Raw genomic sequence first — 121,896 nt, forward strand, 5'->3', positions numbered from 1 at the left:
GCAGCAATATTGCTCGCTGTGGCAATTAAGCGTAAAAAAAGAGAGAAGATTCAATAAGTTCACTCAGAAATTTTTTATTGTCCATTTTACTTTTCCGCGCACGTCTGTTCCGTTCAGAAATTACTAAGATTATGAGCTATTTCGCCATACACGCACGAACAGTTCGCGCAAATGTTCGCCAAAAATTAAAATATTTTGATTTTTGGCGAACAATTGCGCGAACTGGCAAACACCACCATACACGACAGAAAAGGTCGCAGAAACATGACATAACGGGAATGTTCGCGGAAATGTTCGTGTCGTGTATTTGGCGCTTTATCTGAACTCACTTTATCTTGGTGTAAAAAATGGGTGAAATACGACTATGACCACGACCAATTTTTCGATATCGAAAATTTCGAAAAATGCCATAATTCTATACCAAATAAAACGAATTGATAGCTGAAGAAAGATAGCAAAGGCATGTTACTCCAATTTTTATACTCAGCGTATATTAACTTTGATTGGATAACGGTTGGTTGTAGAGGTATAAAGGAATCGAGATAGATATAGACTTCCATATATCAATATCATCAGTGTGGAAAAAAAAATTTGATTGAGTCATGTCCGTCCGTCCGTCCGTCTGTCCGTTAACACGATAACTTGAGTAACTATTGAGATATCTTTTGGTACACGAGCTTATCTGGACCCAGAATAGATTGGTATTGAAAATTAGCGAAATCGGATGATAACCACGCCCACTTTATATATATATAAAATTTTGGAAAACACAAAAAACCTGATTATTTAGTAAATAATACACCTAGAACGTTGAAATTTGACGTGTGTACTGATATTGAGACTCTTGACAACAATTTGAAAAAAATGTTTAAAAATATTATTTATCATAAGTCAAAAATCATTAAACCTATCTTAAAAAAATTTGGAGAGAGGTTGTCCTTACTATAAGGAATGATTTGAAGAAGAATTAACGAAATCGGTTAAAGACCACGCCAACTTTTATATAAAAGATTTTTAAAAGGGTCGTGGACAAATAAAACAAGCCATATCTTTGCAAAAACGAGCTTTATATCAATGGTATTTCATTTCCCAAGTGGATTTATAACAATAAACAGGGAAAAATTCAAATTTACAAAAATGGGCGGGGCACCGCCCCTCTTATGACTAAGTAATTTTCTATGTTTCGGGAGCCATAACTCGAAAAAAATTAACGGATCGTAATAAAATTCGGTACACAAATTTTCCCTATAGTAGAAAATATTTCTAGTAAAAATGGACGAGATCGGTTAGAGACCACGGCAACTTAGATTTAAAACAAGTTTAAAAGGGTCGTAGAGTAGAATAATAAGCTTTAACTTAGCAAAAAATAGTTTTGAATCAATGATATTTCACTTATCAAGTTTTATTGTAAGAGGGGAGACATTTTTTTTTAAACGGGCGGTGCCACGTGTTATATATAAAATTAATTTATCTGAAATGAAATGTACAATTGAAGCTCACGCTGAGTATATAATGTTCGGTTACACCCGAACTTAGACACCTTTACTTGCTAGTATTCCCTTCAAAAAACCGCGAGTACTCTATAAATAATGTAAGGAATACTCCTTTGGGAGTGTAGGACTGCTCCAAATCTAATCTGTATTCATACAAAAAATGTGCTCCAATTAACATTGTGATGTCCTACGAGAGGAGTAGGTGATCCCACTCTCGCTTTGTTTGTGAGTATTCCATAGAGTACATACGTGAGAGTACTTTCCAAAGTACTTTCACTGTAGTACTCCATGGAGCACCCACAGAGGATCATATGCCAAAGTACTAAAGAGGAATTGTGTAGGAAAGAATTATCGAAGTGAATTTAATTTAAAATGAAAGTAAAGGAGGAGGGGCAATACAACTTTTATATGTTATACCAAAGAGGATAAATACAATAAGAGCCGTCACTCGTTATTTTTTTGGCATTTACTCGATGTATACTGAGAGGTAGTCGCTACTTTTTTTTTGGGCGAGATGTTTATAAATGTCTTCTATACATTTTTCGTGGGGTATTTGTGTTTATTTTTCGACTGTATTTATTTATTTTATTTAATTCTCTTTCCAAAAATCACAGTTGCAGAAGGGGCCTACACGGCATGGATAAATGCGAGACAAATAAAAATATTCCTCTCAGAAAACATTCGGCATAAATTTTTTCAATTTCCAGCGAGATACCCGCCACAAAATAACGAGTGACGGCTCTTATTGTATTTATCCTCTTTGCTATAACACAAGCCCTTCAAAAAACGCAAGTACTCTATAAATAAAGTAAGGAATACTCCTTTGGGAGTATAGGACTGCACCAAATCTAATCTGTATTCATACAAAAAATGTGCTCCAATTAACATTGCGATGTCCTAGGAGAGGAGTAGGTGAGGATCCTCTCGCTTAGTTTGTGAGTATTCCATTGAGTACATACGTGAGAGTACTTTCCAAAGTACTTTCACTGTAGTACTCCATGGGGCACCCACAGAGGATCATATGCCAAAGTACTAAAGAGGAATTGTGTCGGAAAGAATTATCGAAGTGAATTTAATTTAAAATGAAAGTAAATGAAGAGGGGCAATACAACTTTTATATTTTATACTACGAATATTTTTATGTTATTTAGCATTTGCGTGAATAAAGAAACTAATATTTCTCTATACATACTATAGTCAAAGAGGATAAATACAATAAGAGCCGTTACTCGTTATTTTGTGGCGAGTATCTCGCTGGAAATTGAAAAACTGTATGCCGAATGTTTTCTGAGAGGGACATTTTTATTTGTCTCGCATTTATCCATGCCGTGTAGGCCCCTTGTGCAACTGTGATTTTTGGAAAGAGAATTAAATAAAATAAATAAATACAGTCGAAAAATAAACACAAATACCCCACGAAAATGTATAGAAGACATTTATAAACATCTCGCCCAAAAAAAAAAGTAGCGACTACCTCTGAGTATACATCGAGTAAATGCCAAAAAAATAACGAGTGACGGCTCTTATTGTATTTATCCTCTTTGGTTATACTACGAAATTCTTATGTTATTTAGCATTTGCGTGAATAAAGAAACTAATATAATATAATATGTAAGGCTCTCAGATGAGTACGTAATGTTCGGTTACACCCGGACTTAGCCTTCCTTACTTGTTTTATTTTATATTTATCCTAAAAATCGCTTAGGTATGTACATCTGTTCGCTATATATTTCTTATCTTAACAGCTGATTATTTGGATATTACGAATGGGATAAGGCTATTGTTCAGCCCCTTTCATGAAAGGTATGAAGTCTTCGGCACAGCCGAAGACAGTCCCATCCTTACTTGTTTTGAATTAACAAACTCCCTGCCACTGTACTATAACCAAAGAGGATAAATACAATAAGAGCCGCCACTCGTTATTTTTTTGGCATTTACTCGATGTATACTGAGAGGTAGTCGCTACTTTTTTTTTTTGGGCGAGATGTTTATAAATGTCTTCTATACATTTTCGAGGGGCAATACAACTTTTATATTTTATACTACGAATATTTTTATGTTATTTAGCATTTGCGTGAATAAAGAAACTAATATTTCTCTATACATACTATAGTCAAAGAGGATAAATACAATAAGAGCCGTTACTCGTTATTTTGTGGCGAGTATCTCGCTGGAAATTGAAAAACTGTATGCCGAATGTTTTCTGAGAGGGACATTTTAATTTGTCTCGCATTTATCCGTGCCGTGTAGGCCCCTTGTGCAACTGTGATTTTTGGAAAGAGAATTAAATAAATTAAATAAATACAGTCGAAAAATAAACACAAAACCCCACGAAAATGTATAGAAGACATTTATAAACATCTCGCCCAAAAAAAAAGTAGCGACTACCTCTCAGTATACATCGAGTAAATGCCAAAAAAATAACTAGTGATGGCTCTTATTGTATTTATCCTCTTTGCTATAGTATGTATACATAAAACCAGTGCGCTGTTGCATTTTATCAGAGTTTCCAAAGTAAAATTTTATTATTAGTTATTTGCATGCAATATTTTACTTTTGGCAACTCTGTTTGATCGTCATCGTGTCGTGATCATTGATCGGCTGATGGTGGTCCGCAAACGCATTGCAAAGGAGTATTGTTAGAGTACTCCAACATGAAGAAAATGGAACACGTAATCCAACAATTTTTGCAGGGAGTATGTAACTACATACATACATACATACATCATTTTCGGTTCCAGTTTTAGCAAAGAGGATAAATACAATAAGAGCCGTTACTCGTTATTTTGTGGCGAGTATCTCGCTGGAAATTGAAAAAATTTATGCCGAATGTTTTCTGAGAGGGACACTTTTATTTGTCTCGCATTTATCCATGCCGTGTAGGCCCCTTGTGCAACTGTGATTTTTGGAAAGAGAATTAAATAAAATAAATAAATACAGTCGAAAAATAAACACAAATACCCCACGAAAATGTATAGAAGACATTTATAAACATCTCGCCCAAAAAAAAAGTTGCGACTACCTCTCAGTATACATCGAGTAAATGCCAAAAAAATAACGAGTTATCCTCTTTGGTTTTAGCTTCATATTTTTGATAGCTTCGTTCGAGATGCTGACATTTTTTAAAAATTAGTGTAAATGATCAGATAAAAGTGTTTGTGCGTTCGAAAAATGTAGCTAAGTGTTATTGCGAACACTGCTGATATTTTTTAAAACTTTTTTCTAAGTTTTTTTGAAGAATTTTTAATTTTGATTTTATTGATTTCGGTTGGCCCACGTTCCATTTTTAACTTTACTGATATATGTACTTATGCAGTATCAGTTTCGGTTTTATTTTCATTGTAGTTTCAGGCATTTTTGGCCCTACAGTCGGAAAGTTCAGCCTATACAATGAAACTTCTCCTAATGGACTGAGGCTGATTGACTTTGCCGGTGCTCTAAACATGGTCATATCCAGCACGAGGTTCATGCATGAAAAGATACATCAAGCTGCATGGCTGTCCCCCGATCGAAATACTCGCAATCAGATCGATCACGCTGTGATAGAAGGACGGCATGCCTCCAGTGTTTTAGATGTGCGCACGATTCGAGGACCTAACATCGACTCGGACCATTATCTCGTCGCAGCCAAAATACGCACCCGCCTCTGCAAGGCTAAAACCAAGGAACGAAAAACACCAAGAAGCTAGACGTCGAAAGGCTGCAATCGCAACAGACTGCCAATGATTTCGCAACTCGACTCTCACACCTGATCTCTGAGAGCACAACTCAGCCTGAAGGAATGCAGGAGCAGTAGAAGCATATCTCCAAAGCACTTCATACTGCCGCCGAGAAAAAATTGGTTACCGACGGTCACAGGAAAACCACTGGTACCATGAAGAATGCCGCGTTGCAACCGAAAGGAAAGACGCTGCCTACAGGGCTATGTTAAAAGCGAGCGCATCAAGAGGAGTGTGTGAACGGTATCGTGAGTTGAAAAGGGAAGCGAGACGCCTTTTCAAGAAGAAAAAAGCAGAAGCAGAAAGGCGTGAGGAGCTTGAGCTGCTAGCCACCAGGAATAACGCCCGAAATTTTACCGAAACGACAGACGGAAGGTTTTAAGACCGGAGCAAACTCCTGTAAGAACCAAAACGGCGAACTTGTAACTGATGCCGAGAATGTACTTAGATTATGGAGGGAACACTTCTCTGCTCTCCTTAATGGTGACAGCGATTTACTGCACAGGTATGACGAAACCGATCCCGCAATCGATGATGATGGAATAAATGTTCCTTCACCCGATTATGACGACGTCAGAATAGCAATAACCAGACTGAAAAACAACTAGGTCGCGCGCGTTGATGGATTTCCTTCGGAGCTATTCAAGTACGGCGGCGAAAAGTTGGTAAGGCGCATGTAGCAGCTTCTTCGCATAATATGGGCGGACGAGTGCATGCCCGACGATTTGAATCTATGTGTTCTTTGCCCAGTTCACAAGAAGGGGGATACTGCAAACTACACCAACTATCGCGGAATCAGTCTTCTTAATATCGCATATAAGGTCCTGTGAAGTGTATTGTTCGAAAGATTGAAGCCCACCGTGAATCGGCTGATTAGATCTTATCAGTGCGGCTTCAAACCTGGCAAATCTACTATCGACCAGATTTTCAGAATGCGCCAAATCTTGCGAAAAAAGAATCGACACATACCACCTCTTCAACGATTTTAAAGCCGCCTTCGACAGCACGAAAAGGAGCTGCCTTTATGCTTTACGCTATGTCTGAATTTGGTTTCCCCGCAAAACTTATACGGCTGTGCAAAATTACGTTGAGCAACACCATCAGCTCAGTCAGAATTGGGAAGGACCTCTCCGAGCCGTTCGAAACCAAACGAGGTTTCAGACAGGGTGACCTCCTATCGTGCGATTTCTTTAATTTGATGTTAGAGAAAATTATACTGGCTGCAGAACTTAACCGCTCTGGAAAAATATTTTAAAAAAGCGTGCAATTACTGGCATATGCTGATGACATTGATAACAATGGTCTAAACACCCGCGCAGTAAGTTCTGGTCACTCCAAACTGGAAAAAGAAGCGGTGAAAATGGGTTTGATGGTGAACGAATGCTGTCATCAAGCAAAGAGTCAGCGAATATGCGCCTTGGAAACCACGCTACTGTTGGCAGCCATAATTTCGAAATAGTAAAAGACTTCATTTATTTGGGAACCAGCATCAGCACTTGCAACAACATAACTCTGAAATCCAGCGAAGAATCACTCTTGCCAATAAATGCTACTTTGGACTAGGTAGGCAATGGAAAAGTAAAGTCCTCTCTCGGCAAAAGAAAATCATACTCTACAAGTCACTTATCGTTCCCGTCCTGCTATATGGTGCAGAAGTATGGACCATGACAACATCAGATGAAACGGCTCTGGGAGTGTTCGAGAGAAAAGTTCTTCGAAAGATTTATGGACCTCTACGCGTTGGCGATGGCGAGTACCGAAGAAGATTTAACGATGAGCTGTACGAGCTATACGCAGACATCAGCATAGCTCAGCGAATTAAAAGGCCAATTGGCGCCGGTTGGCAGAGAGGAGCGACTGGCGCACCTTGTTGGACGGCCATAACCGTTTAAACGGTTAAGCGCCAATTAAGTAAGTTTCAGGTGTGACTAGGAGTTCGGTTGCCGTTTTGGGTTTGCTTATGGGCTCATTTCCGGTTTAGATTATGTTTTATTTTTTCCCTTCCATTTTGGTTTCGGGTCTTATTTTGTGCCGGCTCTGTTAGGATTTTGGTTTCGGTTTCATTTCGATTCTGGGTTTGATCAGTTTCAGTCCAAGATTCGATTCCAGTTTCGGTTTTTTTCGTTTCAAGATTTGGATCTGTATTCGGGTCCGAATCTCGTTCTGGTTTCAGTCCGTGATTTGGTTTCGTTTAATGCTCGAGATCGGCTTTCGGTTCCGGTTTGAATCTAGTTTTTTTTCCTGTAGCGATAGACACTCCCCTATGGTTTAAGGGTGTATCTATTATCGATGATGAGTACAGGAGAGTTAAATTTAGTCTGGTTTCGGTCCGTTCTCTTCTTAGGTCTGGTTTCGGGTTCAGTCCGTCGCCGTACAGCACTCGGCTGGGTAGCAAAAAAGCAAACAAATAATTTCCCCATTTTTGAAAACTAGCATCCAAAACATAGATACATATTTACTTTCGAAATTCGATATTAGACTCAGCTTTATATTTTTTGTTTATTTATTGTGCCTACTTTCATAATCTTCGTGCCGTACCAGAGGTACATGGGGGGTTAAGATACTTCGATTGGATATCATACGTGATTCCAGGCTCTGGATCAGGGACTGATATCAGTCGTACACCGGCCATGGTGACGAATTGTCACACGTGATTAGTTATCACGTCCTGCACGAGATGCCCCTGCTTCTACTGATAATGGCGGATCTAGAGAGGACAACTCGATAAAACCCGCACCCCTGAGTCATTCTGGCGAGCTCAGGGGAGGGAAGACCCTGTTAAGGGTCAAGATCGGTACACAACGTTGACCAACTAGATTGGAAGGGATTTTGATTTTGACTCTGTTTTGGACCTGATGACTTTGGGCTGGTAGGAGCGGTATTCTGCCACCTTAGTAGGTCGGGTGAAACCTTACCCAAATGGGTGGTAAGCTAATGCTGCACCTGCCCACGTCCCGTTAAAACCGTGGCGGGCCTCAAGGTACGTTCCGGCTCCGTCGCCGTTAAGTTGGTGGTGTAGGTGCCGTTGAAAATGTTCCGGCTTTGCGTCCGGTCTGGCTCTGAACGCATTACCCATAAGGTAATGCGTCAACCCTCGCGTGGCATCCCTGCGTAGCATAGATAACCACGAAACCTTTGAAGGGCGACTACACAATCGGTTCCGGATAGCGGCCTTGAGGGAGACTTTTTAGAATGGACAAGACTAACACGAATCCGCCAAGTGTGGGGTGCGGAAGAAGAGCAGTTTTGGTGAAAATCCTTCAAATCAATCTTCAGCACACTAAGGCAGCTTCCGTAAATTTGTTGCTCTGCCTTGAAAAAGGCGGAGTGGATATAGTCCTTGTCCAGGAGCCGTGGCTGAGTAGTAACGGCAGAAAGATTTCTGGATTATGGACTGGAAAATTCACCACCTTGGTGCGTGGGGAGGCATGTAGGCCTAGATGCTGTGTGCTTGTTAAAAAAGGGATTAAATCTGTTATTCTCTCTAATTTCAGCAAAGGTGACGTAACCACGGTCTGCTTCGAGCGAGGCAGTAATGAAATGTTGGTGGTCTCAGTGTATATGCCCCATGGGGATGTGGCGGGACCACCAACTGCGATACTGGGCGAAATCACCGCTGAAGCAAGGCGGAGAGGTGTTGGCGTGATCATCGGTGCCGATGCTAATGCCCATCATAGCATCTGGGGAAGCTCGGATACCAACACTAGAGGTGAGTCTTTATTTACTTTTATTGTAGATGAGGGGCTTTGTATATGTAATAGGGGGAATGACCCAGGAGGAGGTCCTGGACCTCACCTTGGTTAGTAGAGAACTGGAAGGTCGGATATCTGGCTGGAGGGTTCTCAACGAGCACTCCTTTGATCACCGATATATTCAGTTCTCGGCGAACGAAGAACGTCCCGGTAAAATATCTTTTAGGAACCCTAAAAGTACTAACTGGGACTTGTATTGTAGGAAGCTGGGAGTGCTGTTGCCTGCGGCGCCTGGTGGAAAACTTCAACTCGGCAAGCAATAGCGCCTTTCAACTGTCCTGTCCATTGACAATTTACAGGGGAAGGGCATGCCGCCCTGGTGGTCGGATTCTCTTGACGACCTAAGAGCGTCCAGTCGGCGGGTCTTCAACAGAGCCAGGAGGAGTAAATTACCCTCGGACTGGGAGCTCTATAAGGTGAGTTTGGGGATTTATAAATATGAATTATAGCAATGAATCCGCGAGGCTTAGACAAATACTCTCTAGGAATTCCGCTCCTCTGGGGTATCTGAGAGATAATGGTGGGGACTGGTCGATGAGTAGCGAGGAGTCCCTGAAGCTTTTACTGGACAATCATTTTCCCGTTGTCCCAATTGCGCAGGAATCTTCGCCTGCATGTTCGGCGGTCGTTGGCCATGCAGAAGTGCCTGCCATTCCAATACAGGGAAGTCAAATAACCTGGGCTATAGGTCTCCGGGCCCGGATGGAATCATTCCTGCGCAGTTTCAAAAGTCTTTGGGGATCTCCTGCCGCGGGTTGGCCATCATCTACACTAACTGCCTCAGGCTTAACTATATCCCAAAGTCTTGGCACACGGTTAGGGTTATTTTCATTCAGAAGGCCGGCAGAAACTCTCATATATCACCTAAGGATTTCAGGCCAATCAGTCTCTCGTCGTTTCTTCTTAAGACGTTTGAGCGGTTGATTGACCTGTACCTACGGGAAAGGATACCTCGGGGGTTACTGTCAGCTTCACAGCATGCGTACTGCAAGGGCAGATCAACGGAAACGGATCTCCATTCGATTGTAAAGCAAATAGAGGGGTCCCTAGAACGCAAAGAGTATGCTCAGGGTGCCTTTCTAGACATCGAAGGGGCTTTTAACAATGTCTTACCGGGAGCAATCGAAAGAGCTCTGGTGGATTTAGGAGTCGAGGCGGCTCTGGTTGAATTTATTGGCAAACTTCTATGCAGCAGAATTGTCGCAGCGGAGTGGGGAGGAGCCCTAATTAAGAGGAAGGTGTGCAGGGACACGCCAAAAGGGGTGTCTTATCTCCTCTGCTCTGGGTTGTGGTAGTCAACGAGCTTCTTGTGGAGCTGGAAGCCAATGGTTGTCGGGTGGTTGCCTATGCAGATGACCTCGCTATCCTAGTCAGAGGCAAATTTCTGGGTACCCTGCTGGATGTTCTGCAGGGCTACCTGGATACTGTGACTAGGTGGGCTGAATCATGTGGATTGGCGGTCAATCCGGGAAAAACGGAATTGGCTCTTTTTACAAGGAGATATAAGATGACCTATTTCAGCACTCCCTCGATTGGAAGGGTACCGTTGGGACTTTCTGATAGGGTTAAATATTTGGGGATTGTTTTGGACAAGAAACTGTCCTGGATACCCTACGTGGAAAGTCGGGCCAGGAAGGCCGCCGTTGCCTTGTACTGGGAAAGGCGGCCGCGGCAAGGTCGTTGGTCAGACTTCGTGATATGGGCTATGGGCTGAGTTCGGAAACTCTAGCCTTCTTCCCAGTTTCGGCTTTATCCCGGATAGAACGTACTATTGTATGCCGATAACTGTTCCCTATACAACCTTCACCCCAGAAATTCCACGGAGAGAGGAGTGGGGAAGAGGAATTATCTGGGGCGTGGGACCGGTTAACTTGTTCACGGATGGGTCAAAGCTGGACGGAAAGGTTGGTGGGGGTCTTTTGTCAAGAGCTAAATGTAAGCCGCATGTTTAAGTTGGCTGATCACTGCAGTGTATTCCCAGCGGAAGTTGCTGCGATTAAGGATGCGGTGGATGAAATTCTATCCAGTGCTTCTACGGTTAGGGAATTTAACATCTACTCTGATAGCCAAGCGGCTATCAAGGCCTTGAGCTCAACTACAGTGCGATCGAGGGTGGTCTGGGAGTGCCTGACCTCGCTTGCGATTGCATCGAATTATTTTACAATTAAGATTATCTGGGTCCCGGACCATAGTGATATCCCGGGTAACTGTCAAGCGGATCTCTTAGCCCGCATCGGTACAACTGAACCGGATGAAGATGGCTGTAGGGATTTCGCGGAATGGCCACCTGTGGATTGCTCCTCCATAGCTGGGCCTCGAGTCAGCTCAGCAAACGTTGGGCGGACACCACGTCTTGCAGGGTAGCAAGATCTTTCTGGCCGAAAGTGGATGACAGGACGTCTGCTGAAATTACTCACCTTTCAATGTCATTAGGGTTTTGACAGGGCACTGACCCATCGGTATCCATGCGGTACGTCTCAATATACTGGAAACTCCATCCTGCTGCAGCTGTATGGAGGATGATGAGGTGGAATCACTTTATGCTTGATTGCCCAGCTTTTGCCAGAACTAGGCGAAAATACTTCGGTCGCGACTCACTTGGATCTCCCGAGGATTTATCCAAAGTTGAGATCGGTATCATTCGGAGCTTTATCGTTGCTACCCAACGATTCTCTAAGTATCTAGATCTAAGTCACCGTTATTTTTGGTGTATGTGGTATCACAACGGACCTTCGTGTTGTCCAAGTGAGCTATCCTTATCAGGGCAGCTAACACCTAACCTAACGTAACCAGAGGTACAAATAGCAGTTTCCACTAGTTTCTTTTTAAAGCCAAACTAAAAATTCTACCAGAAACTGCTTTGTATTTTTGATGTTTTATACTTCTTTTTTTATCGCACTATTTAGGCAATTCACAAGGTCTCTCCTGTTATTGTTGTTGTTGTAGCGATAAGGTTACTCCCCGAAGGCTTTGGGGAGCGGTATCGATGTGATGGTCCTTTGCCGGATACAGATCCGGTACGCTCCGGTAACACAGCACCATTAAGGTGCTAGCCCGACCATCTCGGGAACGATTTATATGGCCACATTTAACCTTCAGGCCATCCCTCCCTCCCCACCCCAAGTTCCATGAGGAGCTTGGGGTCGCCAGAGCCTCGTCTCTCCTGTTCGCCGTATGCAGCTATGCTCTTGTGAATTGCAAAATTGTTTAATCAATTGAGACACTGTATTTTCTTGGAATGGTTTAGGGTCCTGACAGTGGAGTCTTTGCCGGTAAGGTTAAGCGAAATGCGAATCAGGCCAATGTTAACGCCACAGTTAACGTTAACGCTTTCAAATTATTCTTAGGAAGGACGCATTTGAGGCCAGTGGAAATTTAATATTGGAAGAGTTCAATTTCAAACTTCGTTGTTTTGAAGTTTAATCTCGAAAAAGAGGAAAATTAGTTTCGTTCTATGATTCATCAATCTCTACAAAAAAACTTGTTTGGTCCAATACACGGAAACAAATGATTATAGTGTAATCGCTTTGAAAATCGTTTTTAGAATAATTCTTTATTTTAGCTTTTTTTGTGCCGTGTTAATCAGTGTTTCATACTTCGTATTTTTATAAAAATTATTGTAAAATAGTACACAAATAAAAAAGCTTATTAAATGGTAAGTAAAGTACAACAATATTCAAGACCAACTTATAACTCGAGCTGGGCTATGGTAAATAAATGTAAATGTATGAGTATAAATTATGTATTTACATATAAAGATTATACATAAATCGCCTTAAGTAATTAGCATTGAATTTAATCGGTTACATACGTTTTATATAACTAAATATTAATATTCATTCATTTAAAGTATGTATGTACGTATGTATGTTTATATAATTACAATTACATCAACTTTAATAATGATTACTACCACGATCCGAATATTTTCCACTAACTTTTCCAACTGAATAATGATCCGAATAAGCGTCGTATTTATTTCCTTTGTATGCAATTTCTTTGGTAGGTACATAACCAATATTATTTTGCCAATGACGCGTCCAATATAAATTTTCATTTCGCACTTGAGAGGGTGTTTTAGCATCCCTACAAACATGCACACAATATATCATGCATCCAATGAGTGTAAGGAATCCAAATATTAAAAATATGATCCCAAGTATCCTTTAAAAATGTAAATTTATATATGTAAATTATCAATATAGAATGCAAAAAAGCAAATTAAATTACCACACATAAAGAGGTTCGAAAAACTGCACAACAATAACAAAACCCAAACTCACAAGAATTAGACCTAAATTTAAAAGCAACATTAGACAGCAAACGCCTTTTATATTGGGACAAAATGGATTTGGTGCTGACATTGCATCAATTTTAACTCCACGTTTTGTTGTTGATCGCGCGCTCTGGCCAGTTTTAGCTGTACTTGCGACCGAGTAGACACTGTGTGAGGCTCCTCGTGATTGTGGCCGATGGCTATAACGACTGTTGAAAACAGAAAAAAACTTAGTAAGAATCATAATTTTTTTTAAAGATATGTTATCTTCGTATAAGAATACCCTTATTTTATTCAAGAAAAGAAATATTAGTTGAAGACATACATCTTTGAATTGCGGGGAATGTTTTTTCCTTACAAAAACAAGTAAGGACGGGACTGTCAGACTGCAAACTTTTCATGAATGGAGCTGAACAAATAGCCTTATCCCATTCGTAATATTCGTATAATTGGCTGTAAAAGATATTTAATATACATATATTGGACAGATGTACATACTAGAGGTTTACGCCGATCACTTTATCGGCGGCGGCGGCGTAGGCTCTATTATATATCGGCGGCGGCGGCGTAGGCGGCGCGCCGGGGTACGCCGGTGTTCTTACTTTAAAAGCTTGATTTTTCTATCTAAAAAAATAATATTTAGGAAAGGGTTTGTTTATATGTATTTAAGGAAACAACGTGTTGGCCATTTCGAAAAGATCCGGGGTTTTTGCATCAAAATCTCGCAGACCGTTCAAAAATTTTCAGGAGTAGCTCCTTGCGAAGTGATTGTCCCTCGTTCGCATGCTCCAGAGAGGCTTCGAACCTAACCCCGGTCTTAGGAATTGGTACTGCTGCGTCTGCTGAAAAGAAATAGAGATACATAAAATAGTCACACTTTTGCCTGTATATCTCGTGCAAAGCGTAGTTTCACCTAGGGTTAACTCCTAATAATCGTCGCGAACACAATTTCTTTAAATCATTTGTCGCTCCCTGGCGGTCACGCATAAAGGCGACTTAGGGTTACTATGAATGGTCTATTAATACTCATGACTATCGTGGCACAGGGCGCCTCCAGTTTTTTCGGCTGTTTTTAAGAGCTACAATTTCCGATGTGCGAACAGTAGGAATCCCTACCACCAATCGCTACCACGCCTCCTGAGCCTCTCACCATATGCCAGTACAGAAGCTATAGGACTGCGACTTCGAACTCATACCTTCGTTGACGTCACTTTCCTAGAAGCTCTAGGTGTAGCTCCGAAGACTTTCCAACGGATGCTTTTGTCGCGCTATGCTGCCGAGCTACACCTTGAAACGCTAGGGAGTGACTATTCGGCCAAAGATGCCGCCCTCGAAATCATAAGCAGTCTAAGTGGATGTCATTGCGTCATGGGTGAAAATCATATAATCCTCGGCACATCTACATAATTAAAATTTTACAAGGACCCTGGATAAAATTTTGTAATGTAGACCAAAGATTGCAGACGTTTGTGTTCACAACATAGATTTCAATAGTCTTCGTTAAATCAAATTTAGAATGAAAGTCGACGGATTTTAAGTTGAAAGTTGTTAACTACTGTTTTCCGGCCTTACGATATAGGAGCTCATTATGTATGACCGCGTAGCTTCAGTTTTCAGACAAGTTCGACTGTCCACTACGTTAGGGTAGTATCACACACGCTCATTAGTTCCACTGTCTTGGGAAAGCTTTTGCTTCACCACTTTGAGTGTTCTTGCGAAGGACAAAGCCTCGCCTGGTAGATATATGTGCCTACGTATTCACAATTGTAAAAGGAGCCGTAACGTGTAGGTGATATTTAAACTTGGTTGATAGGCTATAATCAATGTGATTCACTGCAAGGGACTAGTTTTGGATAGGGCCGCCAACTTTAGGAAATGTCAAACCGGGAGACTTAGCTGTTGAAGGATGAAGTGTGAAAATCAAAATTAACATTTCAGACGCTATTGTATAGTTTCGCAAATAAACAACAGATGTTTGAATGCAAGACTTAGTGATTTTTCAAACCCTTCTCATATGTACATATATCCTCAACTTAAGTATGAGGTAAGAATAATTTCAAAGGAGTGTTTATGCCCCTAGAACCTACTAAAGGATTTTGCATCACTGATTTCGCTTATTCTTGAGGACAATTTAAAAACATGTTCGCCTTGGGTCATTTTATTTGAATTAATTGTTCATTATTAATTTTTTCAAAAATGCAAAGTGAGCATATATATTTATTATATAACTTTTCTTTTAGTATTTTGTTTTAATAACTTGCTGAATTGGGTGATGCAAAATCCGTGTTAAGCTGACATCGAAAGCGCCTGTTATTTTAAATAACTTTTGAATAGTTATAAAGAGTTAAATTTCGCAATTAGTTTCTTATAACTGGCAGTGATGCGCATCCGTTGATACCACTTTCGACCATATCCGACCAATTTTCGACATGAACAATAAATGGCCTAAACAGTCTTAAACGAGTAGAAAATATAGTAATGCGCCGGACGCCGCGCCGCCACGCCGATATTTTTGACATTCGGCGGCGGCGTGCGAAAAACGACCAAAATCGGCGGCGGCGGCGGCGTTTATCGGCGGCGTATATATCTAGTACATACTTAAGCGACATTTTCGATAAATCTATACTAATTATATAAAAATGCTTATATGGGAAATGTTTGGAACTGCTAATCTCAAGAAGTACCAAACCGATTTTTATGAATTTTTTTTAAAGAAAGTATTGGCGCAAATATACACCCTGCGCTTTTTAATTTTTGCATTTTCACAAATTAAAGCCCTTTATTATACTCAGTTGAGCAGACCTCACAGAGTATATTAACTTTGATTGGATAACGGTTGGTTTTACAGGTATAAAGGAATCGAGATAGATATAGACTTCCATATATCAAAATCATCAGTATCGAAAAAAAATGTGTTTGAGCCATGTCCGTCCGTCCGTCCGTTAACACGATAACTTGAGTAAATTTTGAAGTATCTTGATGAAATTTGGTATGTAGGTTCCTGGGCACTCATCTCAGATCGCTATTTAAAATGAACAATATCGGACTATAACCACGCCCACTTTTACGATATCGAAAATTTCGAAAAACTGAAAAAGTGCGATAATGCATTACCAAAAACGAATAAAGCGATGAAACTTGGTAGATGAGTTGAACTTATGATGCAGAATAAATGATATGGTGCAACCAAATACAAAAATAAAAGAAAATTTCAAAATGGGCGTGGCTCCGCCCTTTTTCATTTCATTTGTCTAGGATACTTTTACTTCACATATACAACTATCACCACTCCTTTCTAAAAGCCTTTATTCTTTTAATTTGATACCCATATCGTACAAACACATTCTAGAGTCACCCCTAGTCCACCTATAGAACTAAGGCCTACCCCCTTTTAAAATACTCATTATCACCTTTCTTTTGATACCCATATTGTACAAACACGTTCTAGAGTCAACCCTGGTCCACCTTTATAACGATATCTCAAAAAGGCGTCCACCTATAGAACTAAGGCCCTCCCTTTTAAAATACTCATTAACACCTTTCATTTGACACCCATATCGTACAAACAAATTCTAGATTCACCCTGGTCCACCTTTATGGCGATATCTCGAAAAGGCGTACATCCATAGAACTAAGGCCCACTCCCTTTTAAAATACCCATTAACACCTTTCGTTTGATACCCATATTGTACAAACGCATTCTAGAGTCACCCCTGGTCCACCTTTATGGCGATATCTCGAAAAGGCGTCCACCTATAGAACTAAGGCCCACTCCTTTTTAAAATACTCATTAACACCTTTCATTTGATACCCATATCGTACAAACAATTTCTAGAATCATCCCTGGTCCACCTTTATGGAGATATCTCGAAAAGGCGTCCACCTATAGAACTTAGACCCACGCCCTTTTAAAATACTCATTAACACCTTTCATTTGATACCCATATCGTACAAACAAATTCTAGAGTCACCCCTGGTCCACCTTTATGGCGATATCTTGAAAAGGCGTCCACCCATAGAACTAAGGCCCACGCCCTTTTAAAATACTCATTAACACCTTTCATTTGATACCCATATCGTACAAACAAATTCTAGAGTCACCCCTGGTCCACCTTTATGGCGATATCTCGAAAAGGCGTCCACCCATAGAACTAAGGCCCACTCACTTTTAAAATACTCATTAACACCTTTCATTTGATACTCATATCGTACACAAAAATTCTAGAGTCACCCTGGTCCACCTTTATGGCAATATCTCGAAAAGGCGTCCACCCATAGAACTAAGGCCCACGCCCTTTTAAAATATTCATTAACACCTTTCATTTGATACCCTTATCGTACAAACAACACATTCCAGGGTTACCCTAGGTACATTTTCCTACATGGTGATTTTCCCTTATTTTGTCTCCAAAGCTCTCAAATGAGTATGTAATGTTCGGTTACACCCGAACTTAGTCTTCCTTACTTGTTTTTAGGATAAAGTGGATGAAAACCCCCAAATAATGCAAGCATAACACTTTTCGATGACCAAACCCAAGCTACAGCGGGCCAACAAAAACAACTTTGTGTTTGTGAAGAGATACCCACATATACTCACAGCCAAAGAGAGTGCGTCATTTCGCTCTTGGCAAATGCACGAGCTTTTATACTCAGCTGAGCAGAGCTCACAGAGTATATTAACTTTGTTCGCATAACGGTAATCCGTAACGGCATAAACTAATCGAGATAGATATAGACTTCTATATATCAAAATGATCTGGGCGAAAAAAGAAATTCATTTAGCCATGACCGTCCGTCCGTCCGTAAACACGATAACTTGAGTAAATTTTGAGGTATCTTAATGAAATTTGGTATGTAGGTTTCTGGGCGCTCATCTCAGATCGCTATTTAAAATGAACGAAATCGGACCACAACCACGCCCACTTTTTCGATATCGAAAATTTCGAAAAACCGAAAAAGTGCGATAATTCATTACCAAAGACAAATAAAGCGATGAAACTTGGTAGGTGAGTTGACCTTATGACGCAAAATAGAAAATTAGTAAAATTTTGGACAATGAGTGTGGCATCACCCACTTTTAAAAGAAGGTAATTTAAAAGTTTTGCAAGCTCTAATTTCGCAGTCGTTGAAGATATCATGATGAAATTTGGCAGGCACGTTACTCCTATTACTATATGTGTGCGAAATAAAAACAAGTAAGGAAGGCTAAGTTCGGGTGTAACCGAACATTACATACTCAGTTGAGAGCTATGGAGACAAAGTAAGGGAAAATCACCATGTAGGATAATGAACCTCAGGAAACCCTGGAATGTGTTTGTATAACATGTGAATCAAATGGATGGTATTAAAGAGTATTTTAAGAGGGCCATGGTTCTGTAGGTGGACGCCATTTAAGGATATCGCCATAAAGGTGGACCAGGGCTGACTCTAGAATTTCTTTGTACGATATGGGTATCAAATGAAAGGTGTTAATGGGTATTTTAAAAGGGAGTGGGCCTTAGTTCTATGGGTGGACGCCTTTTCGAGATATCGCCATAGAGGTGGACCAGGGATGAGTCTAGAATGCGTTTGTACAATATGGGTATAAAATGAAAGGTGTAAATAAGTATTTTAAAAGGGAGTGGGCCTTAGTTCTATGGGTGGACCCTTTTCGAGATATCGCCATAAAGGAGGACCAGGGGTGACTCTAGACTTCGTTTGTACAATATGGGTATCAAATGGAAGGTGTAAATGAGTATTTTAAAAGGGAGTGGGCCTTAGTTCTATGGGTGGACGCCTTTTCGAGATATCGCCATAAAGGTGGACCAGGGGTGACTCTAGAATGCGTTTGTACAATATGGGTATCAAATGAAAGCTGTAAATGAGTATTTTAAAAGGGAGTGGGCCTTAGTTCTATGGGTGTACGTCTTTTCGAGATATCTCCATAAAGGTGGACCAGGGGTGACTCTAGAATGAGTTTGTACAATATGGGTATCAAGCGAAAGGTGTTAATGAGTATTTTAAAAGGGAGTGGGTCTTAGTTCTATAGATGGACGCCTTTTCGAGATATCGCGATAAGGGTGGACCAGAGGTGACTTTAAAATTTCTTTGTACGATATGGGTATCAAATGAAAGGTGTTAATGAGTATTTTAAAAGGGCGTGGGCCTTAGTTCTATAGGTGGACGCCTTTTCAAGATATCCCCATAAAGGTGGACCAGGGGTGACTCTAGAATTTGTTTGTACGATATGGGTATCAAATGAAAGGTGTTAATGAGTATTTTAAAAGGGAGTGGGCCTTAGTTCTATAGGTGGATGCCTTTTCGAGATATCGCCATAAAGGAGGGCCAGGGGTGACTCTAGAATATTTTTGTACGATATATAGATATAGATTTGAAAAGTTTTACATCGTCTGCGTACATCAAGATTTTTGAGTATTTAATTGTACCAGATATATCGTTTATGAACAACAAGAACAGAATCGGACCAAGATGGCTGCCCTGAGGAACACCAGAAGAAACATTGATGACCCCAGAAAGTGTATTTTTAAACATTACTTTTTGCGTACGATAACCAAGATACGAAGAAATCCAACATATAAGACGGGGTTGAAAACCGAGTTGACTGAGCTTATGAATAAGTAATGGGTGTGATACTTTGTCGAAAGCTTTACTGAAATCGGTGTAAATTACATCAGTGTGAAGGCCTTTTCTAAATCCATTAGAAACGTGGGTGGTAAATTCTAGTAAATTGGTGATAGGTGATTTGCCCTTACAGAACCCATGCTGTGAGCTTGCAATTATAGGGTAAATAGAGAATGTTAGGTGGTGAGTAACAATAGCCTCAAATAACTTTGGGATAGCGGATAACTTTGCTATGCCCCGGTAGTTTTCTATTGAAGACCTGCTTCCATTTTTATGAAGCGTAATAAGAAAAGATTCCTTCCATATTGTTGGGAAAACGCCATAAATTAAAGATAAATTAAATAAATCTGTTGGCGGCTGATAGATGTTTGCAGCACATTTTTTAAGAAAGTGTGTCGGGATCCTGTCGGGGCCGTATGAATATGATACTTTTAAAGTTTTTAAATAAGATAATACATCTTCTGAAGATATAAATGGAGCTCTGATTGAATAACATGAATCAATATGGTATGGGTATTCATTAGGTGAAACGTTGATCTGAATAGAGTAATTTGATTTGAAAAATTCCGCAAAGAAGTCGGCGATCTCTTGATCATCGCTGGAAATATTATCTTGGAATTTCATGGATGATGGAAACCCTTTCACCCTGCGTTTAGAGTTTACGAATCCGTAAAATGCCTTCGGGTTGCAAGTTATATTTCTTTTCATTTTACAAAGATAAGCTTTGTAACACTTTTTGTTCAATTGAAAATACTTGCAGCGTAGAATCGAGTACTGTAAATAATGGTTATGTAAACCCGTCTTTTTGAACAACTTGAAAGATCGAGACTTTTTATTCTTTAAAATTTTCAGCTCTTTAGTGAACCATACTTGGCTTGTATCGGAATGTACACAAATCCGCTTAGGTACGTATTTTTCAAAAAGACAGTAAATGGTATTGTAAAAGTGAGAAACGCTTTGCTCCACATCAGCATTAAATATTGGCCACACTATTCGAGATAGATCCCGATTTAATTTTTTAAAATTGGCCTTCGCAAAGTCGAAGCGATAACTGGAGTTGTATCGTTTATTTCCGCTGTTACAAGCATAATTTACAACTTCGTAAACTATTTTGAGGGAAGGGTGGTAAGCATCTTCAGGTTCAATAATGGGTTCGCATCGACTAATGGAATATTTAGATTCATCATCCACAAAGGCTAAATCTAACACTCTTCCGAATTTATTCGATTGGATGTTGATTTGTTGAAGGCACAGCTCAGATATTCCGTCTAGAAATTCATTGTTGGAAGACTTTGACGAAACTGGTACGATTTTAAAGTCAGAGATGCACCATGATATGTGTGGCATATCGAAGTCACCCAAGACAATAATGGAATCGGAAGGCTTTAGCATCGAATTAACAGTTCTTAGCAAGGAAATGTGATGCATATAAACGGACAGTTCAGAAGATGTCGGGATATAACAGATGGCCAAATAAATGTGGAAATTTGCTAGTTGTGTGCGTATGCACAAGAACTCAGTTGTATCGGTGGCGGTTACGCAAATCTCTTCAGATGGTATTGAAGAGTGTACAGCAAGCAGAACTCCACCTCCAACCCTGTTCAGGCGGTCATTTCGATATATCTGGTAGTCATTACAGAGGATCTCTGAGTTAAAAACATGAGGTTTCAGCCAGGTTTCGGTTAAAGCAATTATATCGTAGCTTGAGTTAAATGACTTTAAAAACAGTTCCGTTAACTTGGTGTTTAAGCCTCTAACATTTTCGTAAAGTATATCTAAAGCAGATTTTTCGTTCAGTTTTTTGACTCAGTGTTATTAACAGGGATCTTTGCTAAGTTTGGAACACTCTTATTCCGCCTATGTTCAAATTCCCGCACAAGTGCCCCATATGACCAAAAATCGTTACTCAAGATAGTGTCAAAATGGTCAATAGGTACATCTAATCTAAAGGAAGATACGTTTCTTTCATAACTAAAATTAAATTTCCGAATTGTTACGTCATGGGTTTTCCTTTTTGAGAAGATATACGATTTCAGATCCTCCTCAGTAGTATCCCTCTCGAATCTTGACACGAATATCGATTTTTTAGGAGGGACTACAACTTCCTAGTTCCAGGCTCAGTCGCCTGAGAACGGTTTGCAGGTTCAATATTTTTTCTAGCTGCTAGTTTTGTTGGAGGTGCCTTCGATGTTGAAGGCTCTACTGTAAGAGGACTTGGAGATGCTAAGTTTATTAATTCTATCGTGCTGGGTGTAGGAACGATTGGGTTCTGGATGTTTTGAACGGGGTCTAGGGTCAGTACGCCAGCCGAGACATCAGTTCGTTTTCGTTTGCTGTCACGACTGTCGCTGTTAGCATTAGCAGCTGAATCGGTAATACATTTGAAAGTTTTAAACAAGTTTTCATAATACTTGAATTTATCCCCTAATGTAGAAAGTTCCTTACCGATTTCGGAGAATGCGTTTCGGGTATGTTTGAAAAGCTTAAAAAGATCCACTTCCGTGGATCTGCATTTCAGGCACGACCAACGCACACCCTTGTTATCGTTGATCGCATCACACACCCTTGCTGTCAAACTAGCGCACTTCATATGAGCAAGCTCATCACAAAGCCAGCACGACACGAAACGCTCGGTATCACCTTTAAATTGGCAGTTAACAAAATTGCAAGACATTGTAAGTTAAAGTAAAATTGATTAAACAGACGGAGGCAGTGAAAGTAGTTTGGAGATCACAGTAAGAAAATCACTGTTTGAGCAGTTTGAAGATCACTGCATGAGCAGTTTAAGATCGCTATTAACTGACGCTTAACAACACACAATGCAAACAGCTGTTGCAGTGAAAAGAAAATGAAGTAAATGTGCACGAGCAAATAACAATTGAAAACTGAAAATAAATAAATGCCAATCAAATGCAACAACAAATATGCAAAGTGACTCGGCAAATATGTATGTATGTATGGATGTACACACTTTATCAATTATTTTTAAGATACAATTTATTTTAGTAAAGAAAAGCAGAACTTTAAATTGCTGAATGCAGTACACAACGTGTTTACACTTATTTTTAGCACAATAAATATTTAAACAAACAAATTTATTGATTTAAGATAAAATAAGGCACAGTAGAAATCAAAACACAACTTCACAGCTTGACGTTCGCACTTTTGTCGAAATTGTTGTGCTAGGAACAAATTTTCAAATAAATACATACATACATACTTACCGCTATGTAAGCAGAGTGAGCGCTGAGAACCGAGCCAAGATTGTCAGTGCGATAAAACTGATCACAAAAGTTGTTTTTTTCCAAGCTAGCTTGAAAAAAACGCTTCAACTAGCTAAACAGCATGGTTCAATTATACAGGTTGGCTCATCTCATCAGCTGATTTTATTTATGTCATTGCATGGTCGAAGGGATTTTCAAAAGGAGATGGCAAACTCAAAATGAAACCAACACATTGGCAACGTTTTACTTACACATACAAAAACTGCTAAGTTTTATGTTTCCATTCCATACCATACCATTCGCACCAACACCGATACACAGATTTTGACAATTTGAACAGACATTTTTTGTTGCTTTACAGATGAGCCAACCATGTATAGTTGAACCATGCTAAACAGTTACATTATGGCAAAACCATACAGATGGTGGAAGGTTATCAGCTAAATGTTACTTTTTTTAGCTGCTATGACACATCTACTTCTAGCGCAGTCAAAGAGTATATATTTGTTAAGAGGCGTCACTCGATACTTTTGTTGGTGCCAAAGCAAATTACTCGATGTTTTCTCAAGGTAGTCGTTGGTTTTTTTTGTCAGATGTATTTATAAAAACGCCTTCTATACATTTTCGTGCGGTATTTGTGTTTATTTTATTGATTGTATTAAATTAATTAATTAATTCTCTTTCCAAAAATCGTAATTATGCAAAGTCACTTTACCGCATAAATATATAGGATTCAATTAAAAAAAAACTAAACAAAACTTCCTTGAGAATCACATTCGACATGACAGGGTTGCTTTGCCAACAACAAAGTATCGAGTGACGCCTCTTAAGCGCAGTATGTTTTTGACACTCAACCAGCGTATTACAAAAACAAAATACATGAAATGCGTGTGTTTATTTGTATGTATGTCACCCTACCGCCACGCTGTTATTTCGTTATTTTTGTTTATCTGCACATTCGTATGTTCATTTCATTCGCTCGTTCACAATAGTGCGCTGTTTTTGAATATGCATCACTATACAACACCATCAATCAGGTCGACAATTACCTAAGCGGTTTCAACAAAGAGGATAAATATAATAAGAGCCGCCACTCGTTATTTTTTAGGCATTTACTCGATGTAAACTGTGAGGTAGTCGCTACTTTTGTTTTATGAGGGACATTTTTGAAGTGCCTCCCATTTACGCATGCAGTGTTGTCACTTTATACAAACGTGTTTTTTGGAAAAAGAATTAAATAATTAATTAAATACAGTCGGAAAAATAAACACAAATACCAGATGAAAATGTATAGAAGACATTTATAAATATCTCGCCCAAAAAAAAAGTAACGACTACCTCACAGTTTACATCGATTAAATGCCTAAAAATAACGAGTGACGGCTCTTATTATATTTATCCTCTTTGGTTTCAACTGAAACCGCTTAGCCAGCTCCACTTGATAAATTTTTATTGTTGCTTTCCATGCAATTCGGTAAGCTAGATATTGTTTTAAATGTAATAGCTAGCAAAGAAATACAGCTAACAAGTCAATACAAAGAAGCTTGTGTATAACACAGTGAACACCGACAAGAGCAGAGGGCAAAGCCGATGAGCATTGTGAATGATGACTAAGTGTGATATCTTCTGCATAAACGTCAAAATTCCAAAGTGATTGGTTCACCTGATTTGTATTTGACTATCGCTGTCTCTTCTGTCTCTCTTTCTATCACCCGCTGAAGATAGGCGCCGCCATATTGAACAGCCTGTCAAAACGCTGAAAAGTAGCCATATTGAACAGCCTGTCAGGCAGTTGACAGATAAGATAACACACTTAAGGCTCCATTACTGATACTTATGCGGCAGTTACCCACCGACGTGTGCCGTACGTAAGGACGTTTGTCGTACGAAGCACGTTTGACCGAACTCTCAAGCCCGTAGGAATCAATGTGTGCGTCTGTGTACATGTACATAACATATTTGTGTGTGTATTGTTTACAGATAAGCACTGTTGCCATTGACCATTTTGCATGTATGCTTATGGAAACATCAACTTTTTCCAATTTAATTTTTGATATTGTAAAAGGCCGGAATACATATTAAATAAGGATAAATAGATTAAATATTTATAATCAGCACTTTTACATAATTATTTCGAATTATTTCCACAATTTTTCAAATTTTAATTAGGCTTTTTTGCATAAAATTGCAAACGGTCAAAAATTAGCGCACAAAAGTTTACTAGGCAACTCTGTCTAGTGAGAGAGCGATCAGCTGACACGTTCTTACGGAAAAAATCAAAATTGTTTTGATTTCTACGTTCCGGGCTACGTACGTACGGGCGTTGCACGTCGGTGAGTTTTCGTTTACATTGCACACTCATAAGATAGGTCGTGTCAGCTGACACGTTTTTTCTACGTACGTTCGTGGGTAACTGCCGCATTAGCATAGACTTGACTTGGCTTGCGAACTGTCACTTACAGTTCTGTTAAATGAACATTGCATGTTACTGATTACTCAAAACTTAACTTGACTTAGAAGTCTGTTGAATTTTGATTTTCTATGTAAGTTCTAAGTGACGTTTACATTTTGAGATGCCATTTGTTTGTTTCCATTTCATTTTGACATTTTGTCATACAAACTGACATTTATTTAAAAATAAATTTTAACGCTGATTATGATACCAGATTTTATGCGCCAAGTGGAGTATAATCGTGGCTAAGTTGCCAAGTTTACGCCAAGTCAAGTCAAGTCAATGCTAAGTATCAGTAATGGGGGCTTTAAAATGAAAGGTTGCGAGCATTGAACAACAGGCAAAGGGCGATTGGTCTGAAGTCAGCATTTAACTACAGACCACATCTGAATTATATGGAAAATTCTCCACTTTACATTAGCCACATAAGTGAAATTTGGGTTTTTTGTAAGGCTAGGAGGTGGCCAAATGAAACACCAGGTATGTGCTGTAGTAAGACTCATGTCAAATAAAGTGATAGCGGTGAGCCTCCGCCAGCAATCAAAGTGCTGCCTACATGAGAGCATACGTCGTCCAGTAATTTTAAATAAAATATAATAATATTAAAGAAAAAAAACTTTTTTAAAAATAGGCTTTTATTATTGGTTAATAAAATTAACTAACAAGTAAAAAATAAATTGACTGTAAAGAAATATAACACTTTATAAGTTCATTGTAACCTTGAAAGATAATTAGGCTTTTTCGTCTGCGACAAAAAAAATTCCATATTGTGCATAATTATATATTTTTAACATTTAAACTTTACACCTAAATTATTAAATCTTACAATTTATATCACAGTCCTAATTGTTCTAATAAAAAGCATGTTAAATTTTTATGGTATAATAAAGAAACCTAATTATCGCTAAAGGTTACAATGAACTTTTAAAGTATTACATTTCGTTACGGTCAATTTTTTTTTTTACTTTTTAGTTAATTTTATTAACCAATAATAAAAGCTTATTTTTAAAAAGGTTGTTTTTTTCTTTAATTTAATTTTTTATTTTTTAGTTCGTCTTATTAACAAGTAATAGAAGCTTGTTCTTAGAAAAGCTTTTTTCTTAAATTTAATTTAAATATGAGGTTGTTTAATGTTTAGTAGGGTAAAATATTGTTGAAATTAGTTATGTAATCTTTATTTAGTTATTTGTAACGTTTCTCATCCTATCCATTTCTGTTAATGCATCAACATTACAAGGTTTCCTATATAAAATTTTACTGTACATAAATAAATAATAAATACTTTGCTTAAATTCAAGGAACAAACAAAAATAAAATGTAGTTCGTGGTATTATATTTTCACATTTCTAGAATAGGTGTATGTCGTTCACCAAGCTAATGTTGTGAACCTAGATTTGCTCACAAAGCTTTTAGTTCTAGCATTATGTTGTTCGTTGTAATGAAATAATATGTATAGCGCAGTTAAGTTTTAGTTAGGAAGGGTTCAAAAATGCGTTCTAGAATGCGTTTGTACAATATGGGTATAAAATGAAAGGTCTAAATGAGTATTTTAAAAGGGAGTGGGCCTTAGTTCTATGGGTGGACGTCTTTTCGAGATATCTCCATAAAGGTGGACCAGGGGTGACTCTAGAATGAGTTTGTACAATATGGGTATCAAGCGAAAGGTGCTAATGATTATTTTTAAAGGGAGTGGGCCTTAGTTCTATAGGTGGACGCCTTTTCGAGATATCACCATAAAGGTGGACCAGGGGTGACTCTAGAATTTGTTTGTACGATATGAGTATCAAATGAAGGGTATTAATGAGTATTTTAAAAGGGTGTGGGCCTAAGTTCTATAGATGGACGCCTTTTCGAGATATCGCCATAAAGATGGACCAGGAGTGACTCTAGAATTTGTTTGTACGATATGAGTATCAAATGAAAGGTGTTAATGAGTATTTTAAAAGGGAGTGGGCCTTAGTTCTATAGGTGGACGCCTTTTCGGAATATCGTTATAAAAGTGAACCAGGGTTGACTCTAGAATGCGTTTGTACAATATGGGTATCAAACGAAAGGTTTTAATGAGTATTTTAAAAGGGCATGGGCCTTAGTTCTATAGGTGGACGCCTTTTCGAGATATCGCCATAAAAGTGGACCAGGGGTGACTCTAGAATTTGTTTGTACGATATGGGTATCAAATGAAAGGTGTTAATGAGTATTTTAAAAGGGAGTGGGCCTTAGTTGTATGGGTGGACGCCTTTTCGGGATATCGCCATAAACATGGACCAGGGGTGACTCTAGAATGCGTTTGTACAATATGGGTATCAAATGAAAGGTGTTAATGAGTATTTTAAAAGGGCATGGGCCTTAGTTCTATAGGTGGACGCCTTTTCGAGATATCGCCATAAAGGTGGGCCAGGGGTGACTCTAGAATTTGTTTGTACGATATGGGTATCAAATGAAAGGTGTTAATGAGTATTTTAAAAGGGCGTGGGCCTTAGTTCTATAGGTGGACGCCTTTTCAAGATATCCCCATAAAGGTGGACCAGGGGTGACTCTAGAATTTGTTTGTACGATATGGGTATCAAATGAAAGGTGTTAATGAGTATTTTAAAAGGGAGTGGGCCTTAGTTCTATAGGTGGATGCCTTTTCGAGATATCGCCATAAAGGAGGGCCAGGGGTGACTCTAGAATGTTTTTGTACGATATGGGTATCAAATGAAAGGTGTTAATGAGTATTTTAAAAAGGAGTGGGCCTTAGTTCTATATGTGGACGCATTTTCGAGATATCGCCATAAACGTGGACCAGGGGTGACTCTAGAATGTGTTTGTACGATATAGGTATCAAATTAAAGGTATTAATGAGGGTTTTAAAAGGGAGTGGCCCTTAGTTGTATATGTGAAGGCGTTTTCGAGATATCGACCAAAATGTGGACCAGGGTGATCCAGAACATCATCTGTCGGGTACCGCTAGTTTATTTATATATGTAATACCACGAACAGTATTCGTTCCAAGATTCCAAGGGCTTTTGATTTCGCCCTGCAAAACTTTTTCATTTTCTTCTACTTAATATGGTAGGTGTCACACCCATTTTACCAAGTTTTTTTCTAAAGTTATATTTGGCGTCAATAGACCAATACAATTACCATGTTTCATCCCTTTTTTCGTATTTGGTATATAATTATGGCATTTTTTTCATTTTTCGTAATTTTCGATATCGAAAAAGTGGGCGTGTTCATAGTCGGATTTCGGCCATTTTTTACTCCAATACAAAGTGAGTTCAGATAAGTACGTGAACTGAGTTTAGTAAAGATATATCGATTTTTGCTCAAGTTATCGTGTTAACGGCCGAGGGGAAGGACAGACGGTCGACTGTGTATAAAAACTGGGCGTGGCTTCAACCGATTTCGCCCTTTTTCACAGAAAACAGTTATCGTCCTAGAATCTAAGCCTCTATCAAATTTCACAAGGATTGGTAAATTTTTGTTCGAATTATGGCATTAAGTACGTGAACTGAGTTTAGTAAAGATATATCGATTTTTGCTCAAGTTATCGTGTTAACGGCCGAGGGGAAGGACAGACGGTCGACTGTGTATAAAAACTGGGCGTGGCTTCAACCGATTTCGCCCTTTTTCACAGAAAACAGTTATCGTCCTAGAATCTAAGCCTCTACCAAATTTCACAAGGATTGGTAAATTTTTGTTCGAATTATGGCATTAAAATAATTTAATAGACAAATTAAATGAAAAAGGGCGGAGCCACACCCTTTTTGAAATTTTCTTTTATTTTTGTATTTTGTTGCAACATATCATTACTGGAGTTGAATGTTGACATAATTTACTTATATACTGTAAAGATATTAACTTTTCTTTTAAAATTTGGATATAAAATTTTTTTTTCAAAAAGTGGGCGTGGTCGTTCTCCGATTTTGCTAATTTTTATTAAGCAGACATATAGTAATAAGAGTAACGTTCCTGCCAAATTTCATCATGATATCTTCAACGACTGCCAAATTACAGCTTGCAAAACTTCTAAATTACCTTCTTTTAAAAGTGGGCGGTGCCACGCCCATTGTCTAAAATTTTACTAGTTTTCTATTCTGCGTCATAAGTTCAACATACCTACCAAGTTTTATCGCTTAATCCGTATTTGGTAATGAATTATCGCACTTTTTCGATTTTTCGAAATTTTCGATATCGAAAAAGTGGGCGTGGTTATTGTCCGATATCGTTCATTTTAAATAGCGATCTGAGATGAGTTCCCAGGAACCTACATACCAAATTTCATCAAGATACCTCGAAATTTACTCAAGTTATCGTGTTAACGGACAGACGGACGGACGGACGGACATGGCTCACGCGAATTTTTTTTCGATACTGATGATTTTGATATATGGAAGTCTATATCTATCTCGATTCCTTTATACCTGTACAACCAACCGTTATCCAATCAAAGTTAGTATACTCTGTGAGCTCTGCTCAACTGAGTATAAAAAAAAAATACAATGGTTGTTTCGCTATGACTTGGTTTGGCGGTAATGAAATTAGAGAAGGTAATTTCATGCAAACTTTCACAATACATGGACAAGTATACCATATTATTGGAAGTTTATTAACCGCCCAACATGGTTGGGTTGTAATCCATGCCGACAAACGCCCTGTTAATGAACACCGTGGTCGATATGATACCCCGACTACAGGCGAGGTCGCAGTATTTATAGGTGACGAAAATGCTGGTTCCCGCGATATTGTCCTACAGTCCCGCGATAACACTCTCCATCGTGTGTCAGAAATTCATCCTTCATATGACTCCTTGCAATACTCTATCATATTTTCAAATGGTGGACACGGATACAGCATAAATACCCCTCAAACTTCTCCAAACAGTGGGGCACCTAACCCACAAAAAACAGTTTCATGTATGCAATTTTATGCATATAAAATTATGAATTTTATAAGAGCACATCAAAAGACGATGCGTGCAAATAGTTATATACATCTAAGGCATGCTGTTAACGAGGATTGCAATCCTGAAAATATTGGTCAGTTAGTAATTTTGCCGTCTTCATTTACTGGATCGCCTCGATATTTGCATGAACGTATACAAGACGCCCTCTTATATGTCCATCATTATGGAGGGCCTGACTTAGTTATAACATTCACATGCAATCAAGAGTGGAGTGAAATCAAAAACGAATTGTTTCCTAATCAACGATCAAGTGAGCGCCATGACATTGTGTCAAGAGTATTACATATCAAACTACACCACCTCATGAGTTTAATTACAAAACAAGACATTTTTGGAAAGGTTAGATGCCATATGTTTAATGTTGAATGGAATGAATGAAAATGGACAAAGGGTTTATTTCACGCCGAGTAATGTCGAAAACGTACTGCAGGAACCACCACAAACCACTTTGACAGCATTTTTTCCATTTGTTCAGTTAACGATTTTGCAAATACTTTGCTTTACTCCGAAGTACCCGCCTATTACACTTGGACTAATAAAAAATGGCAACGTATAAAGCGTGGACAGAATGTCCCTAAACAGCCCGGAATTAAGCGAGAAACTGCGTTGGGTAGGGTACATACCATACATCCTAATTACTCAGAAGGTTTTTATCTTAGACTACTACTATATCATGCCCGAGGACCGACATCTTTCACTGATTTACGTCGAGTAGATGGTCAACTATACTGCAGGATGATAGTCATTGGAAGAATACATTGTTTGATGCCACCGGCTCTGATAGCGCGCACAAAATGAGAGAGCTCTTTTACATCATGCTTATTTATTGCGAAATTTCGGATCCAATAGATTTATGGAATTTATTCTGCAAAAATTTATGTGAAGATATTTTGCATAATGTGCGCCAGAGTAGTAATGATACTGAAATGGGCTTTACTAAAGACATTTTTAATACAGTCCTTGTTCTTCTTGATAATTTGGTTTTTTCATATGCAGAGAAACGTATAAAGGATTTCGGTTTGCCTGAACCTAACCACACTAGATCAGACTTAGACCCCGTATCTACAATGTGCGAAATAACTCATAATACTCATGAGCTGCACCACTTTTTATTAGAAAATGAGCTAAAGCTAACTAATGAGCAACGAGTAATATACGATAAGGTCTGCTCCAGTGTGGAAGACAATGCGGGAATATATTTACTTTTTGCGGCGTAATGGAGTAAGCCGGGTACTTGCTAGTTTAATATAAAAAATTAGCCGTTACCTTTTGCGAGAATGCAGTTTCACGTTTCTTGTGAAGAAAAATTTTAATCTTCTAGCCGTTAAAATGGGGCAGAAATTACGGTTTACATGGGGTATAAGCTATATATAAAACCGATCTCTATTTGTGTAAGCATTTGGTGAAACTTGAAACCTCTAGCAGTTGAAATGGGGCAGAAATTACGAAAATATGTGCTATATATGAAAGCATATGGTGAAATCTTAAGCTTAAATCTGATAAATTGAGGACAAAAAATTATATGATAAATTGGTTGTATGGGGGATATATGCTATAATGATCCGATCCGACCGGTTCCAAATTTTATCAAGATACCTCAAAAATTCGCGTTCAAACAGACAGACGGACATGGCTAAATCAGCTCAGCTCTTCGTGCTGATACTTTCAGTTTACTTATTGGTGGGTCTAACTCTTCTCCTTTAAGGACTTACAATTTTGAGATTCTTGACAAACTTAATATACTATTTCATTTTCATGAAACGTATACAAATGAGGGAACATCAAATCCTTTTTAAGTTGCAGCGGAGCCCTCCCACGTCCCAAAGGAGTAGTACTTTCTGTTAAGCGGCGTCGTGGCGTGGGTTGTAGTTTTCTCCGCCTACCATACCGAAGATCCTGATTCAAACCTCGGGCAAAGCTACATCAAAAATTTAGAAACAACTTTTTCAATTAGAATCAAGTTTTTCCAATGGGTCGCCCTTTAGCAGTAATTTGGCAAGCACTCCGAGTGTATTTCTGCCATGAAAAGCTTTGCAGTGAAAACACATCTGCCTTGCAGATGCCGTTCGGAGTCGGTTCAAAACATGTACATAAGTCCCATTCCACCAATTTGTAGGAAACTTAATAGGAGCACTACGCAATTTGGAAGAAAAGCTCGGCGTAAAATCTCTTCGTAAGTTATTTCACCTTGCATTTATTTTTATCTATTTACTTTCTGTTCAGATCATATTTATTCAAAACAGCATATCCAGTGGAGTCAATAGACTTAAAAAAAACTGCCTAGAACCCCTTCTTCCGTGAGGAGCTTGGGGTCTCCATCAAATTCTGTATTCCCTATTGAAACGTATTTCCCACACTTCAATCATCACCAAGTTTGGGCTATAGGTTCCTTCGATCAAGACGAATGTTTTTCATATTTCAGAACTAAGAATTTTAAATTTAGTAATTTTTTTTTTCAATTTCACGTGCGTCACTGGGTGGTGCGACAAATTTTGTATGTCAGCAAAAGTTACTCATACGCCATGTACGTACTTAAGTGCAGAACTTTTGTTTGGTCATAGCATTGAATTCACAAAAAGTTAAAGCTGTTGCATTGAGTGATTTAAAAGTTTTTATTAAATTTAAGAATTCCATTGTAAAAATAGTTGTCTATATGAGATGATAGACAAAAATTGTGCAGCTAAAATATTTTGATTAAGTTAATAGATTTGTGACAAAAAAAAACTTGAAAAATAAAGCAAAGAATGATAAACTAGAGGAATGAGGAATCTAAAAAAAAGGAGAGAGCTAGAGGGTGTAAAAAAAGAAGAGGGAGAGATAAGGAAATTATAAAGGGTAAGAATGAGAAAAATTGGGAGATACATTTCGAAGAAGATCAATAAAATCGTATATACTGATTGCTTGACTTTGAGTAACGGGAAGGAATGCGTTAAAATACACCTTTTTATTTAGGTTACCATCTGCCCAACCCGAGCAACGCCGGACACCCTGCTATTAGGCTTATAAACAGGGTTCGCAGGGGTTGACAATTGAGTTGGAGAAGCTATACATTTTGCGCTACACAACTCCTTGAATTCCCTGCTACTCTTCTCTTCCCCACTTCTTTCTTCCACTTTCTCTATTCATTTCCCTAAACTTATCCTTACATCGCCCTACTTTTATCTACCTCTCTTCCTACCTCGGCCCTCTCCCCATCTCTCTCCCCTTTCTCACTCATCCTCTCCCTATAGAACCGTTCATATCGTAGGAGGCGATTAAAATACCATACACGTACGATGGTTTAGGACTCGTCGAGAGAGCTCTACAGGAGCATCGATTCAGTTTGGGCTTACGAGTACTTGATAGGAAGACCGTCGAGTAGTTAAATTTCTCCTCTGAGGCAAAAGACCTAGCGAGATGATCTGAATGCGGAATTAATATACTGTCTGTTTTAATCACTATTAATGGACCAACTGGGAAGAATCCCTATTGACCTTCAATTTCGCTGCTAAGCTCAGTAGTTAAATTCCTGTATAATCCGACGAAATACAACAACGCATTTTCAATTAATTTTGGTGACAACATTGTGCCGCTCCCGAAAAGATGTGCCACAAGACAGTTGAGCAATTGAAAAACCAACGACTGAAGGGGGTTGAGAAAACCACCAGGAAGGGAGAATCCAAGGCACCAGACAGCATCGCCAATGTCGTCGGCTGGTTATATAACACACGGGTCTAAGGTGGGTTCAACAATTATTGACTTTTTAAAGAATTATTTTTTGGTTTGAGTGAGCTCCACTGACTTCCCTGAATAACATAACTTACATAATTATATCAATATATAAAATTGTTTACCTGATCTCAGAAGGTTCCTTGTAAGCAGCACTAGTCACGTAGATTTCACTACTCACATCTCCACCTCGATCATAACTTAGAGTGGATAATCCACGCGTTTGTGGGGATCCATTAGCCCATTTCTGATTATAAATTATACTATTCTCATCTGCCGGTTTTTGATTAGAGTATGAATTAATTTTACGCGCGGAAGTGTATGGGTAGTCAGGTGCCACTGTGTGTGATTCTTCGCCATCTGTGGAGTAAGCTCGATTAGAATGTGAGTATCCAGAATATCCTCCTATAGGTTGGCTGTGCGTCGCTACATAATGACCACCTTTGATTCTAATGGGTGGAAAAATATTAAAAAAAAGATGTTGAATATGGAGACAATTAATTTACTCACTTTTCCACTCGTCTTTCGTGCATTTTTGAAGTATATCCTTTCTTTTGATAGCTTCAGAGCTATTGTTTATTTTCTTTGTTCTTGCCCACAAACGACCTTCCACTCGAAACCTGTGAATGGAATAAAAGAACACACTAAGCATTGTAATATGATAGCTGCATCATCATTAACTGGCATTAAATCGCCTAGGCCCTTGCGTAGCAGATTATGACAGTCACCCCTTCTTCGCTATAACTGACACCAATTTGGAGCATCAAAGGAGGTTGAGCCTTCCTCCCCTTATCTGTCTCAAGTGAGTGAAGGTTTCTTCTTTACTAAATACGAGTGCCGAAAGGAGTTCTTTCTGGGCCACAGCTTATTGATTCATTCGTATAACAAGCTAGCGAAGCCTTTGAGGTTGTATTAATTAAATTGTGTTTATATCTGCGTAAAGCTCTTACAGCCCATCCCTCTCTTCTATATACGCGGTTGGCATCAACGATGTCGTCATGAATCTTCCTGTAAACTTTTCTCTCGAGTATTCGAACAGCCATCTTCTCTCAACAACGTCTCTATTTCGACCCATACACATACAAGACAGATTTTATGAAAAACTTTACACTTCAATTTGCTACTAAGGGCAAAGTAGCACTTGTTAGCGAATCGCACTATCTCATTAGGAGACGGTACGAGTTCTAATTCTGCTGCTTCGCAGTCCTTTTAACTAAGACGACTAACGTTGTGATGCCCTACGAAATGACAATTGCAGACCTTTTTATCGCATTCTTAACTGTTTCAGGCGTAGGTGGTTCTGATATAGTCGCAGCCTTTGGCTAACTAATACAAATATATTCAGCTCAGACATTACCGATTTTGGTACGAGTGCGCAGTAAGCAATAACCAAAGAGAGCCTCTTAAGTTGGTAATTGTCCTTTCGTAGGTCATTACAATTTTAAAAGTGTCATTTAAAAGCATTGCGAGGGGAAATAATTAGAACTGGTACCGACTCTCATTTAGTTCGGAAATAGTGCGATTTGATGCAGGGTAATGGCATACAAATCACAAATTGTTTTAAGTAAACACTGAATAGGGTTTTCTGCATTTCATGCTTTGAAAGGATTTCGTTTTTGCATTCGAACTTGTTGGACACCGCGTAAGCACCCTGTATAGTTCGTGATTTTCGTTCCTACAGGAATTTGTCTCGGTCTTGAAACCTTCCCAAACCAACCTAATAAAAAAAACAAATGTAAGGTGCGATAACCTTCGAAGAGATTATAGGCCGAGCTTCTCTCCCAATTTGCGTCCTGCTCCTTTTTTAATTTCCCCTACAAATTGGCGCAGCTGAGCAGCTTTTCAGGCAGAAATACACTCGGAGTACTTGCCAAACACTGCCGAGGGGCGACCCCGCTTAGAAAAATTGTTTTCTAATTGAAAAAACTTGTTTCTAAAATTGTGATGTTGCTTTGCCCGGAACGTGAACCCAGTATCTTCGGCGAGGTAGGCGGAGCACGCTACCATAACAACACGGCGGCCTAAGGGCCTAGGCAATTTCGGCCGTTTTGTAATAAGTCACGCCAGCCATATCTGGTTTTCGATAGTCAAATCAGTATTTGAATAAACGTGGATATCAACCAGTTGAGCAAAGGCCACTGCCTTAGCAGAGTCTGAGCATTTTCGGTGAATGCCTTGCCGAGCTTATGTTGAACTAGCTGATCCGTAAGGCCTCGCATAGAATGAAATTGAAGACTCAAGAAGGCAGAACGCCAAAAGCGGTTTGTCTCCAAACCAAAATTGTCAAGTGATGCCGGAAAATCGTTCCAAAATAATTAAAACTCTAACTCTATCGGAAAAATCAACAACAAAGGACTCCAAAACGTTAACAGAAGTGTATTCGACTAAAAAAAAGAAAGAAAACGGACCCATCCTACTCCTCCGAAGTTATGTGACTCCTAGTAGCTGGAACCTTAATCCACATGCGGCTTCACGGTTTTCTGCTTGTTTCCCTTCCCCCCCCCCCCCCCCCCCTGGTCCTATCAGTCCCCACCCAGCTCATTGGGTCTCCGCTACCTTCGTTCCCCACGTCTGATTCATGGCTTTTAGTGATATCTCCAATAACTTTTAAGTGACCTATCTATCTTATGACCAGGCTACCTCAGTGCACAAACAAGGCGATAATACTGACTAACGGTAGGCTATGTGTGAGGAATTGAAAATTAATCAAGTCAAATAGATGGTAATTTGTCGTGTGCGATGCTCTTTTTGAGTCTAAATCATTTCAAAAATAATCAACAAACAATGTTGCAAGTTGCAATATGTCGCTATGCCAACAAGTTTATTCGTCACTGTATACATTTTTGAGGATTTTTCACGCCTACTAGTAAGTATGAATTACTTTTTGAAACGTGGGCGTTTTCCAAAAAAAAAAAACGATACATATATAAAACTTGATTACTTTTGGAAAATTTCAAAGTATATACATATACATATTTGAATATAAGCTACAAGATCTACCAATTGTAGAAATTACTAACATTTGCAAGTGAATTACTTTGGCATGCTAACATTTTTTACATAGTAAGTACATACATATGTACACATACATAATTTTTCACGTCTAAGCTTATTATTAACATAATAAAGATCGCCTTCCATCAATTTTTAATTTTTTTTTAAATGAAATATTTCATGGTATGTATATTCGATTATGCGCAAATTTTAGTGATATAGCTTTGCACATTTTTCTTATTAATAGTTCATTTTTATGTCGTATACACTTACGTAATAACCTTAAAATAGCACCAACAAAATAACTGTGGGCTAATATAAACACATATATGTACACATATTCAAGTTTTCGCCATCAAGGTTAAATTATTAAATTTATCTATTTAAATAATATTATGTTTTATATATATTTTCTAAACTCGAATTATTTATGTAATATTTTGTATAATTATATTTAAACAATATTAGTAACTGAAACACGATCAAAAAAACGAACCTAACAAATTTCTTTCGCAAATCCTAAATCTACATCGTTCGCTATATATAAACAAACTGTGTATTAACCATTTTCTCATAATTTCTACTCTGAAAAGCTTTTTCTATATTATTTCCAACTTTTAAGAACCTACGCGTTGCCGTTAATCCCCACGTACCAATAACTCGGAGCTTTTTCGTATATTGCATATTAAAACCTGTTTTAAGACCAGGCTCAAATGTGCGTAGGAAAATAAATACCTACACACATATGCACTTATAACTGTGTTTATGCAAATACAAACTTAAGGTAATCGTCTTACAAGTAGCCGATTCTTTTGGGTTTTAACATTTCCAATAATACTACTAGGTACATTAAGTTATATTATTACAGCATTTTATATTTACGTCGCGCAATCGCAGAAGAAAAAAACAGCTGTTATTCGGTTACATATAAATTGAACCCATTTAATTTTTTTGAAGAGATTGATCTCTAAAGCCGGCGTCATTGGTGCCGTATGTCGTATCGCTGTATCCGTATCCCTAACGTAATCAGCTGTTTATCGTTACGACGGTAAACCAAAACCCAATTGGTTGGCTACGATACGGTTACGACCTTAGCGGCACCAATAATCGATTGCATCAGTGGCGTACCCAGAATATTGAGCGCCCGGGGAATGGATGATTTCCCGCCCCCTACCCATATATTGTTTTACACGTTTCTCATTTTACAAACTCCGTAGACTAAGTTCCGTAAGACATTTCCAGAAATTTTTTTACAATTTTCATGCTTTATTTCATTATCAATAAACAATACTTTCAATAGTTTTGAACGGTTTGATATTCTCTCGTGGCCACAATGTTACATAATATTGTGATACAGTGAGGTATTGTTAACGTGTGACTTGCGCTTTGCCAGTAATTTGAATTTTAAAACAAGGGCGCGCTTCGTATCAAATGTCAAATTTCTTCGTGACTTCTTGTATTACCAGTAATGTTTTATATTTCCTCCACAACAAAATCTGTGACGAATCTCCTGAGAGTCACCTGAAAAATGAGGTTATGTTATTCATAACGCGACAGCGATGGGTATTGACTTCCGGCAGCCGTTCGATTTACATTATAGGTGATGACTAGGCTGATGTTGGAACTAATCACTTTGTTGTTTTATATTATGAACTAACATAACTTGCATTTTTTAGGTGGTATTTCAAGCTCGTTACAAGCTTGTTGTGGATAAAATATATTTCTCTCTTTGGAACTTTGCAATTTTTTCACATAGTTTTTCTTATCATTAATAACATAATATTGGGACGAATATTAGCAACACTAAGGGATACTATCATCTTTAAGCCAACACTAAGCAGTGGCTTGTATGCACATCAATAAATCAATCATTGTGGCTATACATATGTCCACAAAAGCAGCGGAGAGTAACGCACAAAAACATGCATATATCTGAGATACTTCCAAAAGTATGCAATCATTTGTGCAAGAATCACTCACATATACACGCGCATGGGCTGTGAGAGAAGCTATAAAATCGTGCATCTGTAGTTATAGCTGAGAAATGTATAGCTGCTAACTAACTAGTAAATTCTGGAAATAAAAGCGCCTAGAAAAATGTCAACGAGGAAATCAAGCAGTATAAAAGCAGCAACAGTTGAGGTACGACAATTCAGTTTGATTTAAGCACGCTATCTGTCGAGCAGTAGAAGTGTTATTAATAATGGCCATTTTGAATTATTGAATAGTGGAGTTATTTATTCAACAGTTTAGTGATTCGAACGTTAGTAGAAGGTTGCAAATAAGAGGAATTGCACTAAATTCGTTACAATATGATGAATAATTTTGATATGTTTTGGTTTCAGAAAATCTAATAAAAACAGAATAAAATGAAGAGGAATAAACCCAGTGGTGCGCAGTTTCGAAAAATGAAAAAGCAGAAACTGCAGAATTCTGCGATGTCAAATAACTTGATGGAAGCTTTCACTAAAAAAGGAACCATTGCACAAAGTCCTACTTCTTCGAGTGAGGACTCGACTTCAGCTGAGGAAACTGACATCGAATGCCATAAGGATGCAGATGAAGTCAATAAGAATATTGAAGAAAAATCGGAGAAACATTTTTCATACGTCCACATAACCAGTGATGGACATGATATTTCCTCAAATCTCCCTGAAGATAATATTCCTTGGCGTGATCCTGCAAATGATGTCAACCGATGTGATCCTGAAGAAGACGACAAAAGTCCAAACGCAAGTGGTTCAACTGCTACTTTTATACAAGATGTAGGAGCTTGGCTGGATAAAATAGTTTCATCTTTTCGCAATTTGTTGGTTAGACAAGGCACAAGCAAACTTCAAAATATTGATGCAAAATTTCCACAGGATGGTACCGGACGATCTTTATCCAAAATTTGGTTCGAGAAAACTTTGAAAAATGGTGAACAGATCACTCGCACCTGGATGTGTTTTTAACCGATCAAAAATACTTTATTTTGTTTTTGTTGCATCTTGTTCCCACAGAAGAATTGTCAGAGCAGTCAGAGTAACTTTACCAATGCTTCGGGGTTTTCATCGTGGCGTAAACTTAATCCACGTGTCCAAGATCATGAAAATGGCCCTGCTCACCGTTCAGCTTTCTTAGAATGGAAAGATTTAGAACGAACTCTGAATCAAGGTGGAGGTATCGATGATGATTTACAACGCCATATTGCTAAAAAGGTAAAATATTGGAGAAATATAGTCGAAAGAATAATTGCAACGATTCAAATTTTGGCTCAGCAAAATTTGGCTCTGAGAGGATACCGCGAGTCAATTGATAATTAGAATCCTGGAAATTTCTTGGCTCTGCTGAAATATTTGGCCGAATTTGATCCTGTCATGAAATCTCACTTTAACGCATTTCTTCACAACCAGGATGCATATCATATTTTTCTCCTAAGATTCAAAACGAACTTATCGTTCTGATAGGGAACAAAGTGCGTGAGTTTCTCATTTCCCAGTGTAAAAATGCGAAATATTACAGCTTGATGTTCGATTCAACTCCGGATTCCGCACATGAAGAACAGATGTCTCAAATTATTGGATTTGTCGAAGTTAAACCAAATTCAGTCAAAATCAGAGAAGGCTTATTGATTTTATACCTTTGAAAGTCAAAACAGCACAGCAGAACGAGTAACTGAAGCTATTACGAACAAACTAGATGAAGATGGATTGATCCTGAAAGATTGCAGGGGTCAGTCGTATGACAATGCACCAACAATGCCCGGTATCTATACAGGAGTCCAGCAGAGAATCGTCGACCTGAATCAACAAGCTGTTTTCGTTCCTTGTGATAACCATTCACTCAATTTGGTTGGAGTACACGCAGCCCAAGTCAATGTTCGCGCAGTATAATTTTTTGGAACAATACAGCGTATTTTTACTTATTTCTCCTCGTCCACAAACAGATGGGACATTCTTAAAAAATACGTGAATATAACGGTCAAAAGGCATTGTGAAACCAGGTGGAGTTCGGAAGCTGAAGCTGTAATGCCAGTATCAACACAATTGGACGAAGTCATCTTAGCGCTGGAGCACTTGAGGGACACGGTCACTGAAAATATTGATACCAGAGAAGATGCTGCGTTAGTTATCAATGCTATGGAAACATTCGATTCCGTCGCTCTTTTGTTTTTTTTGGGCAGAAATTCACATATTATTTGATAGGGTTCAGAAACGGTTACAAGAAAAAGGAATCAGTTTCACTCATGTACTGGGACAACTGCAGATATTGACAGACAAGCTGAATGATTGGAGAATTGACTTGCGCGACCGTGCTATTTGCAAGGCTAAAGCAAAATGTAAGTGGGGTGTGAGTACCATCAAGAGAATTCGAAAAAAGCGAAATATGCCAGGAGAGACATTTGAAGATGCTGGATTGAATTCAGAAGAAGAAATACGACGATCTTTGATTGAAATTTTGGATAAATTTTCGATGGAAATATCTACACGTTTCACAAATTTGAAGAAGCTCGAAGAACGTTTTGGCGCTCTTTGTGACTTTGAAAAAATAATACATCTTCCCAGAGACTCATACAAAGATAAGCTTCTCAAAATAAAAGAAAAATGCCAGAAACTTGCAGTGTTTTATCCAGATGACTTAGACAACGAAGAGTTGTTCAACGATTTTCAACACGTCCTAATTTTACTGAAAATAGCGAAGAAAAACGAAGAGGAAATTGGATTCTCGCCTGAACAACTTCTGTTATATATTTCGCCAATGGGACGAGAAGCTTACAAGACATTAGCGACGCTTTGCAAATATTACTAACAATATCTGTTTCAGTTGCTTCCTGTGAAAGATCATTCAGCAAACTCAAATTGATTAAATATTACTTGAGATCAACCATGAGACAAAGTAGATTAACAAATCTTGCAATTCTTTCGATCGAAAATGAAACTGTTGCAATGTTGAATTACGAGGATATAACTACACGTTGCTAGGTAACCATCAAGCAAATTTTGTGCGTTGCCCGGCAGCTTAAAGCTGGAGACATTGGTGCTTTATCGGTAACCGTATCGGTAACCTTTTAACAGCTGATTCGACCAACCTTATGAGAATCAATGCAATCGATTATTGGTGCCGCTAAGGTCGTAACCGTATCGCAGCCAACCAATTGGGTTTTGGTTTACGTAACGATAAACAGCTGATTACGTTAGGGATACGGATACAGCGATAAGACATACGGCACCAATGACTCCAGCTTAACGCCCACTTGCAGAACGGCAAGCATGGCGGATCGATACAAGGTGGCAGCATGGGACAGCTGATTATAAACTTTTTTTATTTGATTTGATACATCAACTTCCGGCGCAGTACGATTTTGACATTTGTCCATCGAATTTACAAAACAAAGTACATTGAATTTTTATTTATGTTTGTAGGTATGTCGCCATGCTGCCACCTTGTATCGTTCCGCCATGACGGCAAGTTAACTTTTGAACTTAGGGTTAACCTGACATGAGGTGTTAAACTAATACATTCTGGACAAATTTCATCAATTAACCCTGAGCTAACCAAACTTTGAAAAACGAGGAAACAACATTGTTCCATTAAAATTATCGACCTCAAAAATTTATAAAAATAAACCAATTGCACACCGTAGCCTTATGAGTTTATTCAAACAAGTTCAGGGCGTTGTTAAAAAGTGCGAAAACAAAAAATCCGAAGCAGCAGCAAAGCTTTTCTAGACATTCCACTCCATTAGGCAGTTGATAAAGCGGTAGTTAAATAATTGAAATAATCTATTTTGCATGAGAAATTGAGCTCAATAAGCGCTTTAATTGAGAAAACTTTACTATTAACTTGATTAGCTTTCCATGTGAAACCGGCATAAGTTATATTATTAACGAAAAGTATAGTTAATGTTCAGCTCGAAACTTAAATTTTAAATTGTTAAGGAATAGAACTTGGATTTTATTCGAGGTGCATTCGATAAAAGTTTTAAGTTGTAACAGCAATTTGGAATTCAATACACTCTTAGTGCGTGCAAAAACAAAAAAATCCCTTACACTAAACCAAAAGATAATGATTTATTTAAAATAGTTCGTTGACTGTTGTGGCTGCCAGTATATGCGCGAATAGGATCAATAGTTCTCATACGCTTGGCTTCAGAAAATGCATTCATATTGAAAATAGTATCGCTATGAGTATTTTTTTGTCTTGTTTCAAATCGCATTCTGGAATAAGTAAATATTTAGTTTATGTGTCAACATTGCCCTACCAATTCATCTACCTTTGTTGTAATGTTTTTTGCTCTTTATATATGCGTACTTCCCTTTCCAATCGCTTACGTTCAAATCGTATTCGTTCATATTTTTCATATTTTTTTTTGGAATTGATCTCCGCCAACTTACACCTTTTTTTAATTTTGTCCAATTCAAAAAGCTGGAAATTAAGGGAAAATTACACTATCTAAAATAAAATATGTACTATGTAGATACTTTTATTACTCAAGTTCAAGCGAAATGGGTCTTTTCTTTTAGGAATGTTGCTGTCAAAGGTAAGGATGCTCAAAATAGAAATGTTCTTTAAGCAACCGAGACGGCCGGCCCTTATACGAATTCTTTAACGAAAAGGCGACCCCACAAAACCGCCCGAATGCCGCATTATCAGTGCCAGCTCCCCTATTTCGCAAAAACAGATGCCAATTAGGAACACGTATGGAAATTAAGTCTTGCTGCACCTACCCCTCCCAACCCAGTGGAGGTCTCCTCCTTGCTCTGCTTCCAAATAAGGGTGCCGTTAGAAACCCCAACTTGTTTCATTCTCATAACATAAGCCAACCATCGAAGCATTGGACTTTTATAAGTTGCACCATGTCCTTGTTTGCGCAAAGTTAATTTAGCTCGTAAATTTTTATGAGTTTTAGACGTCTTTTACAATATTTTGTTCATTAAACTATTCATGTTTTTGTGATAGAAAAACTGAAGAGAACTACTCATACCGGCTGATGTTATAGCTATTTCGATCCTGTCAGAGATCTCTTTAGATATTTATTTTACTACAATTTCCCGAGCTTAGACTCTCGACGCGTGAGATAACTAATTCTGGGCTATGACTGCATCTGATATTAAAACCTTTCTCTATGTAGAAAACTCCTATTCTCTTCCCATTATCTCTCGACATCGTCTATATTCCGAGCCATATACCATTATATATTATTGTTCGTCGCCTGGTCAAAAGTAGCACAAGAATGATTCTCCGTTTCATTTTCCTTTTACTATCCGGAGACATTTCCAATTTACCTATTCATACAATGGGGCGACATTTCATTAATTGATGCCTGGTTTTTCAGTACGAGTTTAAACTCTAGTTAAAGTTGAATAGAGTTTAAGCTTGCCACCTTGTTCGATAACATAAAATTTTGCTGCTCATTTCAGCTTAAGTGCCGACGTGGCAGGTTTAAACTCTAGTAAATTTTAACTGGAGTTTAAACTCGCACTGAAAAACCCGGTAGCAAAATATAACCAAAAATGTCCCCTCCCTACTACATAAAAACTCATTACCGGAATGTTAGAGCTGTCATATTTTTGTTGTTGTACTACCGACGCCAGGTTTATTGCATCATGGACTCTCTCTATATTTGGGAAACAATATGAAAAGTGTACGGTATGCTCAGTGGCCGTGGTTTACACAGCATTTCACTCCGCTACATATTCGACTACTTTTATCCAAAGCGTACTTAATACCTACGCTCCTCTACGGTTGTGAGATTGTTTCTAACTGTGACGCTGTGAGTAAAAAGAAGCTTAATGTTGCCTACAATAACATTGGTAGATACGTTTACGGACTGAATAGACTTGATCACGTTTCCTGTTATTCTGAAAAGTTACTAGACATTTCTTTTGACAACCTTTAAGGTTAAAACATTTATTACCTTACATAAGATAATATACACGGAGGAGCCTTATTACCTATATCGAAGGCTTCAATTCCTTGAAAATGGTAAAAACCGTATGCTAATTTCTAAACGACAATTCTTAGTTACTTCGCTCCGTCTTTGGAACTTCCTTCCAGCCAGAATAAGACAAATAAGTAATGGACTGCATTTCAATAACTGACAACTGACTATTTTTTCTGATCTTTATCCGTTTTTCTTGCCACCTCCTATTTGCTCTAAGGATAGATCCTAATAATAATTACTGTACTACCAATGCGGTCTCCTTTATTCTTATTTCTATTCTGTGTCCCTACGCTAAGCTCTATAAATTTATAATGTAACCATTATGTCTTAATTTACAAATTATCTAATGTTTATCTACGTTATTGTAATTTTTTGAATTTTCGCTTTTGTTCTCTGTCACTGTGCCAAATTATTGTGCTGGGAAAAATTTAATAAAGTACAAATACAAAATATAAACATGAAGCTAGGCGTCACGTCTCCACAAGCAGAACAGGCCCAAACGTTTTTATTTTATTTTATTAGTTAAGTATTAATAACTACTGTTGTTCGTTTATTCGTTAAGTATTAATATAATGAATGACTCACCTGATGATACATTCCCTTTTTAAAATGTGTACGATGTTTTGCTTGAAAGTTCAAAATGCGTTCGTTCGGCTCACGCCAAGGTTCAGGATTTAGAAGCTCTTTAAAATGAGCTGGCATTACATTGCATAGTAATCGAAAACATTGCATTTTCTTGCATAGTGGGCATATCAGCTCATTAGATCTATTTGGCGCATTAACAGGTGGTGTTCCTACACATTTTTCGCATATTATGTGGTGACAAACCAACAAAACTATTCGCCTGCGCCTAAGTACATATATTTCAAAGCAGCGATTGCAATGAATCCAACAAAGTCCAGCAGCTTTCGAGATATTAACTGCACTACTACTAGCCGCTTCAATTTCAAAATCTGCGGGTTCCATTATTTTATTAAAATATCTAATTGTTTCCTTCTGATTTCTGTTAAGAACTCCCTTTTATTTTGTAAATGTACTTCCCATTGTAAACAATGGTACTTCCTGTGTAATCAATAAACGCGATACCATATTGCTCGATACAAAAGCTAAGGTCCCGATTATAATCAAGTGTGAAGATAAAGCTCAATTCTTAAAGACAGAATGCATGTATATATGTAATTTTTTTGTATGTTATCACCATTACGGCTGATGGATAAATACACGAGCTGTGTACTTAAAGGGCCCGGCGAAGTTGCCATAATCATAAAATCTTAAGCTTTCATTACCATTACGCATATACTTAACTTGATTTGGCAGCATATCCGTGAGTATACTTCACTTAGCAATATACTGAGTTTTTCCGAAAGGCAAATAAATATATCTTATTTATGTAAACATGCTCAAAGAAATTTCACAGTTAAATGTAAAAGCATAGATGATATCTAAAAAATGCATATGCTACTTACAACTTAAACCACGTTTGCACATGCACTATACAAAAATATCTCAATAGATAACCTATGCGTTTACATTTGTCCCATTCCTAGGAACTAGATTATTAGCTATCAAATTTTCACGTTTCTTCTTTCTTCTTGCTTTCAATTTGAGATGACACCCTGGAGGTGGTACATTGTCCATGAAAAAAGAATCGGCATCTAATATGACAAAATAATGATGGTTTTATATGGGAATGGATATGGCATGTTTGCTAGGGCCTTGATACCAGCTGTCAGATTTCAGTAATCGCCATTACCTGAACCTTAAATACGCTAACGTGCTTAAGCAATGAACCCTCAAAATTATGGGAAATTTCGCTATATTGCCATTCTGAAACTTAAAACACCTAGCTACGTTAACTGTCCGCCAGAGTCATTAATGGAGCAGACAAAGTTGTCACATTTGGGCAAAATCAGAAATCGCCAGGCTGCACATGTTGTTACTCAAGAGAAAAACATTAAAATAAAAAGATGTAAGAGCTTTGTTGCTCGGCCTCTAGTTCTTTCCAAAAGCACTATTATAATATTCAAACAAAAAATAAAATGATATCCATATAAACAACAAATACGCTGGTTGCGTTGTGTAAAAAAGGGAACGTTGACAGGGTTGAAGATATGCCTTTCCAAAGGCAAACCAAAAATATGTGTTTCTGGAAAACCTGCCCTCACTCTGCGTAGACCCAAATAACAAATATTACATTATACCCTACACGAGGAAAAACAGGAAGAGGAGGGGACTTGGAAGCCTGTCCTCTCAATCTTCTTCTATATTAATACACGTTCATAGCGGATCAGCAAGTTCCTGCTTATAATAACAAATAGACCTGGGGGTCAATTCCCTAACTGTGAAAAACTGAAAAGTGTAAACTCATTGAAAACTCATTTGCATACACAATCTACACTTAATATTTTCATGCTGAGCTGATAGCCATAGCAGCTAGTGCTCTCCGTTGTTAGTCTTAAAATTTATTTTAAACCTAAATATATAATTTCATTTCATTTATTAAAAGAAATAAATATTACAATAAGATCATGTATGATCTTTTATAGTACAACAGACATTAAATAAAAAAGGACGTGTGGCACTCGGGGACTGCCGCGGTAAAGCTATTGCATATTATCAACTTATGCAATTATAATATTTATGCAACATTTTGTTTTCTTTGATATTAATTCAAGTTAACCTTTTTAAGCGTGGTGACCGATAAGAAAAGAAATTTTTTACTTTTATTGAATAAATGAGAAGTTAATATTTAACTTTCACTTTAACTTTAACTTTATTTTTAACTTTAACTTTCACTTTAATTTTAACTTTAACTTTAACTTTATTTTTTAACTTTAACTTTAACTTTAACATTCACTTTAACTTTAACTTTAACTTCAACTTTAACTTTAACTTTAACTGTAACTTTAACTTTAACTTTAACTTCAACTTTAACTTTATTTTTAACTTTAACTTTAACATTTGCTTTAACTTTAACATTCACGTTAACTTTAAATTTAACTTTAACTTTAAATATCTCCAGCCAGAAATCGCCAGGCTGCACATGTTGTTACTCAAGAGAAAAACATTAAAATAAAATGATGTAAGAGCTTTGTTGTTCGGCATCTAGTTCTTTCCAAAAGCACTATTATAACATTCAAACAAAAAATAAAATGATATCTATATAAACAACAAATACGCTGGTCGCGTTGTGTAAAAAAGGGAACGTTGACAGGGTTGAAGATATGCCTTTCCAAAGGCAAACCAAAAATATGTGTTTCTGGAAAACCTGCCCTCACTCTGCGTAGACCCAAATAACAAATATTACATTATACCCTACACGAGGAAAAACAGGAAGAGGAGGGGACTTGGAAGCCTGTCCTCCCAATCTTCTTCTATATTAATACACGTCCATAGCGGATCAGCAAGTTCCTGCTTATAATAACAAATAGACCTGGGGGTCAATTCCCTAACTGTGAAAAACTGAAAAGTGTAAACTCATTGAAAACTCATTTGCATACACAATCTACACTTAATATTTTCATGCTGAGCTGATAGCCATAGCAGCTAGTTCTCTCCGTTGTTAGTCTTAAAATTTATTTTAAGCCTAAATATATAATTTCATTTCATTTATTAAAAGAATTAAATATTACAATAAGATCATGTATGATCTTTTATAGTACAACAGACATTAAATAAAGAAGGACGTGTGGCACTCGGGGACTGCCGTGGTAAAGCTATTGCATATTATCAACTTATGCAATTATAATATTTAGGCAACATTTTGTTTTCTTTGATATTAATTCAAGTTAACCTTTTTAAGCGGGGTGACCGATAAGAAAACAAATTTTTTACTTTTATTGAATAAATGAGAAGTTAATACTTAACTTTCACTTTAACTTTAACTTTATTTTTAACTTTAACTTTCACTTTAACTTTAACATTCACTTTAACTTTAACTTTAACATTATTTTTAACTTTAACTTTAACATTCACTTTAACTTTAACTTTAACTTCAACTTTAACTTTAACTTTAACTGTAACTTTAAATTTAACTTTAACCTTAACTTTAACTTTGACTTTGACTTGAACTTTAACTTTAACCTTAACTTTAACTTTGACTTTAACTTTAACTTTCATTTTAACTTTAACTACAACTTTATTTTTAACTTTAACTTTAACTTTCGCTTTAATTTTAACATTCACTTTAACTTTAACTTTAACTTTAGCTTTAACTTTAAATTTAACTTTAGCTTTAACTTTAATTTTAACTTTAGCTTTAACTTTATTTTTAAATTTAACTTTTGCTTTAACTTTAACATTCACTTTAACTTTAAATTTAAATTTAACTTTAACTTTAATTTTAACTTTAACTTTAACTTTAAGTTTAACTTTAACTTTAACTTTAACTTTAACTTTAACTTTAACTTTAACTTTAACTTTAACTTTAACTTCAACTTTAACTTTAACTTTAACCTTAACTTTAACTTTAACTTTGACTTTAACTTTCATTTTAACTTTAACTTTAACTTTATTTTTAACTTTCGCTTTAACTTTAACATTCACTTTAACTTTAACTTTAACCTTAACTTTAACTTTAATTTTCACTTTAACTTTAACTTTATTTTTAACTTTAACTTTAACTTTCGCTTTAACTTTAACATTCACTTTAACTTTAACTTTAACTTTAGCTTTAACTTTAACTTTATTTTTAACTTTAACTTTAACATTCACTTTAACTTTAACTTTAACATTCACTTTAACTCTAACTTTAACTTTAACTTTAACCTTAACTTTAACTTTAACTGTAACTTTAAATTTAACTTTAACCTTAACTTTAACTTTGACTTTAACTTTAACTTTCATTTTAACTTTAACTTTAACTTTATTTTTAACTTTAACTTTCGCTTTAACTTTAACATTCACTTTAACTTTAACTTTAGCTTTAACTTCAATTTTAACTTTAAATTTATTTTTATCTTTAACTTTAGCATTCACTTTATCTTTAACTTTAACTTTAACATTCACTTTAACTTTAACCTTAACCTTAACGTTAACTTTAACTTTAACTGTAACTTTAACTTTAAATTTAACTTTAACTTTAACCTTAACTTTAACTTTAACTTTAACTTTAACTTTAACCGTAACTTTAACTTTAACTTTAACAATTGGTTTTGTTTTTATCGGCCTATTGATAAATCATTCAAGGTTCGAATCGAGCTCAAGGCCAGAACAATAATTTTTTTCTAATGATAATTGTTAAAAGTTATGTTGAGGTGTTTCCCAAAGATCAATAAGTAAAAACACGAGTGTACTGTTCAACGTTTAATAAGAGACTCAAAGTGTCAAAAACAATAAAAGAGTGAGATTATCTGACATACGCATTGTTACAAATTTAGGGTTGCTATTTTATGTATCATATTTCAACACCCCTCCTCAATGCGAATGTTATTCTTCTAAACTTAACAATTTCATTAAATCTGTATGTTTCTTCTTCGACAAATTTTTTGTTAAAATATCAGCTATCATGTTATTAGTTGATACATATTCTAACTTTATTTCACCTTTCTCAACAATCTCTCTAATAAAATGATATCTGATATCAATGTGCTTCGATCTAGCATGATGCACTGGATTCTTTGCCAAATGTTGAGCACTAATGTTATCCCCGTACAATATCGTTGGAGTTTGACCGTTACCACATCCAATCTCAATTATAATACGTCTTAAATGTAGTGCTTCTTTTGCTGCCGATGACATGGCCATGTATTCGGCCTCGGTACTGCTTAAGGCTACACAATCCTGTTTTTCTGACTTCCAGGAAATCGCCCCTCCTGCAAGGAAGAACACGTCGCCGGTGCATGATCTTCGATCAATTCTGTTGGCGCCCCAATCGGCATCTGCGTAACCCTTCAACCCTTGACCGCATGCTCTATATCGCAACTTCATATTTTTGGTTGATGCTAGGTATCTTAAAATGTGCTTTATGCCCGCCAAATGTTCGCTATGTGGATCTTTGTTTCGCTGTGCCAACTTGGCTACCGAATGGAATATATCCGGTCTTGTCGAAAGCGCCAGCCACATCAGCGCCCCAATCGTAGATTGGTATAATGTCTGATCAACCCTAGTACAACGTTCATCATCACACGCTACTTGGTAACCAGCATCTAATGGTGTCGATGCTGACCTACATACTTCCATACAATGCTGCGTCAATAAATCTTTGATATATTGGGATTGAACAATGGTGATATCACCTAGTTCACCTTCACGCTCAATCTGCATACCCAAAAACATATGAAGGGGACCCTTGTCAATGCATTCAAAAATATCACATATATTCGCCTTGACCCTAGTCATGATTTCCTTCGATTGGCATGCTAGAAGCAGATCATCAACATAAACAAGGATTAAGCAAAGGTTACCTTCTATATCTTGTTTATACAAACAGCGTTCGCTCTCGCACTGACTGAAACCTAAACTTCTCAACGCTTCATCTAACTTGAAATTCCAAGCTCTTCCAGACTGCTTCAAACCGTATATGGCCTTGTTCAACCTTAAGACTTTTGTTGGTTGACTTTCATCACGGTAACCTTGTGGTTGTTTCATGTATACGACATCATCTAGTTCGCTGTTTAAATATGCTGTGCATACATCCATCTGGTGTACATGTAGTTTCATCTCTGCTGCTAATGCCAATACCAACCGTATGGTCTCAAACCGACATACTGGAGAAAAAGTGTCCGAGTAATTCACTCCATATTTCTGTGAACACCCCTTTGCCTCGTTTACCATTACGCACGAGCTTAGGTCTACCACGCCCAATGTGCTCAACTTCTTCTTCAGCACTCGCATACATATCGCTTGCATTATCATCGCTACAGATTTCTTTATTATCATCGCTGCAGATTTCTTTATCAGAATCTACATCACCAGCAGTACCAGTGTCAGCTTGAACCTGATGGTTATCAAAAAAATCGAATGTTATTTGTTCGTCGTTACACGCTTCCACGCTATGGCATTCATTAAATAATACGTCGCGTTTTTCAACCACCTGTCTAACATCAGGATCGTATAATCTATACGCTTTTGAAACCATTGAGTAACCAACCATTTTGTATTGTTTACCCTTCACTTTAAATTTGCTACGCTGCGTTTTATCTAATGCCACTGCCGTAGAGCCAAATACTCGCAAATGTTTTATTGTAGGTTTCTTACCACACCATGCTTCATATGGTGTCATATTATTTAATGCCTTAGTTGGCAATCGATTCCGCAAATACACGGCAGTTGCCACTGCCTCTGCCCATAGCGCCGCACACATACCCGAATGTGCCAATAAACACCTGGCCATTTCAACCAACGTGCGGTTTGCCCTCTCAGCCACCCCATTTTGCTGAGGAGTGTAGGGGACTGTTAATTGCCGCACTATGCCATGCTTATCAAAATATTCATTAAATGATTTGTTGACGTACTCACGTCCATTGTCACTACGAACTGCTTTCACTGTTCTGCCAGTTTGTCGCTCTACCATTGAGCAAAACGATACAAATTTATCAAAAACTTCATCTTTTGATTTTAAGAAGTAAACAAAAACTCGCCTTGACATGTCGTCAATAAATAGTGAAAAATACTTCGCACCACCAAGTGAAGTTGTTTCAAATGGCCCACATACATCCGTATGTATCAATTCTAACAAATTCTTTGATTTATTTTCTGCTGCACTTGGAAATGGTTGTGTGTGTATTTTGCTAAGCATACACGTTTGACACGATGGCTTCACAGAAAAATCCACATTTTCTAAACCATTTACAATGCACTTGTTTGACATTTCTTTCAAACTCGCATAATTTATGTGGCCAAATCTATTATGCCACATTACTGCGTCACTTTGAATAGCACCAAAACAACCACTTTTCTCATTACTCAGCATAAACAAAAGCTTTGTTCTTTTTACACGCAAAATATCGGCGCCGTTTTTCTTAATTGTTGCAAATTCGCTGCCAAAAACTACTGCGCAGCCCATCTCGACTGCACGACCAACTGATATAAAATTGCCTCTCATACCAGGCACGAACAAGACGTCTTTTAGTGTCACAACATACATGTCCGTTTGTATTTTGACATCGCCTTTACCTTCTGCACGAATGCTGTTGTCACCGGCCAATGCGATCCACTCTGTATGATTCACAAAGTTCGAGAACAATTTTCGGTCGCAACACATATGCTCTGTCGCACCGCTATCTAAACACCACTTTCCTCTGTCGAATGTTTCGCAATATGTTGCACCCAAAACAGTGAAGGAGCTTTGTTGTTGCTGTTTAGCTGAATCGTTTTCTTTCGTAGATTTGTTTAATTTCGCCGAACAATTGCTTTTTATATGGCCCTTTTTTCCACAACGATAGCAAGTAACATTGTTGTAATTGCCTTTTTTCTTCTCTCTGTTTCCGCTAGACGTCGACTTCGCTGCAAACGCTTGCTGTCCACTAAATTCGTTAGCTGTATGTTCATGCATGCTACCACGACGCTCGCCTTCTTCTAGAAGCTTCAATTTTAGCACGTCAACCGCTGGAAGATTGTCCCTCGTTTCCATCGCAATGACAAAATTCTCGAATTCTTTTGGCAAACTAGATAATAATATAATGGCAACCAGCTCTTGATTTAGCTCTATGCCCACTTCAGCTAGTTTGTCCATAATTGTGGTGAACACATTCAAATACGCCGCAACGTTTTCACCCTCTGACATTTTTAGGCTCAATAACTTTTTATAAAGTGAAACTTTTCTTACCGGACCACTTGGCTGATAAACTTCTTTAAGTTTTTTCCACGCTTCTTCCGACGTTTTGCAATGCCGCAAATAATTCAGTTGCGTTGGCTTCACGCTTAATGTGACCATGGCCAAAGCCTTCTCGTCGCGAGCAATCCACTTTGCCACTTCGTCAGCATCACCTGTGTCGTCTCTTTTGCACTCCCCTGAAGTTATTTTCCATAGCTCAGAATGCACCAACACACTGCGCATCTGAACGGACCAAGAATCATAATTCTTATCGTCCAGCTTCTCGATCTGGTACATCGAACTCATTTTACGAAAAATATACTTTTTAACTTTCAATTGAACATGCGCTTACTGGGCCCATAACCTGTTAAAAGTTATGTTGAGGTGTTTCCCAAAGATCAATAAGTAAAAACACGAGTTTACTGTTCAACGTTTAATAAGAGACTCAAAGTGTCAAAAACAACAAAAGAGTGAGATTATCTGACATACGCATTGTTACAAATTTAGGGTTGCTATTTTATGTATCATATTTCAACAATAATTATTGTTATTTTTTAATTTTTCTAAATTTGAAAAATTGTATTTTGTTTTTGGAATAGTAAGTAGAAATTTTTCAGACAACCTGCCATAGCTGCGCAGATAGATCCATGTCCAAGGGAGCTAAGCCTTCATCATTAGTACGCTTTAGGCATGCTGCGCTAACCATTAAGCTATACAGCGGTGGTTTGTTTGACTGGCAAATTTGCTACTTCTATTCCTTTTTACCAACTATATTTATTCAGTGTTGCGCCATCTGGTGCAAATCACTGATAATGCTCGATTTTTTTTTTTTTGTTTATTGTCAATTACTTTGTTTGCCATTCCCAAGTGCTCATGGTTTATTAACAATTGTTTTTGTTTTTATCGGCCTATTGATAAATCATTCAAGGTTCGAATCGAGCTCAAGGCCAGAACAATAATTTTTTTCTAATGATAATTATTGTTATTTTTTAATTTTTCTAAATTTGAAAAATTGTATTTTGTTTATGGAATAGTAAGTAGAAAATTTTTTAGACAACCTGCCATAGCTGCGCAGATAGATCCATTTCGAAGGGTGCTAAGCCTTCATCATCAGTACGCTTTAGGCATGCTGCGCTAACCATTTAGCTATACAGCGGTGGTTTGTTTGACTGGCAAATTTGCTACTTCTATTCCTTTTTACCAACTATATTTATTCAGTGTTGCGCCATCTGGTGCAAATCACTAATAATGCTGAATTTTTTTTGTTTATTGTCAATTACTTTGTTTGACATTCCCAAGTGCTCATGGTTTATTAACAATTGTTTTTGTTTTTATCGGCCTAATGATAAATCATTCAACGTTCGAATCGAGCTCAAGGCCAGAACAATAATTTTTTTCTAATGATAATTATTGTTATTTTTTAATTTTTCTAAATTTGAAAAATTGTATTTTGTTTTTGGAATAGTAAGTAGACAATTTTTCAGACAACCTGCCATAGCTGCGCAGATAGATCCATTTCGAAGGGTGCTAAGCCTTCATCATAAGTACGCTTTAGGCATGCTGCGCTAACCATTTAGCTATACAGCGGTGGTTTGTTTGACTGGCAAATTTGCTACTTCTATTCCTTTTTACCAACTATATTTATTCAGTGTTGCGCCATCTGGTGCAAATCACTGATAATGCTGGATTTTTTTTTGTTTATTGTCAATTACTTTGTTTGACATTCCCAAGTGCTCATGGTTTATTAACAATTGTTTTTGTTTTTATCGGCCTATTGATAAATCATTCAAGGTTCGAATCGAGCTCAAGGCCAGAACAATAATTTTTTTCTAATGATAATTATTGTTATTTTTTAATTTTTCTAAATTTGAAAAATTGTATTTTGTTTTGGGAATAGTAAGTAGAAATTTTTCAGACAACCTGCCATAGCTGCGCAGATAGATCCATATCGAAGGGAGCTAAGCCTTCATCATCAGTACGCTTTAGGCATGCTGCGCTAACCATTTAGCTATACAGCGGTGGTTTGTTTGACTGGCAAATTTGCTACTTCTATTCCTTTTTACCAACTATATTTATTCAGTGTTGCGCCATCTGGTGCAAATCACTGATAATGCTCGATTTTTTTTTTTTTTGTTTATTGTCAATTACTTTGTTTGACATTCCCAAGTGCTCATGGTTTATTAACAATTGTTTTTGTTTTTATCGGCCTATTGATAAATCATTCAAGGTTCGAATCGAGCTCAAGGCCAGAACAATAATTTTTTTCTAATGATAATTATTGTTATTTTTTAATTTTTCTAAATTTGAAAAATTGTATTTTGTTTATGGAATAGTAAGTAGAAAATTTTTCAGACAACCTGCCATAGCTGCGCAGATAGATCCATTTCGAAGGGTGCTAAGCCTTCATCATCAGTACGCTCAATTTGGTTCAAAATACTGACTACCATTAATGAAAGAAACGTGGTCCTCCAAGCTAGAGACGCCACCATAGATGTTGAGGTCCGACATCTAGATGCCTTATTAGCTGGTTTGAAGTTGATCAGGAACCAATGGGAAACAATTTTAAACGAATGCAAAACAGTTGCTATCCAATTGAACATCTCGCCAAAGTTTCCGGGCATTCGAAAAAGAAAACCCAAAAGACGTTCTGATGATTACGGATGATTCAGAGTGTGATTTTAAAACCAATACATTCCTGGTGATCGTTGATTCGGTAATCACTGGCATGACTGAACGATTTGCAGCTATGAGAAATTTGAGCGAGACGTTTTCCTTTTTGTGGCAATTTTAAGACATGGATGAAATTACGGTTCGGGCGAGCGCAGCAAAATTTGACGAAAAATACAAGTCGGACGTTCCTCAAAGCTTAAATTGCGAAATAATTCACTTGAAACACATTTATGAAGCAAATTTTGGTAAAAGTCTGTCACAATTGGAATTGCTAAATGTCATCTACATATGTTCAAAATCTGTATACAATTTTCTCCAACATTTCTGTTGCTTGACGTATCTTTTTCACTACATCTCTCAGCGTCCTTTCAAGAATCAAAAACTTTCACAGATCGTGTTCATCTCAAGAGCGAGTTTCAGGACTTGCCACGCTTTGTGTGGAATCCGTTTTGGCAAGACAGTTAAACTTTGATATCATTATAAAAATTTTGCAGCGAAAAAAGCAAGTAAAGCCACTCTTCGATATCCGAACTTTCTATATTGAATAACTAAATTTATAATCATCATTAAATTTATCAGAAATGTATTAAAATGTTACCAAACAACTAGAAAAGATTATTTGAAACAATATGTGGCTGTTAAAAAAGAATTTTATTTCTACGTCAGCTCTTAGTCCAAAAATCATTTAGTTGATGAGGTAAAATTTTTTTTGATGTATTCCATCAATAATGGTTCATGAATGAGAATGTCATTAATTCAAGTTAATCAAATGTATTAGTGGATTTTTTATAGGGGGCCCGTAAATTGTTTAGTACCGGACCCGGATTTTCTCTCTACGGCCCTGTCAGGGTTAACGGAACAATTTGGATTATCGTTAACATACACACGAAGGTTTTTTAATTTACGCCAGAGGACATTATTTGGCAGGTCGGAATTTAACATTTTACCAAAATACTTGCGTTTTTCACGTTTGATAACGGCTGTAGTTTAATTTCGAACATTCTTATAGGTACGCCAGTTTAAATCTATCCGATTATTTTTCCACACTGCATAGGCCTTGTTGCGTTTCTTAATCATAGTACGAACAGTTGTGTTGAAACATGGGCACGAGGACAATTTTCTTTGAAAACCACGCATTGGTACATGGGCATAGTAAAGAGTGAGTACCGTTTCATTAAAAAATTTGAGTTTATCGTTCACATCAGCCCTACAAGGATACTGACTATCATATGACTATCATCTGATTGTCAGCAATGTCAACCTAACGATCAGCGCCTCATACAAACTTTCTATTACAAACTTAAGGGGACTTGCGCAAATGTGATGTAAACAACTGTGTACGTGTGAGTTTTCGTCTCCTTCTTATACACCAACATGGCCTACTGATTAAGTATATAGCCGTACTGCTCACTCTCATTCATTTTCCTGGATCAGTGCTGACACTCTAACTATCAAAAAGTGTCATAAATGATAATTTACTGTAGATATCAGGTTTGACTGTTATACTATCATAAATGACCATTGTTATATTCCGCCAAAAATGAAACAATGCTTTTTGCTTTTTATTTACTTTATTTCATTACGTTTTTAATTTTGTACGTGATAAAAGCATACGTGTTTCTTATTTGTTTAAAATAAATAGTTTTATAAGAATTCGAGTTCAGAATGTTTAATTTAAATTCAGAAAATAACAAAACAACAGAAGAGTGCTTTCCTCATTTTTTAATATTATTTTCGATTTTTTTTTTCTTTTGGCATGGAGCTTTGAAATGCTCTCTTTTTCATTTTTTAAACTTATTTTTTATATGGTTTTCGTCGGTTGAAAATGGCGGAATTAAAAAAATAACAAAACAACCGTGATAATCATTTGATTGTCATATGACAGTCAGTAGTGACAGCATGATTAAATCGGATAAACTGTTCTCGCATACATAAAATTCCGTTGAGAATTATGTATCTGTCTCACATGCATAATGGTATCTGCTGTATGTTCTTTTGTTCTGTACCAGGTGTCCGAAGCTTTCCCAGTTTGAGTCCTTTTTCATGATTATAGGCTGTCGTTGGGTACATGCGGACATGCGTGAGCGAACAAGGGAACATACATAAATTTGAGTATCAATGTTTACGTCATCGCAGGATCAGCATTGTCAATTACAAGCAAGGCGAATCTATACCAGGTGGTGGCAAAGCGAATTCAACCAATTCGCCGTACAGAAGAATGTCAAGTCAAAGGAAAATTTTCATAGATTTTGATTAACTGACATATTGTTGTACAAGGCTTTGTATGGAAAATTATCAAGAAGAAGCAATCAGCTGTTGGGATAACACCACCTCTACTGAATTCGCCTTGATTACAAGTGTGAGTGTATTAGTAAAACTATGAGCGTTTCTTGTAGGGAGATAAACTCCAGCAATCGGCCCAGTGAACACGAGATATGTTAGTAGTGAAGCTGTTAAGGTTAAGCGAGCGATAGTCAGGGAAGCTATATGTAGGAGGTAATGAATTATGCTGGTCAAAATCAAAATGAAACGAAAAAAAAAATAAATCATGGTCAGAGATAAATGATATTTGGTCAACTTTCAAAACAGAGGACGGATCGGTGACAAAGAAATAATCAAGCAGACTAGGACAACAGTTATTCGCGAACCTTGTTGCTACTGATGAGATGACTAGAGAAAGACCAACACCAGACACATCGTCCAACAGACGGGAGCTATACATGTCACGACATAACATATTAACATTAAAGTCACCACACACAACGATATTAGCCGTGTTTTTTAACACGCGCGTATACGTTTCGTTTGCGCGTGTTAAAAAACGCCTATCTTCGCTTAGATAATGCTTAGGAGACCCATCTAGCGGCTGTGGTTAAACAACTAGCTACAGCAACAGGGTGTACCGAAAAGCGGAGACGCAACGCTCTGATGGCCATAGGGTATAACATATAGCTGAGTCAGTTGCGATGAATTGTGGACACACATAGAATACATAGAATTAGTGTAGAGGGTGAAACAAAGACACATATTTCAGTTACATCTGAGTATAATGCGTATTGAAATTTAGTAGGACACAATTTATGCGCAGCAATTTCAGAGGTGTATTTATAGTTTGTCGACTAGCAGTCAATATAAAGTTTAAGCGTAAACGGATATACGCGTGTTAAAAAACACGGCTATTATCAAAGTCAACTGTGAATGCAGATAGCATGCTACAATAATCACTTGCACTAGAACACCTATTAGGATTATACACATGACACAAGGATTTTTGACGCAAAACTAGACACTTCAATAAGTACAAACTCAGTTGTACTCTCAACGGAATGGGAAACTATGCGAGTCTTCAGATGAGATTTCCAGTACACCGCCACTCCTCCACCCTTTCTATTAAGTCTATCATTTCGATATAATTTATAGCCCTCTATTTCAAAGTGGGCGTCTCTTACAACATGTCTAAACCAGGTCTCTGATACGCAAATATAATAATAATAAATACATTTTCATGCGATTCTGTAAATTATTGTGCACATTGTTTTGCTGAATGAGCGCTGAATGTAAAAGTCTTATGTCAGTGAGAAAATGTTCATTAAATGCCATGAAAACAAAAAAGTCATTCTGCAACATTGCATATGAGTTTTGAATGACACAATAGAGTACACTGGCTGCCAAGAAAGCTCACGAAGTTTTTATCAGTGAGTTTTTTTGTTCACAGTTTTGCTTTGCAGAATCAGAATTTCAAAGTTTACACAATTTCTTGGTAACGTTTTTCAAGACGGTGTACCACCTAATTTTTATCACTTTTATCAAAGGTGGTATCAAACGACTCGTCTCGACCTCCGCTTTTAGAATCCGAAAGCGGAAATCAAAAATTTTATTTCTGTCGAAAGTTATTTACAAAAAACCGTAAATTGACCCCGAGAGGGTCCGAAATATGGGGCCCGGTTCATAGTTTTTTTTTTTTTTTTTGCATAGAACACTTTTCTGCGTTGGCGGCCTTCGGCCGCGCTTATAAAAAATTATCCTGGGTGGATCCGACACCGGTTTGGGAATCAAAACTAAATACGCACAGAACACCTTTCTGCATTAGTGTGTGTGTGTGTACAACAAATATGGCAAAAAAACAACAACCACATAAAAATTTGAAACGATTTTTTGCTTATATCTTTTGACAGAAACAAAAATTTAAATTTTCGCTTTCGGATTCTTAAAACGGAGATCGAGATGAGTGTTTTGATACTACCTTTGATAATTTTTGATAAAAATTAGGTGGTGCACCGTCTTGAAAAACGTTACCAATTTCTCGTGTACACCTTAAAACCCACAGTTAGCGACATATAACAAGATTATCTTAATTTCAGTTCTTAAAACCTGCTTTACGTGTAACTAGTGACAAATTATGTAATGTGTCTACTAAAAATTATAGATTTTTCTCAAATTTCTCGTTTTTTTTATCAAATTGAAAAAAACAAATTGAAACAGGACCAAGAAAAAAATAATTGAAATTTTACATGCGGCATGTCTTTATTTTAGAAAAGAGTAATCGATTTTTTGTTTCAACGATAAGTTTCTACCTGGCAGTTCGGTTGAGCGGGAAAATCGCTGATCTTGCTAGAAAATTATTTTGTAAACAAAGCAAAAAAAAAATTATTATTTTGCGCATAACATAATTATTTAACTTAAATGGATCTGAGCAAAAGTGATGAAACCAAAAAGGCAGACACACCAAATAACATGAGAATCAGGGTATGTTATATGTTGATGTAAATTAAATTTTGATTTGATGTTACCAAAACAGCGAGTAAAGTAATTTTTTTTTTCTAATTACATCAGGATATGGAAAACAATTACCATGCAACAGACTATGTGACTGCACATAGTAGTAGTTTCGATAACAATAAAGGTCAAATTGATTTTTCGAATGCTATGGAAGAAGAAATGCACCTAGATTATGATGGACTTTCGGATGACAACTTGAACGATACTGTAAATGCCAATGAAAAGCAAGCTAATGAGAGTTCTAATGACGAGGAGATTCATCTGAACTATGACGGAGTATCGGATGATACTTTCAATGATAGTAAAAATAGTAGTAAAGGGGAAAATAGCTTGAACCGAGATGGAAATTGTAGTGAAACTATTCAAGGTGTTGAAGATAAAAGCAGACAGGAATTCGATGATAATAAAGAAGAAATTATACTGACACAAGATACTGAATGTCGCGGTGGTGATGACAATGAATGTACAAATAGTTTTGTTATTAATGAAAATGAAGAGACAAGGAGTCAGGATACTGAACAAAAGAATAGTCTGAAGCACGATGTACACGAAGAAACTAGGCTGGTCCAAGATAGTAATTCAGATGAAAAATATCATGTAAGTTACATTAGGCCACATGTTTAACATAAGTAGCTCAGACACACATACATGCATTTCGTACACCTAAATTTTTTTAAACGGTTAATCTTCTGAAAAGTAAAAGTAGTATCATTTCACCTAACCAAATAATGGAGATATAATTGATTAGCTTTCCTCAGATCTAGATGTGCTACAAAAGCATTAATAATAGATAATAAGAGATCAAAAAAAAAAAAAAATTTGTTTTTCTGAAAATATTAAGGTTAAACCGGACCGATTTGAAACGTCCTATAAAACACCGCTGAAAGGTTTAGATAGTGGTTAGTCCGAGATTTATTAATCAATATATACATTCATAAATATAAATAACCAGTTGTCTTATTAGCGATCCATTCAAAAAAATAAGCACGAAATACAAAGTCAACAACAGCGCTTGCAGAGAGAAGCACAGTTCAGGTATAGGCGCAATGATTATTAAATATATATTTCTCATTATATAAATTATTATTTTATATAGTATACCATATCACAAACCTAAGAAGTACACACTTAAAGAATTCCTCAATCGCCGTACTATTATGAGACCAGCCAAAATCACAGAAGCATCTTCTGATCTGGATAAGCTTAGGAAATCACGAAATTTAAAAATGACAAAGGAAGAATTGGAAGTTTACTCGTAAGTTATGAAAGAATTTTATTTTATTAATACTAGAAAACATTTTCTTACAACAAGAATTGGACGCAAACATGCTTAATTTTTTTTAGCAAACTAATGGATGACAGAGCCAAAGAAGCATCTGAATTTTTCAAAGCTGAAAACTCCGACGATCATAACGAAAAAACGGTTATTGAAAGTGGTGACGATCTAATCGAACAGAGTAATGAAAATATAGCAACAAACAACGAAAGTATAGAGCAATCAAATACAAATACAAATGTTATAATAACAGAAGTTTTAGAGCTGCCGAAACTGGATTTAAGAAATGTAGCTACAGACTTAAATTTAAAAGAAATCGTTCAAAAATCACTATCACCTCAAGCAAAGAAAATATTTCCATTGGATACCAGTGGGGGTATTTCCTCTGATATTCTTAAGACTAGCCCAGTTTTGAATAAAAATGTAGATATTACCATTGATTTATTTTCAACTGAAGATAAAACGCTAAAGTCCTTAAGTAGAGCTAATAGTTTGTTAGAAAGGCTTATGAAAGCAAACAATTTTAGACCTAAACCAAAAGAGGATGTGAGGTGAGTAAATACTTAAAATAATTTATTTGTAGGTACCTAATACACATTTGCACATTCTTAATTACAGCAGTTTACTCAGTCCAAAATGTAGTACGAAATCGCTTATTGAAAAATCAGATCCTAGTTCAAATAAAAAACCTGGAGAAACATTTTTACAGCTGAAAGGTAACTTAAAGTCACTTATCTTACAAAAACGTCGAGAAGAAGTAATGAAGAAACAGAAGGAAGATAACGACAAGAAAAGGCTTGAAGATGAAGATGAGGATTATGATGAGCTAGACGACGCAATAAACGAGGAAGAGCTAGACGATGAAGTAGTAGTAAGGTTTTTAAATAAAATGTTTTCTTTGCTACAAGTAAGTGTGTACTAAATAATTTATTTTTTTCTATAGCCCACGAGTAGTGAAAATTCGGATTCTGAATCAGATGTTGAATATGCACATGAATTGGATAATGAAAATGGCGATAATGTGCTTTCAATGGATGAAAGCCAAAATATTCCAGCAGCGCAAGTAAAATCAGAAGAAACTGATATCGAGCAGCAGCGAATAGGATCGGAAGTGTCTTTTAACGAGTCACACAGCGAGCATCCTCAGTCTCTTGGTGCGCCTTTACCAATTAGTCAAATACCTACAACACCAATAGCTAACCAAGAAGAGGAAACCGACCAATTAATAAATTTATGTTCTGGTACATTTGAAACTCAAACTGTTGATGTTATCACTCAGCCTGCAACTGTTATCACTCAGCCTGCAACTGTTATCGCCACCGAAGACGACATAGCTATTAATAACAGAATAATTTCATCATCAGACGAAGAAAATTCTCCACTTTCTAACAACAAAAAATCAAGAAAAAAAAGATATACTAAAAAGATAAAGAAATCTAAAATGAAATTAGGTTTCTCTGATGATGAGGACGATGATGATGAAGATAAAGACGATAAGTCGGACGAGGAAACAGATGTGGGGAACGTTGAAGAGTACGAGCCTGATGATAATCTTCCTGCAACGTATATCGATTATGATTCAGAAGAAAATGAAATAACAGTTGAATTGACTAAAGAGGATTGCTTGAAGCGTGCTGAAAATTTTGTTGAAAAAGAGGCAGAATTATCAGATTCTGAATGGGGAAGCGCAGATGAAGATGAAAAAAACTTGGATCAATACGATATAGAGCTGGGAGACGAAGATGAATTTGATAAAGAGGAAGTGAGAGAGCAATTGGAAAAGATTCATGCGTGAGTAAACTATTAAAACACATTTTTGGAAAAGAAAATTAGTTTTATGATAACTTTGGGTAATCAAACTTCTTAATACATATTAAGGGGTTATACTTATAGGGTCGCTTATGCATAAAATGTTTTTTCCTTTAAATAAATTTCAGTCGTAAAATGTTGGATGAGGATATTCGACAAGTGAATAAATTGCAAGAAATTCTCTTCGAAGATGAAGAAGATGAGTCAGCTAAACGACAACGTAAATTCAGATGGAAAAATTTCGATACCACCTTTAACATCGATATAAGTCAAAATCCATTAACAGATCTCAAACCGGAAGATGGTAGCGATGATGAAAATGAGCATTTATGGCGTAAAATACGATATGAAAGAGAGCAAGCAATCAAAAATAATTCTGTAAACGAGGTACATACGTGTTCTAATAAAATGCAAACCAATATCCAAAATGTGATAAATAAATTTTATTTAACAGATTTCTTTAGAAGCAAGCACTTCAATAACAACAGCCAAATCATTAAGTGATATGAAAAATTTGACAATTTTGAATATGTCGACAAAATCGAAGATAAGTCAAAAAGAAGAAAAAGAGAAATCACCATTTTTGATATCAAAGGAACTGATTAAATGTGAAAATATAAAAGCCAGAAGCTCGTTTCTATTGAGAAATAAAAAGGCACTAACAAAGACAATTTGTTCTGTTAAAAATGGCAATCAAGATGTAAATACATCTCCGGATAAAATTGGTGTCAAAGCCATAAATCCCAGCAAATTTGTGTTTACTACGTTATCACTTGAGGAGCATGAGGTATATTTGCACGTTCATAAACAATCATGGTTAGGTTAATACAAAAAAGACGCTGAACAACAAATTTATAATTTTACAGTCGAAATAAAAACCATTTTTTTAACGTTCACTTCGGCAATGACTTCAAAAAGTTGCATAACTCAGTTTTTATTGGTTCAAACACCTTAAAATGTTTTCTGGGGTGTATTTTATTATATTAAAATGAAATCTGTGAAAAGCGCAGATTCGAAAAATCTGTTAGTTTGTAAATCAGCCTAAGTAGAAACACCTCAGTAGGACAGATAAGAAAAAATCTTGTTATCCATCCGCAGAAGCAATGAAAATATATAACTTTGTATAAGGAACTGCCAACACAACCAATTTTGGGAAACAGTAAACCATAGTGGGGAAAGGTAACACTGGGCAAAGAGTTAAAATAGCGTTAAATGCAAACTACTGCCAAATTTCACCCCAATAGCTAACCCCTTTTCGAAATACCATAGCGAATTCATACAAAAAAGTGTATATAACAAGTAAGGAAGGCTAAGTTCGGGTGTAACCGAACATTACATACTCAGCTGAGAGCTTTGGAGACAAAATAAGGGGAAATCACCATGTCGGAAAATGAACCTAGGGTAATCCTGGAATGTGTTTGTATGACATGGGTATCAAATGGAAGGTATTAAAGAGTATTTTAATACCAAGATAAAGTGAGTCCAGATAAGTACATGAACAAAGTTTAGTAAAGATATATCGATTTTTATATTTATTTTTGTACTTTGTTGCACCGTATCATTACTGGAGTTGAATATTGACATAATTTACTTATATACTGTAAAGATATTCAATTTTTTGTTAAATTTTACTTTTAAACTATTTTTTTTAAAAAGTGGGCGTGTTCTTCCGATTTTGCTAATTTTTATTTAGCACATATATAGTAATAGTAGTAACGTTCCTGCCAAATTTCATCATGATATCTTCAACGACTGCCAATTTACAGCTTGCAAAACTTTTAAATTACCTTCTTTTAGAAGTGGGCGGCGCCACGCCCATTATCCAAAATTTTACTAATTTTCTATTTTTCGTCATAAGGTCAACCCACCCACCAAGTTCCATCGCTTTATCCGTCTTTGGTAATGAATTATCGCATTTTTTCTGTTTTTCGAAATTTTCGATATCGAAAAAGTGGGCGTGGTTATAGTCCGATAGATAGTCCAGGAACCCACATACCAAATTTCATCAAGATACCTAAATAATATACTCAAGTTATCGTGTTAACGGACAGACGGACGGACGGACATGGCTCAATCAAATTTTTTTTCGATACTGATGATTTTGATATATGGAAGTCTATATGTATCTATCTCGATTCCTTTCATGTTTCATGTTTATTTGAAAATTTGTTCCTGGCACAACAATTTTGACAAATTATTTAACAGTGCTAGTCATGAATAGCATGAGCTATAAAAATTGAACATTTATAATAATAAATTAAATTAATCAAATTAAATTAAATATAACAGATAATAGTTAAATAAAGAAAAGTAATTAATAAATATTAAAAGACAGCAGTAGTGATGATAACCTTTGGCTAATTATAGATAGAATAGTATCTAACAAATAAAGACAGAGAAAGGAAAAGGGACTTAGAAATGAACATTTTCAACAAGTTGAGATCCAGTTTTAGAGTCGTTAAAAAATGATGTTGGCTCTTTTTTGAAGTGCAGAGCATTACTTAAGAGTCGGAGACTTGTAGGTTGGGAGTTTCAAAGACGTGTTACAGTAACAAAGAATTGGCGTTCAGAGGTTAGCGTGCGGTATCTAATGTGCGTAAGAAGAAGCACCGATCTTGATGATTGCAAAAAATAAGCTTACGATATAGATAGTCAGGTTCCTTCGTGTGTATCAATTTATGTAGGAAGGACAGTGTTTTGACTTTTAAAAGATGTTCGAAGGAAATGTATAGCAACCTTTCAGCATGTTGTGATACGTGATCAAGTCTTTTCAACCCATAAACATATCTAGCAATGTTGTTGTCTCCGTATCTACGTATTCTATAACGGAATTGTCAAACAGTACATTCTCTAAATCATTAGTGGGAAAATACCTTCTATGAATAACAATACATTTTGACTTATTCGGGTTTATACATAAGCCACTCATAGTAGCTCATGAAAATATTTGATTCAAATCGTGGTTTAAGTTACCTATGCACAAGCTAGTTTGATCACGAGGACAACACGTATACAACTGCACATCATCAGCGTAGATATCAACATTACAATACTTAAGGACATCGGGTAAGTCATTGATATACAGAACAAATAACAGATGACCCAGGATGGAGCCTTGAGGGACGCCTCTTAAGGCATGTAGGAAGTCAGACTTTTTACCATCTATACATACTGCTTGAGTTCTATCGCCAAGATATGTGATCATAAGGGCAACTGCATTACCAGAGAAGTTAAATAAGTTTTCCAGCTTCCTACAGAGCAGAGTATGGTCTACAGAATCAAAAGCTTTAGAGTGGTCAAGAAGTATTAAGAAGGCAATTCGCCCACGAATTTCTTCTGTCACAGATAATAGTGCCTTTGCACAGCTTCGCTTTGACCTAAAACCGGACTGACTGTCTGACAGGAGCTTGTATTCATGTACATATGATACGATTTGCCCATGTAGAATACGTTCAACGACCTTAAAGAGGAAAGGGAGTATGGCTATTGGTCGATACTCATTATTTTGTTTGAGGATAGGAATAAATTTTGCAGCTTTCCAGTATATTGGGAAGATACCGGTCGTCAAAATTGAGTTGACCAATTAAGTAATGTGGGGAAGGATTTTGGGAAGAATGACTTTTAAAAACTTTGAACATATACCATCAAACCCCATTGCGTTAGACTTCACAGAAAGTATGGCTTGGACAACATAACAATTGTAGACACAAACTCAAAAGGGCTAGTGTCAACGTTAACACGCACGGAGTAGTTATCAACACACACATTGTCGGCTGATTTTGGTAGTCTTACAATAGTATTATTTATTTCGTTGATGTCAACATCAGGGGGATGAGACAAGTCACTTTTGGGCTTTCCAATTCCTATTTGTTTGATTTTGTTGCATTTTTCTTTTGTATTCAAAGCAGAACTCAACTTATACTTAAAATAATTTGCCTTGGCCAACCTTATGGCTTTGTTTGCAGTAAGCCGAGCTGTTTTAAGGCAGCTATGCGCTTCGACTGTTTAGTACCTTTTCCATCGTGAGTATGCTTGGTTACGAAGGTGGATTAGGTGTTTAATGTAACATTGAACCAAGGGCTAATTATTGTATTTAGGTGTTTTTATTTTTAGTGGAACGTGATCATCGAACAACTTATTTATGCTATCCTGCAGAAACTTTGTCTGGTCATCAACCGATATTAACGTACAAATAAGGCTCCATTCAACCAACTCTACGGACTCAGCAAGAGAATAATAATCTATAATTCTGTAATCGCGATACGTGAACGAACTTGGCCTACATGATGTTTGGAAGTTGTAATTTAGGAATATCAGGTCGTGTTTTGAGAAGCTGGAGGCGGATAGTTGCGTGTAGTGAATCATTTTATGAAGATCATTGACAAAAAATAAATCTAATAGAGAAGAATTAGTATTTGTGAAATGCGTTGGTATAGCACAGTTAGTGGGAAAATGTCCCAGAGATTCCATTCTTTTTTTTAAACTGGTATCCACCAGTAGGTTACTATTAACATGATAGCGATGATAATATTGTCATAATCTATTAGTAACGATTGTAGAAATTCAATAAACGCGGAAAAGTTTACTAGTCGATTCGGTCTGTATGTACAGCCAATAAGAAGCCTACAATTATTCTCAGAAAACACATGAACAAACACATATTCCACAGGATCACCTATACTAGAACAACAACAACAACAGGACATATTACTTTTTACATATATAGCAACACCACCACCATGACCACTTCTATCCATTTATCTTCACCATTTCATTTTTATGAAACGAAGAAAACCATGTTTCTGAAACATATATGATATCAATATAGGAGCCTTCTGACATAAACCTCAACTCGTCAAGCTTTTTATAAAAGCTTTGCGCATTGATATGAACAACTTTCAGACATTTGGCTTTTTTGCTGACTATGCGCAACAAAGTAGATAGACAGTCTTTGGAACTCGGGGACTCGCTATCGGGACCAACATTATAAAAATAATAAGTGAATGATTTGCACTGAATTTGGCTAACAGCATAATTAAAGATTTTGTGATGTTGTAGGCGGAAAAAAAGACAGAGAAGGAATAGATTAGAAGAGAGCAAAGAGAAATATTTATTGCAGAAAAACTTATTGTAATGTTCGCTTTCTTATATTAAATAAATATAGATATCTCAACTCCTGATGATGCCAAGGAAATTTGGCGAAACGTTGAGTTATAAGGTGGAATAAGTCTCTTTTATTCGCACTATCAACAATTAGATCAGAAAAGCTTATAAAAATTAAAAAATCTGCATGCCAAACAAACTGATCGGTAACAAAAATCTTGTAGAAATATTTATTATTAGGAGGCTGTTAGTTAGGCTCTTGGTGGCCCTCCAGGGCGTTGTTCGCAACCGGCGTGTCGTCTTCATGAAAGGAAGTATTGTTTTCCGGGTCCAGACTGTCGAGAAAACTCAGGCTGGGAACTGCCTCGGGTCGGTCGGTTTATACCTGTACCACCAACCGTTATCCAATCAAAGTTAATATACTCTGTGTGCAAAGCACGATGATTATAAAAAAATATATGGTAATCCTAGGCAGCAAAAGAAAACCATGATGAAATGCAAACTTTCTATGAGGTGAATATAATTTAAGGTAGGAAGTTGTTTCGCCAGGAAGTTGCTGAAAATGCCGTTTTATTCTTTATTTCCTTTGGACTAAAATTGTGTTTCTTCGCGGATTAATAAATAAAATCAAAAACAAAAAAAACTCAAATCCGAAAATCCTGCTTATTAAATAGTTAAATAGAAAGCGTCGTTTATAAAAAATGAACAAAGCTGGATTAAATTCAAATAACATTTTGTTTGACGAAGTCACCGTCGAATAAATTTTAAACCACAAGATTTCGATTATATCGCTATCTCTTTTCTATTATCAACATAATCGTCACCTTATCCTATTAGTTGTAATATGTATAATTGTATTTTATTTTACAGACTTTAAAAAGAAAAGCGGATGACGCAAATGCTGGCGGCATTGATATAAAAATAACAAAGCGACTTAAAAGCGAAACAAAGAAAGCTGAATATTTAATAGATAAACTATTGTAAACTATTTTAAGTTGACTGCCAATTTTATTTAATGTAAGAACATAAGAAAAAATAAAATTATAGCTTTTAAACATTTGTAGTCTCATTTTCTCTAGACTCATGTAAAAGTAAAAGTCGGTTGAAACATGAATGGGCAATTCATGGCACTTTAATTTGTTAACCGCGAGCAAAAAAAACCTTTATTTCATTCTCGCCATTCGCGACAGCCGTTCTCACTGTCAGCAATCGTTTGACAGGTAGGTATGGCCATTGTAAATTTTACATTTTATAGTAAACGATGGGTATGGCAATGGGGGAATACATAATGGGAGGAACAAGGCGAATTCATTACAGGTGGTCAAGGCGAATCCATACTAGGTGGTGGCAAAGCGAATTCAACCAATTCGCCGTACAGAAGAATGTCAAGTCAAAAGAAAATTTTCATTGATTTCGATTAACTGACATGTTGCAGTACAAGGCGTTGTATGGAAAATTATCAAGAAGAAGCAATCAGCTGATGGGATAACACCACCTGTAATGAATTCGCCTTGCAGGTGGTGTTATCTCATCAGCTGATTGCTTCTTCTTGATAATTTTCCATACAGCGCCTTGTACTACAACATGTCAGTTAATCGAAATCAATTAAAATTTTCTTTTGACTTGACATTCTTCCACACGCCGAATTGGTTGAATTCGCTTTGCCCGCACCTATTATAGATTCGCCTTGGGGAAGAATAGAAACATTTTTCACTTGTATGAATTCACAATGAATCAACATCTGGTCTGATGTTCATATTCACCATGATAAATTCAAAAATATATCTCCTATGTGTCCAAATGGCTGTGTGCCAATATGCAACATTTTCGGTGTGGAAATTTTATATTTTGGTAAAAATGTGCGATTTAGTTGAGCCAAATAAATGGAAAATTTTGATGTTTTGCTAACCCAACAACAACAACAAGACAATTATTTTTTTTTTGGGTTTGGTTGAATGGCATGGACGCTAGTCCACAACGCCAGGTTGTATGTCGGATGGTTCTTTTTCAGATTGTTGTATATGTAATTTTGGCTCCATTCATCAATTTCAGAGGTGTATTTAAAGTTTGACGTTTAGCAGTCCATATAAAGTTTAAGCGTAAACGTCTATACAAGTAAAAAAAAAACGCAGCTTATATCACTAATCATTATTATAATCTTTTTAAATCTCTTTCATATATATGCCAATTTGAGATGTTGCTGCAATACAAAAAAAAAAAAATAAAGGCGCTATAACCTCCGAGGAGATTTTAGGCCGAGCTTCTCTTCCAATTTTGTCGTGCTTCTCTTTGAATTTTTCCTACAAATTTGCGGGAGGGAACCTACTTGCTTTATGCAGACTCCGAACTGCATCTGCAAAGCATGAGCATTGGGTGCTTTTCATGGCAGCAATACGCTCGGAGTGCTTGCCAAACACTGCTGAGGGGCGACCCCGCTTAGAAAAAATTTCGGTAACGTTGTTGTTGTTGTTGTAGCGATTAGGTTACTCCCCGAAGGCTTTGGGGAGTGTTATCGATGTGATGGTCCTTTGTCGGATACAGATCCGATACGCTCCGGTAACACAGCACCATTAAGGTGCTGGCCCGACCATCTCGGGAACGATTTATATGGCCACATTGAACTTTCAGGCCATACCTCCCTCCCCACCCGCAAGTTCGGGAAACGGGATTCGCCGCTCGAAGGTGAGGTTGACAATTGGGTTGGATAAGCTATATATTGCGCTACACAACTCCTTGAATCCCTTTCGGTAACGTTTTACAAGACGGTGCACCACATAATTTTTATCGAAAATTATCAAAGGTGGTATCAAAAGACACGTCTCGATCTCCGTTTTAAGAATCCGAAAGCGGAAATAAAAAATTTTATTTTCATCGAAAGTTGTTCACAAAAAGCCGTAAAATGTCTCCGAGAGGGTCCGAAATATGGGGCTCGATCCATAGTTTTTTTTTGCATAGAACAGCTTTCTGTGTTGGCGGCCTTTGGCCGCGCTTATAAAAAATTACCTTGGGTGGGTCCGACACCGGTTTAGGGATCAAAACTAAATGCGTGCAGAACAGCTTTCTGCATTAGTGTGCGTGTGTGTACAACAAATTTTGCAAAAACAACAAACACATGAAAATTTGAACCGATTTTTTGCATATATGTTTTGACAGAAATAAAAATTTAAATTTTCGCTTTTGGATTCTAAAAACAGAGGTCGAGACGCGTCTTTTGACACCACCTTTGATAATTTTCGATAAAAATTAGGTGGTCTTGTAAAACGTTACCAAATTTTCTTCTAATTGAAAAACTTGTTTCTAAAATTTTGATGTTGTTTTGCCTGGGGCGTGAACCCAGGAAATTCGGTGTGGTATTCGGGGCTCGATACTATCACACTTCGGCGTCCGCTACTGTTACTGCAATACTTATCGAAATAACAATTCTAAAATATTTTAATCTGGCAGTGCCCCCTCTAAAATACAATCGTGCATCGTTGAATAACACGCATGTGGCTTTTTGTCGCGTTTTTTTGTCGGCGACAATAGAAGAAAAATATTAATGCAATTTGTCCAGCGGTTTAACTTTTTCCCGATTTTACATAAACGGCACCTTTTCAACAATAATACGAAGTGATTTCTTTAATGTAAAAGCATATATTCGATGTATAATATCTTACAGAGATAATACTTGGTGAAGTGGTTTTGTGTGAAAAAAACAAATGGAACTGAAGAAAAAATATATATATATTGGGTATACATTTTGCAATACACCGTCAGCAAATGTTTAAGGTCTTTCTCTCTGCCAAAAAACAATATACACCGAAATTGCGAAAATCTTGGTTAAATAGGAAAAAAGTTTTAAAATAATTGTACAATAAAACGCGTGTATTTTGAAATTTCGCTACACATACAACCATCAGCCTCCATGCCAGTTTCAGTTGTGTGTGAACCAGTACCTAATGTTAGCGCAGTTTTGCGGGAATCCCTTGGCAATGGGTATTCTACAAACAGTAGCCGGGGTGGTGTTTGCGGCGCCAAAAGTGGAAGTGTGGGCGATAATTACTTTGGTGCCGACGATGATGGCTGCCTTCAAACCAAATTGGCTGTAACAGCAAAACGTGTTTTATTGTCAAAAATTGAATATGAAGAGGTGACAAATTACGGCCAATCCGTTTTGGGTGCATTAAAATCAAAGTACGAGCAATTGAAATCAACTGCAAACAATAAAACAAATTACGATTATCACTCCATTGATAAATGTAGTACGGAAAACTATGGTAAGTTTGGGAGTACATATTTCTCATGATTATTTTGGTCATTTTGTATTTACAAATTTTTATGCATAATTTCGATATCAATTGCACAAACCGTTCGGCACAATCGATAGTGGTCGCCATCGATAGTAGTTCTTCGGGTAGCTTACAACTATCTATAGCAAGGTTGCAACATTGTTCCATTTGATCCCAAAATAGTAATAATTTTGTCTGCTGGTTATACATTACTTCTACATTACTCCTTTTAAAGAAGTATCTGCGTTCATATTTACGAATATGCAGACGTCTTTGAAGTCGGGTTTCATCAAAAATGTAAATACGATTTCTTCTCAAAAGCAAGCGAGAATTTCAAAATTCGCTAAAAATATTTAGTATGGCAACCGTGACCGGTGTTGATGTGCATTGTGGAATCGGTTACATGTGTTTTCGCTTTTGACGTTTGTGAGGTGAATATGAGTAGGCGGCATGTATAGCCAGCGTTGCCATATATTTTTTTTCCAAGTCGTCAGACGCCGCCAAAAAATCGTCAAAAATCGTCATCTGGGGCAACAAGCAATAACAACCAAAGTTGAGTTAGGACGGAGTTGGGTACGATTGTATTCGCCGGAACCCAAAATGAGATCGCCGGAAAATATAAACTTTAAAAGCCCTTTTCTGAAAATTGTCTTTGATTGTTATTTTTTGTTGCCACATACAACAAATAAAATCGTATTCAATTCATTTCGTTTTATTTTATAAATAACAAAAACATCTCAATTTTGACGACCGGTGTCTTCCCAATATACTGGAAAGCTGCAAAAGTTATTCCAATCCGTAAACAAAATAATGAGTATCGACCAATAGCCATACTCCCTTTCCTCTCTAAGGTCGTTGAACGTATTCTACATGGGCAAATCGTATCATATGTACATGAATACAAGCTCCTGTCAGATAGTCAGTCCGGTTTCAGGTCAAAGCGGAGCTGTACAACGGCACTATTATCTGTGACAGAAGAAATTCGTGAGCGAGTGGATGAAAGTTACATTGCCTTCTTAACACTTCTTGACCACTCCAAAGCTTTCGATTCTGTAGACCACACTCTGCTCTGTAGGAAGCTGGAAAACCTATTTAACTTCTCTGGTCATGCAGTTGCCCTTATAAGATCATATCTTGGCGATAGGACTCAAGCAGTATGTATAGATGGTGAAAAGTCTGACTTCCTTCATGTCTTAAGAGGCGTCCCTCAAGGCTCTATCCTGGGTCCTCTGTTATTTGTTCTGTACATCAATGACTTACCCGATGTCCTTAAGTATTGTAATGGTCATATCTACGCTGATGATGTGCAGTTATTTACGTGTTGTCCTCGTGATCAAACTAGCTTGTGCATAAGTAACTTAAACCATGATTTGAATCAAATATTTTCATGGGCTGCTATGAATGGCTTATGTATAAACCCGAATAAGTCAAAATGTATTGTTATTCATAGAAGGTCTTTTCCCACTAATGATTTAGAGAATGTAGTGTTCGACAATTCCGTTATAGAATACGTAGATACGGCGAAAAACTTAGGTGTAATTTTTAACAAAACATTGACATGGAAAGACCATATTTTTAGAAAGGTTGGGAAAGTTTATGGAATGCTTCGTACACTATGGTTAACACAGTATTTCACGCCTTTGCACATAAGACTACTTCTGGCTAAAGCGTACTTAATACCTACGCTACTCCATGGTTGTGTGATTTACTCAAACTGTGACTATCTGTGCAAGAACAAACTAAATGTTGTTTACAACAACATTGCTAGATATGTTTATGGGTTGAAAAGATTTGACCACGTATCTCAACATGCTGAAAGGTTGCTAAACATTTCTTTCGAAAATCTTTTAAAAGTCAAAACACTGTCCTTCCTCCATAAATTGATACACACGAAGGAACCTGACTATCTATATCGTAAGCTTATTTTTCTGCAATCATCAAGATCGGTGCTTCTTCTTAAGCACATCAGATACCGCTCGCTAACCTCTGAGCGCCAATTCTTTGTTACTGCAATACGTCTTTGGAACTCGCTACCTACTAGTCTTCGACTCTTAAGTAATGCTCTGCACTTCAGAAAAGAGCTAACATCATTTTTTAACGACTCTTAAACTGGATCTCAAATTGTTGTTGTTAAAATGTTCATTTCTAAGTCCTTTTCCTTTCTCTGTGTCTTTCTTTATTTGTTAAATACTATTCAATCTATAACCAGCCAAAGGTTATCATCACTACTGCTGTCTTTTAATATTTATTAACTACTTTTCTTTAGTTTTAAGATTTACATTTACATACATAAATATTTTACTATTGTCCGCTATATTTAATTTAATTTGATTAATCTAATTTATTATTATAAATGTTCAATTTTTATAGCTCATGCTATTCATGACTAGCACTGTTAAATAATTTGTCAAAATTGTTGTGCTAGGAACAAATTTTCAAATAAATACATACATACATACAAAACATCTTAAAAGATAAATTTTGTATTACATACAAAAGGTACTTGTTTTCAGTCATTTTAACAATTATTTTTTTTGTTTTGCTATCTTTGAGCTCGAATCGAACCTCCTATATCATTTTCTTAATTTTTTAGCATATTTATTTGCATTTCAATTCTATGACAGGAAAAGTTATCAAATTTTAAATAATCTTGGGCTAGCAATATTCCTTTAATGTATCAGTTTCCAGCGGGTTTCGGATTTTTTTGTTTAAATTTATTATAAAAAAAAAATCATTCGCGGAAGAGTGTGGCAAGCACATTAGATCTGCAACGAATGCACATAAATTAGAAAAAACGTAGCTAGAGTCCGCTCTTTTGATAGTAGAAGTAGTTTTACAAAAAACTTCTGGATGAACCTTAAAATGTCTTCAAAATAGAGGAACTGCGGCATTTGTGGTGTAGCGTTTCGTTTTAGGGTAATTTTGGCACAACTAAAAGTCCAATTCAACTATTTTTCGTCACATTTGGTTTGGTGAAATATCATCTATGGCATACTTTATCAAAAGTTGTATACCCCAACAGTTTACAATTTATAAGACGGAATTCGGGTGAGCCCGAAATGCCGCTTCCCCAAAAATTTGCAGGTAATGTGGTACGCAAATTAGGCTAATTTGGCAAACGTAGGCTGATTTGGTATAATATAATTTAACCCGAACAATAACCAGGGGGACTACTCTGTATTGCGATGCGAAAGGCAGTGCGATGCGAACATAAATTGCGATGCGAAAGGTAATTGGAACTCTGTAGCGCTATCGCATCGCTAACAATGCCGCTTTTTTATTTTTCGCAAATTTTTTGCTTGAGTATGCATCACTGACCAAACGTCAAAGAAAGAGAACAAAAGAAACAAGGCGATTACAATTTCGGCAAGCGATTAATTTTTGTTGAACAAATTAAAAAATGGATTCTGTAGCATTATGGGACGATTTAAATGAAGAAAGGATTGAGGAGGATTATAAGAGACAACTCCAACATTATGAATCTCAGCGATCAAAGGTAATTTAAACGTTACAAAATTACTCATATACTATTGCTTTATGTTCTATTCATTAGTTTTGTGTAGAATTTTCGGCTTAATAAGGAAGCCTTTTTGTATGTGCTAAATAGCATTAAAAGTGAGTTGAAAACTCCACGGAGAGCAACGGCAGTTCCTGAAATAATAAAAGTTTCTACAACGTTGAAGTTGTTTTTGCGTTGGGTTTTTTAAGTAACCCTTTGGCCTAATCTGGGTGTATTGCCATGAAGTCCACTAGGATTTCAAATTGTTGCTTTTGTGTTTTTGTTTTTTGAGTTGTCCTATATATTTTTAAAAGAATGTACAATGAATATAAAGATATCAATTTAAAAAATCATCAATTAATACTTACATATTTGAACAATGCGAATGCCTATTACTTGTAGCAAGAAAAATGCGAAAATGAATGCTGTTTGACATTCGCTTTCGCTATACAGAGTGCTGGCAATGCGAAAAGGGATACAAATTGCGAATGGGCAAAATATGAATGCGAAAGTCAAAATATGCATGCGAATGTCAAGATACAGAGTACCGATTTTGCGATTTCGCGTATTTTTTCTTTCGCATCGCAATACAGAGTAGACCCCCAGATCAGTTTTACTAAAGAAAATATAAAATAACTTCTTTTAAAATTTACCAATTTTATTAATAAAAGATAAATAGCTTCTCAAAAGATAGAATAAAATGCCTACTTGACTCGTTGATATTAAAAATGAATAAGTTATTGGAAATATCAAAATTGTATAAAAACTTCAATTTGTGCAAGACTCGCAAATAAAAATTGGATTTTTTTTTGGGAATGCAGACGTTATGATCCCAAACCGTATCGCACTGTAAAAAGCACTGCATTCTTTCGTCCTTTCGCAAAAGCAGCAAATTGCTCCGTCTGGAGGCATTTCAACAAAATCCCTTCGGTTCGATGCGTAGACGACGCTCACTTCGTAGTCACTGGTTAATTTTCACATTCAGATCTTCTAGCTTTCCCTGCTAGTTTTTATTTATTTATTTATTTATTATTACGGTCTTTAAGACCTAGTTTAGGTTAAAATAAGAAATTAAACATAACTACTCATGTCACATTTAGTGACGTACAATATAAAAACAATTTTTCTTTGAACTTACTAATATTTTCACAGTCTTTCAAATCAGAAGGTAACTCATTATACATTTTATGCCCTAAATATTCAAGAGACCTTTTGGCGAACTCAGTTCTTATTCTAGGCAGTCTTATATTATTGCAATTTCTTGTTCCATAATTGTGGATTTCATGATTATAATGTATTTTACTACTCAGGTAATTCGGTAACATTCCTAACCTAAGTTGGTGTATAAATTTCAATGTGAAATAACTAACTGACTGTTTAATACTAAGCCAGTTTAATCTATTGAGCATTACAATTTTTGGCGTTCTTGGAGGACATTTTAAAATAAATCGCATTGCCTTGTTTTGCTGTATTTGAAGTTTCTTAATATATATATCATTACTTAATATCAGAATAGTAGGACAATAAATAAAGTGTGGTTCAATAATTGAACGATATACCAATATTTTATGACTTTGACTGATATGTTTACATGTTCTATACATGAAGCCTATTTTCTGTGCAATTTTCCTTTCCAGATAAGTTACATGCTCTCCAAAATTTAGATTATCATCAATCAAAACTCCTAAATACTTAATTTTGTCTACTCTTTGGATTTCCATGTTTTTTACCTTCAGCGTAATATTATTTAAACTATTGTTACTTATGATATTGGTGTTTTTACAATATATCATGAACTTAGTTTTTTCGACATTTAATTTCAGTTTTCTAAGGCATAACCATTTGTATAGCGAGTCCAGGTCTTCTTGTACTTTCAGCATGGCACATTCTGCATATTTTTCACTTATGATAAGCAATGCATCATCCGCAAATAGACGTATTTTACAATATTTTAAGCATCTTTTGATATCATTGATATACAATGTAAACAATATTGGCGCCAAGACCGAGCCTTGTGGTAAACCAATGTTAACATCCACCACTGATGAAACCTCCTTTCCAATTATCGTTCTCTGTTTTCTGTCACCCAAATAACTCCGGAACCATTCCAAAGCCTTTCCTCTTATACCAATTTTAAACATAACGTCCAATAGCTCAGATCTATCGACAGTTTCAAAAGCCCGTTTTAAATCCAAGAAGACAGACACCGTAAATTTTTTGTCCGCCATGTCTTCTTTCCAATCTGCAATTACCATATTCAACGCTGTTTCACAAGAATGGCTCTTCCTGAATCCCGATTGTTCTGGGATAATCACATTGTGCTTCTCTAAGTATGCCACAAGTTGATCCTTCACCACTGTCTCCATAATTTTTTCATCTGTAGGTAACGTGTTAATTGGACGTAGTTCCTCAGGTTTCATTGTATTTTTTACTTTTTCAACAGGTATTATTGTTGAAATTTTCCAGTAACTAGGTAACTAGGTACAATACCTGAAGGTTCCTTTTGTTTTTTAATTTTTAGCTTCACCTTTTCCCGGACCTTCCGAATGCTTTCTTCCAACTGATTCTTATATGGTTATTTTGTTCATACTGTACTTTTGACTTTCTTCCTCTTCCGGTAGCAACTGGCTTTCTAATCTTTGGCTATGGTAAAATCTGCCATGGTGAAACGACTCCTTTACTGGTTGATGCCACAGGTTCTGGGGCAGTCACTCGATTTGTATTAGATGTCGGTGAAGTAAGAGTACGTCCAGTCTCCGAAGTTGCATTATTTTGCTCGGAAACTACAGAGTTTTCGGCAGTTACGTGCTCATACATATCATTTGCAGCAATATAGTGTACATATAATGGGTATATACCAGTACATCTGAAACCGTTAACTTCCACTTGGCCCGTCTGAACCTTATAATACGATTTGGAAAAGAGACCACTAAATCGAATTGAGTAACTTTTCGGCCATTTTCGCTCATAAAACGCTTTAATTCGTTACTGTAATAAGTCTTGAGTGAGCTTATGAATGCTCTGTCTAGCGGTTGCATTTTATGAGGAATGCGGAGGCAATGATATCATCACCACTCCGTTTTCACGAGCTAAGTTGATCACTTCAATATTTATTACTGTAGTGTCCATCTAAAATCAACATTATTGGATCTATTTCTTGGTGTTTGAATTTTTAAAATAAATCTTACATAGAAGGCAGGCTTAAATCGTCATTTTTCATTACAAAATCGTCCAAGCGTCATTCTAGTTGAAAATCGTCAAAATGACGACGGCGTCGTCAATCTGTCAACGCTGTGTATAGCACCTCTTGGTCAATTCCACAAAATAGCAGATGGAAAATGTAGTGAGGGGGCTCCTTTTCAAGATAGTTAAAAAAAAAGGGGATACAGTTTTATTTCGATATAAAAAAATAAAATTGATTACAAAATAGTGAAGGTAAATAAATTAAATGGCTTTAAGTTCCGTTATGGCACCATTAACGATTCAGGGTAGAATATACAATTTTTTCAGATGAAATCTGGTGGAGAAACTACGCAATTTCCAGTTGTAAATGAGAAAGCGTCAGATATAAATGCGAAAGCGTCATATAGAAATGAGAATTGTCAATTGTAAATGCGAAAGCGTCACTTCGATATGAGAATAGTCACTTGTAAATGAGAAAACTGTAAATAAAATTTTGAAAGCGTCAATTGTAATTGAGAATAGTCAGTTTTAAATGAGAATAGTGAATTTTAAATGCGAAAGAGTTATTTGGAAATGAGATTAGTCAATTTTAAATGCGAAAGCGTCATTTGGAAATGCGAATAGTCACTTGTAAATGAGAAGACGTCATTTGAAAATTAGAAAGCGTTAGATGTAATTTCGAAAGCGTCAGTTGTAAATGCGAATAGTCAGTTGTAAATGCGAAATCGTCATATGGAAATGAGAATAGTCACTTGTAAATGAGAAAGCGTCAAATGTAATATACTACAATGCATTAATCGAAGCAGATCCGGAAACGTTCCAAAAGACTATCGCCGCCGAAAAGTAAATATAGGTTGGGGAAAAATGTAGAGTTTTTGATGGCCTTGAGGTACAACAGTGCTATAAATGTAGAGGATTCAACCACAAAGCCGCACAATGTAAAAATGAAGAAATCTGCGTGAAATGTTTAGAAAAACATAGTTCAAGGAATTGCAACCAAGAATTAACAAATAAATGTATTAACTGCATACGTGCGAAAGAAAGACTAAATATCGATGTGGACATTAATTACGTGACATTTAGTAAAAGTTGTCCACTATATGTGAATAAACTGGAAGCTAAAGGAGAAAAAATGGTTACTAGCAATCAAAGTCAATAATACTTTTTTATGCAAATATACAAGGACTTATAAATAATAAAGCGGAGTTAGAGCACATTATAGAAGAGCATCAATACGATATAATAATTCTATCGGAAACTCATGTAACTGAAGACATAGAACTTAGTGAAATAAAACTACAAAATTTCAATAGTTTTCAGTGTGTATCAAGCTCTCGAAGAACAAGTGGCGTGATTATATACACGCGTAAAGAAATTAAAGCGAATATTGTAGACTGTAAAGTCAGTGATATGAAAATATGGACATTAACAATAAAATGCATCGTTGATAACAACGAGCTGTACATCATGGGGCTTTATAGATCACCAAATAGCTCGGAACGTGAATTTTGCAACACATTTCAAGATAAACTGGAAACAATAACGGAAATAAGTAAAGATTTTATAATAGCAGGCGACTTTAACATTGACTGGTCGAAAGATAGTTTATACAAGCGAGAATTAGAAAAAATAACAAATGATAACGGTATAATGCAGAAAATGAACGAGAGTACTAGAATAACTAGAAACTCTAAAACCTTGATTGATTATGTTTTAACGAATATACACAATCTGAAAGTAACAGTGCAAAATTCTCTAAAAATATCGGATCATGAGTCGATAGTTATAGAAAACCTAGTCGCGAAAGTGTAATAAAACCAAAGCACAAAGTAATTGAACAATTCCAGTAAAACCAGCATGAATTTAATAGAATGCTTTTAAACAAACACCTAAAACATAGTAACGCATATGATGTAAATGAAAACACTGTTATTCTGGAAAAGTGCATACAAGATTTGGTGGTAGCTAATACGAGAAGTAGAACGATTAGAAATAGCTCAAGTCGCAACAAATGGTTTAACTCAACGTTAAAGAAGCTAAAAATAAATAAAATAAGTAAAGACGGGACTGTCTTCGGCTGTGCCGAAGACTTCATACCTTTCATGAATGGGGCTGAACAATAATCTTATCCCATTCGTAATCTCCGAATAATCGGATGTATAAGATAAGAAATATATAGTGAACAAATCTACATACCTAAACGATTTTTAAGATAAATATAAAATAAAAAATAGGTAGGTACTTTGTGTGAGGGTGCAAAGTTTCAGGTTTTTTTGTGGTCTGCGTGTAAAAACTATGACTACGAATCACGTATTTCAACAATATATACCGTAAACGTAACTATTTGATGAAATTTTATGAATTTTGAAGCTTCTAGCCGTAAAAAAGGGGCAAACAAATACAGTTTATATGGGGTATATAATATATATACAACCGATCTCTATGATTTTTTCAGACAACAATATATGCTATATACGTAAGCATTTGGTGAAACTTGAAGCTTCTAGCTGTTAAAATGGGGCAGAAATTTCGCAAAGTTTCTTATCTGAACAATCGGTTGTGTGAGATATATACTATATATACCACCGATCTCAATGATTTTTTCAGACAACAATATATACTATACACGTAAGCATTTGGTGAAATTTGAAGCTTCTAGCTGTTAAAATGGGGAAGAAATTGCGCAAAGTTTCTTATCTGAACAATCGGTTGTATGAGATATATACTATATATACCACCGATCTCAATGATTTTTTCAGACAACAATATATACTATACACGTAAGTATTTGGTGAAATTTGAAGCTTCTAGCTGTTAAAATGGGGAAGAAATTGCGCAAAGTTTCTTATCTGAACAATCGGTTGTATGAGATATATACTATATATACCACCGATCTCAATGATTTTTTCAGACATCAATATATGCTATACATGTAAGCATTTGGTGAAATCTGAAGCTTCTAGCTGTTAAAATGGGGCCGAAAAAAAAATATATATATACTATATATACCATCATACTATATATACCATCATATATATATTACATATATCACCGATCTCTATGATTTTTTGACACAACAATATATACTATATACGTAAGCAATCGGTGAAATTTGAAGCTTATAGCTGTTAAAATCGGGTAGAAATTGCGAAAAGTTTCTTATCTGAAAAATCGGTTGTATGAGATATATACTATATATACAACCGATCTCTATGATTTTTTCAGACAACAATATATGCCATATACGCAAGCATTCGGTGAAATTTGAAACTTCTAGCTGTTAAAATGGGGCTCAAATTGCGAAAATATATATATATACTATATATACCACCATATATATACTATATTTATTTATTTATTTATTTTCGTCATAGTTTACAAATAAATTTATAAACTATTTTTGGTTAGGGTACCTGGTTACTGAGACCATATGGTTCCCTGCAATTAAACATATTGGTATGTAAGCTAAGTGTATATTGTCTTGTCTTAACTTAAAGGGTATTTATTTTTCGTTGCTGTGTTAAGTAGTGTGGTAGACGTTGTGGGTTTTCAAGGCGTTATTGACAGTGTTTATCGTTTCCGTTTTACTGCAATCTAGTGCAACATCCATGGGGGTTGATACTTTCGTCAACGGACAAATTTGCATCATGTGTTCGGGAGTCAATGCAGTGGAGCATGTCGAACATTGAATCGGGCCATTATCATTGTAATGATGAGATATGCTGAACAGCGTGGTTCCAACTCTCATTCTTGCAATCTTTATACATTCATCCCTGGTAAAGTTTATATTGTAGTTTGGCCGCTTTGTGCCCGGGTTGTGTGTTAGAAGAAATAAATTTGAACTTTTCCATTTTTCTTGTTCTTCAACATCTTGACAACTATAACAATGGTTTCTTATAATACTGCTATAGCAAGGTACTTCCACAGTTAATGGTAACCGGAGCGCTGCTTTTGCTATGTGATCAGCTTCTTCATTTCCTTTGATTCCTATATGGCCTGGAACCCAAAGGATTTTTATTAATTGATCCTCTCTAGGTCTTTGGATTTCCGGTCCATTATATGCAGTAGAGCCAATGTATTTGACTACACTTTGGCTGTCGGAACATATCAATGTATTTGCTTTTCTTTCAGCAGCGTATATAATTGCCTGTTCAACAGCTGCAAGTTCTGCATCGAAAATTCCTGCATGTAGCGGTAATAGACTTTGCTTCAGAGTTTTAAAGGAGTCAACTGAAGTTTGTTCTACGAAAGCATAGGTTGAGGTGTCGCACTGCCTAGAGCCGTCAGTGAACAAGATAAGTTCTGGGTTGAATTCATTTTTTATTTTTGCGTAGAAGGTTTTAAAGATATTAGCATTTGTGTTTTCTTTTTTGAATTCGCTGAGTGTCATATCCGTATGGAATTTTATTTTAGGTGATTTCCTTAGTGGTTGTGCTGGTTTGGGTGTTTTTTTGATGTTAAGGTAGCGTATAATATTTTCCAGAGCGCTAGCGTTTCTGCCGCCTACTTTTCTTCTATTGGCTGATTGTAGCTCCCACATATGCTCGTGTAATGGGTGATCTGGCAGTGTCAAAGCTTTCGCTGCGAGACCAGCTGACCTTCTTTGTAGTTGCCAATCGATATCGTGGTACCGCGCTTCTAGTCTGAGGGCGGCTATTGGGGTGGCCATGAGCAACCCTGCAGCCGTTCGAAAGCATCTATTCATACATGCATTGATTTTGTTTTTATTCTTTTCGGATGTCCACCCATAAACCGTGAGTCCGTGTTGAATTATTCCTTCACATATAGCTCGACTGATTGATATGGCAGTGTCTATCTATATGATTAGTTTTTCGCAAATTTTGTTGATATGTTCATTCCATAGTGCATTTCTGGAGAAAGTGATGCCAAGGATTGATATATGGGGTTTCAACCGAACATCTTGGTTGCCTATTTTCAATGAGGATATATCACAGTTGTGTTTTTTGCATACATGCGTAGCTTCTGCCTTATTAATTGGTACTACTGCACCAGTTGCTTCTGCCCACCTTTGTACTTTGGTGTTTACTTCACCGAGGCTGTTATTTATTTGTTCTGCTGAGCCTGAAGATACAACAAAGATGTTGTCAGCGTATACACCAATAAAGTCCACCCCATTTATGTTTCTAATATTTTTAATAAGCGTATTGCAATATGCTGCAAATAATATAACTGACAGTGGAGATCCTTGGGGGAGGCCATTGTCTAGATTGAGAAGCTTCGATAAAAAACCATCTACTCGAACTGTAATTCTACGATGCGACATAAAGGAATGTATAGTTTTCAGCACTAGTGCCGGAACACCCCAGGAAGAAAGTTCTTTTATTACAACAAATGAAATAACTCTATCAAAGGCCTTTTCTATGTCTTCTGAAAATATAACATTGTGTTTATTTGCTTTAAGATTGTCTTTTATTTTTGCTTCTAATGCGTGACACAATGTATGTACTCCACGCTGTGGGAGGAAGGCATGTTGCTCTGGGAGAAAGTGCGATTTGTAGTGTTCTCTAATTTTCCTTGCAAGAATTTTCTCAAATACTTTAGCTAGGACCGATATTAGCGAAATGGGTCTGTATCCTTCCACCAGATTTGCCTTTTTATTTGGTTTGGGAATTGGAGCAAGAACTGCTACCTTCCAGTAGTGCGGATAAGTTCCAGTTTCGAGTATTCCCGTGTATAACTTGCATATTCTCTTCTTCAGCAAGATGTCCGAATGTTGTATCATGGAGTATGTTATTTTATCAATTCCCGGTGTTGTGCCTTTTGAATTTTTTATTGCTACATTAAGGTCATCGATTGTTATATTGGAAAAATATTTATGAAGACTGAGTGCTTCCCCGGATGGGGAGTCAATTTTATAGTTTTGTTTAGCCAGTATAACTTGTGTAGCAAACGAATTGTCGGAGCCTATTAAACTCCATGTTTCTGCAAATTTATCTGCTATCTGTTGGGGATGAGTAAGGCACTCGTTTTCTGAAAAAATATTTGGAAAACTTATATATTGTGGCGATTTGACTTTTTTAATTTTGTTCCATATTGTCCTTGTATCCATAGTAGGGTTAAGTGAGTTGATAAAGTTTTGCCATGTATCCCTCTTGGCTTGTTTGCATGCACGCTTTACCTGTGCGCAGAGTTGTTTGTATTTTATTATATTAGCAAGATTTCGTTTCACTTTATAGACCTTCCACGCGGAGTTCTTTAATCCAATTAATTTGGCTATCTCGGCATTAAACCATACGGGGGTTTTGCGTGGCTTTGTATCCTTTTTTACTGGCATGGACTCATTTGCAGCCTTCCCGATAATTTTCTTTATGTTGGCTGCCTCTTGGTTAATGTTGGCCGTTACTTTAAATTCTCCACTTTTACGGTTTTTTTTGAAAAAATCTCCCAATTTGCTTTAGCATCTACAAAACCCGGTTTAAATTTTTTTAAACCGGGTGTGATGTTGTTGGAAATCAAAATTGGGAAGTGGTCATTTCCTTCTGGATAGCAGTTCCAGGTTAGGATGCCTGCCAGTTCTGCACTAGCCATAGTTACATCTACAGCCGTCAGAGTGTTTTTAGTGTTGAGCAGCGTTGGCGAACCATCATTTAAGAAGACTAAGTTTCTACAGTTTGCGAATTCTTCCCATATTTTCCCGGTACGGTTCGTGGTTTGTGATCCCCATAGTGTATTGTGTGAGTTCAAATCACCAAGCAGTAGATGATGCCCACAGCTGTATAGTAGAATGCTGTCAAGCAGTTATGAAGTAAGATATACATCTACTTCTTTATATATATTAGTTATGTGGAGATCCGTCAATCCATGTACCGTAAGTGATTGATGAATGAGGTTATTTCTAGATACCACATGATTTGATACGTTTAAAGTACTTTTTATTAAGAAGGTAATGCCAGATTTGGCGTATTGAAAATCTTTATTATGATGAAACGTTCTATAATTAGGTAAATGTAGTAGATGCAGATTCTTTTGCACTATGTGTGTTTCTTGTAATATAATGATATCGGGATTATGTTTTTTAACTAGTAATTCAAGGGCATATTTATTATTGATATATCCTTGAATGTTCCATTGGAGGATTGAAAAGTTAAGTCCGATATCCATATTTTTAAACGTTTAAATTGTTTTATTTATTCAAAGTCAGAGATGTCGCTGTCAAATTGTTTTGTTTGGACGAAGTAGTTATTGCTTTCTATTAGGACTTGTGTTAAATTAGTTATAGGTGATTGGTATATTTGCGGTTGGGTGTAGTCGCTAGAGTTGTTGTGAGTTTTGTTATTAATTGAGTGTATTGGAGTTGAGTGGTAATTATTATTGTTTGTTGTTGTGCAAGGTGACATTTCTATGTCTCCACTTTCTGCGTTTGTATTATTAGCTAGTGCGTGTGTTGTTGTATTTTGTTTAGCTTTTTCTGTTATCTTTGTAATCAATGTATCAATATTGGAGTTTGAACTTGTCTTTTGAATGTTATTTTGAAGTGATTTTGTACTGATTTGTGTTTGGTTTGTGTTTTCTTGGGTTTGAATGTTATTTGAAGGTTGTGGAGCTGGTGCGGTGACCTGTTTGGTATTTTCTTTTAGCGGTCGTTCGATGTTATTATTTTTTGTAATTTGTGCATACGAAGCCTTGTTTGTAAGCTTGCTTCTGGGTTCTATTTGGAAAGCAGTGGGGTTACTGTTGTACAATTTCCAAGCTTCTCTTACAGTACACCGACGTTCAATTTTAATTTTGTTGATGGATTTATGCTTGAGGAAGCTAGGACAGGAGGGGTCTTCAGAGGTATGTGTGTCAATATTGCAATTTACACAGAAGATTCTCGAGCAAGTATCATGAGGTGGAGGTGTCGCACATTGCTTGCACAGCTGATTACCTTTGCAATTATTTTTTGTATGCCCCAACTTCAAGCAATTTCTGCATTTCATAGGGTTAGGAATGTATTCTTGAACTGCGACTTTTTCCCAGCCCAAGCTAATTTTTTCTGGTCTCCGGATTAGATTAAATGTTAGAATTGCTGCTCCTGTTGGTGCTGGTGTATCGTTAGTTACCTTCATGACTTTCCTAACTTCGATTACTTTTTGGTCTGCTAAGCCTTCCAATAGCTCTTTTTCAGTAAGGTGGATAATGTTTTTCGAAAATATTCTACCCTGCGTTGAATTGAGGTTTTTGTGAAAGGATATTTTAACTGGTACAACATCAATATAGGTTGCTTTGATGAATTTTTCTGCTGCGTTAAGGTTATTTGCCTTTATCAGCAGGTCACCAGATTTAAGCTCTGTTACTTCAGAGTATTCGGAACTTATGTGTTTAAGCCCTTTTTCTATTTGGAAAACGGTATAGGATGCTAATGGTCGGGTTTCAGTGTTGTTTTGGGCGATGGCGGTGGCTATGATGTATCGTGGTATATGGTTATCATTTTGTGCTATTGGCGGTAGAGGTACAAAATCCCCTTCCCTTGGTCTTTTAGATTTGGTTGTAGGAAGAGATATATTCTCGTCCGGATCTAGGTGCTTAAACCTATTTCTATGAGGGGGGTTAGCCCCTTTCATTTTGTTTGATTTCAGCTACCAAATATGTAGTTTTTAACACAACCACTTAGAAATAATATATACACTAACGGTCGCGTATAAGAAAAGTACAATACACGCTTATTTAACACACACTAGTGTCTATAGACTTAGTTGCGCTGCGAGAAAAACACGTCTGCGTAAGGCGGCTGCCCGAATAAGACTCATATATACTATATATACTACCGATCTGTATGATTTTTTCAGACAACAATATATGATATATACGTAAGCATTCGTTGAAATTTGAAGCCTCTAGCTCTTAAAATAGGGCAGCAATTACGAAAAGTTTCTTATCTGAACAATCGGTTGTGGGGGATATATACTATATATACGACCGATCTCATCAATTTTTTCAGGCAACAATATGTGCAATATACGAAATTTTATGGTGAAGTTTGAAGCTTCAATCTGTTAAATTGAGTAAGATATTACAAAAATCCTCTTTTTCTGAAAAATCGGTTGTATGGAGGATATATGCTATAGTGGTCCGATCCGGCCGGTTCCGACAAATGTCTAATCGGACACCCAAATACAACCGCTCAAAAAATTTTATGAAGATATCTCAAAAATTGAGGGACTAGTTTGCATACAAACAGACAGACGGACAGGCGGACAGACGGACATGGCTAAATCAACTCAGCTCTTCAACCTGATTATTTCGGTATACTTAATGGTGGGTCTATCTATTTTCCTTTAAGGACTTACAATTATGGGTTTCGTGACGAAATTAATATACCATTTCATTTTCATGAAATGTATAATTAGAGCATAATTCTGTACACATCGTGTAACCAATCACAAATAGGAAGAATACAGAAATTACAAAACAAATGTATGAGATCAATAATAAAATGCCACATATACACCCCAATAAGTCACATGCTTGAAACATTGAAATGGCTAAATATTGAGCAAAAACTGATGCTCGCTAATAATGATTTTTAAAATTAAACAGAACATGGCGCCGCTGTATTTAACAAGTTGCATTCAGTATGTTAGAGATACACACCAATATGCTGTGCGGAATGCGAATGACTTTCGACTAGAATTACAGCGGACTACTGCAGCCCAAAACACATTATCATATAAGGGCCTTAACATATTTAACTCGTTACCTGATTATACCAAAGGAGAGAATAATATTATGAATTTTAAACGGCTATGCATAGATCTTATTCGAGGCTAAAATACTTTTTATTACTTTTTACTTTTTATTACTTAATATATATATATATATCATACACGTCTGTGAATTGAAAATGAATTTGTGATATTTAAAATTTATTGTGAAATCAAAAAATATGTAAACATATTAATAATAAATATCAATCTATCTATCTATCTATCAAATGAAAATGCGAAAGCGTAATTTGTAATTCAGAATACGTACTCAGTTATAAAAAAGAAAGTATCACTTGAAAATGCGAAAGCGTCATATGGAAATGAGAAGTCACTTACAAATGATAAAGCAGATCCAAACTAATTGTTTAAATAACTTAAAACCGTGGTTAGCTTTTAGGATGGTATTTAACCACTACCTACTTCACTAAAATAACACTAGGTATTAAGAAGGCTTTGTTGATTATTCCCATTGTGTCGCACGGACTTCGGACTCCTTATTTATACTTTTACATAAACCGCTTTATATTATACTTATACATAAACCACTTTACGATTAGAAAGTGTATGCAGCAAGTAAGTTATAAGTACATATTTTAATTTATTTATAAGTCTATCGGTAACTGACCAAATAAAGACATATAACCGCACTTTTCGAGCGCTACCAAAATGGAGTTTAAAGACAATTGTGCTGTGTGCGTAAATAAAATGCAAAGGAAGTCCGTTGTTCGCCTATTACTATGTGGGCAACTCTTTCAATGGCATTGCATTGAAACCATACCAATTTGTAGTTATTGTCATTGCTCGATATACTATTTATTACACGTTTATTTAAATTTAATGTTTAAAGTACTCAATAAAACGAATATCGCATTTTCAATTGACAATTTTTATTCTTAATAACTCGCATTTTCACTTAATGCTTTCTCTTTTACAATTGACTATTCTCATTTCCATATAGCTCTTTCGCATTTTAAGGGATACTTTCTTATTTATAATTGACTACGTATTCTCAATTACAAATGATGCTTTCGCATTTTCATTTGATACTTTCTAATTTGCAAGTGACTATTCTAATTTACATATGACGATTTCGCATTCACAATTGACTAATCTCATTTACAAGTGACTATTCTCATTTACATGTGACTATTCTCATTTTCAAGTGACTATTCTCAATTACAAATGACGCCTTCGAATGTTCAAATGACGCTTTCTCATTTGCAAGTGACTGATCTCATTTCCTTGTGACGCTTTCGCATTTGCAATTTACTAATCTCATTTCCAAATGACGCTTTCGAATTTACAATTCACTATTCTCAATTACATGTAACGCTTTCGCATTTACATTTAACGCTTTCTAATTTACAACTGACTAATCTCATTTACAATTTTCAAATCTTATTTTCAACTCACTATTCTTAATTACAAATGACGCTTTCGTATTTACATTTGACTATTCTTATTTACAAGTGACTACTCTCATATCGGCGGCCGCCGTGGTGTGGTGGTAGCCTGCTCCGCCTACCACACCGTGTATCCTGGGTTCGCACCCCGGACAAAGCAACATCAAAATTTTAGAAATAAGGTTTTTCAATTAGAAGACATTTTTTCTAAGCGGGGTCGCCCCTCGGCAGTGTTTGGCAAGCGCTCCGGGTGTATTTCTGCCATGAAAAGCTCTCAGTGAAAACTCATCTGCCTTGCAGATGCCGTTCGGAGTCGGCATAAAACATGTAGGTCCCGTCCGGCCAATTTGTAGGGAAAATTAAGAGGAGCACGACGCAAATTGTAAGAGTAGCTCGGCCTTAGATCTCTTCGGAGGTTATCGCGCCTTACATTTTTTTTATTTTACTCTAATATCGAAGTGATGCTTGCGCATTTACAATTGACTATTCTCAATTACATATAACGCTTTCGCATTTACATTTAACGCTTTCTAATTTACAACTGACTGATCTCATTTACAATTTACAAATCTTATTTTTAAATTGCGCTTTCTCATTTTCATGTAACTATTCTCATTTTCAAATGACGCTTTCTCATTTACAACTGGAAATGGAGTAGTGTATGGTTTCTTGTATGAAAATTAACTTACTAAATATAAAACTCAAGTAAATTTTGTTAAAGTTTAGTAATTTTCGTCACCCGATTGAAAATAAGTTACAAACCTATAAATTTGTCAATTGAATTGGATCAAGTCCACCTTAGTCTGGAGTTGAGAGTTCAAGTAAATAAAATGGGATGAGGGTCACAGCCCATCTAGACAAAATTAAATATTTTTTTGTGAAAAACTAGAAGCCTTCAGAAGATAAAAGAAATTAGTTTTTGCATCTTGGAGGATCCCTCCTCCAACTCCCACTTATATACATATATTGTCAAAGCGTGGTGCACTAATGGAAAATTGCATCAATTAAATTTAAAATTGCTTTATAAGAACATGATTACACTTTAGTTAATTATGACTAGTAAAGATATGTATACTTTCCTCTTTTCCAATAGATGCAAATGGAAATACAATAATTTTGAACAATGCTTCGAATGCAAATGCATCAACTTCTAAACGTCACAATCCGAATGAGCTGCCACAACCGAAACGAGTATTGTATCCACGAGAAAATGTAATAATTGGATGGAAAAATTCAGTACGAAAATGGCAAGTTGGAGTTGGTATGATGAACGTTGGAAATACATGTTACCTGAATTCAACATTACAGGCACTCTTTCATGTACCCTCCTTGGCAAATTGGCTTCTATCAGATGCTAAGCATACACAGGAATGTGAATCGCCAGATAATTGTATAATTTGTGCAATGGTTAAAACATTAGAAGCATCACAAACAAATCAATCAGCTATTCGACCATATCTTGTTTATTCAAAGTTAAAATTTATATGCAAACATTTACTTATGGGACGACAAGAGGATGCTCATGAATTTCTACGGTATTTAGTTGAGGCAATGGAGAAATCTTATCTAACACGTTATCGAAACTATAAAGAATTAGAGCAGTATAGTAAGGAAACGACACCTCTGAATCAAATACTCGGTGGATATTTAAAATCGGCGGTGCGATGTTTGGCTTGTGGTCATGTATCTGTAACATTTCAGCATTTCCAAGATTTACTATTAGATATTAGAAAAGCGGACACAGTTGAAGAAGCTTTGGAAGGTTACTTTTCTAGAGAGCGCCTTGAAGATATGGGATACAAATGTGAAGCATGCAAAAAGAAAGTAAGTCGCAGTACTTTGATTACTACTCAAATTTGATTAGCTTTATGGTATACATTATAATCGATAAGTACTGTAGAAAACTGTATCTGTTTAAAAATTAGTTATTTTGCACTTTTTTTTATCTGAAATTATAGGTCTCTGCAACTAAGCAATTCTCTTTGGAACGTGCGCCGATTGTTCTGTGCATACAATTAAAGCGCTTTTCAGTTATGGGCACCAAGCTTAACAAACAAATCACAATCAAACCGCGTATCGACCTATCTAAATTTGTTACACGCAAAGATATCGGCGGCGAACAATTAACATATAAATTAGTGGCAATGGTAACTCATTTGGGAGCTTCACAACATTGTGGGCATTATACAGCAATAGGTTTAACTGAATCTGGAACGTATTACAATTATGATGACAGCTATGTGCGCCCTATTTCGGTACAAAATGTTTGCAATACTAATGCTTATATAATATTTTATGAAATTGATAAAGCACAACGAACACCAAGTTGTACCGAATTGAGCAGCAGTAATACGAATATTTCCGCCATTAAAGAAAATATACAAAGACCAAATGGTTACAACAAATCGGAACATTTATTCTCTACAGAAATAAGCAATACATCTAATACACATCAACAACAACGTTATGATGGTAATTTATTGAGTGGAGGTATAAAACCACCATCATCATCGTCAACACATCACATCAACAAAACAAACACCAATAATGGTTCCATCAATAACAACAACAATAAATTCGGTACAAGTCGGCAGATACATTTTAAAAATCAATTAGTTACCAGCACCACGTTAAAATTCAATGCTGCAACAACAACTACAACAGCAACTAAATTGACAATGCACCCAGAACAGAATATAAATAATTTACAAAGAACTGCAGAGCAACACTCTAATCATGCGTTAGAAACTGATAACACCCACCAAACAAGTTACGCTTGTAGAGAGTCGTTATCATCACCATCTACATCAAACAAACGAGCAGTTTCTATTGCTTCAGAAAATGAGAAAAAATTGGGATTATCAAATAATAACGAAAATAGATTATTTTCCGCAACAGATGCAAAACGTAATAAATTATCGGAGTTTGTTACAACGACATCACCACCTAAGGCAAACACTTCAACCTTGCCTAGCATGCCAATATTGTTTGATGTGCAAAATAGTCGACCAACGACGACGACAACCTCAACTGCAACTAAATATCCTACACTGCCAGTCAGCAGCCCTTTGAAGAGCTTGGTTCCATATGAATCGGAAACAGATGAAGAATCGACAGCATCAGAAATAAAAGATAGTTTAGTATGTACAGACGATGCAAGTAAGAAAAAGAAAGATTTTAAAAGTGGTGTTGTTAAACGCACTATTGTGGATAGTCCTGCTAAAACTGCTATAGGTAACAGTGACAACATGAATGGAAAACCTAAAAAAATAAATTTTTCAATTGAAGACGATTGTGGACGTAAACCGAACATTTATAAAAATGATTTTACCAACAATGAAAAACTAACCACAAACAATACACAAGACATATTTTATACAAAAAAATTGGATGAATTATTAAACACAAATCGTTTTAAAATAAAACACAAAACTGATATGTTCCATGAGCATCATGATAGTAGTATTAATACACAAAATATGTCGACCAATGATTACCATAATCCCCTCATAAATAAAAAAGATAATGAATTGATTTATGATGAAGATGCGATTTCTGCTGCTGAGGAAACACGTCCACAATTTCAGCGTTCACATTCTACACCTCCATCGCCACCTGTTATAAAAACAAAAACAGGTTTATGGCAAGTAACCACATTACAACCGGTAACAGCGTGCGTCAGTCCACCAGAGAAAAAAATGTTTAAAAATCCTAAAAATCCATTTGCTAAAAAAACACCCGAAGCATTTAACAAACGTCAAAAATCCAATTCAGATGGGAAATTAGAGAATAACTTCGTTGGCAACGGTTATAGATGTAGCAATGTTGATGATAATTGTGTAGCAGGTTTAATGAAGCAATCGCACCGTGGCTATGGCGTTCCAGTGCTTTCCTGGAAAGGAGATCAACCAAAATTATCAAAAGAGGTAAATATTATTGTTTATAATTGGGTTTGTAATTTACTATTGTATATTAACAACGTGCTTGTTATTTCGTTAGCCGGTTGTTAGTTATTTACGTATATGTTTCTTAAGGCGCGAGACCATTTGTATTTCCAAAATTTTCTAGTTCACTTACCGTATCATTCACCCCTATTACCATAGATGAATGGATTTGCAACTCTTTGTTTCGAGAGAGCGCTGTCAAAATACACTTTTTTTATAACATTTGTCAGTGATGCCAATCCAAACAAAAATGAATAGATCTGATTATGGGGATTTTTGACATACATTTCGGCGATTATAGTTTCAATCATTTAAAAAAATGATAGTCGTAAAATATTCATTTCTTTAAACTCATTTTACAATAATACTACTATTTGGAGTCAAATATAAACAAATCTAAGTAAAATTTACATTTTGATTAAAGTAACTAGTCAAATATTGTAACGCATTTAACTCACAGTGAAAACCATATATTCTTTTGAAGTTTCAGTAAATCCGACCTATGATATAATAGTTAACATCATTCAATGGTAGGGCCGATCCTACATGTCTGACGTTCCAGGTTCTGTGATCAAAATGGACTGGTTGCATCGGGACTTCATATTTACAAAACCTGTTTTAGCGATAACTTTTGATCGGGAAATAATATTTACCCTCCGCCTTCGAACTAATAATATTTACACTAAAACAAGTATTTTTATCCTTTTTCCCATAATTTTTGAACGCTATTCTACAGTTGTAGGTCAAACAAAAGTTTACCAAAATTTTTGGCACGTTTTTCGTTTTGGCTGGCACATTTTTTGTTCTGGCACCCGCTTCAGCTGGCGCGAGGGATTTATCTGTGATTGTTGCCAGCATCAACTAGAAGATAAATCCCTCGTGAGAGCGAAAATATGAGAGCGTAAACAAAAGATTCGTATCAATCTAATCTATGCCTATTACGGTTGTCAATAGTGAGGAAATTAGTGTCGACACTATTGAATTGGTATCGGCGTTGTCAACGTCGATAACTATTGACGGGTGTTGACGCTTTTTTGGTTCTGGCTAAAACAATGTTGAAGTTGTGTTGACGTGAGGAGACGCAAAATTTGTCAACACAGTTTTTGGTGACGATAAGCGCGGGAATACAGAATTCAGCAATTAAAAATTCAAAAAATTAGCTTTTTTTATGCTCTTTATTTATTAATTTTTTTATTCAATTTCAGAAAATAGTGTACTTGCGTTAGGAAATATTTGCAAAAAAGACAGTTGCAAGCTTTCAAGTGGTTCATTAAAAGGTGTTTGTGAATATTCAAGGATTTTTATTTCCGCCTTCGGATTATTAATACCGGGGTCAATACGGGTATTTTGATACCCCTCCCGAATTCGATTAAGTTTTCCATTAGTGCGCTCTGGGAGGTAGAGGAGGCGCTAATGGTGTACTAAAGAGAAATGCAATCCTCTACAATATTCAAACAAATTCCTTGTGTGTATTTTGCCCGGAATGCTTAATTCTGCACTAACAGATTTCAGCAATTGTTAAGATCCATAAATTGTCCACTAAACAAAAAATTAACTCAATACAAATTGTAAATAAACAACTGTCAAAAATATAGGGATCGTATTTTTATCGATATCACGTCGACATCAATACATTGCCTTACATTGCGTCCCTGAAGCAAGGGGTATTCCCCAAGAAGTGGAAAGAATCATTCATTATACCACTGCATAAAAATGGAAGCAGAACGTGTCTTATAAATTGTAGAGGAATAGCCAAACTCAACACTATTCATAAGCTATTTGAATTGATTATCACAAAACAGATTGCGGTAATAGTCTAGTTGAGGGGTCGACTGCTAATACGCTACCAAAATATCGAGAGAGGTGTCAAACGACGCGTATTAATCTCGAGAACAATAATCCGATGGCGGAAAATTTTATCTATATCCGGAGATATTTGCAGTTGAAGTTGGCGATTTTCATGTGGTTGTTGTTATGTTTGTACCCACAAAAAAAATTGTGCATCACCGTGGCGGTAGCCACGGTTATACTACACACCCGGACTTGGCATGGCGTAGCCCAGGGTTATTTTTTATAAGCGCGGCGGTAGGCCGCCCACTCAGAAAGGTGTTCTGCGCAAAAATACTATGGATCCCACCCCCGGTTTCGGAGGTACCCGCGGGTCTTTTTTGGTTTTTCGTTAATATCTTTTCAACGAGCTAAAATTTTTATTTTCCGCCTTCGGATTATTAATACTGATGTCAAGACGCGTCGCTTGACACCTCTCTCGATATTTTTGGTAGCGTATTAGCAGTCGACCCCTCAACTAGACTATTACCCAGATTGCTTTTAGAGTATCTTCATTAATTGATTTTTCACAACATGGCTTTTGCAAGGGTAAATCAACGGTGTCCAACTTGCTCGAGTTTACAACCTTTGTATTCAACAGTTTTAAGACTAATTGTGAAGTTGATGTTATTTATACTGATTTTAGTAAGGCATTTGATAAAGTTTCTCATTCTATACTTTTATTCAAACTTGATCGGTTAGGATTTCCTCCTTTGCTTCTATCTTGGGTTTCTTTTTATGTGAAGGAAAGAAAACAAACAGTTATACATATTTAATAATTGTTGGTCTCGGTTCATAAACGTAACTTCTGGCGTTCCTCTGCCATCTTGGTCCGGTTTTGTTCCTGTTGTTCATTAATGACCTTCCTAGTGTGCAAGAGCTGCAAGCCGTTGATGTACGCTGATGATGTCAAACTTGTAATGCCTATCCGCTCACCCGTGGATAGGGCATGTCTTCAGGCTGATCTGAATAGTCTTGGTGACTGGTGTAATGTAAACGCCATGTCACTTAACCTACCTAAATGTAAGTTCATGTGTTGTACAAGGAAGTCCTTCCAATCCCATGATTATGTTATTGGCGACTATGTAATCAAGCAAGTCACTAATTTTATTGATTTACGCTTTACAATGGACCCAAAACTCGATTTTAAACTTCATATTGAATCTTGCGTGAATAGCGCTAAAGGTACTTTGGCTTTCGTTAAACGTTGGTCTAAAAAATTTAATGACCCATACGTTACAAAAACTCTTTACATCATTGGTCAAACCTACTTTGGAATATGCTTCAATAATTTGGAATCCGCGTTATGAGGTTCATTCTGACAAGCTGGAATCGGTCCAGAAACAATTTTTGCTTTTCCCTTTAAAACACTTACCATGGGATCCTTCTAAAAATCTTCCCCCCTATTGCAGCCGGTTAAAACTAATACAGCTGCCCACATTGCACACTAGAAACTAATTCTGCTAATTTTGAGAGAGCAATAAACTTTGAACCTCGGTTTCCCAACATTTTCATTTTGGCACATTCATGCTTCTGGCAAGCGAGCGACGATAATACATACAAGAATAGAAAAAATCGCCGATAGGTGGTGCAAGCATCGAGATATTCACAAAAATCGTATTTGTGGTCCGATTTAGCTCATATTAGGAACACATAATACATACGAGAATAGAAAGCGACCTATGAAAAAAATCGCCGCTAGGTGGCGCAAAGATCTAGATATTCAAAAAAGTCGTATTTGTGGTCCATATTTGGAATAGAAAGCGACCTATGATGTCCGATTTGGCTCATATTTGGAACAAATATTACATACAGTCCGGTAGAAATGACATCAAAATATCTTGGAGTTGGAGGAGGGACAAGCATTCGTGGCGCAGAGTCGAGTGAAGTCTTTGCAAGGATTATGTATTGAGGAATTAGATTGTTACAAATTGTCAGGAAAGTCCTTGCAGTAATGAGCCACTAAATGAACTAAATAGATTGAGAAATAATAGGCAATTAAATAAAGACTAAAAACTTGAAAATAAAATAATTTAAAAAAAATGTTTAAGTTAAGCGGTTTTATTGAAAACAATACTTACACGAAGTATTAATAATACTAAAAAGTGAAAATAATTAGGTAGGTCCTAGGTACTAGTCATCACACTCCTCATCAATCTAGGGCGTTGATCAGACAAATAAAAGCGTTGGACCCGGAAATTTCTATTGATAGTCATATATAAGACCAACTGGACCCTAATCACATTTTTAGAAATTTCACGCGTCCGACGCTTTTATTTAATTGTCTGGTCAACGCCCTAGATTGATGAGGAGTGTGATGACTAGTACCTAGGACCTACCTAATTATTTTCTAGCTTTTAGTATTATTATTACTTCATGTAAGTATTGTTTTCAATAAAACCGTTTAACTTAAACATTTTTTTAAAATTATTTTATTTTGTGATTATTGGAGCTTTTCGGCCAATAATTCCAAGACAAAACACAAGTTTTTCTTTTTCTCCTACGCGTTTCGATGGGTATTTTCCATCTTCCTCAGGGAGGCTGTATATTTTAAAATATTATTTTATTTAGTTCTGAGTTTCGTGCTTTGAGTACTTTTCGGTACTTAATATTTTTTTTTGGGTTGAATGTATCAGTTATTTAGAAAAATCTCAATTTATATCAAACTCCATTTTCTCTCCAAAGAGGTTGTAAAAATTTCTTGAACTTAAGTGAACTTCAAAACCTGAGCAAATTATCTAATTTCTCGTTGGTAGAAGCTAGCAACAGGCTAAGAAAAAAATTGAGAAGACTTTCTTTTTAATTGAATTTAATTCTATTTCTAAAACAAAAAAATCTCATAAAATAATTTTTTTCTTTCGTTTCAAAGGTTGAAAGTGATGCCCAGCAGCAGCGAAAAAATGACTGGCAAAACGAGGAAGATGTCGAAATAGATCGTGGACGTCAGAAAAAGGTGAAGAGTTTAAAAGATTCACAACAAGATAGTCGTATACCGGGTTACAATCCATTTCAAGAAGAAGATAATCAGAGGCGATGGAGGTTTGGTGGTGGTCCAACTCAAAGACATTATAATAATGGTTATGTACGTAACCAATTTCAGCGTAATAAATTCAAATTTCAGCGATTCAATCAAAAATTTCAACGAATGACTGCTGTTTCATATATGCGAAACAATTATAGATTGAATCAACAAAACTATTCACGACGAAATTCATAACATTGTAACATAACATAATATGTATTTTTAATTATAAATATTCTTTTTTTTTCCATATATATATACTTTTAACTTAAGTGACTGCTCGAGTAAAATAGTTTAAAATAGCATATACGCAAATTGAAATTAACCATATTGACCGAAATGCAGTAAAAATAAAAAAAATTGTAGTTATTAAGTAACTAAAAAAAAAAACGAATAAGAAATTAAGATGCACACAGTGCAGGGATGTATGTATAGTTATGCATACAAAGCCAATTGTGGAGCTGAAATAATTTAAATAATATTATAGATAAGATAGTATGTAACAATGTAAGGAAAAATTACATTAACCTTTAATCTGATTTCGGTTTTTTTTTTCCAAAATATTTCTTCCGCGCATACTACTTACGGATCTATCAATTCGAATTTTCAACATAACTTTGTTTTGCTTCTTTTTGGCTGCCGCATGTTATACAAAAAAAGAAAAAATATTAGTTAATGTTTTTATTCAAACCACACAGTTTACAAGTTCCCAATTAAGCTTTGAACAAAAGACTTGAAATAAACCTACCTGTACAATAGATTAATAAAGAAATATAATGTAATATTTTTTAAGGTTTCAATTAAATTAAAACTAAACATTTTATTATGTCAATGAATAAATTTACATTATAGAACAAAATTCTTTCGGTTTTATTAAACAGCATTTTTAAATTTAATACGCGAAAGGGCAAATGTAAGGTAAATAGACGAATTTATAATAGTTATAGGGCCACCGTTATCTAGAAGTTTCTTTGGTGAATATTTCGTTGGGGTAGATAGCATGTAGGGGAAGGTTTTTAAGAATATATCACAAAACAGCATAGAGGGTCGCATGTGGCATAACCAATCGTTCCTGAATTGGTAGTGCTTGTTACCGGAACGTAAGGGATCTGCATCCGGCGAAGGACCATCAACATCGATAGCACTCCCCAAGGCCTTCGCGGGATGTCCATATCGCTACAACAACAACAACAATATCATACGTAACGGGACACGAGAGAGGTGGTATGGGATGCAAGGGGATTATAAGCGCTTCAAAGGTTCCGCAACCCAATTGTCAACCTTCCCTTCGAGATGGGGAATCCTGTTACAAATATGAATGTTTCATACACATACATATATAGCAGTCGAGGTTATGATATAAGTATATATCGAAGATTAGCTTCGGAAAACAGTAAGAAATCTTAATTGGTTTGGTTGATACAAATTCGAATCAAGGGGACTATAATCCAAAACCTGTCCTCAGAAGGGCGCACGTAAAAACCTCACTAATGACAAACGAGGCAACAATGATGACCACAGAAATTTTTTTTAAGGAATTTGCAAGAGAAGCTACAATTTGTCGGCTGCCCCTCGTCAAGGCAAATGCTTAAATCAGCGCCATATAGGAAGTACGAAGGACGGGGCCATAAAAACGATAGGGCCGCAGTGGCAATGAGAGAGAAAACACAATTGAGAACTAGAAAAGACAAAAAAATTAATCTCCCAACGAGCTGTGGTTAATTGGTTAGAGTACCGGGTCATTTGCAGCATTACGTTCCATTAAAAAGATACACCATTCTACTTCGCAGTTTCCAGATCGAAGAACACAACTCTTAGTTCTTCACTGAAACATGTACATAGGAGCAGTGTCTTGGATGTGCACACGCAACCCCAGCAACATTTATAGCTTCTCCAAACCGTTCTGGAAGTCAAGATACGAACACGTCACTATGCAGCGAAGAAGGTGCACGCAGTGAAGCAAGGGGAATTTGCTATCGAGCAAAAAACACAGGTGATGATCAGTCCACTCGGCTCTCATACCTCTTAGCTGAGCCCAATCTGTAACTTGAAGATAAACGGAGACACATTCCTCACTCACTACGCGATCACCCTGTGGACACCGTAATTTTCCAGCGGGTCAGAAAAAAGAACTGATATGATGAGAAATACCTTGTCTTTCTCTATAATATCATCTTTAATCTATAATAATATCTTTCGAATTCAATATATCACCTTCATTTTCCACATCACTTCCAAAATTGGTTCGTTCATCTAAACTTTGAAATGAATTTTCATCTTCAGAATTGTATTGTATTGTATTTGTATTGTATTTTATTAAACATTTTCCAGATGCATACTTATTAACCTAAGATTACAATATTACATTAAATAATTTCAAATTACTATGCAGCATAGGAAAAGTATATGGCATTTTTTATATTAAAGTTTAACATAGTTCTAAATGCCAGTCCTAGCTTTGGTATATTGTTTTGTGTGGGGTGTACAAAAATAAAAATTTCATAAAGAGTTTAAGTTATACATTAAATTAAATCATCAAAGATATGAAAGAGAATCAATACTAAATATTTGCAGCTTCCTAAGGTATGTACGGTTTATAGGGTCATCCTCAGCATCGTTTCTAATTCAAAGTGATTATAACCAAAAAGATACAGCTTAACTTCTTTTTTAAATAAGTTGACATTTCTTATTACCTGTACAGTGGGAGGAAGGGAGTTGAAAAATTTGCACGACGTGTATGTGTAAAAACTTCTAAAGTGCGACGTCCTAGTATGCGGAATTTGTACCATCGGAAGTAGATTTCTTCGTAAGTTGTAGACTTCCGAAGGAAAGCTTTCCAGGTAGCCACACCGTATAAAGAATGTTTTTAAAACTTTGTAAAGATAGAGATGTCGACACGGAAATATATCTAGTTTCCTAAAATATAGCATAGAGTGAGACCTATAGTTTGCACTACAGATTCGCCTTATAACCCCCTTTTGAATTGTTACCACTGCTGACATCTTATTAGCCGAAGCGCCGCCCCAGCATGTGATACCATATTGCAGTTTAGATTGAAATATTCCGTAGTAAACTGTTTTTAAAGTGGATATTGAACATAACTTTTTCAGACGATAAAAGTGACGAGTGGTATATAGAAAGTATTTTTTTAGAGCATTAATGTGCTCAGACCAACTCAAGCGGTTGTCTATTATAATTCCTAGGTACTTGAAATTCTCAACAACTTCAACCCTGAAGCAGCTCTCACTACAGTTTCTATTACAATCAAAAGATCTCATCGCGTCACTTTGAGTGCACGCTATATGGTGCATGTTAAAGCGAGAGCACACTGCGGAGTGAAATATGACATCATAACTTGGTTGTTCTTTGAGAACATGACTGAAATACATAAGTCTAGTTTTACTACTTACAATCAGTTTGTGTGAAGCGAACCAGGTTCGTAACAAATGTATATCATGGTTAATGTCACATATTAATTCAAAGTAATTCGGTGTACTGTACGCAATTGCAAGATCGTCTGCAAAGGCAGTGGCCTTGCCTCTCAATGGAAGCTTAAATATTGAATTAATATAGACCAAGAACAATATTGGACCAAGAACTGAGCCTTGGGGAACACCCAGATTAACAAGCTGTAAGCTACTGTAGCTACATTCTACTTTAACTTTTTGTGTTCTGCCCGATATATACGATTTAAGCCACTTATGCATAACACCGCGGAATCCTGCACTATATAGTTTATCCAATAGTACACCCCTATCGACCATATCAAAAGCTTTTGTTATGTCCACAAAGAGACCAGCACAACTTCTTTTTTCATCCAGAGCTTTGTAGACGTTGGTGCAAAAATCTAGCAAAGCGTCTTCTGTTGAAAGGTCAGAACGAAAGCCAAACTGCATGGAGCTAAAAAAGCTCGCTTTATTTAGAAAATTAACAATTCTGGTTTTAACAGCCTTTTCAAAAACTTTAGATATGGCCGAGAGTAGTGAAATAGGTCTGTAATTATTAACATCTTTTTTATCCCCTTTTTTCAAGATCGGAATTACAATCGCACATTTCAAACCATCGGGAAAAATACCCTGAGTAATGCTGGTGTTGAATAAGTATATCAGTATATCAACCACATTAAAATATATCTTTTTTAAAATTAAATTGGAAATACCATCCTCACCGCATGAACTAGAGTTTTTTAAGGTTTTTATAATGCTTATAATTTCGAAACCTGTGATAGGGTCAAAAAAGAAGCTATTTCGAGCATATTGGCCCGATGGTAAATGGGTCGCAAACCGACAATTGCAGTTAGTTAATACTGTGTTCCCAACCGTTGTAAAGTGCGTGTTAAGTTTATTAGCTACTTCCACAGCATCCGTAATCGACTGACTTCCAGCTTGTAATGCTATTCGCTCATTATCTTTTTCACCGTTTCGATTAAAAAGATTATTGACAACTTCCCATTCTTTCCTAATATTACCAAGTGCTGAATTAAACTTGTTTCGAAAGAAGTTTTCCCGCGTCAGTCGTATGGCCTTATTGGTGCTATTACTTATTTTGTTGTATCTAGTGCGGAGCCTTCTATTACTAGGATACTTAGCACATTTTTTTCTTAGTTGGTTTTTGAGCTTTATTTTCTGTAGGAGATCCCGAGTAATCCAAGGCTTAAGTCTCACATTTTTTTTACGATTATTTACAGTATACGAAGAGTTGAGAATGTGCGCGTTTAAGGTATCTAAAAATATGTAAAAAGCTACTGATATGTCATTTTCAGCGAGGACATTCGACCAACTTTCGAAACATAGCTTATGGTTCAGCATAGGGAAATTAACTTTGGTATATGATTTCTGAACGCGATTTGCTTTTGGTTTGTCGAAAACAATTCCAAATATTTGCAAACCCGTCATCGTGTGATCAGTTATTTGCAAGTCAATGTTAAAACTATTACAATATCTATATGGTACGGCATTAAAGCGGCAAAAAATATGATCAATACACGTACCCGAACTTAAGCGCGTCGGCTCATTAATATAGGAAGTATAACCATTTCCAGCCATCAAGGCCAAATAATCGTCAGTTGTATTACAGTGATGCAAAAGGTCTAAATTAAAATCACCCAGTATGAAAAAGTTTGTAGTTTCTTCACACAGCACGAAACTGGAGTATTCTTGAATAAATACAGAAATAGGAACAGATTGTAGTCTGTATACCCCTAGGAAAACAAATTGTTCGCCTTTTATATTAAGAGAAAGTTGTAGCATATCAGCACTATAAAGATTTTTACTTACTGAGGTACACTCATAAGTATCGCGCACAAAGGCTCCAACACCTCCCGCACTGTATCTATCATTCGCATTGGCATAAAAATTGAAATGAGGTATGCTGTAGTCACTTACTTCATAAGAATATATCCAAATTTCCGTTAAAAATATAATATCTGGTAGGCAACCTAATGCATCGATATGACTTAAAAATAAATCAAAATTCTGCCTAAGGCTACGTATATTCTGATGCACAACTTTTATATCGTTAGAACCTACTGAGGGCGCTTTATGAAAAAAATTTTTGCTAGCGATGATTGGGTTATCATCAATCAGAACGTCAACAAACATCGAAGAAAAATAAATGAAGAAAAAAAGAACAAAGTATAGCTACAGAGTAGCTAATCAACAATAAATTTGATGTCTTCAAAAGTTCTGATGTTGATAACCCTCTCATTTTCTGCTCTTTTTAATAGGAAGCTCGATTTCCCTAACCATAAATATTTGTAGTGTTTCTCTTTCTTTAATTTATATGCTGCCGTAAACAAAGCTCGATTAAAACCCGTGAGTGCATCATTAATATATATTTTGCTATTGCTAGTTCCATCAAACATTCGCGCTGTCAGCTTACGTGCTTTTGTTTTTCTCGCTGCCATAACTCTCTTCTTGGTATCAGTTGAGGAGAAATGCACGCGTATAACACTGCGGGTGAGCGAAGCGTCATTTTTTTGCTTTATGCTTCTTACTACGCATTTTTCAATCTCAGATGGTGTTACTGAGATTCCCAAAGTGTCCACGATTTTCTGCATACATTCTTCCGCATTTTTGCTGTGTTCTTGTGGAATGCCAGCAATTTCAATCACGTTGTTAAGGTCTCTCTGGTCTCTCCAGTTAAGCTTGCTCTCTAACGTAGTCACCTTTTCTTTTAATGCTTTGTTTTCATCAGCAAGCATACTCAGTGTGCTAAGCATTTCAGAGTTAACACTTCTGAGGGCAACTATCTCTTCATATAGCAGCTGAAGAGTTATTGGCTTTTTGCTGCTATACGGTAATCCGCAAGGTTGTTGACTCGTAGATGCCTGAATTTGACTTTTTATTTGATTGTTACCTTTATTTTTCATGCTAATCGTATTGGCATGTGTGTTACACTGAGCTGCACGTTGTTTTTGTTCCTCTGCACCTGCTGTAGCCGAATTAGTGTACAGCGCAGTGGGAGTTGTGGAGGCGACAGGTGGATCAGAAACAGCTTGCATTGGTGCCAGGGACTGCGTCTGCATCGATTTGCGACGGAGGATGGAACATCCCTCACATCTATAGTTAAGATTATTGGCTTTCATATATTCCACATCAGTCTTGTCCATCTTGGCGCACAAACAATGAAATATGCACTTACAGTCTGCACAGGTGACTTTGGCAGGATCTGCGCGGTCAATTTTTTGCTTGCAAACTTGACAGTTCATAATTATTTATGTAAATTATTTAGTGTAAAAGAAAAAACTAAATCAGTTTAGTGAAACGAAATAATCAAATGCGCGCACCCCACACACACCGAAAAACACGTCCACTCGTGACGACGATTGAAAACAAAAAAAAAAAAAAAAAAATAAATATCAACAGCTACTTCTTCTTAAAAATCTTTCAAAGTGAGCCTCAACTCATCCGAATTCTCTACAAATTTAGCATCCCTGCTCAATGTTATTCCCTTTGTATTTATATCCACGAACCTGTAGCCCTTAGCATGGCCATCATATCGTACGGAAGTAAGTAAATCTGACTTACTATCCCATTTCTTACGTTTTTCTGTCGGTATTAAAACATATGCCTGCGTACCAAAAACTTTTATACTAGGGACTCTACCTTCCCATCTTTCATAAGGCGTGCATTTCGTAGCACTTGTTACCAAGCGATTTTGCAAATAGTTCACTGTATTAATGGCTTCACCCCAAAGTAAATTTACTAACTTCGCTTCACTTAATTTCCACCAATGCCCTGTTTTTCCTCTCAGCAACACCATTCTGTTGTGGAGAGTAAGGGACAAGTAAGAAAGGCTAAGTTCGGGTGTAACCGAACATTACATACTCAGCTGCCAAATTATAGCTTGCAAAATTTTAAATTACCTTCTTTTAAAAGTGGGCGGTGCCACGCCCATTGTCTAAAATTTTACTAATTTTCTATTCTGCATCATAAGGTAAACCCACCTACCAAGTTCGCACTTTTTGGTTTTTCGAAATTTTCGATATCGAAAAAGTGGGCGTAGTTATAGTCCGATTTCGTTCATTTTTAATAGCGATCTGAGATGAGTGCCCAGGAACCTACATACCAAATTTCATTAAGATACTCCATCTTTACTGAAGTTATCGTGTTTACGGACAGACGGACGGATAGACATGGCTAAATGAATTTCCTTTTTTCGCCCAGATCATTTTGGTATATAGAAGTCTATATCTATCTCGATTAGTTTATGCCGTTACGAGGTACCGTTATGTGAACAAATTTAATATACTCTGTGAGCTCTGCTCAGCTGAGTAGAAAAGTTCTCCACAAATTTTGCGCGAAACACAGATATCAGGTTTCCATGAAAGGAAGGTATGAAGAACAGTCCCTCCACTTTGACCAAATGCTTTTCTCCGCTACTGTTATACAATGTCATTTCACACGTACCTTCACCGCTTGCATAAACCGTCTGCCCATTCGCCACAGTTACCTTTTAATGCACTGAAATTTCCAACGCTTTGAAAACATCTTTCCTTGTGGCACGTAGCTCCAGAATCAATGGCCCATGAATTTTTATCACTCGCTGCAGAAAAACAATAGTTACCCTGACTGCCGCTCTGAACTGGTAGTCTTTGCGTTTTTAAGTTTCCAGCAATTCTTTTTGATATGTCCCTTTGTCTTACAAAAATGACACCTCTTCTCCGAATTTCCGTTCGCCTTAGTTATTTTCATCACTGAGTCTCCTTTCACAGAATTGCCTCCATTTTGCCGCAAGCATTCTTCCAATATACTTGTTTCAACAACTTTGAGTGTTAGTTCCTTTACCCAATGCTTCAAGCTTCTCAAACAGGATTTTCATCTCCATGATATGTTCATTGATGTTCGTATCCGCTGAGTATCTCATTTCGCAAATTTTTCGCATTATTCGCACGTTACTCCAAAGCGTGTCCTTTTCATGTTGATTCCGTAAGATTTCTCAAGCCTCACGAGCTCAACATCAGCTGACTGTCCTCGATGCTTAAACCCATGGTTACAGTTGCCTCATCATCCATCTGCTTGCAATCCGCATCTGCTTCTTTAGACGCAGGCTCCACGATACACGTCTATGTTCCTTCTTTCCGCAAGATTAACTCCAATTTATATTTCCACAAATGATAGTTGTCTGCTTTCAGCTTCGCAAAAGATCCTTTTAAAAACTTCATGGTGCAACGGCCCATAACCAATTACAAACGTATATGCGCAGTAAGAAACAAGTAAGGAAGGCTAAGTTGGGGTGTAACTGAACATTACATACTTAGTTGAGAGCTATGGAGACAAAATAAGGGAAAATCACCTCGTAGTAAAATGAACCTAGGGTAAACCTGGAATGTGTTTGTATGACATGTGTATCAAATGGAAGTTATTAAGGAGTATTTTAAGAGGGAGTGGGCCATAGTTCTATAGATGGACGCCATTTAGGGATATCGCCATAAAGGTGGACCAGGGGTGACTCTATAATGTGTTTGTACGATATGGGTATCAAATTAAAGGTATTAATGAGGGTTTTAAAAGGGAGTGGTGGTAGTTGTGTATGTGAAGGCGTTTTCGAGACATCGACCAAAATGTGGACCAGGGTGACCCAGAACATCATCTGTCGGGTACCGCTAATTTATTTATATATGTAATACCACGAACAGTTATCCTTCCAAGATTCCAAGGGCTTTTGATTTCGCCCTGCAAAACTTTTTCATTTTCTTCTACTTAATATGGTAGGTGTCACACCCATTTTACAAAGTTTTTTTCTAAAGTTATATTTTGCGTCAATAGACCAATCCAATTACCATGTTTCATCCCTTTTTTCGTATTTGGAATATTATTATGGCATTTTTTTCATTTTTAGTAATTTTCGATTTCGAAAAAGTGGGCGTAGTCATAGTCGGATTTCGGCCATGTTTTACACCAATATAAGTGAGTTCAGATAAGTTCGTGAACTAAGTTTAGTAAAGATATATCGATTTTTGCTCAAGTTATCGTGTTAACAGCTGAGCGGAAGGACAGACGGTCGACTGTGTATAAAAACTGGGCGTGGTTTCAACCGATTTCGCCCTTTTTCACAGAAAACAGTTATCGTCCTAGAATCTAAGCCTCTACCAAATTTCACAAGGATTGGTAATGTTTTGTTCGACATATGGCATTAAAAGTATCCTAGACAAATTAAATGAAAAAGGGCGGAGCCACGACCATTTTGCAAAATTTCTTTTATTTTTGTATTTTGTTGCACCATATCATTACTGGAGTTGAATGTTGACATTATTTACTTATATAAGTACTGTAAAGATATTGGCCCATAATCATAGTCAAAATAAAATAGGTTTTAAATTTAGTTTCAGCTTTTTTGACAGATAGCTCATAGAAAATAATGTCAAAAAGCTGCATTTAAATTTAAAATCTATTTTATTTTGACTATGATTATGCGCCATTAAGTTTTCTTTAAAATTTGACTTAAAAAAATTTTTTTTTTTTTAAATTGTGCGTGGTCCTTCTCCGATTTTGCTAATTTTTATTAAAGAGGCATATAGTAATAAGTGTAACGTTCCGGCCAAATTTCATCATGATATCTTCAACGACTGCTAAATTACAGCTGGAAAAACTTCTAAATTACCTTCTATTAAAAGTGGGTGGTGCCACGCCCATTGTCCAAAATTTTACTAGTTTTCTATTCTGCGTCATAAGTTCAACTCACCTACCAAGTTTCATCTCTTTATCCGTATTTGGTAATGAATTATCGCACTTTTTCGATTTTTCGAAATTTTCGATATCGAAAAAGTGGCGTGGTTATAGTCCGATATCGTTCATTTTAAATAGCGATCTGAGATGAGTGCCCAGGAACCTACATACCAAATTTCATCAAGATACCTAAAAATTTACTCAAGTTATCGTGTTAACGGATGGATGGACGAACGGACGGACATGGCTCAATCGAATTTTTTTTCGCTACTGATGATTTTGATACATGGAAGTCTGTATCTATCTCGATTCCTTTATACCTGTACAACCAACCGTTATCCAATCAAAGTTAATATACTCTGTGGGCTTTGCTCAACTGAGTATAAAAATAGGTAGGTACTTTGTGTGAGGATGCAAAACTATGACTACGAATCACGTATTTCAACAATATATGACGTACACGTAACTATTTGATGAAATTTGATGAATTTTGAAGCTCTAGCCGTAAAAAAGGGGCAAAAATGACAGTTTATATGGGGTATATAATATATATATACCACCGATCTCTATGATTTTTTCAGACAACAATATATGCTATATACGTAAGCATTTGGTGAAATTTGAAGCTTCTCGCTCTTAAAATAGGGCAGTAATTACGAAAAGTTTCTTATCTGAACAATCGGTTGTGGGGGATATATACTATATATACGACCGATCTCATCAATTTTTTCAGGCAACAATATGTGCAATATACGAAATTATGTGGTGAAGTTTGAAGCTTCAATCTGTTACATTGAGGAAGATATGACAAATATCCTCTTTTTCTGAAAAATCGGTTGTATGGAGGATATATGCTATAGTGTTCCGATCCGGCCGGTTCCGACAAATGTCTAATCGGACACCAAAATACACCCGCTCACCAAATTTTATCAAGATATCTCAAAAATTCAGGGACTAGTTTGCATACAAACAGACAGACGGACAGACGGACATGGCTAAATCAACTCAGCTCTTCATCACGATTATATCGGTATACTTAATGGTGGGTCTATCTATTTTCCTTTAAGGACTTACAATTTTGGGTTTCGTGACGAAATTAATATACCATTTCATTTTCATGAAAGGTATAAAAATAGGTAGGTAGGTACTTTGTGTGAGGATGCAAAGCTTCACGTTTTTTGTGGTCTGCATGTAAAAACTATGACTACGAATCACGTATTTCAAAAATATATGACGTTAACGTAACTATTTGATGGAATTCGATGAATTTTGAAGCTTCTAGACGTAAAAAAGGGGCAAAAATGACAGTTTATATGGGGTATATAATATATATCCCACCGATCTCTATGATTTTTTCAGACAACAATATATGCTATATACGTAAGCATTTGGTAAAATTTGAAGCTTCTATCTGTTAAAACGGGGCAGAAATTTCGCAAAGTTTTTATCTGAACAATCGGTTGTATGAGATATATACTATGTATACCACCGATCTCAATGATTTTTTCAGACATCAATATACATATGCTATATACGTAAGCATTTGGTGAAATTTGAAGCTTCTAGCTGTTAAAATGGGGCTGAAATTGCGAAAATATATATATATACTATATATACCACCATATATAAAATATATACCACCGATCTTTATGATTTTTGCAGACAACAATATATATATATTATATATATATATATATATATATATATATATTATATATATATAATTTGATGAATTTTGAAGCTTCTAGCCGTAAAAAAGGGGCAAAAATGACAGTTTATATGGGGTATATAATATATTGTTACGAATATTAGCAACACTAAGGGGTACTGCCATCTCCAGGCCGATGCTAAGCAGTGACGTGAATTCACATCAATAATTCAATCATTATATATCTACATAAACGAATCAACAATTGCGTCTACACATATGTACGTATACGAGCAGCGGAGAACCAATGCACAAACCCAGGCATATATCTTATCTGAGTTGTCACAAGAGAGGGCAATAATTTGTGCAAGTATTACTCAAATGAGAAGTATAAACGGAGTTGTGGCTGGCGATTTTGTAGCTGAAACTAACTAGTAAGTTCTGGAATGGAAAAGCCTGGAAGTATGCAATGAGAAATCAAAAAGTATAAAGGCACAACAGTAGAGGCGAAGGGAGAGTTTCATTTGAGCTATCAATCAGTTTGGTTGTTAAGCAAGCTAGTTGCAAAGTATAAGTGTTATTATGAAGTACTTTACTAAAGGCCATTTTTTTTCATTATTCAATATTGGAGTTATTTATTACACAGTTTAGTGATCGAACTTAGCAAAAGGGCAAATAAGAGGATTTGCAAGTAAATTCGTTACAATTGGTGTCAGAAGAGGAATTGTTGAATAAATTTCGAAGACTTCGAATACAACTTGGACATGGCAAAGTTAGGTGAATTGAAGATCCCGCAACTGAAGAAGGAGTTGGAGAGCTGCGGATTGAATACAACCTGCATTAAACTCGAACTCAGGCACGACTACGAATGGCAATGGAATTAGAAGGAATTGACGTGGAAGAGTATGTCTTTCATCTTGATGGCGATGAGACAACAAAATTGGAGGAGAAAAATGAAACACCGCAGACAATGGCGAACACAGACTTGAACATGATATTGGCTGCAATATCGGCACAAATGTCCGAAATGTCATCACAAATATCCACCAACATGTCATCACAACTGGAAGAACAAAAGACAAATATATAATCCCAACTGGAATCACGTATAGCATCCCAACTGGAGTCGCAAGAGACACGTATAACGTCTAAGATGGAAGTACAAGAGGAGCGCTTATCATTGCAGGTGGCGCAAATGTCTTCACAGTTGGAAGCACAGGAAGCAAGGGTAACATCAAAGCTGGAAGCACAGGATACAAAAATTGTGCAGCTCGAGGACAAAATTGATGCTGAGATAGAAGCTTTGAGAGGTCGTATACAGGAGTTGCAATTAAATCGCCCAACAGTTTCAGCGAGTAATCCAAAGGTAAAAACACCATCCTTTGACGGTTCTGTTCCTTTTCAGGTCTTTAAGCTACAGTTTGAGAAGACCGCAGCAGTGAACCACTGGAATGCGGAAGATAAAGTTGCAGCTCTGTTCGTGGCACTGAAAGGGCCTGCCGCGGAAATCTTACAGACTATTCCAGAGTACGAACGGAACAGTTATGACGCATTGATGGCTGCTGTAGAACGAAGGTACGGAAGCGAACACAGGAAACAGGTTGGTTCATTTGGCAAATGCGGACGCACCCAAGGAGTACACCGAGAGGGTAAAAATCCAAAGTTTTATAAACGGCATACGGGACGTAGAAACGAAGCGAGCGACATATGCAAACCCAAAACCTACATTCGCAGAAACGGTATCCCATGCGCTGACTCAGGAAACAGCGTCACTTTTGAGTAAGCCCACATACAAAGCTCATCGCGTGGAAGTGGAAAGGCCAGACTGGGTAGACACAATTTTGGAAGCATTAAAAGGAACGCAGCAGAAAAACGATGGTGCCGTCAAATGCTTTAAATGTGGAAAGCCAGGGCACATTGCACGTTATTGCAGTACCAATCCTAACAGTTCCAGCAATGTGGGTGGCCGTAAACGCAGAGCTGAAGGAGAGGAGCAAATCTCAAAATCCACTCAATCGTTAAACTAAAGCGAGTCCGCCGCAAGGGGCGACAGCTGGCTGCCTCATTTGAATGCCCCATAATCTCTATCTCGCAAATTGGAAGAAGATCAAGCAATCTTACTGTTGGAGGACATGTGGATGGAAAGGAACGTTTACTGACTGTAGATACGGGTGCATCCCATTCCATCATTCGATCAGATTAGTCAACAAGAAGATAAGACCATTGCTTGGAGCAAGATTACGTACAGCCACGGGAGAGGACACCCAGGTAATTGCAGAAGTAGAATGTGAAGTAGCAATTGGGAACGTCACGGTACTACACAATTTTATAGTGGCAGATATTGTTGATGGAATCATAATTGGAGGGGACTTCTTAATCAACCAAGGCATCAAGATCGATATGCAAAGCAAGACGATGCAATATAAGAACATGGATGTTCCACTTAATTTCGGCTACGAGAGAGGCTACAGCAGCAAACGAGTGCTGGTGGAAGAGAGTCAACAAATACCACCAAAATCCGAAGCAGTCATCTGGGCAAAGGTTGATGAAGATTGTGGGACAAACAAATTGTGGGTTGTCGAAGCAGCAAACAAATCAGCAATAAACATACTTGTAGGAAAAACCCTGGCTATGACAAAACAAGATGGACGTATGCCGGTAAGAGTACTCAATGAGTTCAAGTCACCATTCAATTTGACCAAAGGAGCTGTTTTGGGAAGATGCCAAGAGGCTGAAGTAGTTATTAACTGTGAACAGCTCCAGGAACACGTTTCATATAGTAATACTGGTCTTTCAAATGACATCACGGCATGGACGGAGGGGCTAGATCAAGATTATCAGAGAAAGGCAAAACAAATGCTCCTAAAGTACGCGAACATATTTGACCAGGATGGTTCCAAACCAGGCCGCACCAATGTTGTGAAACATCAAATTGACACTGGAGACGCGAGGCCGATACGTCAAGCTCCTCGTAGTGTTCCACTGGCGAAACGGGAAGTTGTGAGTCAAATCGTACAAGAAATGAGCGACAGCGGCGTCATCGAACCATCAGCTAGTCCATGGAGCTCACCGGTAGTACTTGTGAAGAAGAAGGATGGAAAAATGAGGTTTTGTGTGGACTACCGGAAGTTGAATGACGTTACGAAAAAGGATAGCTACCCATTGCCAACAATTGACGACACTCTGGACTCGCTATCTGGTACGAAATGACTTTCCACACTGGACTTGAAAAGCGGCTACTGGCAAGTTGAGGTGAAGGAGGAAGATAAAGAGAAAACAGCCTTCAGTGTCGGTGATGGTCTTTGGCAATTTACAGTAATGCCTTTTGAACTTTATAATGCACCAGCTACTTTTGAGAGACTCATGGACCAGGTATTGAAAGGTCTACATTGGAAAACATGCTTGGTGTACCTGGACGACATCATCGTATTGGGCAAGAACTTTGATGAACATCTTAGAACTTGGAGGAAGTTTTCCAGAGAATAGCTGGCGCTGGTCTGAAGTTAAGTCCCAAAAAGTGTGCGCTGTTTAAAAAGGAAGTAAATTATTTCGGTCACAAGGTAACGACAGAGGGCATCTGCACTTCAAGCGAAAAGATAGAGGCTGTAAAGGATTGACCAAGACCACAGAACCTACATGAATTGAGAAGTTTCCTTGGGCTGTGCACATATTACCGCCGATTTGTACCAAATTTTTCCAGCGTAGCCCATAGCATCCATGAGCTTACAAGAAAAAATAAAGCTTTTGAGTGGAAAAAGGAGCAAGAGGTGGCTTTCCAAACATTGAAAGAGCGTTTGTGCACTGCCCCAGTGTTGGCATATCCGCTTCCAGGAGCAACATTTATTCTAGATACAGATGCGAGTGGATATGCTATAAGAGGCGTTTTGTCACAACTGGTTGATGGACAGGAGAAGGTAGTTGAATATTACAGCCGTTCGATTGGAAACCCAGAGAGGAACTACTGCGTTACGCGGAGAGAGCTGTTGACATTGGTAGAGTGCATTAAATATTTTCACAAATACCTCTACGGCGAGCGATTCCGTGTCAGGACAGATCACGCAGTGTTAAAATGGCTTCTGCAGTTCCGTAATCCGGAAGGACAATTGGCACGGTAGATCGAGCGACTACAAAGCTATGACTTTTCCATTAAGCATCGGAAAGGTAGTACCCATGGAAATGCCGATGCAATGTCACGAAAACCATGTAGCTTGGAATGCAAGCACTGTTCAAGGGCCGAGGCTAAAGAAGACATTATAGATGTCCGGCTAATGACTATAACGTGTACGGATGAATGGGACAAGGAACAACTAAGAAAGTGTCAGCTAGAAGATACAGATCTGTCACATGTTATGCAAGGGCTCGAACGAAACGAAAGACCAAGCAGAGAAGAGATGTTAGCAGAGAGTCCCATTGCGAAGTCATATTGGGCACAGTGGAACAGTTTAGAATTGATATCCGGTTGCCTTCATCGAGTATGGGAGAGTGAGGATGGTCAATGCAAGCAGAAACTGATAGTTGTTCCAGGAAGAGGATTCCAGACGTGCTCAGCGAGCTGCATAATGGTCCAAGTGGAGGTCATCTTGGAATCACAAAGACGCTCGAGAAAATTAAGCAGAGATTCTATTGGGTTGGTTGCCGTCAGTCGGTCACCGAGTGGATTGCCAACTGCGAGGTATGCAACAGAGCGAAAGGGCCCAAAACACGAAGTCATTGCCAGATGAAGCAGTATATTTCAGGTGCACCATTTGAAACGATCGCCATGGATGTCGCAGGTCCATTTCCTACTAGCAACCGCGGAAAGAAATACGTACTGGTAGTTATGGATTATTTCAGTAAATGGCCAGAGGTATACCCAATCCCAAACCAAGAAGCAGAAACAGTAGCAGAAGTGGTTACAAACGAATGGGTTGCAAGGTATGGTGTACCAATGGAGTTACATTCTGACCAAGGCAGGAATTTTGAATCAGCTGTGTTCCAAGAAATGTGCAAGAAGTTGGGCATTCGGAAAACATGGACAATTGCATTGCATCCTCAGTCCGATGGTATGGTGGAACGTTTCAATAGAACGTTGGAGGAGCATTTAAGGAAAGTAGTAGACAAGTAACATAAGGACTGGGATACACACATATCATTATTATTGATGACCTACCGATCGGCAGTACATGAGACAATGGGCCAAACTACCTCAAAGATAATTTTTGGCAATGACCTTCGACTGCCAGCTGATTTGAAGTATGGGATAGATGCCGATGCGGAGAGGAATGTCAAGAAATCCACTGGTGTCTTGGAAGAAGAGCTGAGAGAGATACACGATCTGGTAAGGCAACGAGCAAAGATTATGAGTGACAACGGAACGGACGGAAGGAGATTTGGTGCTGCTATACAACCCACAACGGAAAAAAGGTTTGTCCCCGAAATTGCAGTGTAACTGGGAAGGCCCATACAAAGTTGTAAAACGGATCAACGATGTAGTGTACCGCATACAAACAATTGGCAAACCACGAACCAAAATGAAATTGGTTCAATTGGAGAGGCTAGCAGCGTTTAGATCGAGAGATTTGTCTGATCGGGACGATCAGAGTTAGGTGGAGGGCAGTGTTACGAATATTAGCAACACTAAGGGGTACTGCCATCTCCAGGCCGATGCTAAGCAGTGACGTGAATTCACATCAATAATTCAATCATTATGTATCTACATAAACGAATCAATAATTGCGTCTACACATATGTACGTATACGAGCAGCGGAGAACCAATGCACAAACCCATGCATATATCTTATCTGAGTTGTCACAAGAGAGGGCAATAATTTGTGCAAGTATTACTCAAATGAGAAGTATAAACGTAGTTGTGGCTGGCGATTTTGTAGCTGAAACTAACTAGTAAGTTCTGGAATGGAAAAGCCTGGAAGTATGCAATGAGAAGTCAAAAAGTATAAAAGGCGTGACAGTAGAGACGGAGGGAGAGTTTCATTTGAGCTATCAATCAGTTTGGTTGTTAAGCAAGCTAGTTGCAAAGTATAAGTGTTATTGTGAAGTACTTTACTAAAGGCCATTTTTTTCATTTTTCAATATTGGAGTTATTTGTTCAACAGTTTAGTGATCGAACTTAGCAAAAGGGCAAATAAGAGGATTTGCAAGTAAATTCGTTACAATATATACCACCGATCTCTATGATTTTTTCAGACAACAAAATCTATCTATCTATAAATCTTATAAAATAAAGTCGCTAAATGCTATGTATGCACATAACTTCACACAGAACACTCCGATTTTAAAACGGTTTTTTGCATTTGAAAGCTTAGCTACGTGAGATGGTACAGTTAATATAATTTGAAGATATATATTATAGGGCGTGGCAAATTGCCAAAATGTAGTAAAAAATCATAAAATTTTTGTTTACACAGATATAACTCATATACGGATGGATGGATTTAAAAAATTCTACTTTTCAGTAAAACTTTGAAATATTTACCTTCGATCTGCATCAAAAAAAATACTTGATTCCTTTCTTATATCAGCCAAATTGTTTAAACAAAAGTAACATTTTTATCAAAAAATGCGTATGTGTGTTTTTCGCTGTGAACTGTCCGCGCTAATTGCTTTTGAGTGAGGCTTGATGCGACACATACATACGTACATATATAGCATTCGCTGCGTTATTTAACTTCGGGCGTAGGTTTATAGGCATGTATGGATATACATCACTACATAACATAAAACAAAGTCGCTTTTTCTGTCCCTATGTGCCTTTGAATGCTTAAACTTTTAAAAATACGCAACGGATTTTGATGCGCTTTTTTTTAATAGATAAAGAGTGATTGAAGAGGAAGTAACGGATGAACATATTTGGCTGAAAATTGGTGGAGGGGTAGCTTAGAACCAGGAGACAGGCATAGGCTAATTTTTATCCCGTTCTGGATAGGGTCTTGAGATCAAAACGCGAACGTGGGTAATCCTGGGATATGTTTGTACAATATGGGTATCGAATGAGTACTTTGATACGGGGTATTTTTCGTACCCGCGGGTAACTAGGGTCTCGAGATATAAGCGAAAACGTGGACGCGGGTACCCCTAGAAAGTGTTTATACAATATGGGTAAAAAATGAAAGCTGTTGATGAGTGCTTTAGTACAGGGTGTTTTTCATACCTATTTGTGAAGGGTCTCGAGATATAGGCCAAAACGTGCATCAGGGTAACACTAGGATGTGTTTTTACATTATGGGTATCAAATTGAAGCTGTTGATGAGCGCTTTAGTACAGAGTAATTTTTATACCGCTGGGTGACTAGGGTCTCAAGATATGGGCAAAACCTGGACCCGGATACCCCTACAATGTGTGTGTAATATGGATATCAAATGAAAGTTGTTGCTGAGAGCTTTAAAGTAATTTTCATTGTGATATTCGATTTAGTTGCATTAACCTGGCAAAACTGATAAATGTGCATGCGAAGCCGAAATAAAGACATGAATTAATAATACCCACATACCTATTTACATACGTCCTATGCGATTTGCCTGGCAATAAGGAATAAAGAAGAATGGGAAAAAATTTTGAGAAGAGAAAAGAGAGAAGGAGACTGAGAAAGCTATAGAGTGAGGCGAAAATAGAGATAGATGTAGCGAAAATACGGAAGGAGGAGTAAATAAAACGATTAAGAAAAAGTGAGGAGAGAGGGGGGGGGGGGGTGGAGGTAGAGCTAGACGGGTAAAGCTTATTAAAATGTTTGGAGATAGACCAAATTCAGGGCAGAACAACGTCTGACGGGTCTGCTAGTAAATCTTATAAAATAAAGTCGCTAAATGCCATGTATGCACATAACTTCACACAGAATGCTCCGATTTTAAAACGGTTTTTTGCATTTGAAAGCTTAGCTACGTGAGATGGTACAGTTAATATAATTTGAAGGTATATATTATAGGGGCGTGGCAAATTGCCAAAATGTAGTAAAAAATCATAAAATTTTTGTTTACACAGATATAACTCATAGACGGATGGATGGATTTAAAAAATTCTACTTTTCAGTAAAACTTTGAAATATTTACCTTCGATCTGCATCAAAAAAAAAAAAAAAAAAAAATACTTGATTCCTTTCTTATATCAGCCAAATTGTTTAAACAAAAGTAACATTTTTATCAAAAAATGCGTATGAGTGTTTGTTCGCTGTCAACTGTCCGCGCTGATTGCTTTTGAGTGAGGCATGGTGCGACACATACATTCGTACATATATAGCATTCGCTGCGTTATTTAACTTCGGGCGTAGGTTTATAGGCCGGGGTGGGCGTGAGCTTAGCACCTGCTAAGCGACCATATATGTATACGATAAGCGAGAGCACAATGGCTACTTCGTCAAAATCAACGACAGCTCTTATAGTTTGATTTCGATGGTCGTACAGTGTGGAAGTGTCGCACGCGCGCTTAAAACAGAGTACCAAAGAGTGCGTGTGACACGTGTTCACCGTTCAAGCATTTAAATCAATGATGACATGATACGAAACATTCATTCTCTCTCAATTCGTTTCCAGGAATGGGTCTTAAAGTTCATTCAATTGTAAACATTGGTTCATTCGATTGTAAACAAACTTCATTCGTTTCCAAGAATGGGTCTTGTAGATCAGAGTTGCGTAAACCGCGCAAAAAAAATTCCAAGAAAATCGGTGCGTTTTCATTATTTTTCATTTCAAGTGTATTCAACTACATAAGCGGATCAAAAATTTGTGAAAAAGGTACAAGAAATAACAAAATCAAATGAGCTGTTATATTAACGCACGAAAAGAGATAAGTACATTTTATCTTAGCTATCAAAAAATTAAATTTCACGTCTTGTCACGGAAAAATTTTTAACGGGTAAAATAAGCTTTTTTTTGTATTTGTGATCCTGAAAAAATTCGAGTTTTTTGATATCCCATTTGACAATCTTGAGTAAGTTTTCGGTGAAAATCATAAATTAAACCTTTACCATGTAAAATACCCCAAAGTTATTCCGAAATGGCCAAATTTGATTTTGAGGATGATGGCATCTATGGTCAATGTTATAAAAAATGCACATTTTCACGCGCTCTCAGAGAGCGAGAAGTTTCATATCATGTCATCATTGATTTAAATCAAACTAAATAAATAATTGATTTTGCTTTCGTGCTCGCTACGCGTTCGTGTTTACTAACACATTCTCAATTTGGTAACCGTGTAAATGTAGTGGTGCCCACCGCTGGTTATAGGTATGTATGGATGTACATCACTACATAGTATAAAACAAAGTTGCTTTTTCTGTCCCTATGTCCCTTTGAATGCTTAAACCTTTAAAAATACGCAACGGATTTTGATGCGCTTTTTTTAATAGATAAGTGATTGAAGAGGAAGTAACGAATGAACATATTTGGTTGAAAATTGGTGGAGGGGTTGCTCAAAACCAGGAGACAGACATAGGATAATTTTTATCCCTTTCTGGCTAGGGTCTTGAGATCAAAACGTGGACTTTGGTAATCCTGGTATATGTTTGTAAAATATGGGTATCAAATGGAAGCTGTTTATGAGTACTTTGATACGGGGTATTTTTCGTACCCGCGGGTAACTAGGGTCTCGAGTTATAAGCGAAAACGTGGACGCGGGTACCCCTAGAATGTGTTTATAGAATATGGATAACAAATGAAAGCTGTTGATGAGTGCTGTTTTTTAGTACAGGGTAGTTTTCATACCAATTTGTGAAGGGTCTCGAGATTGAG

The 121,896-nt window shown here is 36.7% G+C and overlaps 4 protein-coding genes across 11 annotated transcripts; 2 read left to right on the plus strand and 2 right to left on the minus strand.

Annotated features, from left to right (window-relative positions):
* Positions 1-12,497: 12,497 nt before the first annotated feature.
* LOC137254025 (uncharacterized) lies at positions 12,498-38,076 on the minus strand. 7 transcript variants are annotated; one of them, XM_067791686.1, is made up of 6 exons: positions 37,684-37,701; positions 37,461-37,566; positions 34,704-34,813; positions 34,319-34,642; positions 13,195-13,449; positions 12,498-13,128 (listed from the first exon to the last, which is right to left on the minus strand). In XM_067791686.1, the coding sequence occupies exons 3-6, from the start codon at positions 34,724-34,726 to the stop codon at positions 12,861-12,863; spliced, it is 870 nt and encodes a 289-aa protein (XP_067647787.1). In that variant the 5' UTR covers positions 34,727-34,813; positions 37,461-37,566; positions 37,684-37,701; the 3' UTR covers positions 12,498-12,860. The 7 variants fall into 7 exon arrangements, with proteins under 7 accessions (XP_067647787.1, XP_067647792.1, XP_067647791.1 ...); XM_067791691.1 differs by lacking the exons at positions 37,461-37,566; positions 37,684-37,701 and adding an exon at positions 38,054-38,076; XM_067791690.1 differs by lacking the exons at positions 37,461-37,566; positions 37,684-37,701 and adding an exon at positions 37,841-38,011.
* On the minus strand, positions 38,077-46,270 carry vilya. Its single transcript, XM_067791692.1, has 3 exons — positions 45,700-46,270; positions 43,444-43,595; positions 38,077-43,387 (listed from the first exon to the last, which is right to left on the minus strand). Exons 1-3 carry the CDS (start codon positions 46,078-46,080, stop codon positions 43,216-43,218), a joined length of 705 nt encoding a protein of 234 aa, XP_067647793.1. The 5' UTR covers positions 46,081-46,270; the 3' UTR covers positions 38,077-43,215.
* Positions 46,271-61,034: 14,764 nt separating this feature from the next.
* Claspin (claspin) lies at positions 61,035-70,561 on the plus strand. 2 transcript variants are annotated; one of them, XM_067791683.1, is made up of 10 exons: positions 61,035-61,285; positions 61,373-61,915; positions 62,283-62,353; positions 62,415-62,573; positions 62,663-63,145; positions 63,216-63,465; positions 63,538-64,385; positions 64,532-64,790; positions 64,858-65,190; positions 70,377-70,561. In XM_067791683.1, the coding sequence occupies exons 1-10, from the start codon at positions 61,223-61,225 to the stop codon at positions 70,488-70,490; spliced, it is 3,123 nt and encodes a 1,040-aa protein (XP_067647784.1). In that variant the 5' UTR covers positions 61,035-61,222; the 3' UTR covers positions 70,491-70,561. The 2 variants fall into 2 exon arrangements, with proteins under 2 accessions (XP_067647784.1, XP_067647783.1); XM_067791682.1 differs by having other exon boundaries at positions 61,036-61,285; positions 63,213-63,465.
* Positions 70,562-72,982: 2,421 nt separating this feature from the next.
* scny (scrawny) lies at positions 72,983-101,218 on the plus strand. The gene is made up of 4 exons (XM_067791693.1): positions 72,983-73,762; positions 92,660-93,390; positions 93,525-95,492; positions 100,207-101,218. Exons 1-4 carry the CDS (start codon positions 73,411-73,413, stop codon positions 100,552-100,554), a joined length of 3,399 nt encoding a protein of 1,132 aa, XP_067647794.1. The 5' UTR covers positions 72,983-73,410; the 3' UTR covers positions 100,555-101,218.
* The last annotated feature ends 20,678 nt before the right edge of the window (positions 101,219-121,896 follow it).

This window comes from Eurosta solidaginis, chromosome 5, assembly GCF_040869045.1.
Source record: "Eurosta solidaginis isolate ZX-2024a chromosome 5, ASM4086904v1, whole genome shotgun sequence".
In the NCBI taxonomy this organism is placed as follows: Eukaryota; Metazoa; Arthropoda; class Insecta; order Diptera; family Tephritidae; genus Eurosta; species Eurosta solidaginis.

What these genes read in the sequence shown, in the direction of transcription:
- Claspin (XM_067791682.1), top strand. Translation starts at nt 61,223, where the DNA reads ATGGATCTGAGCAAAAGTGATGAAACCAAAAAGGCAGACACACCAAAT. An exon ending in AGCTAGACGATGAAGTAGTA is followed by an intron (nt 63,466 to 63,537) that starts GTAAGGTTTTTA and finishes TTTTTTCTATAG; the next exon opens with CCCACGAGTAGTGAAAATTC. An exon ending in TATCACTTGAGGAGCATGAG is followed by an intron (nt 65,191 to 70,376) that starts GTATATTTGCAC and finishes TTTATTTTACAG; the next exon opens with ACTTTAAAAAGAAAAGCGGA.
- scny (XM_067791693.1), top strand. Translation starts at nt 73,411, where the DNA reads ATGCCAGTTTCAGTTGTGTGTGAACCAGTACCTAATGTTAGCGCAGTT. An exon ending in ATGTAGTACGGAAAACTATG is followed by an intron (nt 73,763 to 92,659) that starts GTAAGTTTGGGA and finishes CTTTTCCAATAG; the next exon opens with ATGCAAATGGAAATACAATA. An exon ending in AACCAAAATTATCAAAAGAG is followed by an intron (nt 95,493 to 100,206) that starts GTAAATATTATT and finishes TTCGTTTCAAAG; the next exon opens with GTTGAAAGTGATGCCCAGCA.
- LOC137254025 (XM_067791691.1), bottom strand. Translation starts at nt 34,726, where the DNA reads ATGCACGAAAGACGAGTGGAAAA. An exon ending in CACGAAAGACGAGTGGAAAA is followed by an intron (nt 34,643 to 34,703) that starts GTGAGTAAATTA and finishes TCCACCCATTAG; the next exon opens with AATCAAAGGTGGTCATTATG. An exon ending in TTCGAACCTCTTTATGTGTG is followed by an intron (nt 13,129 to 13,194) that starts GTAATTTAATTT and finishes ACATTTTTAAAG; the next exon opens with GATACTTGGGATCATATTTT.
- vilya (XM_067791692.1), bottom strand. Translation starts at nt 46,080, where the DNA reads ATGGAACCCGCAGATTTTGAAATTGAAGCGGCTAGTAGTAGTGCAGTT. An exon ending in AAAAGGGAATGTATCATCAG is followed by an intron (nt 43,596 to 45,699) that starts GTGAGTCATTCA and finishes CTTAATTTCCAG; the next exon opens with CTTTTTGAATTGGACAAAAT. An exon ending in CAAAAAACATTACAACAAAG is followed by an intron (nt 43,388 to 43,443) that starts GTAGATGAATTG and finishes TACTTATTCCAG; the next exon opens with AATGCGATTTGAAACAAGAC.